This window comes from Sceloporus occidentalis, unplaced genomic scaffold (genome assembly GCF_023333645.1).
Source record: "Sceloporus occidentalis isolate IW3139 unplaced genomic scaffold, rSceOcc1.0.p SCAF_16, whole genome shotgun sequence".
NCBI classification, from domain to species: domain Eukaryota; kingdom Metazoa; phylum Chordata; class Lepidosauria; order Squamata; family Phrynosomatidae; genus Sceloporus; species Sceloporus occidentalis.
Window position 1 is genome coordinate 6003221 of NW_028316996.1, and position 109618 is coordinate 6112838.

General features: G+C 41.5%; 1 protein-coding gene across 1 annotated transcript; it reads right to left on the bottom strand.

The window, feature by feature from the left end:
• Positions 1–22527: 22527 nt before the first annotated feature.
• On the bottom strand, positions 22528–73370 carry LOC149302966 (aminopeptidase Q-like). Its single transcript, XM_089481726.1, has 16 exons — positions 72730–73370; positions 61591–61733; positions 59538–59677; positions 42460–42586; positions 41136–41290; positions 39774–39887; positions 37856–37999; positions 34915–34980; positions 33219–33388; positions 31970–32046; positions 27789–27925; positions 26927–26982; positions 25650–25797; positions 23839–23933; positions 23149–23259; positions 22528–22531 (listed from the first exon to the last, which is right to left on the bottom strand). Exons 1-16 carry the CDS (start codon positions 73368–73370, stop codon positions 22528–22530), a joined length of 2328 nt encoding a protein of 775 aa, XP_089337852.1.
• Between the last annotated feature and the right edge of the window lie 36248 nt (positions 73371–109618).

Consider the following 109618-nt stretch of genomic DNA (forward strand, 5'->3'; position numbering starts at 1 on the left):
TACATGATGGAACCTGGGTATGTCTGGGCAGGACTGTGATTGCTGGTTTTATATTGTAACAAGGTGTGGGGTGTTGTCGTGGAAGGGGTATACATTCCCCCTCGATTTTGCAGGGTTTTCTACGACATATAGGGCAGGCTGGTTCTCCACCCCACAGTTTACATGCACCTGGACTGACACGGGTTCCAGGCCAGGAGTTTAAGCTGACTCCAATGCACTGGTCAGCTGCAAGTAATTAGCTGCACTGACTGCAATATAACCTGACCTGTTGGACAGAGGGAAAAAAAGAGAGAGTTTGTTTGGAAGCAGCTTGCTATGCACAAAAGAGACCATCAAAGAGGTTGGTGGGATTATGTTTTGTTTTAGTTTAGACCCTTAGTAGTGAGGGAGTTATATGTTAGTAAGTGCTCAGACGAGCTAGGCTTTTGTTTGTAGCGAATTTGTGTTCTATGTAATCCTGTAAATATCTTCATACGTGGACTACAAATAAATCGTGGGTGATTACCTAACTGAGATGTGGCGTTAATACCCTAGAGGACCGTGCTGTTTGGTACCCTGTGTGGGTGCAGGATCACAATATATATATATATATATATATATATATATATATATATATATATAATATTGTTATTGATTTTTTCTTGTACAGTTTTGGTGTGTTACTTATGTTTATTAAAAGTGTGGTTATTTATTTTTTTTTTCCTCACTTGAAATTTTTTATTGAGATGACCACAGATGACAGGAATAGAAAACAGTCACAGAACATCCAAACAGCAGAAATCGGAGGCAATGTGCTCATAGGTACGAGTCGATGTGATTGAATATAGGACTTTGTGGATCGTGGTGGGAGAAGTCACCTTCCATTTGCGGGCAATACAGACCTTAGCTGCATTTAACACGTGTGCTAGGAGTTTTCTAAGTGTGTGTCGCAAGGATCGGGGAAACATGTCCAAAAGAGCTACTTCAACCACCTGCTCTACCGGGATGGCAAGCAAGTTAATAATAAGAGTAAAAACCTCTGACCAGAAGGAACAGAGCACCGGGCAGCTCCACCAGATGTGTAACATCATACCAACCCCACCACAACCTCTCCAGCATAGAGAAGAGGCTGAAGGAAACATTGTAGCTAGTTTGGAGGGCACAAAATACCATCAGAGAAGAACCTTGCGATTAGTTTCAAAGTGCGCAAAGTTTTTAGAGACCCCCTGGAAGGCAGTGAGAACGTGATACCACGTATGTGGACCCAATCTCCTTCTCCCGTTGCAACATGTACGGGAGCTTGACCTCAGACCTGTGACCCATTAGAGCCGAGTAACATAAGGAAATAGTGTTAGAGAAATGAGGAGCTTTTAAGCATAATGTAACAATCGGTGCCGTGGGAGACCTAGCGGCAGGGTGCTTGAGGTGTTTACGTAAGGCATCCTGAATTTGCAGATATTTGAAAAAGTCACGACTAGTGAGCGAAAAGAGAGCCTGGAGAGACGAAAATGGTTGTATGTGTCCGTGAGAGAAAAGCTGAGATATGGAAACGATTCCTTGATCTATCCAGTAATCAAGGCCCACATGAGCAGTGGCGTCGCTACAGGGGGGCAATTGCCCCCCCTAGGTTATTCCTTGCCCCCCCCTGTTGCCCCCCACGCCGAATTTGTAACCACCCAGGAGAGTCCCGCAATGGGACTTTAACCCCTTGACTACTAACGACGGCATGGTGCCGTCGCTAGCAGTCCCAGTCAGGTGCTAACGACGGCACCATGCCGTCGCTAGCAGTACCTTACCTTGATGGAGGTCTGTGGACCTCCATCACCACCTACCCCGGCGATCTGCCCCTCAAACTGAAGGGCATCACCGGGGCCACCCGATCTGCCCGGTGACGTCTCGCGCAATGACGCGATGACGTCACCGCGCAACTTTATTAACAACTGTTAAAGAGGTATGGGGGCATGCTGCTTAGATGCCTGTATCTCAGGCATCTAAGCAGCTACATACCCCCAACATATACCGTTGGAAAGGTAATTGCCTCACCTTTCCAACGGTATATAGGAAGTAAAAAAATATTAAGTTAAAAAAATAGAAATGTTAAAAAAAAAAGATCAAAATTGCCTAGAGACCCCCAAATTCAATTATTTAAACATAAAGTAGTTTAATTTAAAAAAAATATAAAAAAAAATGTTTAAGTATTCTAGCTAAATGATCACTGTGGTAGCCAATGTTACCACAGCAATCATATAGCTATAAAAAGTCACATTCCCTTTTTAAAAATGGCCGATACTAATTTTTAATCCTATGATCCCTTTGATCATGGGGTTAAATTTAGGGTAGAGGGAGGCAATTTTTGAAATCCTGATGAACTGCAAATATTATTAAAATCAGCCATTTAGCCTGTGCGGTAGGTGAGTAACCATCTCATCCCTGGAGCGCCTTGCATTTTTACTGCGAAACTTATTTTTGCTGTAAAAGTGATTTATTTTTTTCTCCCTTTACCATCATTTCTTTGGGATTGTAAGGGGAAAGAATGGTGTGTGCTTCTGTGAGTGAATGTATGGAAAGTATGGTGTGTGCTTCTGCCAGTGAATGGAGATATGAAAGGCGTGTGAATGGTCAGTAATTAGGGTTGAAGCGTTGACGTGGCATTACTGCTCACGTAGGAAGTTAAATTATGGCACAAAAAGTACACATTTGCAAAAATGACATCCCTTGGCTCATCAAATGAGGGGCTGCATGTGTTTCTAGTACAAACCTGGAGTGTGCAAGACACAAATGAACATGTCGCTATGGTTAGAAAAAACATATTGGATGAATTGTCTGAATGAGGGAGAGCATGAGTTAATGTGATTGTGTGTATCATAGATGTATAATTGTGGAAGGGCAAAGATGGCACTAGCAGGATGTTTGAGCCTTGGGGACCAAGATGGCACAGGCAGGGTGTATATGGGACAAAGATGGCAAATCTTATGTGTGTTATCTGGGTGTGCAACCTGTGATCTATCCCTGTAATTTAGGGGGTTTTAAATATACCTTTAATGCCGTGTTTTTATGTGAATTCCAATTGATCTGTACCTGCAAAGCTTGGTTTGTGTGTTCTTCTGTAGATCCATATGTGCTATGCTATGTTTCCATACATTATTTATGTATACCTGCAAATACAGGGTATGTATGTCTTGTTCAGTTGATTAATACCTGCAATGCTGTTTCCATGTATTTATTTGATCTATACCTGCAATGCTACATTTCATATATTATTATTGTATACCTGCAAATACAGGATTTGTATGTCTGATTCTGTTTATTTGATATATACATTCAGTGCTGAGATCACAAGTGAATTTCAATTGATCTATACATGCAAAGCTGGGTTTGTGTGTTAATGTGTTGATCTATACCTGCTATCGGCAGCAGGGTCTAATATTTCTATAAATATTTATATATATATTGGCAACTGGGGCGAATGTTAATATATTTGGGCAGCAGGGGCTAATATATATATATCAGCAGCAGGATCTAATATTAGGCCCTGAAATCATTTAGTGCAAAAGTTAAGATATTGTGTTGTTTAAAGGATTTCAAGGATTAGCCTTACTAAATTGTGGCTTCAGGCTTCCCATGTTGAATGATGAAGTATCATTCCATAGCACATTACTTTTCGCAATATATATATATATATATATATATATATATATATATATGTGTGTGTGTGTGTTTTTTTCAGTGGTATGATTTAATGGTGGAAATTATTAATGCCCCCCCCAGTTTGACTGTGGTATCTTGTGTGCCCCCCCTATATATTGTTTCTAGAGTTGCCACTGCACATGAGGGAGAAGTTTGAAGAAGGTTTCAAGGTCGATAGTGGAGCAGGGCTGTGGAGATCCATCGGGAAGCGAAGTGTAGCACGGTGTTTATCCCACAGCGCCATAGACAGTGTAGTATTAGGCAACAAGTCACGAAGTGGAGGTCGGCTGGCCTTAGGAAGCCACAGTAGGTCTCTCACTGTATATGGAGTTGCCAGTGTAGATTCCTGGTCCACCCATGCCACACACGATGTGTCAGAAAAAAGAATTGTCTGCACGAGATGGGCAGCAACATAGTAATTCTTGACATTAGGGACACCGAGACCTCCAAGCAATTTAGGCCGTGTTATTTATTTTTTTAAAAGGCGGGGGGGGTCATTTTCGGTTTCGGTTTTCAAGTGAATCCTCAATTTTCGGTTTCCGTCCAGAATTTTCATTTCGGTGTCAACGATTTTCATTATCGATTCGTCGAATGATCGATTTGTTGTTAAGCTGTTAGCTCGCTTCACCTCCTCCACCATCGTTTCTCTGCTTCTGCTACGCGCTCTGCAGTCTCCGCCTTTATGCAGTCACGTGACCCCGGTGAGGGCTGGATGTGACGAGCTTGGATTAAGAAAGTTCTGCTGCCCACGGAAACTTTTCTGCTACTTGGAACGAGTGCATATCTAAGGTAAGCGAGTGCAATGTGCATTGCTGGGTCGAGGTGCTGGGGCAAAGTGTGAGACTGAGTGCAGGGGCAACGTGTGATTGCAGGGCAAAGTACTGGGGCAAAGTGTGAGCGCGGGGCAAAGTGTGAGACTGAGTGATGGGGGAAAGTGTAAGTGTAGGGGCAAAGTGCTAGGGGAAAGTGAGTGTAGGGCAAAGTGCTGGGGCAAAGTGTGAGACTGAGTGCTGGGGCAAAGTGTGAGACTGAGTGCTGGGGCAAAGTGAGTGCAGGGCCAAAAAATTCTGGCTCCTAACTTTTTTAGCTGGCTCCTACAGTCAAAACAAATTTGTCAAGCCCTGTACTAGCCAAATGACTAGAAAAATGCATAGGTGAAAAGTTACTCCCTACATAAGTGCTAGAGGATATAGGACTTAAAAGCTATATGATACATTTTACTTGTATGATTAGTGGCACTGTGTACAACACAGTGTATTTTTTTCTTGGCTTTTTCATTGTGTAATATGTCAGGGTTTTTCTGTTTATATGCTCTTCTGCTTGATTTTGGTTGTTTATACTTACCCCACAACAATTTCTGTAAATATCTAATAAGGTATTAATCTCTTTATACTTAAAGGAGTCTGTTCACTAAAAAGTACAGTGGTCAGTCAAGTTAAGGGTACTCACAAATATACCATTTACATGAGAGTAGATACAAGAGCATGTAGCCTTAAATCTTGCAAGTTGCAGGAAAGACTATGCAAGACAAATGACAACTTGCATGTCCTTGCCTGAAAGGCACATAATTAACCAATTGCCCACCTTCCCCAGCTTATAAGTGATGGCTTACATACAGTGGCGTCGCTACAGGGGGGCAAGGGGGGGCAATTGCCCCCCCTAGGTTAATCCTTGCCCCCCCTGTTGCCCCCCTGCCCAATTTAGAATAAAGTCGCAATGCGACTTTAAATCCCGTCTTTTGTTGTTTTTTTTATGCAGAGGAGAGAGAGAGGGTGCAGCCAGGGCAACCGATCTTACGCGGGCCGCACCTCGAGCCCTGCTACTTACCTGTGGGAGGGTCTCCTGTACTGCATAGAGGAAGCGGAACCTAGCAGAGTTCACGTGACATCACATGACTCTGCTTCAGTCCTGCTTCCTCTGTGCAGTACCAGAGAACGAAGAGGGAGGCCGCGCCCTCTGCTGAAGTCTGAGCGCCATCGAGGAGCTGCAGTGCAGGTAAGGGGGTGGGGAGGGTATGAGTATGCGTGATTGAGGGAATGAATCTGTGAATTAATGAGTATATGAATGAATGAGTGTGTGTGTGATAGCATGGATGTGTAAGTGCTGGAACCTAGGCATGATGGGACTGTGATTGCTGTTAGCAATCACACTCCTATCATGCCAAGTCAGCCAGTACATGCTGAAACCTAGTTAGCTGCCCCCCTTGTGTATTGATGCTGCCAGGAGTATGGGGTCTGCACATCACTTACAGCCAACCTGTACCAGCATGTACTGGCTGACTGGCATGATAGGAGTGTGACTGCTAACAGCAATCACAGCAAGCACAGTCCCATCATTCCTAGGTACCAGCATCTACTGGTTGTCTGGGTATGATAGGAGTGTGATTGCTGTGTGGGCAGTGTGGACGCCAGGGCTGGCTTTGGGGTGTGCAACCTGTTATCTATGCCTGTAATTTAGGGGGTTTTAAATATACGTTTCATATACTATTGTATACCTGCAAATACAGGATTTCTATGTCTGATTCTGTTTATTTGATATATACCTTCAGTGCTAAGATCACAAGTGAATTTCAGTTGATCTATACATGCAAAGCTTGGTTTGTGTGTTAATGTGTTGATCTATACCTGCTATCGGCAACTGGGGCTAATATTAATATATATGGGCAGCAGGGGCATCAATGCAGTGCAGCGTGAAAAATCCATCCTGATGTAGACGTATGTGACGTAGATTGTGTCCTGCTGTTTGTGTGTTTTTGGTTATCAGTGTAGCAGAGCCTGTCCTCGGGTGTGTGTGTATAGGTGTTGGTGTGGCAGAGCCTGTCCTGGGGTGTGTGTTCAGTTGTCAGTGTGGCAGAGCCTGTCCTAGTGTGTATGTTTGGGTGTCAGTGTGTCAGAGCTTGTCCTGGTGTGTGTGTGTGTGTTTGGATGTGGGTGTGGCAGAGCCTGTCCTGATGTGTGTGGGTGTCTGTGTGGGAGAGCCTGTCCTGGTGTGTGTGTGTGTTTGGTTGGCGGTGTGGCAGAGCCTGTCCTGGTGTGTGTGTGTCTGGGTGTTGGGTCATCTGTTTCCTGGCACTTAACTTACGGTAGGAATTATTTAATTTATATTTATCCAGAGATAAAATGCCCTCCTGAAGTTATAGTGACTTCAGGGGACAAAACGTTCAAGGCCCTGAAATCATTTAGTGGAAAAGTTATTTATTGTGTTACAATATTTATTTCAAGGATTAGTCGCACTCAATTGTGGCTTCAGGCTTCCCATGTTGAACGATCAAGTATTATTTTAGCCCAATAACAAAAGTATAATTCCATAGCACATTACTTTTGGAAATTATGAATGCACCCCCAGTTTGACTGTGGTATCTTGTGTGCCCCCCCTATATATTGTTTCTAGAGTCGCCACTGCTTACATAAGCTTAAGATTCAAGGACTTAAGGGCATCATGTGCTATCTTTATCAGATAGCACTAAATATAGGTTGGACAAGCGGTGCAAAGCGGTGGACAAGGGGTGCTTTGCAATGGATGGGTGGGGTGTCTAGGTGGGCTTTAAACACGCATTTCATTGGATGCATGGGGTGAAAGGGCTGGTACAAATGGGCCTTTTATTATATTTTATACATATTGTAACATTTTTACCTGCAAATTGTAACTTTTTAATTGTGAATTTGTTTCACATTACACAGAAAACACCATGGAAAGACTGGTACAGAGTTGAAGTGCAATATAGGGAGAGATGCATAAAGAATATTTTTTTGTATACCTACACATACATACATATATATATATATATATATATATATATATATATATATATATATATATATCTAGATAGAGGTTTAAATGAAATTACTTTTTCAGAGCTACCTTCATATGTATATTTTGTCAATGATTTCAAGGGATAAAACACACACATATATACCTCTTGGTACTGTGTTTCTGAAGTTATTTTCCATCCAAATGCCGGTAGCAATGTTTTATGGAAAAAATCCACGTCTTGAAGCCTAAATAAAAACCAAAGTAGAGATTTAGCAATCAGCCCTTTTCATAATGTATAAGCAAAGTTTGGACTCCAAGACACTCTGGAATCATACAGGAATAATAACTTTACAAATCGATCCCTACAAATTACTCCTGAATTCAAAATGAACATGCATAGGTAGCCTGTTAAGAGTCACATCTAGAAGACATATATGATATTGTACAGAGGTACACAAATACAGTACTTAATCATAATTTTCTGTAGCCCCTTGTTACAGAAGCACAAGAGGCTGCTTTTATGCTAGACAGAGATCCCAAAACATACACGAGGGTACTTGAGGACTAAAATGTATGAATTCTGATGTGATGTGCCATAATATAATATGCAGGTGCAATATTAAAAGCAGATAACATTGCAGAGCAATCAGTAATTAGCAGTGGCGACTCTAGAAACAATATATGGGGGGGGCACATTAGATACCACAGTCAAAACTGGAGGGACATTAATAATTTCCACCATTAAATCATACCACTGAAAAAAACATATATACAGTGTATATGTATATGTGTGTATGTATATATCTCATCTTAAAAGGGGTGGGACAAAGATGAGGCACGGCCATTAGGCGCTGGCACCCATGGCCGTTTTGAATGTTGGTCTGCTGGCCGCCAGGCCCACTGGGAAATTTCCCGGTGGGCCAGTCTGGCCCTGCAGCATGGAATGGGCACACTGGCCGTCTTAAAACAATTAAGCGGCCGGCGGAGGTGGTCTTCCGGCCGCTTTAAAACTTGCTGTGCCCGCCCTTGGACCAGGGATGTACCTAGAGTATTTGGCACCTGGGGCAGATTCTGTATGTGCCCCACACACACACACACACACACACACACTTTAAAACTGCATAGCTTCTATCGTTAGGCAAACATTGACAGGGGTACAGCATAACTGTTATCATTATATACTAAGGCAGACATTGACAGTGGTACACCATAACACCTATCACTATATACTGAGGCAGACATTGATGGAGGTACATCATAACTATCATTATATACTGAGGCAAACGTTGACGGTGGTACAGCATAACTGTTATCATTATATACTGAGGCACGCATTGATGGTGGTACAGCATAACACCTATCACTATATACTGGGGCACACACTGACTGTGGTACAGCATAACCCCTATCACTATATCTTTAGCCAAACATTGATGCGGTGTAGGTCTACCACTTCAGTGTCTGGCTTAGTATATAGTAGGGATGCAATGAAAGTAAAATTCAGCATTCACTTGGCCAAAATCGAAAATGTTCCCCCACCTTTAAAAACAAAAAGAAAAAAGTTTAATAAAAAAAAGTAACACACCAAAATTAGACAAAAAAAATCAATAACAATATTAATTTATATATATATATATATAATTGTTAACAGCAATCAAACGCCTATCATGCCCAGGTTCTAGCATGTACTGTTGCCCGGGCATGATAGGAGTGTGATTGCTGTTAGCAATCATATATATAAATTAATATTTATGCTATATAATGATAGCAGTTATGCTGTACCACCGTCAATGTTTGCCTCAGTATATAATAACAGTTATGCTGTATAAATATTAATACTATTAACGCCTATCATGCCCAGGTTCTAGCATGTACTGTTGCCTGGGCATGATAGGAGTGTGATTTGCTGTTAGCAATCATATATAAATATTAATACTGTTATTGAATTTTTCTGTCCAATTTTAGTGTAGGACAAAAATAATCAACTATATATATAATTGCTAACAGCAATCACACTCCTATCATGCCCAGGCAGCCAGTGCATGCTGGAACCTGTGGATTACTGTCTGTCTCTGGAGGGTTGGTGGCACCCCCTGATGAGCGGCACCCAGGGCGGACGGCCTGCCCCCCGCTAGGTGCGCTACTGCCTTGGACCGGCCAGCCCACCAGGAAATCTCCTGGTGTCCCGGTGGGCCAGTCTGGCCCTGAATGGGTGGTTCCAAATTCCGCGGGGGGGGGAATAACCATGGGGGAGCAGTCCTTCCCCCTTGCTCCCCTGTAGCGACGCCACTGGTAATCAGACAGGAAAGCTGCCTCTACACATCCTACAATGTAATTCAAACAACTACCCACAACTTACGGAATGTTAGTGCGCTGCCAATTCTCTTTCAAAAAGTCCCAAGCAATGTGCCCTCCTATATCTTCTCTGGCCATTGACAGGATTATCTCCAAAGCACTTGGTGAGTTCTCTTCCAAAGTGTTCTGTAAATATCTTCCAAAAAACAGTATCATTCTGTATCACTATTTGCATTGTAAGCATACAATTAGATTTTTTATAAATGCCCATGAATACACTTACCAATTGGCTAGACTCTCTGTTTTATGAGCTCCACTAAAGGCAAGATGTAATTATTAAATGTTGGTTCAGCTTTACCAGTATTTCATTAAATTTGTTTGCGCTGCCCAATATATGCCACAAAAGCTAAACATTATGATAATCTTTTACAGGTAGCTCTGTTAGTGTTGGTTTTGATGGCCAAGAAGCCCTCATCCAGCATTTTCATACAAGTACTTGAAGTAGGATTTTGATGCTAAGATAATAACCATATTTGCAAAATCTGGACATTCTTCCTATCAAATGTTTTTGATAGCAGATATAGCGGTAGTAGATGGTTTTTCCGGATAAAATATATAATAAAGTAAAAACAAGTCCAGGAGCAAGAATAACTTATTTTTTTTAAAAAATATTTATTCAAGCTGGTAATAAAACCTAGTGAAAATATAATACCGTATTTGCTTGATTATAAGACAAGGTTTTTTTCAGAGCAAATGCTTATAATCGTGGTCGTCTTATAATCAGACCTCAAATAGGTCTGACTATGAGACGACTAAGATCCTGATCCCCCACAGCTGCAGGGGACCTGGATCCTCCTGTCCCCCCTCCCCGCCCCACTTACCGGTGCTTCTGAGTCCCCGGTGTGTAGCTGGGGCAGCGTGTAGCATAGAGAACTTCCGCTGCAGCAGGAAGGAGGTGTGGCTAGCAGTTCCCTCTGATCTCTGACAGCCGGGGAAGGTCTGCGCGATGGACACAGACAACCCCCGCTGCTAGCCACGCCTCCTTCCGGCTGCAGCGTAAGTGCGTGGGATCTACACGCTGCCCCGGCTACATAACAGGGAAGTCAGAAGCACCAGTAAGTTTGGGGGGGCGGGGGAGGGAGTTTTAAATGGGGGGCATAAGGCATTTCTGGAGGCAGAGTGCTCTGTGAAATGCCTTTTAACTACCTTAATGCCACTCTGCCTCCAGAAATGCCTTTTTAACCCTCTATGCGCCACTCTGCCTCCTGAATGCCTTAAACCTCCCTATATGCCACTCTTCCCCATAATATGCCTTTTAACCCTCTAAATGCCAGAGTGGCATATAGGGGTATAAGGCATTTCTTGAGGCAGAGTGGCACATAGGGGGTCAAAAGGCATTTCATGGGGCACAGTGGCATATAGGGTTAAAAGGCATATCATGGGGCACAGTGGCATATAGGGGGTATAAGGCATTTCTGGGGCAGATGTGCATAACTGGGGGGCAGGTTGGAAAATAGAAAGAAATAAAACCAAAATATTTTTCTCAATCATAGCTTTTATTAAAAAAAAAACTAGTTTAGATGAATTAACATTTACTGGTAAAACTTTTTTCCTATAGGGTCGTCTTATATTCAGGCTTTTTCTTTTTTTTCCTAAATTAATATTCAGATTTGGGGGGTCGTCTTATAATCGAGCAAATACGGTATATGGAAAAACCATCTACTACCACTATATCCTTGGTGGGAATCATACCACCTAAGTGCAAAGGAGTGAGCAATTCCAACATTGCTCACCCAAAAGTCAGTATAACTGACACCATATTCTACATTTAATTGTACTTTTTATATGGAAAGCACTATGTCTGCTGTTTCTTTGTAATTTCGCATGTACACCATGTTCCAAAAAGTCATCAAAAGAACCGTAAGAGTACGACGCAAGAATATCCCTAGGCGAGGATCATATCGGCCAAGCGCATATTTGGGGGCTAATCATTAAGCCCCCTTAAATTGTGAGTACCATAATTTGGCTTTTTGTTTCATCTGCTTGATAAGACATACTACACCATTGTGCTTTTCTTTCTTTTTAATAACCACTATCTGTGTGAAGCACAACCACTACCCCTCATTGACTACAGCACGCTGCTGTAACAAAATGAAGCCTTATTAAAATTAATGCTTGTCCCAGTTAATTTGCACACCAGTTTACCTGTGTCCATATTTAGTCCACTAAACTCTTTTTTTATAAAATCGAGAGAACGGTAGCAGGTTGAGGTATTCGCTAATGTGATATCTTATTAGATTTCTTACCTATGAATCAGCCAGGGCTCTTTTGTGCAACACAGAGCTTGTTTAAGATAGCTGTGTTCCACATGATCTTGTGCCATTGACTTGTTAAGTATGTTCCATGCAAACTCCCACTGCTTCTCATCACCATGTGCAATGGCATAGCAACTGATAGAATTCCGAATGGAATAAGGTATTCTGATGAATGGAATATTACAGTTAGTTATTCATCCCATGGAAGAACAGTATGCTGCAGACATAACAGTAATTCAGTTAGCAAAAAAATACCCTATGAAAACTCAGTTTGAAATAACTTGCTCTTTAATTTGTTATGACCTAAACATTCTTTTGTGCTAAAATTTGCTTAGCGCAGTAGTCATTGAAGGTTCATTAATTTTGATGGCAATGAAACAGTTATCTCTTTCGACTAATTTTCAAATTTGTCTATAAATAATATTTAATAGTTCTACAATTCACGCTATATCTTCCAAAAAATTCCCGCATGGAAAGAGTTAAAATATTGGCATTATAAACGCCCATAGGGTGCCTAGTTTTAAAAAATGTATGATTTGATGGGGTAAATTGAATTGGCCGGCTTCAAAGATGTCCCAAAATATGGGACATGGCCACAAAAAAATACACACCTCACAAAGGTGGCCTTTTACCTCCCAAATAACCATGCATGTGGGGTATCACTGCGCTCAGAGATGTCACTGAACCCATATTGGGGTGTTGTTTGACAGGGACATATACCAGGAGCGGTAAATTCATACCTGAAATACGTGTGTGAAAAAAATACAAAGATGTTTTACTACCATAAAGTTTGACAAAGGCAGGTGGTAAAATTAGTGCATGGAAAGGGTTAAAATACAAGCATTTCAAATACCTTGGGGTGTCTAGTTTTTAAAAATATATGGTTTGATGGGGTAAATTGCATTGGCCGGCTTCAAAGATACCCGAAATAGCACATGGGGCAGAATGACCAGCTTTGGGAAAAAATGATTTTGAAAATCATTCAGCAAAACGCTGCTGGTACCAGGGCCGGACTGGGACTGAAAAGCAGCCCTGGAAAAATTTGGAGACCAGCCCCATATAGTTTATCTCACGGTGAAGCTCTTATACCCACACTCACCCCTTATACACACCCGAGTCATAGTATGTCCCATTCTTTTTATCTCATTATTTGTATTAAAATGCCAGAAAGCAAAAGTGTTAAAAGGCCCTAATAAATGAAATACATTATACATAATGGGATCAAAACATTTACTACTGCGAACATTTTTAGATGAAAGAGTTCCATTTTATTCAGTGGAACAAAACACTGATCACATTATTCTTCACGATATTCTGGTAAGAAACTTTTATTTCTTTATTAATTCATGTAAACAATGTTTTTCCATATTTAATAAAAGCTATGATTGAGACATGTTTGGTTTTTATTTCCTTTCATTTGACAACCTACCCCCGAGTTATGCACCTCTGCCCCCAGGCTTGCCACTCTGCCCCCCTGATATGCCTTCTAACCCCCTATATGCCACTCTGCCTCCAGAAATGCCTTATACCCCCTATATGCCACTCTGCCATATAGGGGGTTAAAAGGCATATCATGGGACAGAGTGGCATATAGTGGGTATAAGGCATTCCTGGAGGCAGAGTGGCATGAAGGGGGTTAAAAGGCATATCATGGGGCACTCTGCCTCCAGAAAAGCCATATGCCCCCCTATATGCCTCTCTGCCTCCCTGATATGCTTTATACCCTCCTATATGCCACTCTGCCCCATAATATGCGTTTTAATCCCCTATATGCCACTCTGCCTCCAGAAATGCCTTTTACTCCCTATGTCACTCTGCCTCCAGAAATGCCTTATACCCCCCATATGCCACTCTGCCTCCCTGATATGCCTCAACCCTCCTATATGCCCCTCTGCCCCGTGATATGCCTTTTAACCCCCTTTTTGCCACTCCACCTCCAGATATGCCTTTTGACCCCCTATATGTCACTCTGCATCCAGAAATGCCTTATACCCCTATATGCCACTCTGTCCCATGATATGCTTTCTAACCCCCTATATGCCACTCTACCATATAGGGGGTTAAAAGGCATATCATGGGACAGAGTGGCATATAGGGGGTATAAGGCATTTCTGGAGGCAGAGTGGCATAAAGGGGGTTAAAAGGCATATCATGGGGCACTCTGCCTACAGAAAAGCCTTATGCCCCCTATATGCCACTCTGCCTCCCCAATATGCTTTATACCCTCCTATATGCCCCTCTGCCCCATGACATCCCTTTTAACTCCCTTTATGCCACTCTGCCTCTAGATATGCCGTTGACCCCCTATATGTCACTCTGCATCCAGAAATGCCTTATACCCCTATATGCCACTCTGGCATATAGGGGGTTAAAAGGCATATCATGGGACAGAGTGGCATATAGGGGGGTATAAGGCATTTCTGGAGGCAGAGTGGCATAAAGGGGGTTAAAAGGCATATCATGGGGCACTCTGCCTCCAGAAAAGCCTTATACCCCCTATATGCCACTCTGCCTCCCTGATATGCCTCAACCCTCCTATATGCCACTCTGTCCCATGATATGCCTTCTAACCCCCTATATGCCACTCTGCCATATAGGAGGTTAAAAGGCATATCATGGGACATTTTTGTTTACTTTATATGGCAAGCCGATCCAGCTTGCCATATTAAATAAAAAATAATATATGCCACTCTGTCCCATGATATGCCTTCTAACCCCCTATATGCCACTCTGCCATATAGGGGGTTAAAAGGCATATCATGGGACAGAGTGGCATATAGGGGGTATAAGGCATTTCTGGAGGCAGAGTGGCATGAAGGGGTTAAAAGGCATATCATGGGGCACTCTGCCTCCAGAAAAGCCTTATGCCCCCTTTATGCCACTCTGCCTCCCCGATATGCTTTATACCCTACTATATGCTCCTCTGCCCCATGATATACCTTTTAACCCCCTTTATGCCACTCTGCCTCCAGATATGCCTTTTGACCCCCTATATGTCACTCTGCATCCAGAAATGCCTTATACCCCTATATGCAACTCTGGCATATAGGGGGTTAAAAGGCATATCATGGGACAGAGTGGCATATAGGGGGGGTATAAGGCATTTCTGGAGGCAGAGTGGCACTGGCATATAGGGGGACACACTTACATACACACACATGCCGATTTTTTTTGTTTTTAACAAATACAAAAAAACATTATACAGTACAAAAAATACATTATTTTACTCACCTTCTACTTCTCTTGACTTCCTGGTAGCTGCACACTGTTCTCCTCTATGCTGACAGGATGCCACTGACCTGACATCCGGTGCTGCAGCAGTCTGAGTGCGAGGGGGCGGAGCTTCCACCTCACGCTGCTCCCATCACTATGCAGCCATCAGACTGCTGGGAATGTAATCTAAACGGCCGATGCGTGCTGATGCCGCCGGCCGGAGCTACCTTAACACTTTTTTTTTATTTATATGGTAAGCTGGATCGGCTTGCCATATAAAGTTAAAAAAAAGTATTGAAGCAGAGGCGGCCGGCGGCATCAGCACGCATCGGCCGTTCAGATTACATTCCCAGCAATCTGATGGCCGCATAGTGATGGGAGCAGCGTGAGGGGTGAAAGGTCAGTGCGAGGGGGCGGAGCTTTCACCCCTCACACTGCTCCCATCACTAGACGGCCATCGCACACGGCTGCTGGGTGCCGATGCCGGCCGGCCGCATCAGCACCCAGCGGCCGCTTTGATTAGATTTCGGGCAGCCTGGGGGGCAATTGCCCCCCCCTGCCCAGCCCGCCCCTGGCACCGAGGGAGGCGTTCAATGCCATTTGCAGCCGCTCAGCGGCTGTCTTCATGGTTAGTCTGCCGGCCGCCCAGCCCACGGACCTTCCGGCCCACCGGGAAATTTCCCGGTATCCCGGTGGGCCAGTCCGGCCCTGGCTGGTACTTATATAACGTGCAGAAAAAGGCAAAAAATACCCATAAAAACATTGGGTATTTCTAAACTCAGGACAATTAGTAGAATCTATTTAGCAGGTTGTCCTGTAAAAAACAATTTATAATATAGGTGGGAGCACGAAATGAGAAAGAAGAAAATTACAGCTAAAAGGCAACACTGAAAAATGAGCCATTGTCCCAAAATGTACTACGAGTAAGAAACAGTCTTGTCATTAAGGGGTTAATGGGGTGTTCAATAAAGAAATGAAGGAATATTATTGTTTGTGTTATTAGCTCACACACATTGTGTTTGTCTTGACCTTAGTATCGTCAACTTCGGCCCCATTCCCAATAAGACAAATAAACACAGTGTGTGAAATAAAATGCTTTATTTAATCATTTGATTTTGGATAAAATTTGGCCACGGTCAACATAAAATATTCTCCCCAACCGTGACACTCCTTATATCATAATTCTTCAACGTATTTATTAAAATCCATAATTAACCACAAACTTGGCTAAAAACGCCAACCGTATAACACATTAGATCCATAAGGCTGGTAAGGGCGTAAATCCTCCACGTCACTTGTAGAGGCTGCCGGCGTCCAAAGCCCAGCAACCACACGCCAACCAACGTATCACCTGAGCACGCGCCCAGGGAGTGTTCTGCACTTCCGCCCTTAGGCATGTGCACCACGAGTACAACCATACCTTAGATAGTTGTCTCAAGCACCGAACCAGCCAACCACATTTGAACAATGACCACAACATAATACCAAACGCCACAGCCTGTAACGTGCGACTCCTTGCACCGTTACTGGCCCCCCAAAACCTCCAAGGCCTGCTCAATCCCGGATTGAATGGCCAGATTCCATAAATCTAAACCAACATCCGATAAGTGGACGCCATCGCTGCGATAGAGACCCGACAAATCGCCCTCCAAATCAACATGCCTCACCACAATACCCCCCTGAAAAGCAACAAAACGGGAGATGGTTTTGTTCACCTGACGCCTGGCCCTCTCGATACCATCCCGTGAATTGGCGCCCTTCCAAACCTTCCTAGTGACGATATGGGACCAGACGAAGATCGTATGCGGGTAGGCAGTCCAAAATTGACGAAGATCAGCCTTAATATTGCACTCGCAGCGGGACATAGCATAAATCATTACCCCCCACATGGAAAATTACAACATGAGGTACGCCATGCACATGAATGTGCCAAGACAATTCTCGGGAAACCCTGTCCCAGCGCATACCTCTAAATCCAAGCCATCTTACAGAAACCTTATCCCTGTCGAAACCCAGCTGACGCCCAGAAGGTCGAACCGAAGCCCGTCTGGCCGCCCAAAACACATACGAATGCCCTGAAATCCAAACCTCCCGACGAACAGCACCTGCAAAAGAAAATAAACAAAAATAGCACGGCCCAACACAAACCAAATCACAGCAACAAATGGGGACGAATGTAGGATCTAAATCTAGTAGACTCCTAACGACCGATTTTCTTGATCAAGTCCTTACTTAACCCCCACCTTGAAGTCTCGGTGGCCGCACCTATACGAAAGGAATGTGTCCCAAAGTCTGCGTCCACCAGACCCAAAGCCCGCAAAGTACGCTTAAAAACAGAACGAAATTGAAAACGTGACAACGCGGAACCATCGGCATGAACCAAAAAGGATGACGGTCCATCAGGCCGTACAACCCCATAATCCCTTAAGCAGGCTACTGGACAAACCGGGCCACCCGGACACTCCATAAGTTCTACACACAGCCCCTTACCTCCTTGATCAGTCTTGGAGCGCCTAATCAAAATCCTAACGCCCTGCCCGCTGCAAACCACATCAACAGCCTGGATCCCACCATGAAGGATCCGCGAGGGACTGACCAACTCTCCGATCCGAAAGGCACCGAAGAAAGCCAAGGAAAAAGCACAGCGAAATAGCAATACTTCAAACGAGGACGAACAAATCTCCTGAAGCTTACTCACCATATCCACCAACATCCCATATGACACAGGACGCCTGGAATCCCCCACCCTGGGGCCCCTCTTAAATCCTCTGACCGCTTGACGTACAGAAAAAACCTTAGTCACATCAGGAACACCCGTGTCCTTAAACATAAAAGCCAAGGCTGCCAAACGACGATCTAAACTGGACACAGACACCTTCCTGCTGAAAAGATACCCAATGAACCATGATAACACCTCAGCCCTGTCCACCTCACCGTCAGACTCCACGGCCAGTCGCTCAAAGCACTCCCACTCCCTCCACGTCTTGTCATAAAAAGCCCGCGTAGAGGGAACCAGCGATCGTGACCGTAGCTGCTCCGCCGTCAATCTGCCAGCGTCCACATCCAATCTGGAAATCGACTGCCCTCGCGGGCAGCATTGGGCACCAACTGGAAAAACCTGTCCCACTGTGAACGAGACAAAGAGTCAGCCACACCATTATCAACCCCTGGTACATGACTAGCCCGAAAATAAATGTTCAACTGAAGGCAACGTAAAACCAACCACCGCAGCAACTTCAAAACAGGCAACGAAGAGGAGGAAATATTATTGACAGCATGAACCACGGATAAATTATCGCACCGAAATTTAACATGTTTGTCAGCTAATTGGACCCCCCACAGCTCCAAAGACACCAAAATTGGAAAGAGCTCGAGAAATGTCAAATTCCTCGTCAAACCTCTTGCCTCCCAGTCCGAAGGCCAAGGACCCGCACACCACTCGCCCTTAAAATAAGCGCCGAAACCTAAGCTACCCGAAGCATCCGTCCACAGCTCGAGGTCAGAACTCGAAACCGGAGGCGCAAGCCATAGTCAACGACCGTTATACCCACATAGAAACGTATCCCATACCCTCAGGTCATCCTTTAAGGCCACGGTCAGCCTGACAAAATGATGAGGAGCCCTGACTCCAGCCGTAGCCAGCGACAACCGCCGCAAGAAAACCCTCCCCATGGGCATAATACGGCAGGCAAAGTTAAGCTTGCCAATCAAGGACTGGAGCTGTTTCAAAGTGACCTTCGGGACCTGCAAGAAACTGGCAACCACGAAACGCATATCAGAAACTTTATCCAACGGCAGCCGACAGACCATTTCCACGGAATCTAACTCAATGCCAAGAAAACGTAAACATGTACAAGGGTGCACCGTCTTGTCCGGGGCCAAAGGGATCCCAAAATCCCGAGACACCTGTACGACAGTAGCCAACAAAACCCCACATTGAGACCCAGAAGGAGGACCAATACACAAAAAATCGTCGAGATAATGAATAACAGACTGCAGACCCGACACCTCCCGAACAACCCATTCGACAAACGAACTAAAAACTTCAAAAAATCTACAAGATATGGAACAGCCCATCGGAAGGCATTTGTCCACGTAAAACTGCCCATCCCATTTACACCCCAGCAAATGGAAACAATCCGGATGGACCGGCAATAAACGGAAAGCCGCTTCAACATCTGTCTTGGCCATCAAAGCCCCCCGACCAAAGGAACGCACCCACTCCACGGCCCGGTCAAAAGAGATATAAGAAACCGTGCACAATTCCGGGTCAATCCCATCATTAACCGATTGCCCTTTCGGGTAAGACAAATGGTGTATAAGACGGAACTTGCCAGGCTCCTTCTTGGGGACAACACCCAAAGGGGATAAACGTAAATTAGGCAAAGGACAAGTCTGGAAAGGGCCTGCCATCCGCCCCAATGCCACTTCCTTACCCAACTTATCGGACACAACCCCGGGAAAGGACAAAGCAGAACGCAAATTACGAACAACCGTAGTAGACACCCCCTCCCTAAAGGGGATCCGAAAACCATCCCTAAAACCGGAAAGCAACAACGAAGCCGCCTCCTGATCACTATATCTACTCAGCCACGGTACCATCTTCTCTACCAGCACCGGAGTCACCCCCTTTTGCCCCAGCCACCCCTTTCCCTTTCTTTTGCTTCTTAAAGCACTTGGAGAGGGGATGGGACCCATTGCACCCGGAGCACTCGTGCTTGAATCTGCACAAGGATCCCTATTTGCACAACCCCTCATTGTATTTCCAGCAATAGCCCTTTTGCATGCCGGCCGATGAGCCAGAACTGGAATTGTCACCGGCCGCCGCTGGAAAGGGCTGGGATTGACCGCGGCCAGGTGTCATAACCCTGAGCCACAATGAAATATCCTTATGATCCCAGCGCAAACCTTTCCTGAAAGCCATCCTCTGTCTAAATTGTTCATCGTAACGGAGCCACGACTGACCCCCGTAAACCCGGTAAGCTTCCCCAATACTATCCATGTAACCAAATAAACCGCAACAGTGTTCGGGATTCTTTTGCCCAATTACACTGGCTAAAATGGCGAAAGCCTGAAGCCAATTGGAAAAGGTTCTCGGAATTAGACGGTAACGCCTTTTCTCCTCGTCTTCTTTTTTAACCTCCTCACCCTTCTTAACTCTGTCCAAATTAAATTTGCCCAAAGGAAGCAACGAAAAAATCTCAACATACTCCCCCTTCCAAATTTTCTCCCTAACTTCATCTTTCAGATGGGCACCTAAGGGTGCCTCAAAGCATACGTAAACCTCACCCCTGGCCGCATCAGCCAGACGGACAGCAGCCTGATCACCTTGCTTGTCCCCCACAACAGGACCCGAACCACTAGGCCCTGAGGGAACAGGCACCACAGGTGTTGCAGGTCCGGCAGGACCCTGTAATGCAGTACCCACAGGAGATCCAACCCCCGCCACGGTCGTCACTGGGGGCCCCGACACCGCCTGACCGCCTGCCACGCCATAAGATCCCCAAGCCTGCGCAGGGGTTCCAGAGCCCTGCAAACCACAACGAACCAACAAATCTCTAAAACCATCGACAAATTGAGATAAAGCAGGCAGAACGGCCGCGTGCGGAGTCACATGAGCGCCCTGAGTCTGTCCAGAAATGGCCGCACCCTGCTGCACAGGTAAGACAAGGCCAGGTGCAATAACCGGAACCCCAGATGAAACTTGAGGCACAGAAAAACCACCAAAGCCCCAGGGGGTAAAGCCCTATGCACACCTGAAGGCCCTGCAAACCCCAACAAACTACTAGCAACCACTGAACCCCCAAAATTATGAGACCCCAATTGCCCCTGTGACCCAGCATACCCCCCAAAACTACTGGGAACATTAGAAAGATGGGAAGATAAAAGAGGAAGAGAATGATCAACAGTATGCTCACCCCTCGCCTGGCCAGCTGCAGGGGAAGATGTAGAGGGCATAGCCTCTCCTGCTGACACATTGACAGGCACCGGCGTGAACAGCTCAGGCGTACCGGGGTCCTCGGCTGTACTGGCAGGAACGGCTTCATCCTGACGTCCGTCACCAGCTCTGCCCTCGCGAGGACCGCCCACTCTGCCGCGACGACGCGAATCCCGGCCGCCGCTGAGACTACCCCCGGACTCCTGCTGCCTCCGGGCGGGGGCCCCGGAGCGTGATGAACGGGAACCACCTCCACGATGGACATCCACAGCCGGAACAGACGACGCAGCCGGAGCACGCCGCACCGGATCCTCAGACACGCCCGCCATCTCATCCTCGGAAGCACTGCTAGGGGGAACGAAGGTAGGTGGAACCTCCGGACTCGTGCGTCTTGTTGCCCGCGACGCCCTGGAACGTCCAGTCCTTGTAGATGCTCTGCTCCGCTTGGCGGTGGGGTGGCCTGGACTCCCGGTCTCGCCAGAAACGGGTCTAGAGCGCCCAGAAGCCTCTGGGCTAAGGCGCGACGGGGGGCGAGACACCCGGGTCCTGGTAGAGCGCAGGCCCCTAGACTGCTCAGGGGACACCGGCACATCGGGTTGGGACTCGGACAACAGCTCAGCCACACGATCTCTCAGTAAGCCAGTCCCTTCAGTCGACAGCCTGGAATTAAGCTCCTGCAGCAAGGCTTCCATGGTACAGTAGAATAAATTCTCTGGAATAACGTGCAATTTCGCCTACTTATTAAAACCTACGACCTTAACTGAGCATAGGTTCCCAAATTTATTTGCTTTTTGCACCTCAGTGCCCACCCCTTCATCCTGTCGCTGAATATTCAGACTAGAGGGCAAAAGTTCACTCAGGGGGCAAACAGTTATACAGGATGCTTAAATGTAACAAGCCCTTAACCCTTTGTTAGGTCATGGTGTGGTCCTTGTTCCTTACCCGGTCATGGTGCCCCTACACCTATTTCATGCTCCGGGGCTGTTCTATACTTGTGACCTAGATGTACATCAGATCACATTTTATAAACAATTAATGCAGAAAACCAGGTAATTCCAAAGGGTTCATTTACTTTTTTCTTGTCAAGTTCTGAACTCATTTGTAAAATGTAAAAACAGAAAATTCAATTTTTTTTGGGGGGGGGGGTATAAAAGATCATACTCTCTGCTCTATAAATGTCAACAATTTAACTCCCTTCAGGAATCTTGTTTTTAGAAACTGGGATTTAGAAAATCTACATGGATTAAAACTGGATCAACATTAATGTGTTTCTTTCTGTCAACCTATAATATGATTACCACTATATTCTGAATTCTGAAAATGTTAAATGGAGCAAGAACTAGGACATCACCTAAAAAGGTATCATAAATAAGATTTTTACCAAGCAAAAGTGAAGAAGTGAAGTGAAGAAAGCAGCCAAAGTGATATTCATTAACACTCACATCTTTTTAGACAATTCACACATAACCACTTCCTTTGCATTGTTCATTCACACATAAAAACAAAGAATGAAACTCTCATAAAAAAAGTCATGTGAAAGAAAATTAAATGTAAAAAAATTATTGCAGTGAAGAGGCTTGTGTAGGAATTCTTGAGCAAGTACACTGTTCGCAAAAAAGAATTCTAACTATCACAAACAGGTCTATTCACTAAAACGTGGGTGCATGTAGGTTGGTAGAAAATATGAGTTTGCAGTAAATTTACAAAAGTGAATGAAAATAAATGTAAAAAACGACAAGGGTGCTTAGACCCACCTATTAACCAAGACAGGGCTCCTTCTTTCCCTTTTTGTAAATAATCTCAAAATGTGTGTATATATATCCCACCTATAGCTCTCTCACCTTTGCTCACTGGGATGATACCCATTGTTTGACTCCAAAATGTGAAGTACATACTATATTTCTCTAATGTATGAATCCAAGACCATTTAAAAGACAATCTTTCTGTGTGTATTTACTAATTACATACGCATTTGTAGATTGGTTGTTCATCCATTTGTTAAAGAGTTCACTTGCTAGATCCAAACAATCTTGCAATCCAAGTGAGCAGGCAGCTTTAAAAATGTCATTGATTATTGTACTAAAGCAGAAAAAAAAAGATTGAATAAAATTAATCATCACATTTAATGCAACAAAGGAAATATAACATGTAACCAGTCTCTGAGGGATTTGGTTTAAAGTCATCATAAGTCATCTGACATAGCACACTATGTATATTATTCCAGTTCAACACATATCTTGTATAGGATAACCCTGAGAGTTAAGGGAGCAGAACTCAAAAGATTGTGTTCTCTAATTTTCTATGTTTAAGGCACCAACACCACCCCCCATGCTATATCTTCCTGATCACAAGTGGCGTTCCCCTTAAGGATATTTTAGCCATCCTTGAAGGCAAGAGTTAGTCACTGGGCCAACCACATTCTGACAATATACAATTACTTTTTTAGCAAATGGGACTTTTGCAGGCAATATTCTGAGTAGGAAAGACATCAAGGAGCTGTTAAACGATTTGCACACTCCCAGTTCAGCCACTTCTTATCAACCCTTAGTTAACCACTCATCACTACAAGCTAACTTGAGCCATGTTGTAAGTCATGATTATGAATAGTGGGTGGACGTATAGTTGAATCACAAATGGCACATAAGAAGCAATACATACTGAATGAAATAGTCATCTGCTGATTCATCAAAATTTCTGCGAACCATACTTGCATAGTGTAGGAATATTGGATTAATTTTGTGTAAGAGATATTTCTAAAAAAAAAAAAAAAAAAGACATTAAAAAAGAGCGATTGGAATTAAATACTCAGAAGCAAAACAAAGTTCCAGCCTATGCTGGTAACTATATTACCTAATTTTTACATTCAACGTTTTATATTTTAAGTTTTTTTTCTTCATTTCAAATACACTATACCGGTGTTTCAATCAGACCCACTGCCACAGATGCATAAGGTCAAGCACCACGTAGTCTGCATTTAGGAACAGCAACAACTGAGCCACATAAGGTCATAAGAGTGGGGTGACCAAGTGCTGTTGCATAAAAGTCACCAACGCTTCCACTGGCACAAAAACTGTGCAGCCGGAGCTTCGTGGAATGGGTTTCCATGGTCGTGCAGCTGCATTTAAGCCTCACATCAACAAGTACAATGCATCGGATCAAGTGTTGTAAAGCACGTCGCCACTAGACTCTGGAACCGTAGAAATGTGTTCTGAGGATTGACGAATCACGCTTCTCTGTTTGGTAGTCTGATTGGCGAGTCTGGGTTTGACGGATGCCAGGAGAATGTTACCTGCTTGTCTGCATTGTGCCAACAATGGTATGGGGCTGTTTTTCAGGGTTTGGGCCCCTTACTTCCAGTGAAGTGAAATCATAATGTTTCAGCATATCAAGATATTTTGGATAATGCTATGGTTGGATGAGTTTGGTGAGGAAGAACTTGACTGGCCCAACCCTACTGAACACCTTTGGGATAAACTGAAACAGAGATTGTGAGCCAGGTGTTCTCATCCAACATCAGTGCCTATCCTCGCAAATGCTCTACTGGATGAATGGGCAACATTTCCCACAGAAAGATTCCACAGAGTGGAAGCTGTTATTGCTGCAAATTGGGGGGGGGTGCAACTACATATCAATGTCTATGTATTTAGAATGTGATGTTATAAAAGTCCCTGTTGATGTAATGGACAGGGTTGTAACACAGGCCCTGTGGTGCAGGGAAAAGTGGTACTTATGGGGCCCCTTAAGACTTCTAAGTGCAAAAATAATGTCTGTACTATTTTATTACCAAGCAGGGGCATAACTAGAAGCCTCAGGGCCCCCGGTGTGAGAATCTGTTAAGGGCCCCCCAACCCAATCTACCCTCTTCTCACACCATCTACCCCCTCTCCCTCCCTTCTCACTATCTACCCTCTGCCTACCCCCCTTCTCACTATCTACCCTCTGCCTACCCCCCTTCTCACTATCTATTCTCTCCCTACCCCTTTTCACTATCTACCCTCTCCCCCCTTCTCACTATCTACCCTCTCCCTACCCCCCCTTCTCACTATCTACCCTCTCCCTTTCCCCCTTTGTAGGTCACTTACCGTGCAGTCCTGTGGTGGGGGCGTGAGGCCTCTGTCTCGCTGCTCTGCCGCGGTGCGCACCGCTTCACTGCTGCTCAACGTGAAGTGCCGGCACCTGAGACAGACGCCTCACGCTCCCTTTCCTCAACAAATAAACACACATACTTTACCAAGGGTGCCAATATTAACGGAGGGCACTGTTTATTATAAGCTGGATATAAACATAGCTGGGGCACTGTGATTTTATGGTCTCTCATTTCTGCTAATGAAATACGTTTTAATATATATATATATATATATATATATATATATATTAAAATGTATTTTATCAAGATATAAAATAAAGAACTATTGTATAGGTTGCACATCTGCTACAAACATAATGTTTAATAAGAGAGGTATCCATACCTTGATTAATGGAAAGGAGTCATAATTGATAAATGGGTTCTGAATAGACATAAAATGTTTCAGGACTGTATTCCATACAATGACTTCATCCTCTTTCTCAAGGTATTTTGTTAAATCAAGAGCAGTTTCATATTGAATGTAGCCAGCTCTAGAAAATTAAAATATCAAACAGTTTTAATGTAAAGTTATTAATGCATGAAATATACAGTTTAAAACATCCTGAAGACTGTAATCCACCAATGAGTTTAGCTATATTATCTTTAACCCTGACAATTTCATCTGCTTGAAAATTGAATCTTTAGCTGATGTTTACATTTTTTTTCTTTTGATATTTTCAACCTTATTACCATAAGACGACCCCCAAATCTGAATATTAATTTAGAAAAAAAGGAAAAGCCTGGATATAAGACGACCCTATAGGAAAAAAGTTTTACCAGTAAATGTTAATTCATGTAAACTTTTTTTTTTTAAATAAAAGCTATGATTGCCTTTTGACCCCCTATGTGCCACTCTGCCTCCAGAATTGCCTTATACCCCTATATGCCACTCAGGCATTTAGGGGGTTAAAAGGCATATTATGGGGAAGAGTGGCATATAGGGAGGTATAAGGCATTTCAGGAGGCAGAGTGGCATAAAGAGGGTTAAAAGGTTAAAAGGTTAAAAGGGGGCCTCTAGAAATGCCTTATGCCCCCCATTTAACACTCCCTCCCCCTCCATCCTCCAAACTTACCGGTGCTTCTCAGTCCCCAGTGCATAGTCCGGGCAGCGTGTAGAGCTCTATGCGATTAGAGCGGTTAGCAGCGGGGGCTCAGAAGCACCGGTAAGTTGGGGGGGGCATAACACAGGAGGATCCAGGTCCTCTGCATCGCTGCGGGGGATCTGGTTCTTAGTCTCATAGTCAGACCTATTTGAGGTCTGATTATAAGACGACCCCGATTATAAGACGAGGGGTATTTTTCAGAGCATTTGCTCTGGAAAAAACCTTGTCTTAAAATCGAGCAAATACGGTAATTTCACTGATTAGTGACCCTTTTGGGTCTGTAAGATATGTTGTTTTATCTGTGTTTGTCACCACTGAAGTTTAGATTTTGTAGGTTTATGACAAGAGAGAGAATTTCTTGTTAGACCTTATTTTCCATATTTTTATTTCAATTATGGGATGGGTGTTATTTTTTACATCCAATATGGTTAGCCGTGTGGGTAGGGCAACACATTTCAGTCCAATGTTTATTTTGAAGCATTTGATGTATTCATTCTAGACTGTATTTCATACTTACTTTGCCAACATAAACGCATCATCAATCAACTGGACTCTGTTAACCACTGGAAAAACCTGCACAAGTGACACATATGTTAGAAGATATAAAGGCAAGTGGTTTCATGTTTATATCTAATGGCCAACAAAGCCTGACTAAGGATGTTGAGTTATCATTATCCATTTCCATTAGTAATTTGTGTACAATTTGCACTAAACATGTGCACCACTGATGGGGATTTATTAAGTGCCAGTTTAGTGCATAGAGGCTGCTATGCATAACCATTTTGCTTCAATACAAAGAATGAACATTAAATCATGCTCCACAGTAAATCACTGCAAAAGCCAAGGTGGACCTTTGGTTTTGTCTTTTTTGCCTCTCTGTGCCCCCTGCAGAACAACAGAAAGGCAGCGATCACAACCAATAGAAATGTTGATAGACATTAACAATGTGCATGTGATTGGCTCCTCGAGAAAAGCGTCTCCTATTAATTGCAGCTCCTCTGCCTGACACTGCAATTATCCAAGATCGGTGACAGTAGCAGATTAAGTAATATCATATCCTTTTATTTATAGGCAGGAACAAAATATTATGTCCCCCAGCCTTAAGGGCTTAAAGAATGGACAACCTGCTAGGTTACAGATTAATAAAAGAATGGTTCACAAATCTGAATGCAGTTTGAAATTACTTGTCTGTCTTTGATTGAAAAGCTATGTTTTAATCATCTAATCACAGATTAGTCCCTGCAAAATCAAGATAAGGAAAGGTATGTTTTTCTTGCTTTGCATGACTATGTGCTTATATGATTTGATGCTTACAGTGCCAGTAAACAGTATACCGGTAGTTCCATATTCAAATTACTATATCAATAGACATTTTTCACCTTGTGATCTTTTTCGAGTTGTTTAGCCAGGCGATTCCAGTGGTCTTCATCATAGTTTACTCGGTAGTAACATGTTACATTAATATTTAACATAATCCATTTATCATCCGATGCAAATTTCATTCCTGGAAAAATATCTGAAATGGCAAGAAATAATTATTTTATGTGTCAATGGAAGGAATTAATTTTTTTTCACAAGGGAATTATATAATACAGATCTGCAAGAGACTACCCGGTTATTTGCAGTCATAGCGCTGATAAATGCATCACCATTTAAACAGTACCTTCAGTATTAAATTATACGACTATGAAATAGAGTATATGTCAACTAGACTTGTGCATTCGTCTTCGGGCGAACATGGAAACGAACACGAAGAGTGCGTTTTCGTGTTCGTTCCGAAGACACGCCGAAGAGAAGACGGCGGCGGTAAAACGTAGGCGAAGACGAAGACACACACCCCGAAGATCTTCGTGATTGTCTTCGTCTACCATTCCCCCCCCCCCCCTCTTCTAACTTACCTTGTCTTCGCGGCAATTCCCGGAAGTGGAAATCCGCAGGTTCGCCGTCACGGGTTACAGGGCAGTGCGAATGAGCCTATTGGTCGCCTACAGGGACCTCCTCTGGCATCAACCAATTGGTTGATGCCAGAGGAAGACCCTGCAGGTGACCAATAGGCTCACTCGCACGGTCTTTGTAACCCCTGACAGCGAACCTATGGGAGCGGAAATCCATAGGTTAAAGGGCCGTGCAAGCGACCAATAGGCTCACTTGCACGGCCCCTTAACCCTTTAACATTTAACTAATTGAACAGGGAGGGAGACCAGTGGCATCGGCAGGGTAAGTTGCAGCATTGAGGTTTTAAAACCCCAATGCTGCAACTTGCCCTGCAGATGACACTGGTCTTTAACTAATTGAATAGGGAGGGAGACCAGTGGCATCGACTTTATTGGTTGCTCGTACGGACATTTAACCCGGCACAGACTTACTAATTGAACAGGGAGGGAGACCAGTGGGATGTGCCGGGTAAGTTGCAGCATTGGGGTTTTAAAAGTCTGCAAGAGCGACCAACAGAGTGGCTCGTGCAGACTTTTAAAACCCCAATGCTGCAACTTACCCGGCACATCCCACTGGTCTCCCTGTTCTATCAGTTAAATGTCCGTACGAACGACTTTATTGGTCGCTCGTACTGACATTTAACTGATAGAACAGGGAGACCAGTGGGATGTGCCGGGTAAGTTACAGCACCAGGAGCCTAAAAGTCTGTACGAGCGACCAACAGAGTCGCTCGTACAGACTTTTAAAATCCCAATGCTGCAACTTACCCTGCAGATCCCACTGGTCTCCCTGTTCTATCAGTTAATAAATGATAGAACAGGGAGACCAGCGGGATCTGCCGAACAATTACGGCACCAGGAGTAACAGTCTGTACGAGCGACCCTATTGGTCGCCAGCAGGGGGCTCGTCTGCCATCAACCAATGGCAGACGAGCCCCCTGCTGACGACCAATAGAGTTGCTCATACGGACATTTAAACTTCTGGCGCCAGAGAGGCTTTAACCCCGTATTAACCCCTTAACCGGGGAAAACAAAGAAAACCCGAACACGAAGAATGTCCGCGAATATTCTCCCGAAGAGAAGACAGGACCAGGCAAATATTCGCGGAATACGAAGTTTTTTTTTTGCCGAAGACGAGCACGAAGACGAACATGAAGAGCCCCCTGGTGCCCAAGTCTAATGTCAACCAAACCAGAAATCCGATTGGGGTACAGACTAGAAATCAGTATAAAACTTAGATTTTAATAATTAGTAACAAAATAAACTTCTATCAATAAATAGTTTCTGGCCAAAAAACATGAACTAAAAGCTAACTGGTGGATACAACTCCTGTTCAGTCCTATAACTAACTGGTATATAAGGGCAAAACCACTTATAGTAATAAATATTTCAAGAGATTGGGATTACACTAATTGTAATTCAATACTAGAGTGTTTTGCCTTCTTTTGGATCAACAGCAGAGTTGAACTGGATGGACATTTGTCTTTGTTTAATCTTAATTACATTTTTCCTATGACCCATTTAATGTTGTTTACATATGGTTACCCACTACAAGAAATAAATGAAAATAAATGTAGAACATCACAAAAAATTATCCACCAATATTAAGGAAATAAAGATCTTCCCTCGGTCTGAAGAAAGTTTTGTTCTTTGTTTGGGATTCTTCCAATAAAAGTTGAAAAACAGAAAGAAAAACAGGAGATTTCAGATGGGAAAATGGAAAAAAATAAGTGTAATATGGAATAACATTTACGAAGGGGAAGGGAAGGGGTATATCTTAGTCAAATCATAGGACTGTAGATAGCTTTTAAAAAGCAATTCTACCACTGTGCTCCACAAAAGCACAAAAGCTTATCAAAGCACACAGGAACAGGTATGAAATATAAAAACCACAATGTAAAAAAAAATAAGCATAATTTCTCACTACAGTGTAAATTCATAAAAGGACATATGTACAAGCCAAAAATTGCTGTTGGCCGTCAGCAAGAATTTTTTTTTTAGCGCAGAACAGTCCAGCTGTACCCTGAGGGAAAAAAAAGGGGAGCAGAATCAAATGAATCCTTCGAGCATTGCCCCAGCCAAATGAAATAAAGTCCAAACAGTTACTTTGGGATGGCACTGGAGAAAACAGTAAGCTTCTGTTATGAGTGGTTCAGTTTTACATCTGTTCAGGGGAGGGCTGGCCCATTGCGCCACCGAGTCAGCCCACCATCCATGCACATCTTTTCCTGATTTTCTAACACATGTTAATGCAATGTGATGGGATGGGATGGGATTGGGAGTACGTCAGTACACTAAAAAAAAGTCATCATACATGGGACGCCTGAAGCCACATTTAACACAACTAATCCTTTTTTTAATAAAATATGCAGATTGAAATACAAATCCTTTACTTTTCTGCTTACTGATTTCTGGGCCTAGAAAGTTTGTGACTATAGTTCAACTTAAACAGGCACACACACAAACACACAAACACACCAGGACAGGCTCTGACACACTGACAAACGCATACCAGGACAGGCCCTGTCACACTGACACCCAGACCCACACACCAGGACAGGCCCTGTCACACTGACACCCAGACACACACAACAGGACAGGCTCTGACACCCACCAGATGGGCTAAGCTACAACAATAATAATTTTAAAAAAGTATTTTCCACACTGCTTTGTCGTTGACCCCCCTTTTAGTGTTTTTGCCCCCTTTTGTGTAATGACCCCAGTTGCTACCCTTGTGTATTGATGCCACCAGCATAGATAAAATGCTGCCCTGTAGTATGGGGATGTATATCTGACTAGTTTGTTCCTTCCATGAGTCTATACATCCCTCATACTGCAGGGCAGCATTTTATCTGGGCTGTTCAGCAGAATGTAAAAGTTGTGTGTGTCCTGGAAAACATGGCCAATGCAGTCAGCCCCACGTTGTATATTTATCCCACCGCCCAGACCCCCTTTAGTATTGATTTATGTGATGCCCCCAGCCAACACCCTCTCGTGAATTAATGCCCCCCCCCCTTAGCACCCAGATTTCACTCACAGGATCTGCCCAACACTCAGAATGGAAGCATAGGACCTTTTTCCCACCTTTTGCCCATCAACAACCTGCCTGTGGTATCCTCAAACAGCCTCCCTGTGCAATGCTCCCCCCCCACTTACACCTCCATGCAATCACACACCTATTCATTACTTAATTCATTTATTATTCACAAACATTCATTCATTCATATATTAATTTCCTCATTTACAAATACTAATCATTTACAGATACTCATTAATTCCCTCAATCACGCATAGTGCCCACTATATAGGAGGTGAGAGTAGGTTCTCATCCTATTGAGAGGCGCCTTGATGTGGCGGGTGAGCTTCAGTATGCTTTGGCCAATTCATATAACCAAAACCTCTCATTTATATTATGTTTATATATGTTGTTGCCAAATTTATTAGGGTGAGAAGCGCAGACAGTTTGTTTTTTTGTATACACTGTACAGCCAATACACTGTATTTGCAGCATGCTTACACCTGTTTGCTAGGCCTCGTTTTACACATCTGTATTGTTTGAGCCTGGAACTAGCTTAGCACACCGACATTTCCTTTTCTTTTCCCAATTTTTTTTTTTTATTACTTACTGGACCTGTTGGTTAACCAAACCATGGGCTGTTGGATCCCATTTTTTATCCAGGAAACAGGAACAATCCAGGTATGGCTAAAAAAAAAAGAGATTGCAGATTAGCTGAACCACAACATAATTTATATATAGCCTGTAACCTCTACATGTCTTAACCACATTTTCCAGCAGCCACCACAAGAAGTCAGTGAATGTCTGCTGAACCACACCTAAACCTAATTGACAAAAAGTCAAAGTTGAGTTGTGGGCATGCCCCACCTCTCCAGAGAGAAAACAAAAAGCTATGTTTGTTCCACGTACTCTGAGTTTATGCATTTATTTGTTGTGTTGGTTTTAGATGTGTTTTACGGATAAAGTGGCTTTAGCTATGTTTTTAGTCGAGATATCTTATGTTCATTTATATGTACCATGGGGTGACATGTCCGAGATTTAAAAAAATCATGAGAGGGGAATCTGTCAGTGCATGAACAATTTGCACAATAATCTGATCCTTGCAAACAAGGCATTGGCACGTGGAACAAACAGCCTAATATATTAACTCATATTTTGTTTACTTGCATGTTTTTCTATATATGTACCATATATGTATTTTAGGGAGATTGTTTGTTTATTTTTTGGCCAAATGCTGGTATTTATAAATGTAAACTCCTTTGTCACAATCCCCATCTCAAGCCATAACCCTGTCCCTTTTTAACTAAAAATACTTTCTCTGATTTCACCTCTATCTTCTTTTGTAGTCTTTCTGTTACGTCCCAAGCTGTGTGCTAGCCATCTCCTGAAACCAAGCACTGACGCACCACCCCTCTTTTCATTTTATTTATACATCCTCTTCTGCTTCCTGAAACCACTTAGCCCTAATTACTGCTAAAAGAGAGCTACCTCTGCTTTTGCTTCAATTACCTACACTACTATCTTAGATTGTAAGCTCATGAGTGGGGCCCTCAAAAGCAAACTATTCCTGCCACTTTGTGTAAAAGTACCATAAGGCTAGATGACAAGCTCATGAGCAGGATTCTCAACTCCTGATGTATCTGTATGTATTCATGTATATTTGTTATGTATGTGTTAACAACCTATTGTAAATTGTACAAAGCCCCTACCCCAAACAAATGAAAACGTACTAAATAATTCTTCCTATATATTAATATATACATCTTATTTAAAAATACTGAATCTTAACACTTTTTATAAAGTTAATTCAAGATCAGGAGCATCATTTCATAAATATATATTGTAAAGTACCAACTCACTTGCTATCGCTTGTTATGTTATCTGAATTGTCAACCTTGAACTGCTCTTCAGTCAGCCTCCCTGTTGAGGTGTTTAGCGTAAGAAGAGGTATGCCTTCTTGCCAAGTCCATGAGTCCATGATTTGCCTTAATGGAGATGGTAAATGAACTTCATCCTGATCATCTATAACCTTAGAAAATGTTCTGCATTATTGGTGATATAACAACAAAAATGGAAATACACCAAAGGGTGTATTCATTTGCACAGCACCAGTTCACTAACCAATAATTGGCCAAAAATATAAGAATTGTCTTTCCAGGACAGATAGTCTCCCCTGTATCCTCTTGGTGGGGAAATGAGGGCTCTTTGATTGACATAAGCAAGAAATCTCCAACATCTTCATAAAGTTGATGGAAAACCTTAATAGTGTATTAGTTTAACTATTAATTGATATTGATTTCATTATAATCTAGCGCATAACAAGTAAATACAGCATGGTTTTGAAATAAGTATAAAAAACAATAATAGTCTAATAATAGTTTCTAACGGCGTAAAAAACAGGATGCAGTGCTCATAATCTTTTTACAGCACAAATGATTTCAGAAACCTGAAAGAATATATGTGATCTACCAGCCTAACTGGATTAATGCAGTATAACATCCTAAAAATATTGATACTAGCGAAGTGTGTGATTAGTCATAACTGATATAAGATATTATTATATATTTTCCTACAGTTTCTTTGTAACTCTACTCTCTATCTGCTTCACACAAAAATGTTAAAAAACTGGAATACTCAATATATGGTCGCCCACTGAAAAAGGCTTTTTGAAAATAGAAATGGGCTCTTTGAACTTGTCTGTAAAATTTTATCACAGACATGTTTTGTTAACATACCACTGGCTCATATAAGCGACCATTAACTTCAGAAGTCCAATAACATGTTCAAAGATAGGGTGATTCAAATTACAGCCAGATACATGGCTTGTGGAGGGGGCACTGTGCTTTGTTTATTAATAAGCATATATGAATCAATATTAGACGTACAAACAGATGTTTCAAAAGGTGCAGAAAAACCAAGCCCCAATAACCTGGTTCTTTGCAGTCAAGTGGTGGTGTCCCCTGTGGGCCAAGTAGGACCCAACAGAAGAGGGCTCAGGGGCAGCATCTCCCTGCTCCTCTTACAACCACAAGAGCGTGTGTGTGTAGGGGCTGTTACAATGCAGAGCCCAAGGGTCTTGGACCTCTGTGTTGTGAACCACTGCTATAACATACATTTTTTACTGTTTTCAAATATATCCAAAAGAAATCTACCTCTAAAGCTCTTGTATAAAACAAATATTTGACTATTCATCAAGAACAAACACTCAAAATAATTATATTTGCTCTTATAAAAAAAAAAGGTTTGAAGCTGGTTAGTAGTGTAATTTAAATGTAAAAAATGAACATTTTAGGCATGCTATAGGGATGGAGAGGGAAAAATTTGGGAAAAGTACCATTTGTAAATGATTCCATAGATCATCCTGGTCAGCATTTGAGTATGAAAATGTCTTCAAGTATGACTGTGATGAAACAAATGGAAGGCTCATTACTGCTTTAGGAGGTAAAAAAAAATAATTTTGCATAAATGTTTTAAAGCTTAACCTACCACCTTTCCTAATATTACAGAGGTAAATAAAAAAAAATAGTACAAAAGAAAAAGATATTCTAAACTCACACTGATCCCTTTAAGGAAGAGTTTGTCATTGAGGAAGCTGGTTACCATTCGGACAAGTGCAGCACCCTGCAGAAGAAAAATATTTGTGTGCCATGAATTAGGTATATATAAAAGGAAAGTGGGAATAACATAATTTCATCATACAAAACAGTATTTTGTAACATTTACATCATCTCTATGATTTTTTTTTCTGATGTTTTTTAAATGAAGTCAGGGGGAAGAGCTATGCTGTTGAACTGCCTGTTTCTTCCTCGGACATATAGGTGTTTCTTGGTTTTGGAACTGAGTGTAGCATAGAGAGGTGCAGCAAATGGACTTGCAGAAATTCTAAAATGAACTTTTATGATAAAGTAAACAGTTATTGGAGCCATTATTTTCAAATTCTCTTTCTAGATTGTTTATTGACAGAAGAATTGGTTGTATTTTGTGTAATCCTACAGGAAATGTTATATTCAGCCAATGTAAATCTATTTACTTGAGCTGCCTTGCGTAATCACCACATTGTTACTGCAATCATTTCATATTTTTCAAATTATTCTTTATGTTTATTCTGCTTAGCTTGCTTAAAAAAAAATACATATAATACTGTATAGTGAACTGATCATCCTTGTATAATCATAGTATTCATACATTTGACTGACCGACTCATGTCTAGGCACAAAGCCTTCAGTCAGGGGCATCTCTAGGTTCGAAAAAGAACTGGGGCTTAACCCAAAGGGAACTATTATATCCACTGCGATTTGTGCTGTGTGCCAATATTTTTACCAACATCACTGTGCTTATTTATAGTTAAAAAATATTGTATTAAGGATTTGCATTTAAAATGAAGCTACCTAAACAAAGCAGAAAAACAAAAACACAAAATATTCCCACAGTTCTATTTGCTAGCTGCCTTTCAACTTACTTGAGTGCTTGTGGCTTGCCTCCTCATATCAAAATGGTGCCACATGTATCATGGGCAGCCTGCAGGAAGACCCAGGTGTCCCTGTCTCTGTAGTGTCCTGTGCAACTAAAAGGGTTGTATATCCCCCTTTCTCCTACAGAAATGATAGTTCCTCTATCATATGGTTGGGTTTAGTCACCCACTCACTCATACACTAACACACACATTTGTTCTTAAACAATGCACAAACAAATGCACAAACAAATACATCCACACAATCTCTCCCTCTACCAAGTTTCCCCCTCTTCTAGGTATCACAAAGCCTACATTGATGTCCACACATACTAACAGCAAATATTAATGCACACACTCATGCTAACACTATACACTAACATGCACAAACCATATGCTGACATACACAAGCTAGCCCCATATGCTCACACTAATGCCATAACCACAAGCTAACAAAATGCACAAATACACATGCACACACATTAACACCATACACTTACATGCACACAAATTTGTTCTAACGCCATACACCTACACAAATTCACAAACACATAGTGTACATACTATGCATATACATACAGTATATCCTTTCGTTCACTTCCTCTTCTCCTTCCCTTCTCACAGCTGTCCATCAGAGAGCTGCTGCTGTACTACTTAAGGGTAGTAATGGGCCCTCCTGAGGCTGAAGTAAATACTTGGGGCTTCAGCCACCTTAGCCCACCCCTAGCAATACCCCTGCCCTCACTACAAATGTATTATTAAATGAGGACTATTTTTATTTTAGAAGGTGTTGGTAGAGACATGGTTAGGGGCCAGGATTTTACCAATACCTATAGAAAACTATTTGTGTAACTGAATAGGTTAGTCATACAATGTAATACATTTTCTGTTGTTTCTATGCACATAATTGTGACTTTTTGAGTCATAGAACACTGTGATAATCACATCTAAGGAGTTATGAGGGACAGAGGGCTTTGGCTCCCAAACATTACTTAATTGAATAATAAAATCAGCCCTGGCACATATCGGAGCTCTGAAGCTACACCTTTACAACATGTAGCCTCATCCTTAAATGTAAGTAGGAGGTGAAATTAGACACAGTACCAACAATCATGTGCCCAGTGTGCCCGATTGTGGTCCTAAAAAAAAAAGAGACTGTTCCTCAAAATCTGGACACTACAGAGGTATGTATCTGCACTTACATATTTCTTAGGAGGAGCTAGTGTATTTAACAAAATTATAAATTAATCTATAACTAAAAACCCTTTAACCACTTGTTGTACTAGTATTTTAATATATATTTTACATTATCCAAAGACACGTTTGATTTCTCTGACTTTCACCTAAGGCACAGCCAGGACATAAAATGCTAAGTGTCTTTATTACCCATGATACTAAAGTGAATTTCCCATTTAGTATGTTATAACATGCTGGACTGGGCAGCGTTTTAACCAACATGAAAATCTAATGCCAGAGATTGTTTATGACTCAACAATATCTTAAGTCAAGGGTAAGGAAAGTTTAAATTGTGATGGGACAGCAAGATTGCAGCTCCCACATGCAATTTAACAAAACAACGGTAGCTAATATTATAGCTGCCTTAGCAAAAGGAGAGAAATAGAAAAGAAAAAAAATTTATTCATGTGTTCTACATAAGCATAAGAACTAGGATCAGGCATAATCTGGAGCATTTGCACGTTTGAATTTCAACACAGGTAATTTCGTCTTCTTTGTATATCATTTGGAATTCCAGCAGATTTTGTAGCTGGAGTGTGACGGTTGTTGTTTTAGATTAGTCACATACGCACAAGTAAAAATGGACATATAGCGAACACATTTTATAGCACCTGGAAAAATAAGGCATAAAGATATTCATACATGAGTACAGGAACGTCAAAGGAATATGTTCACTAAAATAGGAGGTTAAGAAAATACTTTTTTTTTTAGAGAGACTGCTGTTACTATAGAAAAAACACTTAATGCAATGTGTGAAAAAAACACAGTTTGAATGAAATTATGTGTTAAAATCATAGGAAGAATAATTACCTTGTTATACGTGAACATATCAAATAATGGCATTATATCATCCGTCGTTTGGATGTCCTCTCCTTTCACCGATAAAGCTCTTAGAGTTGTACTGCCATCTCTTTCAAACATGTAGAGTAAGTTGTGCACAAGAAACATTTCATTCTGTAATATGGGTTTAATGTATTAACTATTTATTTATGATAACATGTACTATTATGCCAATGGTTGCTATTGGTTAGCACCACATTTTACACCAATCCAGAGTGACATAAGCCCTGGAGTTTATTATGAATTATCATGGTGTCTCATTTTAATAAACTAAAATATAATAAGGTAGGATGTATTTATGTCTGAGAAGAAACATAACATACACCTATAGAAAGACAATGTAGGGTGACTATTTTGTAAATAAATCAGCAGTCCCTGGAGAGCAAAAAACAACCATATGCACAAGTGCATACCTCCCAAGTCTCCCTATTTCTATTATCTCAAAATGTTTGATGGGTATGCATGTTTCCAAGTGTTCTACAATCCTAAAACACCAGGAAAATTAATGTTCATAAATTAAATTGTGTAAATAAAATATGTATTCAGTTACATAAAAATGTCTCCATAAAGGCCCACTCTTAGCCACGCTTCCTAAAACAGAGGTGTCTCTCTTTGGCCATTTGATATGTTGGGAGGTATACATGAAGTACACATAAAGTGCAAGCATCCCAGAGCTTTTATCATTGCAGATGGGTACATCAGAATTCTGACAATTTCACTGTGTTGTCACCACCATGTTTAAAGGGTATTGAATATGTTAAAATGTTTCACTTGAGCAGAAGTTAATGATGATACTTAACATTAATTAATTCATTGCTTTTATTGTTTTTTCTTTCTATCCTGATTGTTAGCAATCTAATTTTTCTGCTTACTCATAGGAGTCTACAAAAGTAGCACGAAAATAAAATCATAACTTCAAATTTTCCGGCAGAAAAGTTACTCTATAACAAGGCTTATTTTCCCTACATAATGGCCCTTTGTAGATTTTTTATGTTAGTAGGGAGACAGTGAAAACATTTATTTTTCATAAAAGCTGCAACATGCATATGGTGAGAAATGGCTATGTAGAGGAAAAAATCTCTTAGCTGATAAAATTGCATGACTTGCTCCAACAGAGAAAATGCAAGATAATTATCTTCAAGTGATGCTGTACCCTGAAAACGTATCTTGTAAATCTTCAAAGAAACAGCACCTTGTGACATTAAGTTAAAAAAAACCCAGAAAAGAGTAAAGTGATGGGGCTTAAAATGTATCTAAAAATGCTTCCTTTTCAACAGTAATTTTAATGATTTTCTTTGAATCTTCAGGTACCCCTTTTAACCTATACTGCATTGCCATTGGATGGTTTCTCTTCATCAATGCAATATACATGTACAAGAGTGTGCATTTCTTCAATGAAAGGTCTCAGTTCTATATATATATAGATTGATTATGCATATTATCCAACTTATATGAATAGGAACAACTCCCTTGAAAGCACTAAACAATGACTCATACGCACAATGCCAGTGCTGATCTACAGCTATTAGATGTCCAACAGGTATCCCATTTAATATCTACTCACAAGTCTGAATTGAAATACCTCGTTGGCTCTATGATGTGTGGAAATGATATCTACTTAATCCACAATACACTTTTTCTATTCTAGATTGGAATCTAATTTTTACCGCTTTTAACTGTGAAAGAATTCCATCACCAACCATCAGGGTAATAGCATTTAATGGTACTTAATAATATGCCTTATTTGTATGTTCTTTATATCACCATGCTGATCATGCTCATATAACAAATCAGGATAGAAGAGTATAAGTATGGTTAAGCAATTTTATTATATACAGACTGATTACAAAATAAGATCTTCGTAACAGTCCCACATAGCAGTACTTACCAGTTTTAGCTTGGAGTTAATGAAGCTGGCACCTATAAATTCCATATATGATGCAAAGCCTTCATTTAACCATATATCATTCCACCACTTCATCGTAACAAGGTTCCCAAACCACTTAATTAAAAAAAATAAAATTAAAAGAAATGGCATTTTAAGTGTATGTAATCCTTAAAAGAAACAAATCATCAAATCACTACATTAGTAATTTACACGTGCCATCATATTCATGAACTTATGAAATACATATATTTTCTTAAGAAAAGCACTTGATATTTATAGCATTCACCTCCAGAGGCAAGCTACGAGCCACTATATATATATATATATATATATATATATATATATTATAAATAAGGCAAAACAAAAATATATAAATGATATAAAAAATATAATAAAAAAAATAGTTTTAAAAAGTACTACCTTTTGTGGACTACAAATTCCATTAACTGCAGTATCTATATTAATCTGTGTAGCAGTGTCTGTGTGTATGCGCTCTTGGTTTATTTGTTTATTTTAGCTTTTTGTAGGGGAGGTTTATAATAGGGGGCACCTGTGATGAATTATTGATCCGTGTGTATTACTATGGACCGATTGGTAGCATTCTCTGCTTTGTAAAAGAAACCTTGGCATTCAACTGAAAAGGGAAGCTTTCCGATATAACAGGAGGTCTAGCATCTACAGTTAAGTATAAAGACAAGCCCCTGCAGGGAAAGGCTTTCCAGTCAATGTTCCATCTAATTTTTCTTAGGTGGCGTGCGCAGAAAATTTCTCTTGTGCAAAAATTTTCCCAGAGCCAAAATTTTGTGCGCACAATATCCGCGCCGCATAAAGTATTAAAAATATATATATTTTTTTTTAATGTATTTTTTTTTATTGGGAAAAACTGTTGTGCGCACAATTTTTGCACGTGTGCGCTCTCTAAAAAAGCTATGTGCGCGCGCACAAGCGCACAGCTTAGAGGGAACACTGTTTCCAGTCCCTCAACAGGAACCATTCGTTCCAAGTTTATTTTACCCATTGTTGAAGAGGGACCCCACAGTGTCATCAATATATGAGATACATTGTTGGCTAATGGGTCTACTTTGCCAACCACATGTTAAATGTCTGGACTATTCATTTTGTATTTGTTTTCCCCTGAATTCACTAAGTCTACAAACAATTTATTGTAATAGCCTAATGAATTAGGAACTGTATGTTCTGTAAGTGGGCAGTATATTATGGTAAGTGCAGGCTGGGAACTATGTGAAACATAACATGCTGAACTATGCAACTTTTACTTTTATCTAATGCAAACATTGGTAGAGTCTCTTTAACAGCATCAAAATGGAAGACAAAAAAGATTTAGGACATTTTACCACATGCCTGGTGTCCTATCTCATGAGCAACAATCAGGCAGATCAAAGCCTTTGCATCGCTGAATTTCTGATTTGGGTTGTAAATCAATGATGGCTCTTGAAAAGTAATTAAACCCCAGTTTTCCATTGCACCAACACCAAACTTAGGTATCGCCACAAAATCTAGCAGAAAATTAAAAAAAAATGTAATTGTGGGTAAAGATTACATTATTGCAATTACATTAAGAATGTTTACATTAGTGGCAGTTATGAACAGAAATGTAATTGATGATAAATAAAATGGATCCAGTAGCAAACAAATTCTTGTTATTCAAAGTTTAATACAAAATTTATGGAGGAGAGTTTGTAAAAGGTAGCTCATAAAAACACATTTTCAATCAAAAGTTTACAATAAAGCCCTGCCTGATAGCTATTAAAATGCCATGGCTTTAACAAGGTAGAATTCAGGAAATGTAGCTGTTAGTGAAAATGTAACGTTGAAATGAAATAAACTAAATTCTACAAAACTGTACATTATTTCATGGATATCCAAGCATAACCCAAGGTGTCTTACAACTTACTCTTATGTATTAGTCTTGAGAAGTCTTGAATCATTTTGAGTTGTTTTAGTCCATCAATAATGAATAATGGAGTGAAAATAAAATATTTAAGAGACTGATCATTATTCAAATTGCAAAATGTAGAGATAAAAGACTCTCATGTGGAAGTTAGCTTATTTTAACATAAAGTTTTAACATAAAGTCTTAACATTTCACTTTGAAGGCTAGATTGGTAACTTCTCTTTGATATTTCTTGATATAAAAAAAAACACACATACCTGGTGAACGGAACTCTATTTTCATTTTACATAATTTTGCACCTTGAATTTTCTTTGTAATAAAAAGGTAATATACAAGTATTGAAATTATGAGTAGCACATTGACTTTTTATCCTGCTCTGCTTATAATCTTATTTATTAGCAGGGTAGTTTGGTTTGAGCTTTGTAACTTGGTTTGCTACTTGGTATAAGACACTCAGAGAAGTCAGGGAAATTGTAATTGTGTCACCAGGGCACAATGTGAAGGCATAATCGTAGTATTAAAACATATAAATCACTGAACTGCTTTACTTTTCTTTTTTTTTTTTTTTTTTTAAATAAGTAAAACATGGAATTGTGCTTTTTTTCCCCCAGATGGCCTTTAACATTTTATTTCTACTCTGTAAAAGAAAATGTTATATGTAAAAAAAAAAAAAAAAAAAAACTAAATATTTTTTTTTTCTTTCTATGTTAAGTGTATGCACCACTTCTTATTATTTTTTCCCAAAAGTATTTTGGAAAAAATAAACCTTACCTGTTTTTTGAAGAGGGTATGTGACGTTTAATAAATCTTCCATATACGAAAGTATCGGCCCAGCGATACTCAATGCAAAACTGGCATATCCTTTTTGTACAGCTTCTTTACGGGCCCAAATTCGAATCTATGTAATACAAAATCACTTAGGACACTGCAATGTTTTAACATACTTTATAAAATCCGTTTTGGAAATATTATGAGAATTGATTGATGTCTAAGAGTTAACATTTTTGTCAAAATATACTAATTATGACTCTAGAAAAAAATATGAATTGGTTGTATGATGAAATTTGTATTCATCTAACACATACTAATGCTATTGGGTTTTTTTTCTAAACAGTTCTTTTAAACGAACAAATGAATCTAACCTGAAAGCAGTGGTCTAGATCAGATTAAAAACAAAAATAATTCATATTGGAGTTAATTTTTCATTGACTCCATAGCATTTTATTGCATGCAAAAAGGTTAAGGCTTTATTATGGTATTGCACTTTCCCATGCCTTCTTTTGTTGAAAGCTCATGTGCTGTAGCGTTCTGTTCAAATGAAAGGAATCAATAAGATTGTTTGCCTAGCATTCAAGTGATTAGCTGACACCACTCTTATTGCTTTCTATGGGAGCTGGGATCTTAATCAGGGCCGGCCCGACAATGGAGCCAAGTGGGGCAACCGCTCCAGGCGGCACTTTTGAAGGGGCGGCACTTTGCCGCCCCAAGCCCTTTTTTTTTTAAAAGCGAAAGAGAGCGAAAGGGGCGCCGAGTGGTTTTCGCTTACCAAGCTGTCAGTACCCGCTCGGCGCCCCTCTCTCTCTCCTCTGCGGCGAGTCTTCCTGTTCGGTCTCGGTGCCGGCTTGTAATGCTGAGTGCCGGAAGATTCGGCATTACAAGCCGGCACCGAGACCGAACAGGGAGACTCGCCGCAGGACTGCTGAAAGGTAAGTACAAGGGGGGGGCGGGGGAGAGAAAGGGTAGATAATGGGGGGGGGCGGCAGGGACGGAGGGAGAGGAAGGTAGATAAGGGGGGGGGGGGCGGCATTTTAAAATTCGCCCCAGGCGGCATTTTGCCTTGGGCCGGCCCTGATCTTAATGATTTCAGTGAAAGGACTTCAGCTCATGTACAGCTCAGCCCTAGCAGATCAGGATAAAGGTGTCTGGGTTGGCCCTTCGTAATGCAGAGTGCAGTGGGCGAGTTGAAACTAAAAGTCTCCTGCTTTGGTGAATAAACTGCTACCTTAAAGCAGAATGTCTGCGAATGTCTGATTGTTACTACATGTGAATAACAACCTGTAAATGGATGCAGACTAATTGTAAAAATTATCTATTTGCACCTTAATGGAAAGCATTGCAGACTGCAAACGATAACGAAATTAAAACACTACAATACTACAAACTTAATTTTATTTCAGCGTAAAAACAAAAACTTACATTGCTGATTTAATTTACAATAGAACCAAGAACATCTGCCTATTTCAAAGCTGTTTTTATTTCTAAGATATTTAAAACAAGGGTTTTGCAATATCCTAAATACCAGATATAACATTCCTTACTCAGCAGGACAGCCGTCTAATCTTCCTATTGTTTTGATGCTTATTTTATGCCTGTTCTCTCTAGAGTAGTAAAGCTGTTAATACTTTACTTTAAAATGGTGTGTGTGTTTTGCACTTTTTTCTTTTTTTCTGTTATCTTAACAGTAAGATTTGAGTAACATTTTCAGCCAAGGCTGCCTTAATTAACCTTTGAGGGCCATGTTTTTGTTCTTAAAAGTAGCAAAGAACTGACATGCTGAGCTTAATGGTTTACACCGATTCGACACTGAAACTCTTGGGATGTATTTTATGTAAATATGCAGGAGCTAAACAATGGTTTTTGTTCCGTACCACCTCCTGTTAACTGGGGGCATTCACTGATGGTGGCATTCCATAAGCTATGTCATGTAATTGAAATGGAATAGTTGGGGATAAAAAAACATTGAAGGTGCAAAGGAATAGGATAAATTAAATAAGTTCTAGATCATAGTGTGAAAGAGAAAATGTTTTGCTGTACTCATGTTGGATGCAATGGTGTTTCTTTTAGGGTTGCATAGGGAACCATTAAGACTGATCCTCAAGTTCAAAGAGACCTACAATTTCTATACATCTGGTGTTCTAGCATGAAACAGATCTCCAGGTATCCCTTGATCCCCACATATCATATCTCAATACTTTTAATTAGTTCCATAGCAAAGAATCACATGAAAGCCTGAAAAATAATTCTGTGCCATGTGAGTTATGTTTCCTCTTTCAAGTAAAGCAACCAATAACTTCACATTGGACAGATACTGTTCCATAATGATAGGAAAACTGATATTGGCTGAAAAAGGGGTTTTAGCTAGACTTGGGCACCAGGGGGCTCTTCGTTTTCGTCTTCGTACTTGTCTTCGGAGAAAAAAACCCTTCGTATTCCGCGAATATTCGCCCGTTCCTGTCTTCTTTTCGGGCGAATATTCGTGGCCATTCTTCGTGCTCGTTTCATCTTCGTTTTCTCCCGGCTGCGTAGCAGGGGTTAATACGGGGTTAAGAACACATCGGAGCAGCAGCAGCAGCAGATGCGTTCGCGTCGTGAAGGTACGTGTGTGCGACTCTATTGGTCGCCGGAAGGGGGCTGGTCTGGCATCAACAAATGAATTGCAGAACTGCAGAATGTACCTCATTCGTTGATGGCAGGCGAGCCCCCTGCCGAAACGACCAATAGAGTTGCACACACGTACCGAGGTGTACTGTACACAAAATGACCTAGACAAATGCTCCAAGGAACTTGGCCTCCTTTTTATCATACACAGTCACACATCCATAGATGTTTAATAAAAGAATAGGGATTATTTTACATTTTTAAATAGATTTTGGACCACTTGTAATGCATGCCTAACATTTGCTACCTATTTATAATGGCATACTTTGCAACAACCCAACTTTTACTGGACAGGACTGGAAAAAAGCAGGACTGTCCACAAAAATGTTGGGTGTGTTTGCTGGTATGCGAATGGAAAAATGTTGGACAAGAACTAAAAAATAGCTTAGGGTTAATGTACAGTTATTTTTAAGATTATTAGCAGTGCACTGGTTTGGTTAAAGATGTATTATGTCTAAATAATAATTTAATTTTAATGGGTTTATTTAATTTTATTTTAAAGTTATATTTATTATTATTTACTTTATTATATTTATTTAATGTTGTAGTGCTACCCTACCCAGCTATACCTATGTGCACTAGCATACCTAGTTTAGCTAAATTTGATGGGACAGGAAAAAAGCAGGACTGTCCCTGAAAAAGTTGGGTCTGTAGGCAGCTATGTGGATGGAAAAATGTTATAGAGTGAAGTGTGAGTTATAGCGTTAATGCTAGTGAGTGTAGAAATAAAGGCCAGGGCAAATAACAGGAGGAAAGGTCATTGTGATTTGTGAATTGTACATGTGTGTGTTATGTGTATTATGTGTTATGTCACTGTGTTATTTGTGTTATTGTGTGTGTTATGTTTGGTAGGTTGTGTATCGGACAGAAAAAAATGAAATGGAAATGGAAAAGGCGAATGAGTGGGCAATTGGCGACCCACTCACCTGTTTCACCCCAGGGCAAAGCATCCAAACAACTGTCAGTCCTAGACGTTTGGCAGCGGACTTACAGAACTCAGACACAAGGCCCTAGCGTAAGCTGGCTACACCGGCGGAGGTAGCAGGCGTTGCCACACCGCAAACAGACGCAGCCAGGAGGGGAGAAACTGCCCTTACCATTAGGGACATTATGGGTATGACTCTAGCCAGGAAGCGAACTGGCAGAGAAGAGATGCTGGCACCACCAGCAGCAGCAGCATTGGGAAAGGCGAATGAGTGGGCAATTGGCGACCAGCTCACCTGTTTCACCCCAGAGCAAAGCATCTAAACACTGTCAGTCCTAGACGTTTGGCAGCGGACTTCCAGAGCTCAGACACAAGGCCCTAGCGTAAATTGGCTACACCGGCGGAGGTAGCAGGCGTTGCCACACCGCAAACAGACGCAGTCAGGGGGGAGAAACTACCCTTACCATTAGGGACATTTTGGGCATGACTCTAGCCAGGAAGGGAACTGGCAGAGAAGAGACGCTGGTACCACCACCACCAGCAGCAGCAGCATTGGGAAAGGCGAATGAGTGGGCAATTGGCGACCCGCTCACCTGTTCCACCCCAGGGCAAAGCATCCAAAGACTGTCAGTCCTAGGCGTTTGGGAGCGGACTTCCAGAACTCAGACACAAGGCCCCACCGCAAACACGTGCAACCAGGGGGAGAAGCTACCTTGAACATTTTGGACATTTGAGGCATGACACTAACCAGGAAGCGAACTGGCAGAGAAGAGACGCTGGCACCACCACCAGCAGCAGCAGCATTGGGAAAGGCGAATGAGTGGGCAATTGACGACACCGTGAGCGCTGTGGACTCAGTATGTTTCCAGTCATAGAAAACACGCGCTCACTTTGAACAGTGGTTGGCGGACATGATAGAAGCTGCTGCGCAACCCATGAGAGTGCAGGCCACACACTCTTCTTTTCATCCCAGTAGCTAAGAGGATCAACAAAGCCTCACGGTTTTCAAGGAACACATCCGTCTTGCTGCCTAGATGGGAGAACACTGGGATTACCTGGGCCAGACTGGCAGTGTTTGATCTTAAATTTTCTGTGGCATCCCTGAATGGTTTAAGGACTGCCACTAGCTAGGCGATCACTGTCCAATCCTCCCTATTCAATGGAGATGTAATCTGTGACAGGGCCAGGCTAGCTGGCTCATATGTCATATGAAGTTTAGCCGGGTCACGGAGCACTTTTGTGTCCGGTTCTGCATACCGTGACCCGGTAATATATTATATTGTGTTTATTGTGTAACCGGCCCAGAGACTGATGTGGATTCAGCCCCAGCCTTCAAAGAGACGATCCTATAATCTGGCTGGGGCTCTTAATCAGCCAACACAGCCCTGTCTGCCCAGACGGCACCCGCACTACAGGGGGGATAACACAGGTGGGGGAACCCATTGTATTCCGTAATCCCCTCACCTGATACATCCCTTGTATACTGACGGGATTTGTGATGGGATGTGGTTGATGGGATTGGGGGTTGGGTTTGGTGCTCATTGCATTGAGATTGTATAAAGTTCTCTGTGTTTGTAATAAAGAGAGTTCTTCTTGGTTTACTACGAATGGTGGTCTGGATGATCCGTGGATAGCTGAGTGCGATCCGTATGAGGGACTGACTGGTGATTCCTCAGCCCTCAAACAGGGGGACCCAGCCTTGGGTACGGTGACCCTGTAACATTGGTTGGCAGCGGTGGGAAGAATCCCACGACTTGGGTGAAATCCAAACCACCAACTGGGATTGCAGACGAGAGACACCAAGAGAGCTCCTGGAGGTTTGTAGCAAAGGAAAGGCTACTCTGATTGCGGACTGCAGAGAGATGGACCGGCACCAGGATGCCCCAGAGGAGAGCCTCGGACTGAGTGCTCTACAAAAGAACATTCTATGGCACCTATCCCTGTACCCAGGAGGGGCTACATCGGAGCAAGTGACGGCGGTGATTAAAATGTGTCACCAGGAACTGAGCCAGAGTGGGTCTGTATCTCCCAGACTAGGGGAACAGAACACCAAAATATCATACCAGGATATCCAACCCTTCCAAGAACCAGAGGGTGAGACAGACCGGGTTACAGCCGAGGTGTGTGAGCTGGAACACCAGCAGAGGCAGTTAGAGTCTGCGCCTGCAGACTGGAGGGATGATTTCTCCCATCCCCACTTCGAATCATACTGGGCACAGTACTGGACAATGTGGGATCTACGAGTTCCACTCCTGGGGGAGAACCCATTGCCGGAGTGGGAAGAAGAATTGAGAGGTCTCATATATGCAGAGCTCGACCTCCAGAGCCACTACCAGGGATTCTCCCAGCAGTTAGCAGGTGAAGACCACAGCGACCCTCTGATGCTGTATTGCCCCGTCGACCCAGGACTGATATATGATGCCTTCCAATTTGACTCGTCCTTCGGAAGCCCCTGCCAGTACCGCAGGGATACAATCTGGGACAACCGTGCAGAAGTCCTGGTTTATGCTATTCCCCCCGAGCTGGAGGCTGTTATGGATTGCCTGGTCCAAGAGGAATGGCAGCTCGAGAGGGACTATAAAGAATTGCTGCGGAGAGTGGAGCTTCAGGAGTTACAAGGAGACTGGGAGCATGGTACTACAACTTGCGGGAGTGGGACCGAGGTCCTCTTCACCTACTCCTCGGCCCCTGGCCTGGTGAGAAGAACCGAGGTCCTCGCCAGCAAAAAGAAGCGGAGGAGGAAGCCAAAAGCTCCGACCCATGTCCCCACCAACAACCCTGGCTGCTCTACCCCGGCAGAAGAGATGACTGTCCCCACCGCCCGAGTGTCATAAAGCAAGTACTTACCCCAGCCATCGTTCCCACGCTGACATCTCTGCTCCTTCCCGGCTTACTGACACAGCAGCAAGCAGGGCCTCTCCAGCTACACTCCCACGCAGCTGCAGCCGGAGGTTAACAGGAGGGAGGGGGCGCTCGCTCCGTTGCCAGGGAGACGCGTCTCTCTCTAGCTGCCGGCAGAATCCAGTGAGACGCAGGACACGCTCCACCGTTGCCATAGCAACACGTTTCAAATACTGACGTCATTTTGGCGCCAAATTCGAACGTATTTAGACGCTTCAGTCCCAGTATCCTTTGCTGAAGTATCAGTTGAAGTTGGATTCCTATACCGAAGCGTTCTCTGTGTTTTGACCCTTTGTGTACCAGACCCTATTCTCGCTTACTGACCATTATCTATTTGCTGCCTGCCTCTGACCCCCTGCTTGTTTTTTGACTCTGCCTCCGCTCGTGCCCTATTGTACCTCGCCTGGATTTGTGTCCTGTGTGTATTGGAGTTTTTTGCTATTAGGAACCTTTCACTTACCAGCTCACTTCCGGATAGTGACAGTATACTTCAGCCATTACTATGGTTCCTGCAGGACTCCAAGCCACACTTTCAGATATGAACGACAAGATGGAGAAGCTGGCCCAAATGATGATGGACATGCAAGCTCAATATGGAAATCTTCATAATGAAGTAGCTGACCTCAAAAACCAAGTTGCTGCTCCTATTAACCCTTCTCCACCACCTGCTCCCTCCGTTGCAGCTCCAGAGTTAGGACCGTCGTTTGAACCCCAAGTTCCTTTACCAACCAAATTCTCCGGAGACCGAAAGACTTTCCGTGCATTTATTACTAATTGCGAACTCATTTTTTCTGTTAAACCACGTACTTATAATTCTGACTCCGTGAAGATTCGTTCAATGATTTTGTTAATGGAGGGTGAACCTGCAAGTTGGGCACATCGTTTATTATCTTCAAATGATCCTGTTATTCATAATTACACCTCCTTTATTGCTACTTTGTCCTCATTATACGATGACCCACACCTCCACTCCTCGGCATGTTCAGCTATCCGTACCTTATCGCAAGGCCGCCGTCCAGTGGAGGAGTACATTACCGAGTTCCGATGCCTCGTTGCAGATACTAAATGGAACGATTACGCCCTTGCTGACCAATTTCGCCTGGGTCTTTCGGATGCTGTTCGTGACGAATTGGCTCATGGCCAAGTTCCCGATTCACTTGAACCTCTGATGGCTTTGGCTCTTTCTATTGATCGGAGATTGCGAGAACGTAGGGCCGAGAAACAACGTCCCTGGACTCCCTCATGGAGAACATCTATGCCTCGTTCACAGGATCCTACTCCTACACCCTCACCTCTATCGGAGGTGGAACCTATGCAGATCGGGCTAGCCAGATCTTCTCTGTCCGTTCAGGAAAAGAACAGACGTAGGGACAATAATTTATGTTTATATTGTGGAGCGGATTCCCATCTCCTGTCGGCCTGCCCTATCTGTCCTAAATCACCTAGAGGTGAGTCCAGAAACAGATCCTATTGTATTTCGTCCATACTTCTGGAGACCGCTACTCACCTATCTGTTCCTCTGCGTTTACAGTGGGGATCTCATCAACTTCATCTCCAAGCCATCATCGATTCCGGGGCAAGCAGCAATATAATTGATAAAGAATACCTCGCCAAACAGAAGATCCCTACCTCTTCTAAGAAACATGAGGTATTTATCCAGACCATTGATGGCTCACCCATGTCTTCCGGACCAGTGCATTTAGAAACTGTCCCACTCACCTGTTCTATAGGGAATAGGCATACAGAGAGAATAACCTTTGATGTCATCAATTCCCCTTTATTTCCATTAATCTTGGGCCTGCCCTGGCTCAAGCAACATGATCCCGTCATTCATTGGACTACAGGACAAGTAACATTTTCCTCTCCGTTCTGCATCCGCCATTGTCTCAGTACTGCACATATTTCTCTTCAAACGTCCCCTACTGTATCCAGAACCTCCATACCGGGTTTGCCTTCATGCTATATGGAATTCCAGGACGTGTTTGATGAGAAGGGAGTTGAATGTCTTCCGCCACACCGTTCATACGACTGTCCTATAGACCTCATACCTGGATCTAAAATTCCTTACGGCCGTATATATCCCTTGTCGGAATCAGAACTGAAAGTACTGCGAGATTACCTCGACGAACACCTAGCCAAGGGTTTTATTCGTCCATCCACCTCTCCGGCCGGGGCAGGAATATTCTTTGTAGGAAAGAAGGATGGGGGTTTACGGCCCTGCGTGGACTACAGAGAACTAAACGCTATAACCATAAAAAATCGATACCCTCTTCCTCTCATCCCGGAACTATTCGAACGTTTAAAGCAAGCCGCTATTTTCACTAAACTAGATCTACGAGGAGCATATAACCTTGTGCGTATTAAAGACGGTCATGAGTGGAAGACTGCATTTCGTACTCGTTATGGACACTTCGAATACTTAGTGATGCCCTATGGACTATGTAATGCTCCAGCTACCTTTCAAAACTTTGTCAACGATATTTTCCGGGATTTATTAGATACTTTCATGGTTGTCTATCTTGATGATATATTGATCTTTTCCGCTACCCTCCAAGAGCACCGCAGCCATGTACACCAGGTTCTTTCACGTCTTCGTGCCCACCGTTTGTTCGCCAAAATAGAAAAATGCAAGTTTGAAACTAATAATATAGACTTCTTGGGATTTCACATTTCATCCAAAGGCATCGAAATGGACAAAACTAAAGTGAAGGCCATTGAACAGTGGCCACAGCCTCAATCACGTAAAGATGTGCAACGATTCCTTGGATTTGCTAATTTCTATAGGCGTTTCATTCATAACTTTTCCAGAGTCGTCCTTCCTCTCACAACCCTAACATCCAAAAATACCAAGTTTTTATGGAGCACAAAGGCCGAGGAGGCTTTCGCCACGCTTAAACAAAGATTTACCTCTGCTCCTATACTGGTACATCCCAATTCTGATCTGCCTTTTATTTTGGAGGTAGACGCCTCTACAGTAGCGGTGGGGGCTATCCTTTCTCAAAGACAAGGACCTAAAAATCTACTTCACCCTATAGCATTTTTCTCTCGCAAACTCTCACCGGCTGAGAAGAATTACGACATAGGCGATCGTGAGTTGCTATCAATAAAGTGTGCACTAGAGGAATGGAGACATCATCTCGAGGGGTCTCGACATCCGTTTGTTATCTTTACCGACCACCGCAATCTGGAATATCTTCAACGAGCCAAGAGACTACGACCTCGTCAGGCGCGCTGGTCTCTTTTTTTTACAAGATTCAATTTTCACATAACTTACAGACCAGGAAGTAAAAATGGCAAGGCTGACGCTTTATCTCGCCAATACGTCAATGAACAGGATGACCCCAACACCACCCAACCAATAATTCCCCCGAGACATTTTTTGGTCACCAAGAAAGATTTTATTAGCTCCCTGAGGGACTACTTCAAATTCAGAGTTCATCGTCCTACAGTTCAACCGTTGCAGAGGAAAGGAGGACTCTTTTACCATCAAAATAAATTGATAATACCTCCACCTTTTGTGACCGACGCTCTCCGCATCTGCCATGACGCCCCGTTGGCAGGGCATCCAGGGATCTCAGGAACGCTCAGTTTGCTTCGCCGTCGCTTCTGGTGGCCTAACATGGCAATGAATGCAAAAGACTATGTGAACTCATGCCAAGTTTGTGCAAGGAACAAGACCTCACACCAATGCCCTCCGGGATTGTTACAAATTATTCCCACTCCCCAATCGCCATGGTCCTCCGTATCAATGGACTTTATAGTGGAATTACCTTTATCTAACGGATATAATACCATCATGGTTGTTGTAGACAGACTGACCAAAATGGCGCATTTCATACCACTGAAACACCTCCCATCAGCAACTGAGACAGCTGACATGTTCATAAGAGAGATTGTTCGCTTACATGGAGTTCCTCTCCAAATACTGACTGACCGGGGTTCTCAGTTCACTTCAAAATTCTGGAGGTCATTTTGTAAAGGGTTGAAGATTGAACCAGCCCTATCTTCTGGTTATCACCCTCAAACTAATGGTCAGACGGAGCGAATAAATCAAAGTCTAGAACAATATATTCGTTGTTTCACATCTTACCTCCAATCGGACTGGTCCTCTTTGCTACCTATGGCAGAATTTGCACACAATAACATTAAGAACTCATCAACACAAGAAACCCCGTTCTTTCTGCTATACGGTTATCATCCTCCTGACCTACCTATATCTATAACCCCAGTAATGGTGCCAGAGGCGGCGAAAAGACTGCGAATAATACATAAAGCATTACGTATGGCAAAACAAAATCTGACGATTGCTCAACAACGATATAAGGGTCAAGCGGATAAACATAGACGTACTGGCCCTGACTATCAACCCGGGGATAAAGTATGGTTATCTACTCGAAATATGAAACTAGCCATACCCTCTTTAAAGTTGGGACCCCGATTTATTGGTCCATATACCATCACTCACCGTATTAACCCAGTCACTTATCGACTTGCGTTACCGCCATCTGTCAAAATCCATCCGGTTTTCCACACCTCTCTGCTCAAACCAGTTATTGCCAATAGACTGGCCACACGGTCTTCCTTACCTCCTCCTCCTGTCATTGTTGAAGGTTATCCTGAATATATCGTTCAAGACATTTTGGATTCCCGTCTTAGGGGAGGCCGTTTGTATTATTTAGTGGATTGGGAGGGTTACGGACCTGCTGACCGTTCCTGGGAACCGGCCTCTTTAGTTCACTCACCTGTCTTGGTTCGTCGGTTTCACAGGAGTTACCCCTCTAAACCTGGTCCTATCGGTTCCCGGAGGTTACCGTTCGGGAGGGGGTACTGTCATAAAGCAAGTACTTACCCCAGCCATCGTTCCCACGCTGACATCTCTGCTCCTTCCCGGCTTACTGACACAGCAGCAAGCAGGGCCTCTCCAGCTACACTCCCACGCAGCTGCAGCCGGAGGTTAACAGGAGGGAGGGGGCGCTCGCTCCGTTGCCAGGGAGACGCGTCTCTCTCTAGCTGCCGGCAGAATCCAGTGAGACGCAGGACACGCTCCACCGTTGCCATAGCAACACGTTTCAAATACTGACGTCATTTTGGCGCCAAATTCGAACGTATTTAGACGCTTCAGTCCCAGTATCCTTTGCTGAAGTATCAGTTGAAGTTGGATTCCTATACCGAAGCGTTCTCTGTGTTTTGACCCTTTGTGTACCAGACCCTATTCTCGCTTACTGACCATTATCTATTTGCTGCCTGCCTCTGACCCCCTGCTTGTTTTTTGACTCTGCCTCCGCTCGTGCCCTATTGTACCTCGCCTGGATTTGTGTCCTGTGTGTATTGGAGTTTTTTGCTATTAGGAACCTTTCACTTACCAGCTCACTTCCGGATAGTGACACCGAGTAAGTGGCACAATCCCCCTCACCAAACCCTTATCTATGCTCGTAGAAGCCAGGGCCCCAGATTGTCCCCCTGATTTCCCGAGTGTCCTGGGAGAAGTCCGGGTCACTGCCCCAGAGGTTCCCACTGAAGTCCCCGGTGACCCGGTAGAGGCACCGTTCCCTAACCTAGCGAGGACGCCAGAGGGGCTGCCGAGTTCCCTGGGTCCTCTCAGTAGCCTGGCGCAGGCCCTGGTTCCTATCCCTGTGTTCTCCGAAGTGATCCCTGGTTCCCGAAGTGTCCTCCTAGAAGCCCAGGTCACTGTCCCAGAGTGTTCCTCTGACTCTCCCCGTGCCCAGGCAGAGGCACCTGTCCCAGAGAGGAAGATCGAGGGTCTGCTTAACCCTCCCGGTGGTCCAGTATTGGCACCTGTCCCTGCCCCGGAGTATTCCCCTGGGTCCCCTGAGTACCCCGCAGAGCTGCTTAGCTTGCCCAATAACCCTGTAAGGGCACCTGTTCCTGTCCCAGAGTGTCCCCTAGGTCACTCCAGTGTCCCGGTAGAGGCCTCGCTTACTACCTCTACGTGTTTCCCTGGTTCCCCGAGTGCCCCCGGCCCGATCAGCAGGGCTTTCCTTCCATGCAACCGCCCTGGCCTGGCAGCTGCCCCAGACTCAGTTCCCAAGACTAGGGAGCAAGAGTCCCCACGTGCCCCTGTACCCCGGTGAGGGGGATAGCCATGTGCCCCCGGCTGAGCTGGGACTGTCCTCCAATTCAAAGAGGACTAATGACTATCCTTTTGGGCAACCAGGGCCCTGGCCCACCTTCAATGGATGATTCTGACAAAGGGGGCCATGAACTAAGGCCTGCACCTTTGAACTTTGTCCACTCGGACAGCCTGCAGCAGACCCGTGTGGATCTGCCTGGTCTGCCGGACCGTTGGTCAAGGGGGAGATCTGTGACAGGGCCAGGCTAGCTGGCTCATATGTCATATGAAGTTTAGCCGGGTCACGGAGCACTTTTGTGTCCGGTTCTGCATACCATGACCCGGTAATATATTATATTGTGTAACCGGCCCAGAGACTGATGTGGATTCAGCCCCAGCCTTCAAAGAGACGATCCTATAATCTGGCTGGGGCTCTTAATCAGCCAACACAGCCCTGTCTGCCCAGACGGCACCCGCACTACAGGGGGGATAACACAGGTGGGGGAACCCATTGTATTCCGTAATCCCCTCACCTGATACATCCCCTGTATACTGACGGGATTTGTGATGGGATGTGGCTGATGGGATTGGGGGTTGGGTTTGGTGCTCATTGCATTGAGATTGTATAAAGTTCTCTGTGTTTGTAATAAAGAGAGTTCTTCTTGGTTTACTACGAATGGTGGTCTGGATGATCCGTGGATAGCTGAGTGCGATCCGTATGAGGGACTGACTGGTGATTCCTCAGCCCTCAAACAGGGGGACCCAGCCTTGGGTACGGTGACCCTGTAACATAATCCCAATATTGCGCTCTAAGGCAAGATTATGGATTGCCCTCTGCTGCTCCAAAATCCTCTCCAGCATGTCTAACGTGGAGTTCCACCGTGTACTGACAGTAACAGTAGGCACAGCACTAGTGGTGGTAGAGGCGGTGGGGGTGGTGGTGGTGGTGTTGGTTTTCCCTACGAAGGAATGAGATCGCTTTGGTTTGGGACCCCTCTGAGTCTTGCTGCTAATTTGGCTCTGCTTGGTACCTTGCATGCTGCTTGTGGATGGGGAAGATGCTGCTTGGGGCAAAAGGCACTTCTTTTTACTCACTGGGCTAGTAGAAGTACTAGTTGTGCTACCCTTTAACTTTGAACGTGCTTCTGGTGCTTTAGGCTTTCCGTAAAAAAACAAAGAGCTTGTGGGCCTAGCCGCACTTCTACTGCCTGCTTTTGGTGCCTTTCCTTTACTTGATGATCCTTCAAGCAATGCTTCCCCAAATGATAAGCGAGAGCTTGGCCTACTTGGGCGACTACACTGACGCAAAGGCTGCATCTTTGAACTGGTGGTGGTTCTGGTGGTGCTGGTGGTGGTGGTGGTAGATGGAGCTTGTCCCTCCTTAGTCCCAAAAGGAGGATCCATTTCAAATTTTGTGTTGTGTGTGTAGTGTAGTGTTTAAAAAAACTTAAAAATAAAAAAAAAAGGGGGATAAAAAAATTGAAGACTTTTAATTTACACGGGCCTAAGAGCCTATCCTACTACTATGCTAAACCTAAAGCTATATTAGTATTCTAGTCTAACTCTAGGCAGACGCCCTCAAGCCCACTAAGCTAAAGTGAGGTTAGCATGAGGTTAGAATGTCACAGCAAAACAGTTAGCTTCACTGCTTGCTGAAACACACAGCACTTATGCGGCTGCACTCACTAGCCCAACAAGTTCACTTCACTGATGGACTGAGGTGAGCAAAACACTAAGGGTACTTTTAATAAAATTAAAATAAAATGTAAAATAAATGAGAAAATCTTTGCAAAACAGTTAACGTCACTGCTTGCTGATCAAAAAAGAACACAGCACTTATGCGGCTACACTCACTAGCCCAACAAGTTCACTTCACTGATGGACTGAGGTGAGCAAAACAAATGAAATAAAATGAAATATTATTAATTAAGAAAAATTGACTTGGTCTCTTGCTGTTGCTAAAACAAAGCACAAACTATAGAGCTACAGCACCAGTACTAATAAGATTAGCTGAACTATAAGCTAGTAGTAATTAGTAATTATATTTATAGCTAATTTAATTAACTATTAAGATAAGAATTATAGAATTATTGATATTAATGATTTTAGATTAGACACTAGTAGATGTCTTGAATGTCTACAGTACACTCTACACTAGTATACTATTACTAACTATAGTATATATAACTGACAAATATATATATATATAATTTTATAATGTATTCAATTATTAATATTACTGATTTTAGATTAGACACTAGTAGATGTCTTGAATGTCTACAGTACACGCTACACTAGTATACTATTACTAACTATAGTATATATAACTGACAAATATATTTATAATTTTATATGTATTCAATTACCGTATTTGCTCGATTATAAGACGACCCTGATTATAAGACGACCCCCCAAATCTGAATGCCTTATACCCCTATATGCCACTCTGGCATTAAGGGGGTTAAAAAGGCATATTATGGGGCAGAGTGGCATATAGGGAGGTTTAAGGCATTTCAGGAGGCAGAGTGGCATATAGAGAGTTAAAAAGGAATTTATGGAGGCAGAGTGGCGTATAGAGAGTTAAAAAGGCATTTCTGGAGGCAGAGTGGCATTAAGGGGGTTAAAAGGCATTTCATAGAACACTCTGCCTCCGGAAATGCCTTATGCCCCCATTTAACAGTCCCTCCCCCTCCCTCCTCCAAACTGTCATGTAGCCGGGGCAGCGTGTAGAGCTCTACGCATAGAGAACTTACACTGCGGCCGGAAGGAGGTGTGGCTAGCAGCGGGGGTTGTCTGCGTCCATCGTGCAGACCTTCCCCGACTGTCAGAGAGAATTCCCCGCACCGGTGCCGCACTCTGATCTCTGACAGCCGGGGAAGGTCTGCACGATGGACGCAGACAACCCCCGCTGCTAGCCACACCTCCCTACGCTGCCCCGGCTGCACACCGGGGACTCAGAAGCACTGGTAAGTGGGGCGGGGGATCTGGATCTTAGTCGTCTCATAGTCAGACCTATTTGAGCACTCAACAGCACTACACAGTTGATGACAGACAAATTCAATAAAAAAGTAATTAAAATTAATAAAATTATTATTATTAAATATTATTAATTCAGTAGAACTGAAGTGAGGAAGAGTACACTGTGAGAAATGGCAGGCTGAGGCTTACCAGTCTCACACAGAACAGAACAATCTCTCTGTAACGCTTGGAGGCAGCACAGCAGTGTTGCCAAAGCAGTCACAGCGAAAAATGAATGGATCTCTCAGGCAAGCTCTGGTCTTATAAAGGCGGTTTCAGAAATTCAAAAAACAGCAGCACAGGCATTGGACGAGACCCTTAGCGTGACGTCACAAGAGTGAGCTGATTGGAGAGACGAGGATCAGCTCACTCCTGTTTGAAATTTTGGCGGCTGCGCGGCAAAAACGAAGACGATCACGGAGAATCTTCCATTCTTCGTGGTGTGTGTCTTCGTCTTCTCCTACGTTTTGCCGGCACTGTATTCTCTTCGGCGTGTCTTCGGCACGAACAAAAAAACGGCCTCTTCGTGCTCGTTTACATGTTCGCCCGAAGACGAATCCGCAAGTCTAGTTTTAGCTATATTCATGCACAGGCTATCTTTTGCAATAAAGTCTACTAAAACTATTGACAGGAAAGAAAAAGCATTCCTTCTGAAGAAATCTTTAGATGGGAGCTGAAATGATGAAAATACCTAATATACTGTATCTTCTTTTATAAAGATTTGTTTAAATTGTTGAGGTGTACTTATGACCAGGAACATTTAAAAAAAACAAAACAAAATGATGCAACCGTGTGTTAAGAGGAGGGCAATGAAGTTCTTCTTGAAGGAAGAGCTCACTGTAGTTGGCCTTTTAGAGTGCGTGATGAAGTACATTAGTTGAAGTGTCATTTTGCCTGCAAATATTTAGTTAATTTGATAAATAGAGCCCTTAGGGTGGCAGGGACGAAATACTGCTGCAGTGTGTTGCACACAATTTTGTTAGTAAAAGTTATTCACTAAGCAGGCAGATTGAGGTGAGATTACATCCCGAGGCAGTGCCTCCTGCATTATGTATAACTGCTGAGATTGCATATTTCTCATTTCATTCTCAACCCATTTACATCTCGGCTTAGTGAATAAACTCTATTACGCTATAATGCCTTTATTGTAATTATGGATAAATACATTTCAGTTTCTACATTATTTTTTTACATTATTATCTTAGTCTGTCAATTCTTGTCTTGTCATATCCCTTGAATTTATGTATTGTATTAAGCGCTGCGTAAACTGTTGGCGCTATATAAATAAAAGATAATAATAATAATACAAATGAAGCAGGGGTAGTCATTATTATTATTAACCTGCTTATAATATCCTAAATGAGTTTACAATTGTGAGTGTTATGTACTGGAATGCTGCATATACAAAATACACATAGAATGTGCTAATCGGAAATTGTATCAGATTTAATATATACAGGTAACACATCATTAAAATCAATTAAGTAGTTCTTTTACCTCATTTCCCCTTTCAGTTGTGCTGATGTAATCAAAGTCGCAAATTACAAAAGCTGTTATATAGGTTGACATTTTCAGTGTGGTATTAAATGTGGTAACCGTCCATTTAGTTCCATCTGCATCTTCCCTTTCGGACATAGCTAGAGGAAATAAATGAAATTTAGTACAGAAACATTCAAACTAAAACAGAGTATTGATGCAGTGGAAAAATACCTATATGTCTTAAGTAGTCCACACTTAGATATTTAAATTACACCTAAATTTGGAATCCACTGAACCCCTTACACTTCCTCACGTCACACGTTGGAGTATTTCTGAAGAAATTAGGGCCATATAGCAAATACCACACAGGTGACCTATTCAGTGACCTGGAAAGATGAACAAATGGATGCCCCACTGCCAAGTATCTAAGTGCATGTATGAAGGAAGCGGTAAGTGTATGTTGTGAAATACTAGGGCTCTGCTTTGGTTTTTAAATGTGATATAATGATACTGGTTTTAAAAGAGCAATACTGGTGCTAAATGTAAATTTGTTTTCCTCTGGTTTCCATGGTAATTGTTTGGCATTTAGCAGTTAGCCCCACACCTAAATTTCACCAGCCTGGTTCCTGGTAAAATTATCAGATTAAAGAAATGCTGCATAACGGAAAAAAGCGAAGTATCAGAGGAGCCACCGTTTAGGTGATGTTTGAGTGGAAGAGTTAACTGCTCTGCATGTATGTTAAGCACATCATGAGCACTTAATGTTTTGTTGTATCATGTTATCTTAGCACATTCACGCCCCCTGACGAAGCTCATTGCAGCGAAACGTACGTTGGGGTTGGTACGTTTGGACTTGGCACCATTTATGCTGTTTTCAGCCTTGTTTCTAGGTTTGGTTATTTACTTTTGAGCACTGATGTACCATTGCTGTATGTTATTTCATTTGTTCCTTTTTACTTTATTGCTGTGGTCATCCTTGTGTTTGTTATTAGTGCCTTTATATACATACGTATTTCCATCCTAGTTCCTGTAGTCCTGTGCCCTTGTTCATAGGTACCTTCCTATATGTGTCTTGGTGCCGAGATGCTTTTTTATTATATATATTTTATATGTATTTAAATCGTATTGTCTAATAAAGATTTACTTTGTATATACCTTTTTCTCCTTACGTGCTCTCCTTAAATTAGGTTTTGGTGTTTACATTCTATAACCTGTCAAACACCAGTTGTGAAGATGCGCCAGAAGAGTTTTGCCCATTCACCCATTTGTGAGGTCAGGCACTGAAGTTGGCCGAGAATGCCTGGCTTGCAATTTCCATTACGGTTCATCCCAAAGGTGTTTAATGGGGTTGAGGTTAGGGCTATGTCCCCTTCAGCATATCAATACATTTTGGACAATGCTATGCTTCCAACTTTTTGGGAACAGTTTGGGAAAGGCCCTTTTCTATTCCAGCATGACTGTGCCCCATTGCACAAAGCAAGATCCATAAAGACATGGTTGGATGGGTTGGATGAGTTTGGTTTGGAAGAACCTGACTGTTCTGCACACAGCCCCAACCTCAAGTGCAGTTACTTGAAATGAGAAGTGAAGAAGCATAATAGTGTGACCACTGATAAGGGATAAAAGGGAATAAGGAGCCATAGGAAATGGTGGATTAGTAGGCATACACACTGTTCCATGTGGCTTGAAGGGTGAGATGCCAGGTGAATTAGGTACGACTATGAGTTTTTATTGGCGGTGGCCATGGTACAGTAACTGTAGCGAAAGTACACACTAGGAATAGTGTTTATTTTACTTTCAGTAACAAAGGGCCTGGATGACTTAACTATATTCCTGATGTTTCCAAGGTGTTTCAGTTTTTTTATCCAATCTAGAGTAGGGAGCAGGAAGGTTTTTCTTTACTCGCTCCAGCCAATGTGTAATAATAAATTAATATAAGGGGAAATTAGGACCTGTATAAAATCAAGATCAGCACATCTTAAGCTGAATGTTCATAGACAGTCCTAATAAATCTTCATTTTGTTCTGGAATCTTAAAGATAACCCAGTAAAATAGATTACACATAACTTACCTATTGCAGGCATGTTGGAAAGAGCAACATAGCTTGAATTATGCACAATTCTAGTTTTAAATGTTGCTTTTAGTGCAGGCTCATCAAAGCATGGATATACAGCCCGTGCAGATGTGGGCTCCAACTCTGATGCGATCAGGACTCTGTGAACAACACAGAAGCAATGTATTAAATAATTTACCTTGCCCTTTGTAAACAGCCTAAAATAAGCTAATAAAAATAAGTTATGTTACTACTGAGCATTCTAAATCAATACATCTGGACCTCAGTACCAATAGAAGACCTGTGTAAATAGGGCTGTTGCTGTATGAGTTGGAGGTCCAGCCCAGTATCAACATTACATCTACATCTGCTTATGATTAAATCAATTAAATCAAAGTTATAACCTAATCGCTTAATGCACAATTAAATTGCCACTCTGTCCCTAAGGTATACATGGGTTCCACTTTGCAAAAAAAGAATATGGTGAGTCCAATTGGATATGTAGCTCTAGCAACCCTATAGACTTCATGCATTGCACCCTGACCATATTGAAGGTGAAAGACACCATCCCTAGCGCACTTTATGGGTGCAGTTGGATCGGTGCTCCTTGTAAACATGGTATAGAGGATAATGGCTAAAAAAACCCATTATTTATTTATCATTTATGTTCTGCATGTTAATGCCCCATGAATTTTAAAATTCAGGTATACTAGTCAAACAGAACATTCACACAGGTTCTTGTCATTAAATACTGAAATAATTTTTTTGTGTACACTTTGTACCAAACCCAAAATGGAGCTTTAATCCTCCTCAAATCAGCTCCAAGCAGTCTTAAAATAACAGCTGCTGTGTAGGATCTTAAATCTTTACTTCTTTTATTATTCTGTTTTTGCTCAAGGCTATAATTTTAAGATTGTGCCATGATTGCTAGCATTATTCTGCCGGAGCTAATACTTTGTACCTTGTACAGCTTTAATCCCATAACCTATTAAGTATGGATTATCATATCTCACTTATACGACTGCATGTAAGCACAGTAGTAAAATATTGCAAAATGTGACCTATTAAATTTTATAGTTATAATTTTGTGTGTATGTGACATTTAATACTATTATTCTATATTAGTGTTTGGATTGCAGGAAATAAACATTTGCCATACATTTTCAGGATCCAGTGGGAAAATGACAATGATCTTTTTTTTTTAGACATTATTGGAATTTTTTATAAAACTTATTCCAGCGCAAAGTAGAAAAGCTATTTTTGTAGCTAATGACTAACTGATGTCTGGACATAGGTATTAGGCAAGTTCGGGAAAAGTGTTTCTCAATTAAATGCTACAGGAACTACAAAATCTATATGAACTATTTATCTTGTACTTCCCAAGCACCATCCTGAATGCACTTGCTTTCAAACATAGGCAAGAGCCTGCAGGTGGCACCTCTCATGCCTCTTATTACCATACCTGAGAAGTTTAGGCATTTAAGTGGATTGTTACTGAGCTGGTGCGGTAGCGTGTTGGATACGTAGGGATTTGTGAATGTGATAATCATGATTGACAGCCCCATATTTCCAAGTACAAAATTATCTCATCACAAAAGAAAAATTGCCTTTTTATATTGGGAAATATCCTGAACCACAAATAAAAATATCATTAAAAAAACTCCTAAAGGAAGATTAACACAGTCATGGCATTTTCTGCAAGTTGCCTTGTAGTTGCCAGCAGGCGACCAATAGAGTCGCTTGCACGGCCCTTTAACTCCAGCATCCCCAGGGTTAACGGGAGCAGAAATCCGTAGGTTCGCTGTCAGGAGTTAAAGGGCCGTGTAAGCGACTCTATTGGTCGCCTGCCGGGGCCTCCTCTGGCATCAACCAATTAGTGATCTTTGGCTTGTGTGCAGCTATTTAGCCATGGAAATCAATTTCATTAAGCACCCGACATACACTGGTTGTGCTGATGCTGCTTCCAAAGGTTTGGAATGCTGTAGTGAGTGATGCTACAGAGAACAGGTGCAAGCGACCAATTGGTTGATGCTAGAGGAGGCCCCTGCAGGCAACCTATAGAGTAGTTTGCACGGCCCTTTAACTCCTGATGTTGAACCTATAGATTTCCGCTCCAGTTAACCCCTGCAATGCTGCATAGATAAGGTAGGCTAGATAGGGAAGGAACCAGAGAGATTAGTAAACAAAGACGAACACAAAGATTCTTCATGTTGTGTGTCTTCGTCTTCGTATACGCTTTGCCACGGCCATGTTCGGTATTCGGGCTGAACAATGGAAGCGCACCCTTCGTGTTCGTTTTCATGTTCGCCTGAATACGATTGCACAAGTCTAGTTCCTACTATAAGGTTGTTGGTGAAAGCATAATGGTCTGGGTCTGTTTTTCAAGGTTTGAGCTAGACCCCTTAGCGCCAGTAAAGGATAATGTTGATGTTACAGCATACAAAGACATTTTTTTCAGTTGTATGCCTCCATCTTTGTGGCACCTTTTTGGGGAGGACCCTTTGATGTTCCAGTGTACAAAGCAAGGTCCATAAAGCCATAATTTGACGAGTTTGGTGTGGCCTGCAGAGAACCTTGATCTTAAACGCATTGAACGCCTTTGGGATGAACTGAAACATACCTTCTTTGCATGATTGGCCCCACAAATGTTCTTGTGGAAAGCCTCCCCAGAAGAGTGGAAACTGTTATAGCTGTAAAGGGGCAGGGTCAACTCCATATTAATGTCCATGGTTTTGGAATGGGATGTCCAATAAGCTTATATGTGATGTTCAAGTCTCCACACACTTTTGGTCATATAGTGTACATAGATTATTGTCAAAGTCTCTCTGGGCATTCATATTCCAAGGTGGGAGTGGAACCTTTATTTCTAGCTGGGAGATGTGAAAGGCAGACCAGATATTATAACCAAGGCAACCAAAATAAATTACTTTGTACCACATACATCAAATTTTACATCCTTCCCTTGTTGCTGTAATGCGTTTTCTAGAATTGCCAGAATGAGGCTAGAATAAACACCAGATGTGTCAATCTTCTATGCAATGACAAAAAAATACTAATTTATTGAGATTAAGGTAGCAGTATTTCTCAAGTCTAAAAGACAATTGCCTAAAGGCAACATTTTAAAGAGGGAAAACATCAACAAAAATGAAAAGGGATTTGGTAGATAGGAATCATATCAGTGGTGCATGTCATGCAGTGGCATAAACTAATTCATTTAAATTTAGTTTCACTCCTAGAGGACTGAGGTTGAGCTATCAAACGTTTTATTTCTCAAATACCATCAAAACTTTTTTCTATCCTTAATATTATATTGTATATTTTATGTTTTGTTTGTTTTACTGCTTTGGATTTGCAACTTAACCAAGTTGTTAAATAGTATTTAAAATGTATACCAAGTCATATACTATATGTGCACGATTGTAAGACTAACCCCCACACATAAACTTTTGATTTTTTTGAAAGAATTAGGGATTAGGATTTAGGACAACTCTATAGGGAAAAACATTTATGTACAGGAGTGTGGGTGTAGGATTATAATTTGGGGTGGTAATGTAATCCATAGTTCATGGGTACAAAATCTTGTATACGGATCTTCCTATTAGTCAGTGGCTCAGAGATAAGCAACATCTTGCTATCCAGATGGCGAACCTACGGATTACCGCTCCCATTAAATGTAAATGTACATGACCATTCAAAAGCTTGGGGTCACTTACCTAGTTTCATGGAATACAAGGAAAATTCTAGCTGCGCTAATATAATTGCAAGAGGTTTTTCTAACGAGCAATTAGCTCTTTAAACGTAAACATGGATTAGCTAACACAACATCCCATTGGAACACAAGAGTCATGGTTGCTGATAAAGGGCCTCGGGACGCCTATGAAGATATTCCATTAAAAATCATCTGTTTCCAGCTACGATAGTTATTTACAACAATTACAACTTCTACATTGTACTTCTAAACCATTTTATGTTATTTCCATGGACAAAATTTGCAAGTGACCCTAAACCTTTAAACAGTAGTGTAATTCGCTGTAGGAGGACATTTCGCTAGTGCCAAAATCAAAGGCATACGTTGTACACCGCCCTGGGGTCATGGAGAGATCAGTAACAGTGAGGTCTCTGCAACTGTGGCATCGTGAAGGCAATTTTAACTGGTCAGGTACCACGTAAATCACTGGTCCTACAGGACGATTTTTGTGATGTACTTGGTATGTGATTGGTTGTGAAGGGGTTAAATATGTTTTGTACATGGCCATCCATGCCATTCTTAGACCAGTAGTTAAATAGATGATAATGTTTAGTGAATTAACCCATTTGTGTTACAGAGACAAGAAGCATGTTCTTGTCTGTGGCAGATGCAAAAAAAGGATCTATGCTTAGGACCATGTGATATAACAATCTAACCCCAAATACAATGTTCTTCTGGCTTTTCTGGCTTTGATGACGTTAAACAGATATCATGGTATATCATCCATTTGAGACATCTGAGTAAATAACATATACATTATGCTCCATGGAGAGCCTGATTATGTCTTCAGATTTTCATATAATCAAACCCAAATTAAAATGACTCAACCATTACACAAATTATTGTATTCACACTGGCTTGTAAAATGGCAAGCACAGTGTGAAATATCTCCTATATATTCCGATGGTGTTACTTCCCACTATTTCAGAATTTTAAATTCCAAAAATGTATCATTGCATTGAAAAGTGATGTATTGTAAATTATGTGTATTCAGTGCACAGTTTTGTATGAATAATGAAGCAATTAATGTTCAGGACCCGCTCGCTTCTGATAAAAAGGCATGCAGATCTGAAATGAAAACTTCACACTTTCAATTTAATGCTCAAAATGGATATCATTTGCAATTTTAATACTTCCCAGTTTTGAATTAGTAGGGCTGAGGTTTATATCCTAATGAACTCGTGAGAAAGGAAACACCATCTTAAAATTAATAACCTTGTCTTTTAAAAAACGCAGATCGCATGCTAAATTTTTACTTACTAGTAAGCAATTCAACTCAGAGGGCTCCTTGCCAAATAACAAGCACTAGCCACATAGTCACTCATACATGTTTAGCGAACGTTAAAGCTTCACAAAAAAAACCTCTATTTCCAATTTAAAATCATTGCTTGTCTACACAAAATAAAACAAACCTCCCAGTAGCCAATTGAGATCAAGTAACTGAACAATTAGGTTGAAGTAAGCTAGATTACAAAAAAATGTGTCTAGATCCCCTTGATATGAAGTGAAGATGCTGTTCTTTCACGGTTTGCTGCCTGGGCTGAACTTTGCCTACTTTATCTTAATACTTGTTTGCTGTTTGGACCGATTTCTATTCCAGATTTGGCACCAGTTGCACCCAAGGGATATTTGGCATCACCATAACAGGAGGGCTCAACATCGGTTGTGCACTTATTGGGCAAAGGTCCCAGCTCTGCATCCATTCGTATCAATACCAGCAATCTTTCATCAATTAGTCAGGGGGTTTATTCCCGAATTGTGCCAGTCTTCATTGGTAGATTATATTCAATGTGGTTAAATTGTATCAAGTTGTGCGGTAAAATGGTTTTGTGGTATGTGGCAAGTAGCTGGAAAACATTCCAGATATCAATTGGGGGGGGTTATCAATAATTAGCCTTCTATATGCCTGTGCTGTGGGATAATATTTACCTTTTGAACAGTGGGTTGCGTTTACCTCAGGACCTATTTTAAGGAAACATTCCTTGACTGCAAATCAAAGTTGTTTGCCAAGCGAAAGTACGGAGTAAAAACAATATTATATTTAATGAAATAATATTATTACATTATAATTATATAAAACAATACATTTAGATTTTCATTGAATGAACGCATTAAGCCACTTTTTTTTTCTATTAAAATCAAACAACCAAGTTCTCAGTACTAAAACTCATCGATTAATCATCACTACAAGTATATGTAGATTTTTATACTAGTTCTTTTTTAATTGTCTACACACCAGATTTTGATATTTTTTATGGCAATAAAAATAAAGCTGTGACATGTTTACTAAAAAAGTGTATTTCCATCAAATGTTTCTATTAACATCAGATGAGATAACAGAAGCAAATAATTAATACAGCAATAATAGGGTATCAAGCAAATAATAGGTTTTAAATATGATTTAAATTTGTTTGGTAGTAGCAAAAAACGATTGCTCCACAAATCCCTAGTTTCCAACTCTGTCCCTGCAAAGTGCTGCCCAGCAGTATGTAAAATGTATATGAAATGGACTATCCAATTCATTTATCATGGTCCTTTGAGATCCCCACCCTCGTGAATGAATTGGATTGTGTCTTATGCATCCTACATACTGGCAGGCTACACCTGGCATGCTCTTTCTGCACATGTGGAACACGCATGTTCATGGAAACATGTTCCATGCTTTCAACTGTAGAAATTGACAAAAACATCTTTAAAGGGTAGCTATAGAATTGCAAAATTAAGGCTTAAGCAGCAAAGTTTGAAAAAATTCTAAATGACCTGTAATTAAACTACTGATTGCATTCGCATGGAGAGTAGATCTCTCACTCAGCGAAAGTACAAATAGACAGCAGTCAAAAATAAAATCCGTGAGTGAATAACCATACAAATAGTGCCTGGTTTACCTGTCTATAAACTCCTAGACATGGATTATGATCATATAAAGAACATAACTAAAATATATTAATTTTACATGCAATAATTTTGTAGATAAGTATTACAGAAGCACGGATGTTTCCTTGATCTTTTTGTAGCATATTTAGTGGTCATTATCTAGACTCTACCCCTGAGAATTTCATTCTAGACAGGTCACTCACCCAATCATCGCTCCTCGGCTGGAAATGCCCGGCTGCACTCTATGTAAGCATAAAAACATAGCGCTCGGCCACACAAATCCACCCATCCATCTGCTACACCTGGGTCATCAGGCAGCAGCTGACCTTAAAGTGCCGGGGCCGCCTTGACTTCACCAGTCTAGTTCTGCTAACCTGGTCTTCAAGTTCTTTTCTATTATTTACTCCCAAGATTTTGTATAGATCCAAGTACTGTGATCTTAGTTCATAAGGTCATTAGGATATTAAATTTACCTTATGGTTTATATCTTATAGTATTTGTAATTACAGAAGAGTATCCCCCACATACCAGAAGCATTACTAACAAGTAGAATATTGCACCTGATTACAATTTGCTATCTTACATATTATCTCATTATTTCCCACTCAGTTACATATATGTCATTGTTTTTATGTGGGCTGATGTTCATGTCAATAATGCTTGTAATCTCTTGTTTAGGAATCACATTTTTAACTGGTTTTAAGTAGGTATATCACTCTAAGACTATGATTTGTTTTTATAATTTTATAATTTAAATTATGGGGAAACTGCTTCTTGATCCAAGGAGAGATCTGATTTCTGGATGGATTTTTTTCCCCTAGTTTGTGCAAAATTGGGAAAAGCACAACTGGGTTTTTTTGCCTTCTTTTGGATCAACAGCAAGAAATTCACAGCATGTCTTTTTTCAGCCTATGTAACTATCTAACTGTTTCATAATTAGAAATAGAGAGATTTGAATATTTGCCTATAATTAAAACAACCAGAGAAAATCACAGTTCTAAGAACGGCGTATTTTTGCATCTTATTTTAAGATTACTTTTAGAAAAGGGTATGAAAGGGATTTCGTGGCCAAAAAGGCACTCCTGGTTTCACCTCCCTTTCTCCTTAACAAGCCCAGGGGAGGAAAAGGCATTTCATAGGAATGACGACATGACTTCTGTACAATAAACAAAGTCAAATAAAAAAATATTTAAAAAATGACAATACAAAACCAGTTCAAAAGAAGTTTGTTTTTTAGTTGAACAAGAACTGTTGGGAATGAATAATTTATAATGCATACTATGGAAACATCAAGATAGAATAAAACCAATTATAAATACGCTCCCTATATCTTTAAAAAGTGCTATTGAGTTCTGGTTCTCCTTTAAACATCGAATAGGATTCCATAATAAAATAATTTTATCAGCACCTTTGGAAACCCTTCAAAATAACATTTCCCAACTAAGTTTTAGAAAATGGAACAACTATAGAAATAAGAGAATTGGAGATATTTATACATTAAAAAAACTAAATTCATTCTCCCGATTATCGGGAGATTTCAATTTCGATAAATCGGAATCTTTTAATGTTTGTAGAATAAGCCACTACTTAAAGCTCCACTTATATGATGGAGAAGAATCGATGATAAACCAAAAGATAAATGATATGTTTTCTCGTGAGCTAATTCTTAAGTGGATGAGAAAGTGGTATCTTCTGTTAGAAGAATTAGAATCTCCAGCAGAAAACTCTGCTTTAAAATCTTGGAAACATGACCTGAGATTCCAAATAGAGCAGAAAGATTGGATAAGAAGTATAGAGGAAGTTAGTAAATCCTCACATTGTCTAAATATGATAGAACTCCATTATAAGATTATCCCAAAATGGTACATGACACCAGAGAAATTGGCGAGATTTAATCTTAACGCGGTATCTACGTGTTGGAGGTGTGAACGAGAAAAAGGTACATATATGCATTTCTGGTGGAATTGCAATGAGCTTCAGCAAATCAGGACGGAGTTATTTAAGAGCATATCGGGAATATTAAATAGTCATATAATACCTAATCCAGATAAGGCCCTGCTACATCTGAATTTGATTAACCTCTCCTATAATCAGAAAGCATTGTTTATTCAATGTGTGTTGGCCATGAAAATAATAATAGCAAGATACTGGCTACAAAATAGACCAATAAGTACAGAGCATGTTATTAATCAAATCAACCATCAATGTTTAATGGAGCGTGGATATTATCAAGCGCAATATAAATTATACAAATTTTATAAAGTTTGGAGACCATGGTTGACAAAATACCCTAATTTATCTTCTTCTTAAGGATATGGAGTCTAAGAGACTATAAGCTATATAAGAATGAAAAATGCCTAAGGAATGAGTGGTGTGAATGAAGAGTACGAATGTGAGTAAACCCCTGTAATTTTTTTCTTTCTTTATTTTTCCTCTTGTTCTTTACCTTTTCTTTTTAGTCTGGAGATACCCTATGAATAACCTGGCCTATATATCATCTATTATTTATTGATTTAGTAACAGATGACAACGAATCAGTAATAGAAAGATAGATTTATAAGTTATCTAGGTAAAATGACCTACATAAATATTTGGGAAATGTAAAGCTTAATATTACTGTCTTATTAAGACTCAGTATTGTCATGCTAATGACCTATATAAATATCTGGGAAATGTAAAGCTTTTTATTTTCAAGGTCTCAGTACTGTCATGTCACTGTTATTGTATTTGTTTGTATAAATTTATATTTGTATAAAAAAAAAAAAGACAAAACAAAAAAACTTATAGCCTTGCTATTAATTTCCACATTGTTAAAGGTGGTTAATGGATTACTTATTAAAATGTTACAATATTATATTGTGTATTCTTTTTGCACCCACACCTGTGTGAATAATCAATTGTAACAACTAAAAATGCAGGTTTCAAACTGTTACATTTCATTGCATAGGGCCACATTCAGGAGTTTCAGGCTTAACTAACGCCAGTCATGAAAAAAATAATTTTCTTACGAATAGAGGTGTCAGCATGAATAAAATTGTAAATTTTTAATTGTATGTACTTATAAGCAACCTGTATTAAAGATGTATTATCTCTTTGTCTTGTAAGCGATAACATTCAAATCGTACTAGTTTGCGTTACTGTAAAGAACAGATAGCCTTGGACTCAAAGGATTCCCAATGCATTTATCATGGGAATCTCCAGGAGCCAACAGGACACCAAATTTCTACCAGGGTTCCAGGATTTCTTACTTAGTTGAAGAAGGAAAATGTATATATTTTTATTAAACCTAAGAGAATAGGGAGTCTTGGTTGAAGTTGAATCGAAGTTGACTTAAGTGGGCCAACATAGAAAAAGAGTCACATAAGCTTTTGGGACCTCAGAAGTCTCTTCTACATATTCCCATGAATCCAAAGTGAAGGAATATATTGGAATGTATCAGTAGATGTATGCAATGACATTTAAATATACACATGCCAGTAAATATTTGTGGCAATTATAATTTTGACATTTTTTTGCAGAGTGAACAGGACTAGGCATATGAACTTGGCTGGATCTCTATGAAACTTGGAATTTGTATACATAAAGTTCTCAAATTCAATATTGCTAAATTGCTGATTGGTTCAGGTAGCCCTTGTAAGGTTTAAGTAAGTAATAATTAGATATCTTAAGGAAATTGGTTACATAATGATGTGTGGCCACCTAAAGCCATGAATCCAACTCACTTAAGATATAATTGTAAGTATCTCCCAAACACAAACAATGTGTGTGATGGAAAAACAAAAGCAATAGGCAGTTAGTTGTTATAAATCTTAGAAGTAGTTCTTGTTACAGTTGCCACCACAATTTAATTGAATATGTCTAATGGTATAAAATTATATATAAGTACAAGAGTACACATCTGGTGTATCTGAATAAGGTTTGGCTCAAACTCATTAAAAAGGAGTAGGGGACCAACCACCGTTTTTCCCTCTTATAAATAAAATGATATAACTATCTTTAACCATAAAGACTTGTCTTGTTGAATTCTTCTTGATCATTAGTGTGCCAGGATCAGTTAATAATGATAAGGACTTGGCCCTAACCAAAGGGCTGTGTGTGTTCATAATTCCATTGTCTTCTCTGTCTCTTTGTACTTGAAAACACACTTATAATGAATAAAAGCTGCCTAGTAAAGCAACGTATTGCTTCCATGTGAAATTAATTTACTAGCCACAGCTGAAATTCCCCTTAAGGTTTTGGCAGCTGATACTAATACACGAGGAAACTATTTTGCAACAAAGTAGTACAAATGCAATTCCAAGAAACAGTGTTACTGCAATTAAAAGACCTACAAGAAGACCTACACTTATTTGTACCAATGAAAGCCAAGATCTGGCATCAGACACTTGGGAGCATTTAATAGAATGCCTAGACTTTGCTTGTATGCTAAATGCCACCAACTGCCACCAGAGTGGTGGCAGTTGGTGGCATTTAGCATACAAGCAAAGTCTAGGCATTCTATTAAATGCTCCATGCCCATGTTAGTAGCCACTTACTTGTCAATGCCAAAATCTTTGTAATGGGTGAAGAAGAGTCCAGAGTAGTCGTTACTCAAGTAGCCACTGTAATCCAGCTCCAGTACGTAGTGTCTCTTTGCCACCAGCGGTCTTTCCAGTTCCAGCACCAAATACTGATGGGCTTTTGAGTTCCAAAGGTCCTTGATGCCGATGCGTTTTCCGTCCCCTGCCTGTGGATTGCCCACAAGTTTAAGTTGAGCCCGGGAGATGTTCAGCCCGTCGCTGTGCAGCAGCACAATGTCTGTCATCTCCACGCATTCCATGCTAATGTTCACCTGTCCCGACAGCACGATATTATCCTCACTATCGGGGTACATTTTCGGCCATAGCTCAAGGTCATAGTGCAGTGGCACCAGGTAATTGGGCAGACGCAGATTGTCCCAGATGCCAGGGCGGTCTGTGGTGCCCGGGGTAGGGGTAGCTGAGAAGGAAGAGGTCCACGTGGAGTTATCCGTGAAACTGCTGATGCTTGGGTGCCCTTCTCCTTCACCTGATACCCTAGTCCTGGCATATAGGGCTCCAAGCACAACAAGTGCCAAAAGCAGGGCTGCGAGCAATAATGCCAGGAGGGCAGCAGATGTTCTGCTAAGGTAAAAGCCAGAAGTAGTCTTGAGTCCCATAGTGGAAGGGTAGGTCAGTGACACCCAGCCTGCTGCTGTGTGTATGTGGGGATGTATCCTGGGTCTCCTGTTCTAACTCAGAGCTGGGTGTGTCAGTGGGTGACATGGGAGGGTGTAGGAGATCGCTCCACGATTCAGGGAATATTCAACAGGAGGAAGCAGGGAAAAAGAAAGAATGACTGGGAGAGAAAGAGTGTGTGGGAAAAGGGGACGACCGTAGAAGAAGAAGGAGGTGAGGTTTCTGCACATGGAAGTAAATGAAAAGAGGAGCTAAAGACAGAGATGAAAGAGAAAGAAAGAAAGATTAAGAAAAAAAGAAAGGAAGGAAATAATGACAGAAAATCAGTAAGAGGAATGCGTGGGAATGATGTCCTGGTGAATTAATATACCTGTCTATTAGGAATGCAAGTGCTAATACTATAACTTGAGCAGAGACAGAAGAGAGGCGATCAGTTTGGGAGTGCAGTTAATCGGAGGGGATACAATTATTAGTACAGACGCTGAACAAAACTCGGTTTCGGTAATCTACCCTTCCCCTCCCCTGCATCTTACATCTCATTCGACCATATCACTGTGTTCTGTCACTTGAACAGCCCCCCCCCCCCGGCTCAAAAACGTAAAAAACATTAGATAGTGGAAGTTAGTTCTTCTGGAATGCAAATAAATATTAGAAAGATCAGTGGGTACAGGCAGTTGTTATTAGGCTACGAGGACGTCTGACGTGTCACTGGAGTAACAGCTGGATGGAGAGCCCTGGAAAGAAGACTTTCTTGGAACCTCTTGGACAATCTACTCCTAAAACCAGACGTTCTAAACTAAATAAATAAATAAATAAAAAAACAAGATAAAAATACACATTCTTTTTCTGAATCAGGAGGAGAAGATGCATTTCTCCAACTGAAATCTTGGGTGAGGAAATACAGGTACAACAACATTTTTTAACCCATAAGAGAAGGAAAGTGTCCAGTGTGTTTGGCTTCATCTGTAGCAACGTATAATGATTAGACCAGAATCACTAAATTAATCAAAAGGTTGTACTAAGTGCTCATTGCATACCATGCTGACAGCTGGATACACATGGCTGGACATTGCGCTCTTACACTAAGGGTATAGATCTTGGTCCTGCTCACTGGACATTTGACAGCTTTGCCAGATGGCTAGTCTGGGCCTAAACAGTACTAGATTACCAATGATGCATTTAGTTATGGAGGTGTTAAATTCAGCTAAGTAGACTCTTATTTTGCAAATTGTATGTTTTTTTAAAGGACATTATAGACAATTATAAGGAAGGCAGGACAATCTTATAGAACTGACACAGTATATCTTCAAAGTAGCCAATGTACAGTTAGTGGTGGTACAGTCTCAGCAGTACAAAGGACTGAACCAAACACTAAATTAGATGTCAAAGTCAATAATATCTATCAGTAAATATCAAGTTTTCACTGTCACCCAAAGACACAATGACATTTAGTTTTTTTCACTGACCCTTCTAACGCATGCAAGAGCAATTCCTTGATGCCCAAAGTAGTTTCTTTCATACACCTATTACCCAAGTGTGGGTCTAAGCTGGTCGGATTTCTTGACCCCTTGGAGGTGCCGAAGTCAACTCAAAATGCTTTCAGAATGGCTCTGATAAGGATGCTAATTTTAATTCACAGCTTGCACCATCCCAGCAACACACATTAAATAGGTGGAGTATAATTATCGTTTTACCTCTAACCATCGTTTTCATATGTTGCATTATTATTAAGATTCCAACAATAAAGTTACAAACTACAGACGCTTGTTTCAGTGTTACAATATTTCGTAAAACTTACTTATGGTCTCTCTAAATACTGTAAATGTCTGATGTCATATTTCTCCATTTTCAACTGTTCTAATGATTTATATTGTTATATTTTGGATGTCATAGACAATTGAACAATTACAAACTATTTTAATGGATTTTCTGATATTTAATTTGACTACAAAAATAGCAATGTTTTTAGTAGTAAATACTTAACAAGACTTCTAAATTAACATTTGTGATGACAACTAAGCTGGTTTTCTTACCAATGATGAATTCACAACACTGCCAAAAACTATGTTGGAAGAGAATTTTATTAATTGCCAAATTTGGCTTGGTGCCACTTGTTTTGCCCCACTTTCAAAGCACCAGACAATAGCAAAGGACCACTTTGATCTTTCCAAAACTAGTGTTATGTAACACCGACCTAATGATTTAACACTTTTCTATTTTGAGTCTCTGATGAATTGCTGCTTTATGTTCAAGACTTTACAAGTCACGGAATTATGTCCATTCGGTGTTATGTGTTCCCAGTAGCTTCTTACAAGTATCACCTTAAAGTAGTGTTGTTCCCATCCTCCCTACAGTGCATCATATCCCTGTGCTCTGTGTTTTAAAGGCAAAGAGCACCTTTGAATGCAGCCTATAGAGGCTCTGGTTTTGGGGAGATCAGAAGGTGATCTGCCCTCCAGTTTTGTGCCCCCCCCCGGACCTGCCACCCTAGGTAGCATATGTCCCTGGATGTTCCAAATCTCAACATTATTTGCTTATAGCCAATAAGGTGAGTGTTATTCTGAAGGACAGAGAAACACTAAACTGGATCCGTCCCCTACAGGATACTGATTTTGGCATAATTAATGTTATTATTACAAATAATTATAAAGTACCAGCAGATTATGTAGTGCTAGTACCACGAGGGGATTCATGAACAATAACATTAAATAACCAGTAAACAAAATTAACAATAATATTTATTGGTGATCATGAGTGTACTCTGCACAATGTATTATGGTCAAAGTGTCTTTCACCAACTCACTTCACCAAATTATCCCAATTGTGATTTGCTCCCAATAGGCCTTTCTTCTTGTTAATAATTAATGTATAGTATAAAGGAGAGTTTAGTGTAAAGTTTTAAAAGCAGTCTAATAGCTATAGAAACAAATGGAATATTCCTGATGACCGTATCATTCCATCAGTTGCTATGTTTACACATCTTGCAAGAGCCCTCTTTAGTATATATATAGATATATAGATTTATATATATCTATCTTTATATCTATATATATACACTTTTATGACATTGCATTCTAAACATATATACGTAATATGTAGTTGGTCCCCCCTTTGCAGCTATAACAGCTTCCACTCTTATGGGAAGGCTTTTCACAAGATTTTGGAGTGTTTCTGTGAGAATTTTTGTCCATTCATCCAGTAGAGCATTTGTGAGGTCAGGCACTGATGTTGGATGAGAAGGCCTGGCTCACAATCTCCGTTCCAGTTTATCCCAAAGGTATTAGATGGGGTTAAGGCCAGGGCTCCGTGTGGGCCAGTCAAGTCCATCCACACCAAACTCACATGTTTTTATTGACCTTGCTTTGTTATGCTGGGATAGGAAATGGCCTTCCCCAAACAGTTCTCACAAAGTTGGAAGCATAGCATTGTCCAAAATGTCTTGGTATGCTGAGGCATTAAGATTTCCCTTCAAACCCAGCTTCGCCCATCAGACTGCCAAACAAAGATGAATGATTCTTCACTCCACAGAACATGTTTCCACTGCTCTAGAGTGCAGACGCTTGGCATTGTACTTGGTAATGTGAGGTTTGCATGCAACTGCTTAGCCATGGAAACCCATTCCATGAAGCTCCCGCTGCACAGTTTTTGTGCTGATATTGTTGACAGTGGAAGTTTGGAACTCTTCATCTGTGGAATCAGCAGAGCGTTGTCAACTTTAACGCACCATGCCTGTCAGCACTCGTTGACCCCGCTCTGTGACTTTACTTGGTCTTCCACCTAATGGCTGAGTTGCTGCTGTTCCTAAATGTTTCTACTTTCCAATAATACCACTTACAGTTGACCGTGGAATGCCTAGCAGGGATTAAGTTTTACAAACTGACTCATTACAAAAGTGGCATCTTATCACAGTATCATGCTTGAATTCACTGAGCTCTTCAGAATTACCCATTTTTTTCACAAACGTTTGTACATTTGCTTGATTTTATAATCAATGATCTTAAGTGAACCCCTGCTACCATTTGTGAACTAAAACAAGAGATCTTCGCAACAGGAATGCGGTAAAATGAGAGAAGAATGAGTGTGTGTCTGAGCTCAGGAGAAGATGGGGAGCTGGAATGGTGCTTTAATGTATTTGCCTTGTATATATGATTTGCTATGGTATAATTGTGCAGGAAGAAATTTTTTTTCAAAGGAGGAAACATGTTAGAACAAGAGGTCATAATCTAAAATTAGACGGTCAGAGGAACAGATTTAATGCAAAAAAGTTTTACTTTACTGAGCAGATGGTAGATAAGTGGAACAGTCTCCCAGAAGAAGTAGTTGAGGTTAAGGCAATAAGGAAATTTAAGCATACATGGGATAGACATATGGCTACACTGAATTTAAGACAAGAACTGATTATGGTTTGATTCTTAATAAAAAGCGGGCAGACTAAATGGGTTGAATGGTTCTTATCATCTGTCAAATTCTGTATATATATGCCCCTTATGATATTTAATGAGCCTTTTAACATGCAAACTCTAAATCAGTATTTACCAGGGGAAAAAATCATAAACTGAGTATAATTATTTTACAAAACCAATTGTTAATTGTAAACAGGATTGAGCCTTTAGGAAAAAGTAAAGGCAATGTGGATGGGTTCCTCTGCCAAAAAACCATAGCTTTCATGTAGCCCAGTTCCGGAATCTCAGAAACTCCTTTGATTGTATTCTTTGCTAACACAGCATTAAAGAAGGACAAACCAAGTAACTATGTATTTTGTAGAAAGCCTGTAAAAGGACAGTTATTATCTGCATAGCATTTTGCTGAGTTTACTTATTTGGAATTTTACTCAGTGTAGACAAGCCATTCTTCAAGTAGTAAATAGCAGATAGTACATTCAGCGGTAAGATTAACTCTTTCAGTTCCAGCACATTTGTCCACTTTTATGTTCGTGTAAACTTTTATTAAAAAAACTTGCATGTTACATTTTTGGGGACAAGTCTATTGGGGGCCCACAACATATTTTTGCCAGAGGTTCTTAAATTGTGTCTAATTTTTCCTCGCCCAATCTACCAGACAAATACAAGTTCTTAACGCACTGTATTCTTATGACAATAAAATGTCTCAATCTTAGTCAGAACCATCTACCTAATGAAAGTCTAGGGGAAAAGGGACTTTATTAGATAACCATAACTTCATTAGTATTGCCATAAACTGTAAGCTCTGTGTCATGATTCCACAAACAATACCACCAACGTACCACATGAAGCCGTTTAATAGTGACCTACAGGTCTGCAGAGGTGCTACACTGGATTGCTGTATACACTGTATTTTTTAACATCTTCCACTCTTCTGGGAAGGCTTTCCACAAGATTTTGCATTGTTTCTGTGGGAATTTTAGCCCATTCATCCAGTAGAGCATTTGTGAGGTCGGGCACTGATGTTGGATGAGAAAGCCTGGTTGCAGTCTCTGTTCCAGTGCATCCCAAGTTGTTTGATGAGGTTGAGGTCAGGGCTCTGTGTGGGCCAGTCAAGTTCTACCATATCAAACTCATCCAACCATGTCTTTATGGACATGTGCCACTGAGGCACAGTCATTCTGGGATAGAAAAGGCCTTCCCCAAGCTGCTCCCACAAATTTGGAAGCATAGCATTGTCCAAAATGTCTTGGTATGCTGAAGTATTCCCACAGAAACACTCCAAAATCTTGTGGAAAGCCTTCCCAGAAGACTAGAAGCTGGTATAGCTGCAAAGGGGGGGGGTCAGCTAAATACTATGTCATAAAAGTCCTTGTTGGTGTAATTGTCCCAATACTTTTCTCCATATAGTGTATGCTTAAAGAATAAGTGGCAGAAAAAAATTCCCATTGAAATCTGAACAGAATCCTGCCTGCAACAAAAACTTCAAGGGTGACCGTTGTGTGCATTCTTGAAGCTAGAGAGAGATTCATAGAAAGAATGACAAGTTGATTCTCTAACATCAACAGATTTTGTATGTTTTAATAATCTGTTACATGCATTGTGCTTGTGTTTCAGTAATAATGTGGAAATCTTTTAGGAGTGTATACTCAGATACTTAATTTACAAAATGATCTGAAGTACTAATATTGTTTTAAATTCTGGAGAAGTTGTGGATGATTTACTTTGGCACAAAGGCTCTGACAGAGAATTCATGATCTTTGTTGTCGACGTGTGGTAATGTAGACAGGAAATGAGTATCATACCTGACCTTTTTCTGTTTTCTAGGCCCATGTGCCAGAAGCAAAAGAAAAGATGATGAATACAATATTGGTACAGTATATCTGCCTGTGGGTTTTCATGATCTTGGAATTTTAACCAAAAACAGATTGCTTTTTTTAAATGGTCCTGGCGAGAATTAGATCTGTTTGTAACTGTATGTATATGGTAAACAAGGAAGAACTTTGTATAAATGCATTGAGGAAGTGTGCAAAAAAATCAGTCAGAAGGGAGGAACATGTCATGAGGTTGCTGTTAGTGATCTTTTGTGATCAAGTGATTTGGAGATCTAATAAAGCAAATAGAAGTAAATAGAAAATGTGGCTAAGTGGTTGTGGCGCTTCCATTACATAACCTGTTAATTCACAAGTAAAACAGACACATTAATATCCATCTTCGTATACCCATATTATCTTGGCCTGTCGTGTGAAGGTAAAATCTACATTGACTTTTCACTATGGCTTTGCTTCTTTTTTAACATGTCAACATGTCATGGTTCTCTGCGGCACTGATTGGCCTCTAACTGGAATCTTCTAGTCCTCTTGTTAGAACTACTGAGCTTCTGACTGGTCCCTTGACCAATGATGGCTATGAGAGAAAAGTTGCAAGCTGCTTTATCTTGACAAATACCAAGTCAGTCGTGGAATACAAAAAGGAGTTCCTTCACTACTGACCGTCTCTGTGATTAGGATTTGTATGTGCAGCAAAGGGCAGAACATATTATGTTGTAAATGAGGACTGCATCACATACTTGTAGCCATTAGTGTACCTGGTGGAGAAGTCTGTAGAAAACCCTATAGCTTTAAGTGTCATGGTTTAAATGTGTGTATTCATATACTGTATTTTGTAAGTGTATATTTAACACAGATGATTGGAGTTCTCCACTGGCTTAGTTTTTTTTGGGGGGTTGAAAAAGTATTTACCGTTTTGTGCAGAATTGCCCCTTCCACATGCAACCACCAGTGCAGTTTTTCATGTACTTTATATACAATAATAAAATACACAGTTAGTTTTCTACACATACTTCTGTGGATTCCCTAGGATATTAAATAGTAAGTGTCAGACTCAGCATATCTCAGCCCTTACTGGTTGTTGGAGTCCAGGGCGCAGGAGTGTAAGAACACACACAGCGATAGACACTTCACAAAGGAGTCCAAAGCTGAATGTATGAATATAGGCATATTAAACAAAGCAGATGCATCTCACCATAAGCAGCAGAACAGGAGTCATATCAAGTATACAGACTGCTGGGGAGTACAAAGTTAGAATAGTCCAATAGTCCAATAGTAGCAAGCAAAAGATGTAAATCCAATAGGCAGTCCAGGTCAAAAAGGAAACAGACAGGCAAAATGGTAAATCCAAGAGACAGATCCAGAGTCAGACATGAACTATAGCTCCAAAGTAACTTAGTGAACTCACACCTCTGTTACTGAGAGGCAGGGATATAAAGCCTGTTGGTTAGGTCAGGTGTGGTAATGACATAGGCTTCAGGTGAGGGAGGCATGGATATAGCAAAACCAACACACCTGAACATAAATACACAGAACACGTATTCTAAACATAACCAGACAAGACATACATGGTACAGGACGCCACAAATGACAGGGAACAAGGCAAGGATGGAGTGAGGAGCCACGTCTCCTTTAAGCAAGGATAGGATATCTCAAACGGGACATGGGGAGAGAAGAGAGGAACCAAGATCCTCAGATGTATAAGGGAAAGAGGGCAAAGGTACATAAAATACAGACACATAAGTAAACAAAACAGTCAGCTGTGGAGAGGAGTTCAACTTCAGGCAGAACTCTTAAAGGGCAGCCATGCCTGGCAGTTTGCAGGGATGGGGCCGAATCTTGACAGTAAGTAAGATAGTGGAAAGCTTTAGGGGTGCAGGCTTTTGCCTCATTGTCAATCTGGAGCACTGAAACAAATTTAATTCTTTATAAAATTCATTTAGACAAGCTAAAAGAAATGAAACTCTACTGGTGGGATCTACACAGATATTTGCTGCCCTATTATAAGTCATATATTTTATACATTTGGCTAGAGGCTATGAAACAGTAGCCACTCCCACCTGCCTATTAATGTGCAGGTCCACATTTACACAGTGATGGCCAGTGAGTGTGATTGTAATTGCTAGATACCAACATGTGAAAGGTGTGTGTGTACTGGAAAAATCATTGAGATGGCAGCTCACACTTTAGTAACTCCCTGGGAAATATTTCCAGAAAACTCTGAATTCTATTTTTTTTTTTATCAAAGCTCTTCTGCATCCCACAGTCTCCTCAGTAATATCTGGAGGCATGAACTGCATTGAACTAAAACAGGAAAATGTGGTTAGCAGGAAAAATGTTTTAATTAAACTTGTTTTTGTTAATATTTGTTATATTTATATTTACATTCTAGTGGGAACACAAGTCTTCATTTTGTTTAATGCTAAATTTATTTTTTTAAGAAGTATTGTGCTCCTAATTATTGTATATTATTGTTCACAGTGGAAATAGGGTCCCCAATCGTCCAATACTTGTATTTTTTGTTGTAGCTACACTTTTCCAATATGTACATTTTATTTAAGTATAAGTTAAGCTATTCATAGATTAAAGTTCTTAGTTTAAAGCAACATGTGTATCCAATACACGTGATACAGGGCTATTTTGAGTTGAGGTTGTAGATTTCAACTGGATCACTTCTGTTTTATTGGGTGCATATTAGCTTTTCACATTAGGTAACCCTATTTCTTATTTAAGTGGAAGGTAACCATTCATCCGATTGCTTTCAGAGAGTTTAAAATATTTAGAATGAACAGACCGTCCTGTTTATTGGTCTCATCGTTAAACACACTGGAAAATGCTACCCTGCAGTAAGTGGGACTTATATGCTCACATAATTTAATCAGTTATTTAATGGTATTTTGTGACACATATCTTTAGAGACTCGTGAGCCAGCAGAAGCTTCAACCCAGTAGGGGTATCTGGTTTGGTCAGGCTCACTAGGAGGGAAGAAACACAAACCAGAGCCAAGCCAAGCCAAATTTCCTCTCTACCTCCATAACAAGCGGAAGGGCCTCCTTCAGCTCATGCACAACAAGCCAAGCCTGCGGGTTCTACTTCTGACACGTCATAATCGGTTCACCATTAATTGATTTCTTTCTCTGGGTTTATACATCCAGAATATTTCAGGAAGATCTTTACACATCCTGGTGAGTGAAATATATACGTGTCCTGGGAAATGATGCTGTAATGCTGCATTGTGTAGAGTTTGGCAAATGATTGCTATGTAACCAAAGAGTTTATGTACATTTGCGGAGTTATTGCAATCCTAATTCAGTATGTCTCTCTTGGAGATGCATAGCTCTGTAGATTTAGCCTCCTTTTTTTAAAACATAAATTAACATAATTTCAAAGAGAAGATGATGTATTTATACACAAAACTGTAGTCTATATATTTTCATGACAGATCAATAATAATATTTGTTTAAAACCATCTATAGTTTTCCATGCATACGAATATCTCCATAACAACCTCATAAACAATCAAATACTGAAAGAATATGGTTCATGCTCATCTTGGTGTCTCAGCAGCTACAGAAACATACTTTAATAAAATAAAAAAAGTTAAAGTTATTTATTATATTTGATAAGTCACACCGCACAAGCAGGCATATTACATGTGCACATAGAATAATAGAAATTATTAGTGTTATTACTTGTATAAAGTGCTATAACATATATATATATATATATATATATTCCATTGATTACAATTAATACCCAAATGAAATATGTATGACTCATGACTTCACTCTTCCTCTCTTTCTGTTTACCTATAATAAACGTTTAAAGACATATACTGTATAATAGGCTGTTATATGATATTGTAAGCAATTTTCAAATAATCAAGTGTAATTATAGGATTTTACTAAAACATGACGTAAAGTCATGATTTTATGAAAGACACGGAGGCGAATATTGTGCATTTAACCCTTTCTTTACTCCCAACAGCAGCAAAGAAAATGACATAGAATAAAGTAAAAAACCAATAAACATGGAGAGATACAAACCCCTCCCACATATTAATCATAACAATAACAATATAAAAGGACTAGCACAGCCCCAAATCTTCCTCTTTCTTTGACTGGAACACGACACAGCCGATCAACTTCAGAAACCAAAGGAAAACCATCCGGAACACCTCCACGGAAAACCGGAACACCGGAACCTCCGGAAGAAGGAAGAACACATCTCCGAGAGAACGCCGAAGATGTGAAACACATCAGAAAGCTCACCCTGGAAAAAAACAGAAAGAGACATAGAAAATGGACACCGTTAATCCAAATAAACCAGCACTCAGAGAAGTACAGGAAAATACGCCATACAGGAATATAACCATAATAAAGGAACACAACAACCATTCAACAGGATCGCAAAACACAAACGGGAGGCAAACCCAGACAGGAAAACGCAATCACAAACCTGAGTGCAGCCGATCCCAACGACATCCCTGGAAAACCAGAAGACACAAAATAACCCAAGGGAGGGAAAAAATTATTGAAAAGGTAAGTATGAAGATGAATTTTTTGCAAGAGGTGGGACAATATTCGCCTCCGTGTCTTTCATAAAATCATGACTTTACGTCATGTTTTAGTAAAATCCTATAATTTTATTTCAAGACACGGAGGCTCATATTGTGCAAGTTCAAAGCTGAGAGACCACAGAAGAAAAAACATGTTCAATCGGCTTAAAATAGAAATTGCGAAAGGTGGATTCCCTGGACCAATCCGCCGAACGGAGGATATCCTCCAAACGACCACCGAGGGCCATCGACTTGGATGCTGCCGCACTCCTAGTGGAATGAGCCCCGAACCTAGAAAGGTCGAGACCAGCAAGACCCATAACCCATTTGACCCATCGGGAGAGCGTAGCCGAAGAAACAGGGAGATGAGGATGTCTGAAGGATAAGAAGAGTTCTGGAGCATTCTCATGACGAAAGTGAAAGGTGCGAGCCTCATACTCCTTGAGACAAAGAACCGGGCACAAAGCCGGCTGAGCCTGGAAAGCGGGGTAGACGACCGATTTAAGAGCCGTCTTAGTGCGACGAGAAATGTCAAATCTGACACCCTCCGGCACGAAGGATCTGGCGTTCCAATCCAGAGCACGAACATCGGAGACTCGCTTACAGGAAATAAGACAGAGTAGCATGACCAGTTTCGCCGATAACTGGCGCAACGAGAGATCGCAGTTAGGAGGCCACGAAAGAAACAGATTGAGCACCACGTTAACATCCCACGTGGAAGAATAACGCGGTGAAGGAGGTCTTGTGAGACGGATTCCTTTAAGCAGGCGACAAATCAGTGGGTGCTTACCCAGAGGAACGCCGCTAAAACCCAAATGAGCAGCGGAAATGGCGGAACGATAGAGATTGATAGTCCTGTAAGCTCTTCCCCTATCAAAAAGGGAAGAGAGAAAAAGAATGACCGAGTTCACAGGCGCTGAAAAGGGATCCAAACTCCGCTCCAGGCACCAAGAAGCCCAAGCTTGCCAGGCTGCACTGTAAGATCTGTGAGTGCCTGGTGCCCAAGCTCCTGCCAAGAGTCGCCGAGCTGATTCCGAAATGCCAGAGAGCTGCCAGGGATCCCGGAAACTAGACATGCCAGGAGGGAAAGGCTGCCGTCTTGAATCAGAGGGTGAGGGAAGCCGAAGGGGTCCAGAAGCAGAGGGGAACGAGAGTGGAGCAACCGAGGAACCTCCACAATCAGATCCAGAAGGCTGGGGAACCAAGGCTGGGATGGCCAGAAGGGAACCACAAGCACCAGAGTCGCACACTGCCGACGAACCTGAAGGAGCGTCCTGGAAATCATTGCGAAGGGTGGAAACGCGTAATGACGGCCGTCGGACCAGTCCTGGAGAAAAGCGTCCACCGCGAGAGCGTCTGGATCCGGTCTCCAACTGTAAAAAATAGGGAGACGGGAATTGAGACGAGAGGCAAACAAATCGATGTGGAGCGGACCCCAAAGCTCCATGATGGACGAAAAAACCGAAGCCGTGAGCGTCCAGTCGCTGGAATCCGATAGATATCGAGAATTCCAATCCGCCACCGTGTTGGAAAGACCCGGGATGTATTCCGCCTGGACCATGATGTTGCGGTCTAGACAAAATGACCAGAGTTCCTTGGCCAAATCCGCCAGGACTGCAGACTGGGTCCCCCCCAGGCGGTTGATGTAACGGACCGCAGAGACATTGTCCATACGTAACCGAATGCAAGAGTTGATGCACGTCGTGGAAAAACTCCTGATGGCGAAAGACCCTGCTAGAAGTTCCAGGCAGTTGATGTGAAGTCGCGCCTCCGCCTGAGACCAAGGACCTCCTGTTGACGTTTCCCCGCATCTCGCGCCCCAACCATGCAAACTGGCGTCTGACTCGATGGACAGCTCGGGTCGGAGGCCGAAGATAGCTCTGCCGTTCCACGCGTTCATGTTGGCTAACCACCAGTGAAGCTCGTCTAACGTCTGCGAATCGAGTTCGATGCGATCTGCATAAGACGCCCCCTGGCGAAGGTGACAGATCTTGAGTCGTTGAAGAGCCCTGTAATGCAGCGGGGCCGGGAAAATCGCTTGGATGGAAGCTGCCAACAATCCAATTATCCTGGCCAGATGACGAAGGGAGATTGTACGCAAGCGGAGGACTCGGCGAATCTCCTTCTTGATGGAATGGAGCTTGGACGACGGCAGACGGAGAACGCCCTTCGAGGAATCTATGACGAATCCCAGGAACTCCAATCGTCTGGTCGGGGTGAGATGGGACTTCTCCGTGTTGATCAGAAAACCGATTTTATCGTCTAATAAAAGGAGGTCTCTGAGGAGATGGATGCCCTCCATCTTGAAATGCCTGTAGCGTACGTGATAGTTGAGAAGACGAAGGTTGATTACCGGGCGGAGCCCGCCCCCCTTTTTGTGTACTAGGAAAATGTTGCTGATGAAACCCCGAGAGCGCGGTGGAACGCGTTCCATCGCCCTTTTCTCCAACAAATCGGAGAGCTCTAGATTTACCAGATTTACGTCCTGTAAAGAGAAACGGAATGGCACTGGGGGAGAATTTAGAGGAGGCCGACCAACCAATTCTATTACGTAACCCTGTACCGTCTGGAGAATCCAGCTGTCCGAGGTTATGGACTGCCAAACCTGGAAAAAGTGTAGGAGTCTGCCCCCCACAGGACATGGGGAAGAAGGGGGAACATAAAATAGGCTTACCTGTAGGTCTGCGTGTGAACTGTGAGCCGCGTAAGCCTCTAGCTCTCCAGGGATGTCCGCGGTGGGGGAAGAACGGGGATCTCGCAGCGTATGAGTCCTGGTACGCAGGGCGTTGAGAGGAGTAGTAGGAGGAAGAACCTCTGTGCGTGCGGGAGGAGCCTTGGGAGAAACGGCCGGACAGACGACCCCTAAATCTGCCGGCCCTGGGAGAGACCCGCTGATGGAAAACTTTACGCATGGAAGTCTGCGCCTTGTCAAGAGCGGTAAACGCTCCAACGTAACGTCCCAAATCTTTAATAAAAGAGTCTCCAAAGAGAAGACCTTGGGCGTCGCTTCCCATCTCCGTTAAGGCAAGATTAGCCAATTTGGGTTCAATTTTAAATAGAATAGCCTTGCGGCGCTCTATGGAGAGGGACGTATTGGTGTTCCCTGCAATGCAGATGGCTCTCTGGATCCACCCTCGAAGAACCATAGGGTCCGGAGGAGAGCCAGATTCTACCCAGTCCTCTATTAATTGAAACATCTTGGTCAGAGGACCAAAGATGTCCAGAAGTTTATCTTGGGTAGCTCGTAAAGCAGATTCAAGACCTTTGCGGGGATTCCAACCCGACTTGGCGAGAAATTGGGTCACTTTAGGGTCCACAGTAGGTGTCTCGCACACTTTACCCGGAATAATGGGCCGGGGACACTCAGCGCGCAGTTTGCTGCGTGAGCTTTTACTAAGGGGTTTACGCACCCTAGCCTGCAAATATCGTGCCACAGGGTCAGAAGGCAGCCACTCGGCCGACCGGGGGTGATGAAGCCCCTCAGGATCAAAGAAGGGCTCCCCAAATTGGTCGAGGACCAAAGGTTCTGAGGTCTTAGATGGTGGGACAGCCTGAGAGCCCTCCGCATGAGCCGAGGTCTCAGGTGGGTGAGCCGAATCGTCGGCAGACTGCTCTGACAAAGGGGAGTTCGAAATAGACGAATCCCAAGCCTCCTCTGGGGACCCCACTTCAGACTCAGACGCACTGGATGATTGCGTTCTGGCCGATTTCCATTTCCTCGCCCGTTCTGCCCGGCGAGTAAGGGCTCTTTTGCGCTTCAATTTCACGCTATCATGGATGGGAAAATCACCATCAATCTTATTGGTTCTGGAGGCTGGTAAGCGCGTATGGCGCGTTTTACAGGTGGCTTTTTTACCCCCGGATGTCTTAGAGACGGAGCCAGAAAGGTTATCATGAACAGGCACAGCAGCAGGGATAGACTTATTGAGGACCTGGGCCAATGACACTGACAATGCAGATGTCATGGAACTCATGGCTGAAGCAATAGCCTGAGTGACAGAAGTATTTAAATCCTTAAAAGGGTCAACATCCTGTGAATGGGCCCTTTTATCCCCTCTAACTGAGGGTTCCTGATCCGAAAGATCCATAGGGGGAGACTGGGGATCAGACATTGACATAGATGTATGGGTAGGGATATGCCCCTAAAACACACACACCAAAATATGAAATATGCAAAGATAAATCAAACGGAACGGGGCTAGAATCACTGCAGACCGAAAGGAAAAAGATAAAGAGAACCGAAGATAAGCACCAAAAAATGAGGTACGGAAAAAAACCCCTAAACGGCACCTGAAACTCACAAGGCTCTACTCCACTCGCACCACAGGGACAGAATGGCGTCCCGCAATGTGAGTGGGAGGAGCCGGAGCAGAGAAAGCCCGCGAACACCAACGTCCGTTATGGACGAGAAATGAAGTCGCGGTAGAATAAGAGCAGCCAGATGCCGCGAAAACCGGAGCCGAAAGAAGCGGGGAAGCAGCCAAGAGGCAAGGTAAGTCGCGGCAAAAACCGCGAGCAGAGAAACAAGGGGAAAAAACAAGAAGCTCCCGCGATCGCCGACTTTAAACGCGGGAGCGGCAGCCGGGTCAGGGGAGGTAATAGTGACGGGAGCCGGGTAAGGGAGCCGAGAAACAGACAAAAAGACCGAAACGCTAAACCGGAATAGCAACGAAATAAAATAAAATAAAAAGAAACATTGGCAGAAACAAAATCGTCAGGAAAATAATTTAGTTGAAGAGTCCCCCCCCCGAAGGGGAGGAAGAATACACACCACACAAATAGAATTAAAGAAAATAACAATATAAAATAACTAGAAAATCACCAAGAAAATTTTTTAAGGAAATATGAAAAATAATACCAGTGAAAAAATATACTTATCTGCTGTCAGGAGCAGCAAAGAAAGAGGAAGATTTGGGGCTGTGCTAGTCCTTTTATATTGTTATTGTTATGATTAATATGTGGGAGGGGTTTGTATCTCTCCATGTTTATTGGTTTTTTACTTTATTCTATGTCATTTTCTTTGCTGCTGTTGGGAGTAAAGAAAGGGTTAAATGCACAATATGAGCCTCCGTGTCTTGAAATAAAATTATAATGCAAACATATACAATCACACAAGTGTAAATGAATAAAATACAAATATTTTAATTTCCCAAGCATTCTTGGTAATAACACACATTCAACAAGGACTTGAGTTTAGTTTAGTGCCTGGGCTTGCTTCCATTTTTAACAATAAGCCATATAGTAGCTGTAATCAATACTGTAATGAAAGGATGCATATCCTATAGCAGGTCTAAGAAATATACAAGCCACTCAGCAACCTCTATTTTAAATTTTACATGTAAAACACCAAAAGGAGGCATTACGTAGTAATGTAGTCTATATACGGTCATGCGTTATTTCTTTTTACTATTCCTACTATAACTGAGTAGTTTTTCAAGATAAATACCGTAAATAGTAAGTGGCAAAACACGCCATTTAACCATTCCACAGTTTATGTTTTGGAACAAAAGAATGAATGGTTATTATGTCTTGCCATCTTGTGGTGTAAGCAGCGCTATGATTTACTGACTGTGTGTTTGAAAATGTTTTGGATTTCTTAAATCTGGGGCACTCTGAGCTGTTATGAACTATTCTCAGACCTTGATTGCCAAATAAGTACAACAAAGGATTGCAAACAGAACAGAGCAAAAATCTATACTATCATTCTAGGACCAGACACCCAATGCTTATACAGTGAAGGAAAAAATTATGTATCAAATATTTTTTTCCTTTACTGTATAAGTAGGTAACCCATCTATACAGTTTGGTATTATAACCCCCCCCCACCAAAAAAAAAGATATATATATATATATATATTGCCAAAAGTAATGTGCTATGGAATTATACTTTTGTTATTCCCAATCAACATGGGAAGCCTGAAGCCACAATTGAGTGCGACTAATCCTTGAAATAAATATTATAACACAATAAATAACTTTTCCACTAAATGATTTCAGGGCCTTGAACGTTTTGTCCCCTGAAGTCACTACAACTTCTGGAGGGCATTTTATCTCTGGATAAATATAAATTAAATAATTCCTACTGTAAGTTAAGTGCCAGGAAACAGATGACCAAACACACACACCAACACAGGCTCTGCCACACCGACACCCAGACACACACATCAGGACAGAGAATTTTGCCCTGGCGCCTAGGTTTTGTCAGCCTCTTACATCCAGAAAAAATTGTGGATGTAAGAGGCTGAGTCACCACACGCGGGCGCTGCTGCTGCTGTCTGCCCAAGAGTCTGGGCAGACAGCACAGCTACTCCGAGCCCGCCCCCGAGCCTGAGATCACTCCCATGGAGTGATCCTGTAGGCTGAAACCGCGGTTGCTGCAAAACCAGCAATCGTGTTTTTAGCTGCCACAGGCAGCTTCAGGGAAGGGGGTTGTGTGTTGATTGGGTCCCCACACAAGTGTGGGGACCTGACCCAACACCCCCCAGCTGCCTGATCGCTCCATGAGAGCGACAGTGCAGCGTTAACCCCTTCAATGCCGCGATTGCGGCATTTAGGGGTTAATTCCCGTTTTGTACGGGGCTCTGCTGCTGGTGGTCTGCCTGGAAGCCCAGGCAAGCCAGCAACAGCTAAAACGAGCCCCCACAACCCCTGTGATGATTCCTGTAGGCATGGAAGCCCACAGCAGTCATCAGAGACTCCCCCCTGCAATGGCTGGTTTATAGACCAGTAATTGTGTCCCAGCTGCCAGAGGCAGCTTCAGGGACAGGGGAGAGGGGAGAGGGTTCTTTGGGCTCCACATGAGTGTGGAGAGCAGCCCCAACCCTCCCCTGCTGCCTGATCGCTCCCTGAGAGCGACAGTGCAGCGTTAACCCCTTCAATGCCCCCCCCCCAGCACTGACCTGAAAGTCCAGGGTGCTTCCAGGTCAAATGCTGTGAGTTTAGTAAGTGGGCTGATGATGATCAGATCACTCCTAACCAACTGTTAGTTTAAAAAAATCCTGGCTCCTAACTTTTTTACCTGGCGCCTAGATTCACAACAAATTTGTCAAGCCCTGCAATAATATATAAAACGTAGCATTGCAGGTATAGATCACATGGAAACAGCTTTACAGGTATTAATCAACTGAATAAGACATACAAACACTGTATTTGCAGGTATACATAAATAATGTATGGAAATATATAGATATGGATCTACAGAATAACACAAAAACCCAGCTTTGCAGGTATAGATCAATTGGAATTCACATAAAAACACGGCATTAAAGGTATATTTAAAACCCCCTAAATTACAGGCATAGATCACAGGTTGCACACCCCAAAGCCAGCCCTGGCATCCACACTACCCACATAGAACCTGACCAGCACCCAGATAACACACATAAGATTTGCCATCTTTGTCCCCATATAGCCCAGCACAAGTCAACTTTGTCCCCAAACAGCCCGGCCCGTGCCATCTTTGTTCCATATACACCCACCTGTGCCATCTTGGTCCCCAAGGTTCAAACATCCTGCTAGTTATATATACAAACAATTTTACAGTCACTCACTAATTCACACTTTCATTCAAACAATTCATCCACACATTAACTCATGCTCTCCCTCATTCAGAAAATTCATCCACATATTAACTCATGCTCTCCCTCATTCAGACAATTCATACACATATTAACTCATGCTCTCCCTCATTCAGACAACTCATCCACATATTCACACTCTTTACTTATTTAAATATTCTTACTACCCTCTACCTCACTATCTACCCCCCTCTCCCTCCCTTATCACTTTCTACCCTCTCTCCCTCCGCTTTCCCTACTACCCTCTTCCTCAATATCTACCCCCTCTCCTTCCCTTATTACTTTCTACCCCCTCTCCCTCCCTTAACACTTTCTAACCCCTCTCCCTCCCCTTTCCCTACTCACTATCTACCCTCCCCCTTTGTAGTTCTCTCACCTTTAGGTCCAGTGATGGGAGCACGAGGCTTCTGTCTTCCTTCTCTGCTGCGGTGCCCATTGCTTCACTGCTGAGTGACGAAATATGACATCATATTTCGGCGCTCAGCATGAAATGCCGGCACTGCGACGGAGGCAGAGGCCTCGTGGAGGAGAATGGGGGGCTCCGAGTGGTTGCTAGGCGCCCCTCTCTCTCCTCCGCATTAAAAAAAAAAGATTTTTAGTCACATTACGACTTTATTCCAAATTCGGCAGGGGGGCAAGGATTAACCTAGGGGGGGCAATTGCCCCCCTGTAGCGACGCCACTGTTTGGAAGTGATCCAATTATTGGTTACTTTTGGAAAATCATTCAAAACCATCCTGAACTGCGTGCACAGACCAAGTTATTTAACAGAAAGAAGAGAAAGCACACAAGGGAGATGGGGCTTGTCAGAATATCAATGTTTGATGTTGGGGCAGTAGATAATACCGATGCACGTTGTTGGGGCAGGACATATTTGGCGGTTGTTTTCTCTGTATATCTTGAGCTGCCCTTCTTTTAAGATCTGCAGTTCCATATATAAAAACAGGGAACATTAGACTCTCCTTGCAAGTATTACATTTCATATTAATATTTTTATATTTGTTTTTAGAGTTGTCTGTGGACATATTTTTTGTTTTCAGTGCTGGCTTGTGTTGGACAAGACTGGACTTGGTGTGTTTAACTGCTCAGAATGCTTCACCCTTTAGCATGTGTCACATAATTAGCCAGCTATCTGATTATTATTTATTTATTGTTTTATATAGCGCCATCAAATTCCGTAGTGCTGATATCTGATATCTTAGATTGTTAGATAGAAACCATTGACAATTTACTTACTAAGCTGCAATAGTCATCTTGTTGATCTCTAAACTGAGCAAATCCAGCATAAATTGTGTGCACAATTTGGGCCAATTTATATTCATATTTCACTATATAGCATTCTGTTTTACATGTTAAAGATCAATTCTTTTTAGCACTGCCATTTGTCTGCCAGTATCTGGGGAATTTACTTCAGTCAGAATATGTTTGGAATTACAAGTTTTATATCCACCGTAATCAAGACAATTAGAAAACAATCATTAAGCAGGTGCAGCTTTAAAATTGCTCATTAGACTAAGCTTTTAATAAATTTTTCAGAGATTCAGCCCAGGTGTTAAAAAAGTAGTAAACCAATATTCTCCAAGTTAATGTTGTTTGGAAATACAATTAAATTCTTAAAGAGTTCTTTAGGCTCTCCTCTCTTCATTTATGACTTTTCTTTGGTTACATATAAACATATACCTTACATACATATAATATAAATATATTATAATCAGGGGGAGGATGAGGCAACCCTGGCTCTTTAATGATGGCAGCCGTCTGATGACACCTGGAGTGACAGATTAGGTAAGTATGGGGTACTGATGACCAGTGACACACCAGACATTTGCTCAGTGTGTCAGAAGGCCATTCCAGGCCTGTTTATAATGACTTCCTATTAAAAACAGAAACTCAGGCTAGGGGCAAAACCCTTGAGGACCATGTCCAGTCCATGGCATATGAAACTAGTTAGGGAAAATGATAGTACAATTATGTGCTGCCAATAATACAATACATACAAAAATAAATTATTTCAACAACAGTTTGTATTACAAAAACACTTTTTGAAAACTAAAAATATATATTGTCCTCAATATACATAGTAACAATTAAGAGTGTACACCTTTCTTTGTGATAAGGTTAAAACAACTAAACGTTTTGGACAAAAGTCTCTAGAATCCCTGTGTCATTTTTAGCCCTGTTTATTATTTTTTCTATGCTTACTTTGGGATAGCTTGAAAGCATATTTTTCTAGGAAGCATTTTCTTGCTGTTTCATATTCATCTTTTTTCCCCCCAGCTGCAACGACTGGGTTCTTTGTGTCACGTTTTCTCATTGACATTTGTGCAACTTACAGGAAATATTTGGTTTCCTCATCCCATTAAACTAGTACATGGTTTTATAATATAATTTATTAACTTGGGCATTCCAAATGTTCATGTCCATGAATAAAAAAGTCAAGCATTGTAAAACATGAAGATTAAGTATTTTGTTTGTCCATTTTCCTGTGATGAAGAGAGAAAGAATATGGAGATGGGCTATTGTATAGAAATATAGCCATAAGTATTTTGATATATATACAGGATGTATTGAATATTACAGCACTTTTGATCTCTCTTTTTTCTCATACTTCATTCCTACAAAAGATTTAAAAGAATATCAGTCTCTTTTTTGTATTAATAGAGCATTTGATGAAGAAGTAATATATGTAATATGGTAGATCTATGGCAGAGCCGTAACTACGGATCTTGACAATTGGTGTAAGGACAAAGGTTGTGCCCCACGTTGATGTCACAAGAGGCATTGTCCTTGGGCAACTCAAGTTCGCCTTTCACCATTCTGTGCCAAGGGAAGCTGCTGCTCTTGCACCACGGACAAAAATTTACACATTACTAAAAACAGGGAAAAAGTAGCACTTCCCTGCAAATAAGCTGTCACAGGTACAGCCTTGTTGCTGAAACGCAACTTTTGTCCATGAAAATAACATTAAATGGATCAGAAATACAGTGTAGATGCTGTTAATGTTGTAAATGACTATTGTAGCTGGAAACTGCTGATTTGTAAAGGAATATCTTCTGCCCCACCCTCTTCATATCACTCCCATCACTCCTGTGTTCCAATGGCACGTTGTATTCGCTGATCCAAGTTTAAGTTTAAAATGCTAATTGATTAATAGAAAGCCCTTTTGCGTTTGTTACACAGCTAGAAGTGTAAATCACAAGATGTTTTTTGCCCATTTTCCACGGAAGTTCTAATGGAAAGTCGAAAAGCCAACTTTTCACAGTAACTCTTGTGGATTCTGTTTTCTATATTTTTCCAGCTCTACTCGTGTAGAGGGGGTGGGTATGTATCGGCTATAGAACAATAAGCCCACAGAAAGAAAAATAATAACAAATTCTTGAAATGTGTGAAGGTTTGAAGAATAAAATGCAGACTGACATATGTTTTTTGTACTAATAAATTCAGCTTATCAATAGCCATACAAATACACTTTGTATTTATTTATATTTATATATATATATATATATATAGAGAGAGAGAGAGAGAGAGAGAGAGAGTAGAAGTTGTAGCCGTATTAGTCCAGTGGTGTCAATATCAAATAACAGATGGAATAAGTATCTTGTGATAATACCTTTTTTATTGGACTAGCAGAATTTTGGAATGACAAGCTTTCGGGAGCTCTTCTCCCTTTCTCATATATATATATATGTCCTGATGAAAGTCAGTAATGACTGAAACGTCGACTTGACTTTGAATAAAATGAAATTGTCTATTTAAAGACCTGGAGTGCTGACCATCTTTTTGAAAGTGTTTTACATGGAAACTGCTGGTTACTAGCACCGGGCTTGGAATATTTGGAATGGTGTGCAATGGACTCTGTGAGTAAATATATATATATATATATATATATATATATATATATATATATATATATATATATTCAAGACACTGAGAGAAATGCAAGCTAAAATGAAGCTGCAGACGGGAGGATAAATAAGCCGATAACACCTGCAAGTGAATACTATATGGCAACTGGGTACATAAACCAGTCCAGGAAAATGTGTTAATTGTGATATCCCATTGGAAAAGAGCAAATATTACTGTGATAGTTAGATTGGTAAGAAACACATCTGGCATCGCACTGCATGTTTTAACAGCCATAAAAGCAGGCCAATAATTACACATAATTTACAATTAAGTTGTGACATGTACAGTGAAGGAAAAATTATTTGATCCCCTGCTGATTCTGTAAGTTTTCCCACTGACAAAGACATGATCCGTCTATAATTTTAATGGTAGATTTATTTGAACAATGAGAGACAGAATAACAACAAAAAAATCCAGACTAATTTTCAAATGTTATAAATTGATTTGCATTTTACTCCTTTGCAAAACATGACTTAGTACTTGGTGGCACATCTCAGGAGGGATTTTGTCCCACTCCTCTTTGCAGATCCTTTCCAAGTCATTAAAGTTTTAAGGCTGACGTTTGGCAACTCGAACCTTCAGCTCCCTCCACAGATTTTCTATGGAATTAAGGTCTGGAGACTGGCTAGGCAACGCCAGGCCCTTAATGTAATTCTTCTTAAGCCACTCCTTTGTTGCTTGGCCGTGTGTTTTGGGTCATTGTCATGCTGGAATACCCATCCACAACCCATTTTAAATGTCCTGGCTGAGGAAAGGAGGTTCTCACCCAAGATTTGCTGGTACATGGCCCCATCCATCGTCCCTTTAATGCGGTAAAGTTGTGCTGTCTGCTTAGCAGAAAAACACCCCCAAAGCATAATGTTTCCACCTCCATGTTTGACGGTGGGGATGGTGTTCTTGGGGTCATAGGCAGCATTCCTCCTCATCCAAACACGGTGAGTTGAGTTAATGCCAAATAGCTCGATTTTGGTCCTATCTGACCACAACACTTTCACCCAGTTCTCCTCTGAAACCTTAAGAGAGTAATACTAATCTCAGCTTGTTACCTGTATAAAAGACACCTGGGAGCCAGACATCTTGCTGATTGATATTGGATTATCAATTTATAACTCATTTAAAATGCGTTATTCTGCATTTTTTGTTGTAATTCTGTCTCTCATTGAAATTATAGACTGATCATGTCTTTGTCACTGTAAGTGTAAGGCATACTTATCAAAGACAACTAGTCCTGCAATTCATAGTTGGAACACTTAAGTTATGAGCTAATAATATCTTACAGGATAATAGGAGTAATTAAAGGGACACTCCAGTGCCCTATGTAACACTACCACCGAAGAAAGTACTTTAATATGCATTATTTATCTGAAACACAGAAAAAACAAAGCATGTACCTTTAGGAGAACCTGCAGCTTCACACTGCCTGTTTGAAGCAGCCAATCAATGGCAGAAAATGCAACGAGGAATGGTAGCCCCTTTAGTGCATGCACACGGTGGTCTTGTTGGACCCCCCTGGAACTCTTACAAGCGACACTGGAGCTGGAAGTCAGAGCTAGCAAGGTAGGTCAAGGTTGACGTGGAGGCAAAATTATGTTTCTCTTCTGTTTCTTCTTTATCCATTTTAAGTGCGTTCACTCACGCACTCCAATGTTGACTGCTTACAGGCCCATATTTATCCAAAAACAAAAAAATGCAAACTTGAAGAACCAAATATGTTTATTTTAACTTCTTTTTGTAAATAAAAAAATATGAATAGAATGAAGTAAAGTGCATTTTACTTCATTATCCCACACCGTTCAGAGATGTGTGTTAATTTTTTCCCTAAAATCCACTGACCTGAATTAACCTTTCCACTGACCCAGCTACAGACAGCGGCACTGTTAGAAAATGTGTTTTGTTGCGTATACTGAACTCTACAGGGGGTGTGAGTTGGTTTTTCAGTGTCTTAGTATTTTAAATACTTATTAAGTATCATGGAAATAAAAGTATTCATCTGAAGCATTATAGAAATTATATATTTCTTGTGGCAAGGGAAATATATGCATTTTTTCACACATGGACCAAAAAAGACCATTGTTTTGTTTCACTTATGGTCGATTTGTTTTCGGAAAACAAATTAAGTTTCTTGGCCTTTTTGAATCGGACAAAATTTGGAGGGCTTTTTTATTCAGAAACAAAATTCATTGTTGCTCATTCTCCCTCACACTCTCACTCAATGTCTCTCATCCTTCTTCATGTCTCCAAAGCTTCGCTCCTTGTTCTTTGCTTCTCCTTTTTTTCTGTTCTGCGCCTTTTCATTCCTCCAGTGAAGAAGTGAAAAAACCTAAAATCATTTATTTAGTTGGCCCCCTCCTCATTTTCAGACATTTGCATAAATTAACAAAATCACCAAATTTAATTAAAAGTCAAACTTGTATGCATCCGAATGCTCAAGTCTAATTGCTAACAAACTGAAGTTGACGTGGGAGCCGAGCTTGTGTGCTTTTATTAAAACACAGTACTAAAAGCTGAAAAGTACAGTATATATTTGTAGCTTTGGATATGAGCTCTGATAATTTATTCTTCTTTGTTTTTAAGTATGTCTTAGTTTCATGGATTATCAGGTTATTAAAGCATTACATCTTAAGAAATGAATTGCTTTATTTATTTTGGCTCCATAGAGTACTTTTAAAGATACCTGAGGAGTACTACCCTGTGCCATCTGCAAGGAGGCACTAACTCAGATAATAAAATGACAAAATTGGCATAAATATACTGAACAGCTGCTCATTATATGGAACGGAACCAAACATGCGTCCTTGGGAATACCATCATTTATAAGATAAACACAGCTAGCGTAATTACACATCAGAATAGAATTCCAATGGTTATCAGACTTTTCCATGGATCAGTACTAGTTTTTTCTAATTCAGCTCTACAATATATATATATATATATATATATATATATATATATATATATATATATATATATATATATATACACACACATACCATATGGACTTTGATGACATTGTATTCTAAATACATAGAAATTATTATGAAGTTGGTTCCCCCTTTGCAGCGAAGGTTCATAAATATATGGTTGGATGAGTTTGGTGTGGTAGAACTTGATTGCCCCGCACAGAGCCCTGACCTCAACCCCATCGAACACCTTTGGGATTAACTGGAGCCAAACCTTCTCATCCAGCGCCTGACCATACAAATACTCTACTGGATTAATGGGCAAAAAGTCTTACAGAAACACTCCAAACTCTTGTGGAAAGCCTTCCCAGAACAGTGGAAGCTGTTAGAGCGGCAAATGGGGAGACCAACTACATATTAATGTCTATGTATTTACAATGCATTGTCATAAAAGTCCCAGTTGGTGTAACAGTCAGGCGTCCCAATACTTTTGTCCACATAGTGTAGACCCCCAGGGAGATGTTCTGTGCATATTGTGTACACAGATGGAGTGCAAATCTTGTGTATGGTTCCCTGGGGTGGAGCATTTGAAGAGCGGAGCATGAGGCTGAATTCTGCAGGATCCAGATCAGAATTCATAGGAAACCTGCAACTGGAATGGACATTTAAACTCTCTGAAACCACAGAATCAGGGTGAATGTTGAGGGAAGAGGTTCCCATGTGCTCATAGGGCAAGGAGGGGTCCTGAAAAGACAATCTATGACCCAAGTGTGGCATTAACTGCCTGGACCCATGTGTGCTATCTGGGGGAGTTTTTTCAGAGCCTGGCTTAGCTAGGTCTGGCTGGAAGGCTGATATTAGCGAGTGTTGTGGCTGGTCAGCCTTGTTTAGCACAGTATAGCTAGAGAGGGCTCCTTTATATAGGTGATAGACTTTATTTTTATGATTTTGTTTTTAATATTTTTTGTGCACCTGTAAATAAATCACAGTTTGCTGAAATGCAGTGTTCCAGAGCTTTTTTGCCACTTTTTAAAAGAAAAAAAAAAAAGCATCTTCAACTGTAAATTTTGGTGATTGCTCTTCAAATAAGCAGCAATGAGAGGCATATTCCAGCATTTTTTTTGTTCATCAGATCTTTAAATAACACAGTGTATGCATAAAAGTGTAAAGTAAAGTATAAAAAATTATACTATATATAAAAAAGTGCAAATGTGTGCCCCTTTTTAGATCACTTTATCACACAAGAACTCTGGGCCACGTTGCCCACCTATTTTTTGTACTGGGGTCAAAGAGCCACAACATTTGCCTTTATAAAAAGCCTGTTGTTTGTTCTCATTCCCCGTTAACGGACTTAAATATTGATTTGCTTTGTGAATATATAACCCTGAATGAGTTGTTTTGGAAATGTTTTCATTTTAAAGCCTTATAATTTATTTTCTACTTGGTTTCCATGTTCATCCAATAAAATAGATGTTGTTTTATCTAAGTACTGTTCCCGAAAGCCCAGAGGAAATAATAAAATTGATGTTAAATTAAAACAAATAACTCAAAATGAGTATAAGTAGGATTTATTACTATGCATACAAACAACTGACTCCTACCTTAATTCCTAAATAGCAAAATAAATGTGTACTGCAAGTTTTAATGTCTTCAGAAAAAAATAAATATTTCAGTTTAAAACAGATGATTAAAATGAGCAAATAATAAAATATGCACTGTGCATGTAGTTAAAGCATTTAACTAAAGATAGCAAAGCCCAGCTTTAAATAATATTTACAGCCTGGAAGTTAAATTGTTTGATCTTCCCAGCACAGACCTCAATCAAAGATCCCACATGACCACCATGTGACCTAATGAACAGGAATGTCAGGACATGACATCATATCCAGGTGCATTACTTCATAAGACCACATGTAGGCAGCAAACATGGGTGAGTTTGTATTATCTATAAAATCTCACCCCTAACCATCCTTGTAAACTAAAATAGCATGCTTTGGCCAACCAATATGTTGGACTACACAGATATCTAAATGCGTTAGTGTAGGATCATAACACCACTTCAACAGGAATTGCAGTACAAACAGTACCTATATGGCCAATGTTCCTCTACATAGGGGTCTAGGCCATTACATTGACTGAATGTGACATAATATCATAACACCATCCATCTAAGAATGGCAGTGATGCCCCATAATGCTAGAAAGAAGCTCCAATGTGGCAAGGATTTATGTGACCTCTTAGTTTTGCCATAAATCAATTAATGCCTTCTGTACTCCATGAGAATCACAAACCTTTAGAACAAAGTAACAACAATGGCAGCCAATACATCTGCAGTACAAAATATAATGCAGATTACGTGTCGATTAACTAAAAATGCCCCTTCATAAATCGGTTACAATCAGGGCCGGCCTTAGGGGTGTGCGACCTGTGGGGCCGCACAGGGCACCATGGCAACAGGGGCGCCGTCCGGGACTTAAATTATAACATCGTTTGTTTTTTTTGTAACTTTATTTAACATCCTCCATGTTAAATAAAGTTAAACAAAAAAAAAACGGTGTTTTCATTTAAGTCCCGGGCAGGGGCGCTGAGCGGTTGCTCGTGAAGTTTTCAGAAACCGCTCGGCGCCCGTCACTCTCCGTGACTCCGTTGCGGTGCTGGCGTTTCGCGCTGAGTGCCAGAATTATTCTGGCGCTCAGCTGTGAAGCGTGCACCACAGCAGAGCGGGAAGACGGACGCCTCCCGCTCCCACCGCAGGACTCTGGCAACAAGGTAAGTAAGGATAGGGGGTAGATATAGTAATAAGGGGCACGGGGGGTAGATAGTGATAAGGGGCATGGGGGGAGGCAGTGAGAAGGGGCAGAGGGGGGAAGGCAGTGAGAAGGGGGAAGGCAGTGGGAAGGGGCAGAGGGGGGAAGGCAATGAGAAGGGGCAGAGGGGGGAAGGCAGTGAGAAGGGGCAGAGGGGAGAGATTTTTTTCCTATCTTTTTTTTGGGGATGGGGGGGCACCAGAGGAGTAGTCCGCACAGGGCGCCAGAACACTTAAGGCCGGCTCTGGTTACAATAGACCCCGATTTGGATAGATTTCATCTGTGTGGTTGAATGCCGATTACTGAGGGTGTTTTGTGCCCAAAACCCGAGACTTTTTCAGAATTTTTACACTATGAGTCTCCTTTTTAATTATTCGTGCACCCGCACAAATTATATATAATTTTTTTCAAGGACATTAAAAAAAAAACCAATTCTTTATTTTTTCTATGAAAATGTTCCCCAAAACAGTTGTTAACCAAAACACAACAACATATATTAAAGTAAGTGTCTTGAATTGTGAGAAAAAACTTTTTTTATGCTTTTCTGCATGCCTGTTCCAAACTGGAAATGTTTAAATGTTATTTTGTGAGGCCTATGTCGCATTTGGGAATGTTTAGCAGCCCATTGTCTCAAAATACACCCAGGGTATTTCACTAGGAGCATCTGGACACTTATCATGCAAAAAGTTGGTCATTAATCCCTGGTAAAGGGAGCTGTAATGTTAATTTTAGTTGCTTTTTTGCCAAACTAGGATTTTAGGATTGTTTGCAAGGATTACATGTAACTGCAGAAAACCTCACCAAAATGTATTCAGGTGCATTTCCAGATTACAGAAATACACACATGGATAGATTTTTGTATATTTTTAAAAAAATCTAAAGGGCACGCAACATGACACACTCAGTTTCACTGCGCAACAGCACACTGAATAGTGCAAGTTAGGCACAGAAAATAAAAGATTAAATAAGACACTATACAAAGTTTAGATTAAAAAAAGATACATTTCCACAGGTATGCCAGCCTTTTGCGGTTCTTACGTAGGGTATGTGGGTGTAGGGTATTTTTTATTATTTGTGTTTTATTTATTATTTCATGTATTTATTTTATTTACAGGTAAGGTTGTGCCATAATGTCTGATTCCAGGGATTAAACCAGGGGTTCTCAAACTGCGGCCCTCCAGCTGCTGCAGGACTACATCTCCCATAATGCTCCTTCAGCTAAGGGGCTGGCTGAGGAGTATGGGAGATGTAGTCCTGCAGCAGCTGGAGGGCCGCAGTTTGAGAACCCCTGGATTAAACAGTTTTTTCAGTGTGCCAGCTAGCTGATCTAACAAAAGATCAGCTGGCAACCTGTTGGCACACTTTTTAAAAAAATGTATATATTTTTTATTTATTTATTACTTTTTTCCTGATGGTTCCTCATTTTACATGAATAGTGTATTGCATTAATTGGGAATGCGATGCATTCATTCATTTATATAGGAATTGTGCAAGACTTTCAGCACTGGTAGGGTTAATGGGGGTTCCTGATTTTATTTTATTTTCTATTTTTATACTTTTTTCATTTTACTAAGGTTTCTGATTTGTCTTGACCGATCAGCAGCTCTCATTACTCATGAATGGATCCTTCTGTTGATTGAGAACGCAAGATATCCATTCATTCATAAAGGATGTATTGCATGATTGAGCAAGACTTCCATCACTGGGAGGACTGCCTAGGGTGTGAGACAGTCCCCTGCACCGGGAACCAATGTTCACGCCAATTGAAGCTGCTGCTGGATTACTTATTTTACAATTTTTTTTTTTTTTATTTTAATTTTTTGCACAAGACTTCCAGCATGGAAAGGATTGATTGCGGTTCCTGAGGACTACATTGGGTGGAAGGCCTTTGTTTATGATGCTTCCTGGAATGGTGATGGAAGCACCATTGAAGGTTTCTTAATGTTTAGTTCTATCACAGTGCCCAGTTTTCCATCCTTTTCCAAAGATCTACATTTAGCAGCTTGGAAGCTGAACTCTAAGGGATTATCTTCACACTTTATCTGGACTTTGCTTAAAACTAATAATCACTTATCTCATTGGGGTGGGGAGTCTTTAATAAATGCCACCACCAATTCCATTCAGAACATTTTGGAATTATTTCAGACTGTTTTGAAGAATGCCATCAAATTTTGAAAATTTACCTTCTGAGGCGAACTGCCTTTATGTGATCTACTTTGTTTAGTGGATCCCTCTGAAACTTTGCTTCAGTGTGTCTTCTGACCTTACTTTTGGATGGAGTGATCTGCACACTATTGCATGCTCCACCTATTGCATTCTATGCCAGTAGTGTTGTGAATTCTATCCCAGCTCTTACCTAATGTCATTACCTCTTTGTATTTGAATGTAAGAGGTTGCCCTTTCCCTTGTTTTTTGGGACTACAAATTTAGGAGAGAAACCATGATGGCATGCCCTAGACATGTTTATTTGAAGCTTCATTTAAATTCTAGATTAAAGTCTGTTTGTCCCTTTGTTACTACTGGGGCAAAGCTGGATTGTTCCAGCTTCTTTCTGTGTTTATCTAGTGGCGCTGGTTCCTATTCCAAATAATTTGATCATTTCCCCTGATCATTGTCTGGATCATGGACAGGCAAGGAACATATTTTCCATACTCTTGTAAACATATGGTCACCTTCCCAAATTCCAAACAGTAATATTGTCATGGTTAACAAGAGAAATGCATGCCACTCATTCATTGCTCTTTTGAATATCAAGTATCGCTTGGTAGGCAGTCTGGAAAGATACGCTAAGCTGTGTTCTATGCATACCTTTAACTATTTTGTTACTTCCTGTCCCACCAGCTGTGGTAGAGAAACTAACCCAATAGTAATACTGCAATGAAAAAGAGTAGCCAAGCGCAAGCCTCCTCCTAGAAAGCACTTAAAGGGACATTCTGGTGTCCCAGGATGTCCCTTGAACAATGATTTTATATAAAAGTACTTAGAAAGTACATTAATATGTAATTCGTTAACCTAAAAATATATTATTTATCTTAGGGAAATGCAGCAGTTCAAGAACTGCCACTTTGTGGTCTATTTGTCCCATTGATTGTCAGCTTGTAAATATTGAGCCAAACACATCCCCTGCATAACATATAGCTGGGGGTGGGGAAAGGAGGAAATATTTATGGGGGATCCTGTAGAATTACAAGGGGGGCACCACAAACATTTAAAGGGACCTCCCAGCTATAAACATTACAGTGCATTTATGCCTTGTTCTCAGATTATACCTATAGACTGCCACAAAACAACAGTTTTGTAGTGTACATTTGACAGCAGACATCTACAGCACTGGATTATATTATTATTATTATTAGGTAAGCTAGGTGCCCAGAACTACCAGCAGGGTCATATCACAAGCTCAACAAAACTAGAGAAAAACACAGGAGAGGTTAAAGTAACATTTAAACTTGTTCTTTGTGTATTAGGTCTAATTTGACAACAACAGCTGCATGTTTTGTAATAAAACTTGGCAAGATAGGCAATAACTGTCATATAGTTTCAGTTGGCTTTATCATGTCAGAAATGCTCTCTCTAAAACAAATTGTTCTTTTACTTCAAGGACACATATTTGTATTGTGTACAGCAAAACATTTCATACTTTTTGATAATGTTTGCAAAAAAAACCCCTTTTGGGTGGATGAACTACTTTAAAGCTGCATTTGTGAGGGCACATTTTTTTTTAAGCAAGTATGAGTATGTGCAGTCGTGTGAAAAAGAAAGTACATCCTCTTTGAATTCAATGGTTTTACATACCAAGACATAACAATTCCTTAGCAGGTCTAAAAATGTGGTAAATACAACCTTAGATGAACAACGCATGACATATTACACTCTGTCATGATTTATTCAACAAAAATAAAGGCAAAATGGAGAAGCCATGTGTAAAAAACTAAGTACACCCTTACTGCTTCGATAGGAATTAGGATGCTAATTAGCAGACAGGTGCTGCTAATCAAATGCCCTTGACTAATTGATCTTCAGCAAGTGTGACCACCTTTATAAAAGCTGAAACATTCATCTGTGTGAACACAGTGCCAAGGACAAAATACATCAGTAATTATCTTAGAGAAGTAAAGTAAGAGTTAATCTTTATAAGTCGTAAAATAAAATTCTCTTCAAAAGGCTCTTGCCAGAAAGAAACTAATCTTCTAAATTATGACAAATTTTGGCTAACCAAGACTCTGATGTACCTTACAAACATATTAGTTGTCTGGACACAGCTTGAAAATGTGGCTGATAGAGTGCTAGAACATAAGAATCCAAGAATTGTGAAACCACTCAGGGAGCAGTTTCCATTAACAGTGCAAAGCAACACATAATATAGGCTTATAACAGGCATAAAAGCAAACATAAATTTAAAAGCTATGCTAGCACAGACTATGCTTAGACCAGTGTCATGACCAATGGTTTTGCCACCCTAGTGACTAAAGCATTTTTAGCACAAGGGCTACCAATTGAAAAGGGGGAAGTATGGTCAGATAAATTTGTGTTACCACAAGCTAAGTATTATGATATCGTAATAAAATGTCGGTGACACTATAGAACACCTAAATCTGAATATTAATTTAGGAAAAAAAGAAAAAGCCTGAATATAAGACAACTCTATAGGAAAGAAGTTTTACCAGTAAATGTTAATTCATGTAAACTATGTAAATTTTTTTTTTTTTAATAAAAGCTATGATTGAGAAAAATATTTTGTTTTTATTTCCTTTTATTTTCCAACCTGCCCCCCAGTTAAGCCCCAGGCTTGCCAATCTGCCCCAGAAATGCCTCATACCCCCTATATGCCACTGTGCCCCATGATTTGCCTTTTAACCCTCTAAATGCCACTGTGCCCCATGATATGCATTTTGACTCCCTATGTGCCACTCTGCCTCCCGAAATGCCTTATACCCCTATATGCGACTCTGGCATTTAGGGGGTTAAAAGGCATATTATGGGGCAGAGTGGCATATAGGGAGGTATAAGGCATTTCAGGAGGCAGAGTGGCGTTTAGAGGGTTAAAAGGCATTTCTGGAGGCAGAGTTCCATTAAGGGGGTTAAAAGGCATTTCATAGAGCACTCTGCCTACAGAAATGCCTTATGCCCCCCATTTAACACTCCCCCCTCCCCAAACTGTCCTCACTGACAGCCAAGGAAGGTCTGCGCGATGGACGCAGACAACTCTGGCTGCTAACCGCACCTCCTTCCGGCTGCAGCGGAAGTTTTCCACAAGGATCGTGTAGACGTCTACACGCTGCCCCGGCTACACACTGGGGAATCAGAAGCACCGGTAGATTGGGGGGGGGGGGCATAAGACAGGAGGATCCAGGTCCCCTGCAGCGCTGCGGGGGGTCTGGATCTTAGTCTCATAGCCAGACATATTTGAGCATTTGCTCTGAAAAAAACCTTGTCTTATAATCGAGCAAATACGGTAATATTGGAGTGAGCTTCTCTTTCATTTCTCCCTATATAAGCAGTGGACCAACATTGTTGCCTGCCATACACTCCACCCAAAGGAACTATGATTACTGCTGAAATTTAACCCCTTCAATACCCTTTGGGCGTACCGGTGCGTCCAAAAAACGCATTCCAAGAATCCCCTATTGACGTACCGGTATGCCCAGCCCTTCTTGCAGCGTCAGGGACACATCCCTGCCGCTGCACAGGAGATCAGGCTGTCCTTTGACAGCCTGGACTCCCCACTGACATCAGAATCCGTCATCGCCAGCTTTCTGCTGTCTGATCTGATGTAACAGCTTCTGGCATGAAAGCCGGAAAGCTGTTACATTTCAAACTGCCCGATCGTGCGATAGGGCATTCCCTTCCGGGTTGCGTCACTGCTGACGTAACCCCGAAGTTCATCCGATGAGGCACAGACGCTGCGATCTCTATGCACGTCTGTGAGGACCTGCATAGAGATCACAGTGTGATCGGTGCAGGGGGATCGCGGGAAGGGGAGTGAGAAACAGGAAGTTCTACTTACCGAGAGCTTCTTTTCCCTGCCAATCCCTGGTGACACTAAGGATAGACTCCTCCGTACCTGAGATAGGGCAGGACTCAAAACTTTAAAAGGGCCCTCCCCTCCTACTAACACCAGTGAATACCAAAGACCACACAGGAAAAGTAATCTGATGCAACAAAATTTATTGAAAGGAAGGGAGGGAACAAAAACGTGTCACCAGGGATTGGAAGGGAAAAGAAGCTCTCGGTAAGTAGAACTTCCTGTTTCCCTGCCATCCCAGGTGACACTAAGGATACATGTACCAAAGCAGAAGGGTGGGAAAACTTAAGTAGACAAAACAGCCTCAAGGACTTTCCGACCAAAAAGAGAGTCCTCCTGAGCCATCTGGTCGAGACGATAATGCTGTACAAAAGCGTGGAGAGTTCGCCAAGTAGCCGCCTTGCAGATCTGGTCAGGCGAAATACAGCATCTTTCGGCCCAGGAAGTGGAGACCGCTCTAGTAGCGTGGGCACGGATCCCCACAGGAGCAGGTTGGCCAGCCGCAGAATATGCCAAGTTGATGGCCGCAACAATTCACTTAGCGATGGAAGACTTGGAGTTGCTGACACCCCTGTTGGGCCCCGAAGAGGCCACAAACAAACGAGAGGCAGAGTCCGTTCCAAATAGATGGTGAGGCATCTCTTCAGATCGAGAGTGTGAAGAGCTGCTTCTTCAGCTGAGCCAGGAGCAGGAAAAAAAGGTAGGTAGCACGAGCTCCTGGTTCTTGTGGAAAGCCGACTGAACCTTGGGTGCAAACTCCGGCGGTAGAGAGAGAACCACTTTATCTGGGAAAAACTGGAGAAACGGTTCCTTCATAGACAAAGCCTGAAGTTCACAAATCCGACGAGCAGAAGTAATGGCTACCAAAAAGGCTGTCTTCAGCGATAGAAGATACAGAGAAACAGACTGAAGAGGCTCAAAAGGAGGTAATGTAAGTCTACGAAGGACGAGATTCAAGTCCCATGGAACCATCCTGGTAACAGAACGAGGACGCATCCAGACGATGGCCTTGGCAAAACGTCTGACCGCAGGCAGAGATATAAGCTCGAACCCCAGGAGAGCACTGATAGCAGAAATATACACCCTGATAGTGGAAGGTTGAAGTCCACTGGAAAGAAGTCCAAAATGGAGGCCGAGGAACAGGAAGATGGCAAAATTCCCTTGGAACAACACCAACCCTGAAATCTCTTCCAGATCTTAATGTATCGCAGAGAGGTAACCTTCTTTCTACTCTGCAGAAGCATCTCAGCCACAGGAAAAGAAAACCCACGCGCTCTCAGCAATTCGCGTTCAATCTCCAGGCCGTCAGGTGGAACATGGCAGGGTTTGGGTGTAGGAACGAACCCTGATGCAGAAGGTCTCTCCAAGCCGGGAGCTTCAGAGGGGGAGAGAGACTTAGAGTGATCAAGTCCGAATACCAGACTCGCTTCGGCCAGTCTGGTGCTATCAGGATCACGGAGGCATGGTCCATCTTGATTTTCTGTAGGACCCTGGAGACCAGAGCAAACGGAGGAAAAACGTAGTCGAGACGGAAATTCCATTCCTGTGCAAAGGCATCTATCGCCAAGGGATGATCCTGAGGCCTGAGGGAAAAGAAGACAGGAATCTGAGTATTGTCTCTGGATGCCATAAGGTCGATCTCGGGTAAGTCCCACCGTTGGACGATGAGGTCGAAGGCCGCCGGATGCAGAGCCCACTCGCCGCTCAGCACAGGAGTTCTGCTCAGGAAATCCGCTTGAGAATTTAGAGTTCCTCTGAGGTGGACAGCGGACATGTGACGGGACTCTGCCCAAAAGGAAATCCTGAGTAATATACGGAGAAGTCAAGGACTTCTTGTGCCCCCCTGTCTGTTGACATAGGCTACCACTGCCTGATTGTCGGAGCGAAGCAAAATGTCCTTACCGGCGAGCAGATGCTCCCAGTGATGCAGAGCTCTTTCTACTGCAAGAAACTCCAGACAGTTCGTTTCGTAGCTGGAGACCAGAGACCCTGCACGAATAGGTTCTGAAACATAGCTCCCCATCCTCTGATGCTGGCGTTGGTGGTGAGAAGTACCTTGGAGACAGGAGACCAACTCCTCCCTACGGCGAGGATATCCCGTTGGAGCCACCAGGAGAGGGAAGCTCTGACATGCCGGTCCAGAGCCAATGGGTTGTCTTCTAGATGGTTGAGGACAAATCTTTGAAGAACTCTCATGTGGGCCAGAGCCCAGGGCACCGCATACTTTG

Coding starts and splice junctions, on each gene's coding strand:
- LOC149302966 (XM_089481726.1), bottom strand. CDS start 73,370: ATGGGACTCAAGACTACTTCTGGCTTTTACCTTAGCAGAACATCTGCT. Junction 39,888..41,135: donor CTCATGAGATAGGACACCAG/GCATGTGGTAAA, acceptor TTTTTAATTAAG/TGGTTTGGGAACCTTGTTAC. Junction 23,934..25,649: donor ACTCCTTTCCATTAATCAAG/GTATGGATACCT, acceptor TTTTTTTTTTAG/AAATATCTCTTACACAAAAT.